Genomic DNA, 102,748 nt, shown 5'->3' with positions numbered 1-102,748 from the left:
AGAAAATCACATTGTATGATTTTTAAATAATTAATTTGCATTTTATTGCATGACATAAGTATTTGATACATCAGAAAAGCAGAACTTAATATTTGGTACAGAAACCTTTGTTTGCAATTACAGAGATCATATGTTTCCTGTAGTTCTTGACCAGGTTTGCACACACTGCAGCAGGGATTTTGGCCCACTCTCAGCTCCCTCCAAAGATTTTCTATTGGGTTCAGGTCTGGAGACTGGCTAGGCCACTCCAGGACCTTGAGATGCTTCTTACGGAGCCACTCCTTAGTTGCCCTGGCTGTGTGTTTCGGGTCGTTCTCATGCTGGAAGACCCAGCCACGACCCATCTTCAATGCTCTTACTGAGGGAAGGAGGTTGTTGGTCAGGATCTCACGATACATGGCCCCATCCATCCTCCCCTCAATACGGTGCAGTCATCCTGTCCCCTTTGCAGAAAAGCATCCCCAAAGAATGATGTTTCCACCTCCATGCTTCACGGTTGGGATGGTGTTCTTGGGGTTGTACTCATCCTTCTTCTTCCTCCAAACACGGCGAGTGGAGATTAGACCAAAAAGCTCTATTTTTGTCTTATCAGACCACAAGACCTTCTCCCATTCCTCCTCTGGATAATCCAGATGGTCATTGGCAAACTTCAGACGGGCCTGGACATGCGCTGGTTTGAGCAGGAGGACCTTGCATGCGCTGCAGGATTTTAATCCATTACGGCTTAGTGTGTTACTAATGGTTTTCTTTGAGACTCTAGTCCCAGCTCTCTTCAGGTCATTGACCAGGTCCTGCCATGTAGTTCTGGTCTGATCCCTAACCTTCCTCATAATCATTGATGCCCCACAAGGTGAGATCTTGCATGGAGTCCCAGACCGAGGGAGATTGACCGTCATCTTGAACTTCTTCCATTTTCTAAGAATTGCGCCAACCGTTGTTGACTTCTCACCAGGCCATTGTGGAGAGGTTGGAGTCTGTTTGAATGAGTGTGTGGACAGGTGTTTTTTATACAGGTAATGAGTTCAAACAGGTGCAGTTAATACAGGTAATGAGTGGAGAACAGGGCTTCTTAAAGAAAAACTAACAGGTCTGTGAGAGCCGGAATTCTTTCTTGTTGGTAGGTGATCAAATACTTATGTCATGCAATAAAATGCAAATTAATTATTTAAAAATCATACAATGTGATTTTCTGAATTTCTGTTTTAGATTCTGTCACTCACAGTTGACAAGTACCTATGATAAAAAATGACAGACCTCTACATGCTTTGTAAGTAGGAAACCTGCAAAATTGGCAGTGTATCAAATACTTGTCCTCCCCACTGTATGCATCACGCCCCCACAAGACAAATGGGAAATTATTGTAGCCTACTTCTGGTGCCCCAAAACGTAACAACTCTGTAGGTGTGTTTTGAGGTATTAGAGCGTTGTTCTCTCTCTTCCTCACCCCGTAGGTCTCTTCATGGCTGACTCATTTTGAGGCCAGGTTAAGTAGGCGTACTTTAGAAGAAAACTAGAATGCATAATCAGACTTAGAGAGAGAAACTAGCAGACTTAGAGAGAGAAACTGCTGGGGAGGTTCTGCACTGTTCAACCAATAAAGTGTGGAGGAGGAGTTAAGATGGTGTCGCCCTGTTAACATCCAAAACCGGATGTTGCATCACAGACTCGGATCCATTTACACTGAAAACTGGGACATCTGGTTATGTTCTTTTTTTACATTCATCCACATTCAAATTCATGAAAAACGTTTGAATTGGCATAAGTTTCTTAACTGGCTACTATTTAATGACTAATTGGGATTGTTGTGATCTATTAGTGTTTCTATTCAGTGTTGTGTACCAGTGTATAGAAGCTTTGTGTTCTTATAGGTTCAAGATAGAATAAATGAGCTGTTTGTTTGTGTCACTGGTTTCAGAGCGCTCTGGGTTTTTTTTTCATGGATTTGTTTCAATGACTAGGTGGAGCTCTACCTTCAAGGCTGAGTTTCCTTCTTCTATTATTGATAAAAATAGACACAACATCAGTAGCTGAAATTAGTTAGATAATGATATCTATTTTGTAATCCAATGAGGTGGAGATACATGGCAGTGTTTGGTCAGGTTTTGTGAAGCGGGTCATGTCGAATGCCCCATATATTCCCCTTGGCAGTGTCTGTGTGTCCTGGGCCAGGGATCGTTGTACCGTCCTGCTAACACCCACGCCGAAAGCCCATGGTGATGTCTTGCCCAGTGATGAGCTCATACCTGGGTGGAAGTGCCAAAGACAGGTCCACCATGCCGCTCCCTACTACCACCTCAAACACTCCTCCCTAACGACACACACACCTTGTGCTCAGACCCCCACACTTACATGCTCCTATTACACATACGCATACACTCACACGGACACACACACATAACATATTGACACCCTCCCCCGTGCCCCCCTGTGCCGGCTGATCCCATTCCAATTCACATTAGTTCCTTTGTCTCCGTGCCAACAGGAAGTGCCAAGGGCATTGTGCCACTCTGCTCTTCACCCGTAACCCACACGCACTCCTCCTCCAAACACAACAGCCCTCACCACTTCATACCCACACACTCCTCCTCCACACACACCAGTCTCCCCTCTTCATATCCACACAAACACACCAGTCTCCTCCCTTCATTCCCACATACACACACACCAGTCTCCCCTCTTCTTACACACACCAGTCTCCTCTCTTCGTACCCACACACACACACACACACCAGTCTCCTCTCTTCGTACCCACACACACATCAGTCTCCTCTCTTCGTACCCACACACACACCAGTCTCCTCTCTTCGTACCCACACACACACCAGTCTCCTCTCTTCATACCCACACACACACACACTAGTCTCCCCTCTTCATACACACACCAGTCTCCTCTCTTCGTACCCACACACACACCTGTCTCCTCTCTTCATACCCACACACACACCAGTCTCCTCTCTTCGTACCCACACACACACCAGTCTCCCCTCTTCATACCCACACACACACACCAGCCTCCCCTCTTCACACACACACACCAGCCTCCCCTCTTCATACCCACACACACACGTCTCCCCTATTCATACACAAACAAACCAGCCTCCCCTCCTTCACCATGATGTTGTTAGCTCATGATGCTCACGCTAACATCCAAAGCCATCTGCTTGGTGTGTGTTGATGTACATCTGCAGACATCCTACATTGCTGCTGTTTGAGCCTGTTTTTTGTATGTTAGCCCATTCACTGTGTATGTAATCCCATTCACTGTGTATGTTAGCCCATTCACTGTGTATGTTAGCCCATTCACTGCGTATGTTAGCCCATTCACTGTGTATGTTAGCCCATTCACTGCGTATGTTAGCCCATTCACTGCGTATGTTAAGCCCATTCACTGTGTATGTTAGCCCATTCACTGTGTATGTTAGCCCATTCACTGTGTATGTTAGCCCATTCACTGTGTATGTTAGCCCATTCACTGTGTATGTTAGCCCATACATTGTACCCCTGCATCGTTTTTGGCTCTGCAAGCTCATTGATCGGAAGAGAGAAGGCAGGTTCAGTAGTCAATTAGTGTACAAAACCAGCAGAATCCATCACCTCCGGTTGTTGCTATTCCTGTCTCAGCCTGGGAAAATAATCTGCGAGCCATTCCGCCCCCTGGTGTCCTGTCCTGGCTACTGGCTCCACTCTGCCCCCTAGTGTCCTGTTCTGGCAACTGACTCCACTCTACCCCCTGGTGGCCTTCCCTGAGTACTGACTCCACTCTGCCCCCTGGTGGCCTGTCTTGGCTACTGACTCCATTCTGGATTTATTGCGTAAGACTGTGCGGCGTATGAGTCATCACCCCTGAGTGAGAATAGAGGGGAAGAGCAAGTGTGTGTTGGTGTGCGTGCGTGCTTACATGTGTGTTGCTGTGCATGCGAACATGTGTGCATTTGTGTGTGGGCTATGAGCAAGGCTGGGCGGAGCTGCAGCGTAGGCGACGGCCGATTAAATTAAGGCTTTCCCGCGTTTCTTTCTGTGGGACCTGAGAAGAATAACTAACAAAGCAATATTTCTTTAGTCACCCAGGGGAGATGGTTAAATCTGTGTTAAATCAGTAAACCACTGCAGAGCAGATTGTCTCGTTATGAGCAAAATATGAAGGCTAATGAGTCTTAAGTTAATATTGACCCAAATAAGAAAGTTGATTTATCTGGAGAAACCTCCTGCCCTCTCTTTGTTCTATTGATCTCCATTTCATTTTCTCTGTGGTTATTAACAACCAACCACCTGGGAAAAGACAGACCACAACTGAACCGAGGGGGGGGGTGGGTATTTCCATCTAGAAAGGTCAGTAGGTCTGGGACACAGCCGCACACTGAGGCAAGAACGAGGGCAGGATTGTACAGACAGAACAGAGGACCAGGACAGAAATGTGTGACATGGTGAAATAATAGGAACAAAGAGCAACGCAGGATTAAAATGTTATCGTTTTATTTTGTGTCAGCTTCTTGGTAAAAACAAAATTGGTAACGTGACAAAACTACAAAGGGTGAAGGGTGACTGAGTGAGAGCTTGTGTACTAGACTTACGCATGACATAGTCAGGGCATAAACACCAGAGGAAAAGGGTGGATGTGGTGGTTGAATCTGAGTGGTTATTGGGTGGTGTCCACGGACGGTAAGACAAGAATGTCACAAACGCAGCATGAAAACAAATGAGTGAGAATGAGTCTGTTCAGAGCGAGAGATTTACAGAGTGTGGACGAAGAGGATGATACGAAATCTGTTTTTTCTCCTCTATGTTTTCAATGAGATGGTGTTAACACAATGTCAAGGCTTTATGTAAAGGGTTGGTTACATTTCTATAATTAATCTAACTATTCAGCTTGAAGGTCCAGGAAAATGGAAAGTGGGCCATTAACAGAACAGGCATGTGCAGTGTGTGGCCTGGGAAAAAGATTTAACTTTGCAGCACAGATGTTTATCGGTAATAAAAATAAAATAAATCAGTAAAAAGCTATTGAAGTATTCAAATATTTGTACATTTCTCCTCAGCTTCATCCAGAGGTTTGTGATATGACACAGAGCTGAGATGAAAGGCGCTAAGAAAGGTGTGACATCCCACTACAGCATCTGACTGGTCTGTTTCTGTCCCTCCCCCTCCTCCAAGTCTCCTCCCATCTAGAAGGCATAGGGACCCACGTAGATGGACAGCCGCAGGGCGGCGCTGGTCGGGTAGCTGGGCAGCGGGTTGACCGACACCATCTCCAGGTCTAGTATGTACTCCTGGGGTCCCGTCACAGCCCGCGATAAAACCAGCATTGCACTGACGTTGTTGATTTGCTGTGGGAGACGAGGCAGACAGATGATATAGACAGACGAGGCAGACAGACGAGGCAGACAGACGAGGTAGACAGACGAGGCAGACAGACGAGGCAGACAGACGAGGCAGACAGACGAGGTAGACAGACGAGGCAGACAGACGAGGTAGACAGACGAGGTAGACAGACGAGGCAGACAGACGAGGTAGACAGACGAGGTAGACAGTAAGAAATGTTGTGAAAAAGTCTTTTTATGACGCAAGGTTAATTTTTTTGGACTAATTTCATAATTTCAAACATTTCTAGACCTCTTCCCAAGAACCTTTCACTAGCACATACCGTTCAAAAGTTTGGGGTCACTTAGAAATATCCTTGTTTTCAAAAGAAAAGCAAATTTTAGTAGTCTGAGATATGTATTTTTTTTTTGCAACTCTGCCTAGAAGGCCAACATCCTGGAGTCACCTCTTCACTGTTCAAATTGAGACTGGATTATTAAAATAATTAACGTGGATTAGCAAACACAAAATGACATAGGAGCACAGGACTGATGATTGCTGAGAATGAGCCTCTCTGAAATGTCTCCAGAAAAATGTAAGAGACCACTGCACCTTATTCTTTCCTTTTCCAAAAAGTTGAAAAGGAAAGTTTTGAGTGAGGAACAGAAGTGTTCAATTTGCAGTGGTCTCTTAATTTTAACCCTTCTGTTCCTCACTCAAAACCTTCCTTTTCCACTTTTTTGGAAAGGAAAGAAAAATGTGCAGTGGTCTTTTAATTATGTTCGGAGGTGTCTACTCTGTATTTCTGATAAATTTGATGTTATTTTAATGGGCAAAACATTTGCTTTTCTTTCAAAAACAAGGAAATGTGACCCCAAACTTACGGTAGTGTATATGATATATAGCGGTAGCTATGTTTCCCAATCCTGGTCCCGGGGACCCTAAGGGGGACAAGTTTTAGTTTTTGCCCCCAGCACTCACACACCTGTTTCAAATGTTGCCCTACCACTTACACACTTGATTGGTGTAATCGACCCATCATCAAGCCTTAAAACTGAATCAGGTGTGTGAGTGCTGGGGGCGAAAACTAAAACGTGTCCCCCTTCGGGTCCCCGGGACCAGGATTGGGAAGCACTGGGATAGAGTGACAGGGAGAGAGAGCGACGGGTGATGTCCTTATAATTTCTCTAGTCTACTGTCATGTATTCAAGAGGTGGATGAGAGGAAGGCCGAGGACGGAGCGACAGAAGCGCTGTGTTGCCGCGGCATGACTCACCCTGATGTAAAAGTCTCCGTTGTCGTCTCCCGACCGGATGCGGAAAGTGTTATAAGCACCGGGGTACACACTGGTGGCCTGGATCTGGAAGATGTCGGAGGGGACGGAGCGCTCGGACGTGATGCTCATATAGCGGTGAACAATGGAGTAGGGCAGGTCTCGGCAGGCCGACTCGGTCGCGGGACAAACACAGCGGCTGGAGACACGGACGAGAAAAGGAGCGGGTCTTAGTTCCCCCGGAGAGAGATGAGTGGTGTCACGTTCTCCGTGTGAATCACGACTTCCTCGTGAACTAGATGCCCTTTGATTCGGTCAAAATCTCAATGTTTGACGGTCATCTCCGAATAGGACCTTTTCATTACGTGGTCAGTCATATCCAAGTAAAAATGGTGGTTCCACATTCGACCACTAGGGGGTTCTGTTGCATTACAGAGGAGTAGGGTGGTATGTCCTCAACTCAAGACAGACACTATAGCTTTGAACAGTGTCCATTTCCCTGAGTGTTTCTCTAAAATGTTTCTTCATGTGGCCAAAACACACTGACCGAAATGAAACCCTATCCACACCTGTTATCAATTTAACACTTGTTTCAGTCTTAGGGTGTTCTAATTGTACTGGAACGGGTTCAGCTGAAAAATTGTCACAGAATTGGACAGAGGTATGGAAGAACTAACTGGACCATAGGAATCTCTGGAATAATGTGAGCTATGCACTATGCAGAGGTTGATGATATGTTTGAGGTTTGTGCCCAGGGCATAGTTTGATAATAGGGAAAAGATGTGCGTGCGTGTGTGTGTGTGTGTGGGAGAGAGAGATCTTGTTTATACTATTCATGTGGAAGACCAGAAGTCCCCAACGAGATAGGTTTTAGATGTATGTATTAGGGATATGTTTAGGCTTAGGTTTAGGTTAAGTTAAGACACACAGGCTTTTTCCCTGGTTCAGGACATTTCTAAATGTATTTTTAGGAGGTTAAGGGTTACGGTAGGGGTCAGGTTTAGGCCCACAAGTAAGATGACTGAGGTTAAGTTGAGGGTTGGAGGTTCATGAAAAGTGTTTGTATGAAATAACTCATCAGTGTCCACTCACTTGTCAGACACTTGGACGTAGGGGTCCTGGCAGCGGTTGGTAAACACACACTGATAGGCACCATGGATATTTACACACATCTGTCCTTCAGTACACTGGTGCTCCCCTGTCTCACATTCGTTTATATCTGAGGAGGACAGAGTGGAGAGGAAGTGCGACAGACAGAGAAAGAAGGGGAGATTAAGAGAAACTAAAGTCAACTGCGCGAGAATGACACAGAAAAGATTTGAGATAACAAATGTTAAAATACAATGAGACAGAATCATAAAGGTACAGAATCCACTGGGCACATGGTCGACCGCGAACAGGGACAACGTGAGGACACGCCGGGTCATGTGATGGGGGGGTTACCCTGGCACAGTCTGGTGCCCAGCAGCTGGTAGCCACCCGGACACTGACAGGAGAACTTCCCGGGCTCGTTGACACACTGGAACTGGCACAGATAACTGGTGTAGCTGCACTCGTCTATATCTGAAGAACACAGGAGAAAGGAACAGAGGGATCATGGCTGTTCCTACCAACATACACGGACTGTTGTCAGGGATGGAATGAAAGAGATGGGTTTCTTTTCACGTCCTGGTGCTGCTACTTTACTGACATTGTAGAAATAGACAAACTGATGGACAGAGAGACAGACAGACGGAGAGACGGGCAGACAGAGAGACAGGCAGACAGAGAGACAGGCAGACTGACGCACAGAGAGACTGACAGAGATACAGACTGATGGACAGAGACACAGACCGAGAGACAGAGAGACAGACTGATGCACAGAGAGACAGGCAGAGACACAGACTGACGGACAGAGAGACAGACAGACGGACGGACAGAGAGACAGACAGGCGGACAGAGAGACAGACAGGCGGACAGAGAGACAGACGTGTCCCCTCACCGTTGCAGGCAAAGCCGTCAGGCCCCAGCTCATAGCCCTGGTCGCAGCGACAGAGGAAGGTCCCATAGGTGTTATAGCACCTCTGTTGACAGGGGGCCCCCATGTCACACTCATTCACATCTGGAGAGGCAGACAGAGGGGCGGGGGGACCATGTCAGTGTCTTTCTACAGACCAGGCTACATAGTGGGATTCACTGTGACCTCTCAACTCACACTGAGAGGGGCCACTGCAACCTTTTGCCGTGTGTGTGTGTAAACAATAATGTATTACACGTGTGTGTGTGTGTAAACAATAGAGTATTACACGTGTGTGTGTGTGTGTGTATACAATAGAGTATTACATGTGTGTGTGTGTATACAATAGAGTATTACACGTGTGTGTGTGTGTGTGTGTGTGTATACAATAGAGTATTACATGTGTGTGTGTGTGTAAACAATAGAGTATTACACGTGTGTGTGTGTGTATACAATAGAGTATTACATGTGTGTGTGTGTGTATACAATAGAGTATTACACGTGTGTGTGTGTGTAAACAATAGAGCATTACACGTGTGTGTGTGTGTGTATACAATAGAGTATTACATGTGTGTGTGTGTATACAATAGAGTATTACACGTGTGTGTGTATACAATAGAGTATTACATGTGTGTGTGTATACAATAGAGTATTACACGTGTGTGTGTGTGTGTATACAATAGAGTATTACACGTGTGTGTGTGTGTATACAATAGAGTATTACATGTGTGTGTGTGTGTGTATACAATAGAGTATTACATGTGTGTGTGTATATAATAGAGTATTACACGTGTGTGTGTGTATACAATAGAGTATTACACGTGTGTGTGTGTGTATACAATAGAGTATTACATGTGTGTGTGTATACAATAGAGTATTACACGTGTGTGTGTGTGTGTGTATACAATAGAGTATTACACGTGTGTGTGTGTGTGTGTATACAATAGAGTATTACATGTGTGTGTGTGTGTGTATACAATAGAGTATTACACGTGTGTGTGTAAACAATAGAGTATTACACGTGTGTGTGTGTGTGTGTATACAATAGAGTATTACATGTGTGTGTGTATATAATAGAGTATTACACGTGTGTGTGTGTGTGTATACAATAGAGTATTACACGTGTGTGTGTATACAATAGAGTATTACATGTGTGTGTGTATACAATAGAGTATTACATGTGTGTGTGTGTATACAATAGAGTATTACACGTGTGTGTGTAAACAATAGAGTATTACACGTGTGTGTGTGTGTGTGTGTATACAATAGAGTATTACATGTGTGTGTGTGTATACAATAGAGTATTACATGTGTGTGTGTATACAATAGAGTATTACACGTGTGTGTGTGTGTATACAATAGAGTATTACACGTGTGTGTGCACACAATAGAGTATTACGTGTGTGTGTATACAATAGAGTATTACGTGTGTGTGTATACAATAGAGTATTACACGTGTGTGTGTATACAATAGTATTACACGTGTGTGTGTATACAGTAGAGTATTACACATGCATGTGTGTATATAATAGAGTATTACACATGTGTGTGTATACAATAGAGTATTACACATGCATGTGTGTATATAATAGAGTATTACACATGCATGTGCGTATATAATAGAGTATTACACATGTGTGTGTATACAATAGAGTATTACATGTGTGTGTGTGTATACAATAGAGTATTACACGTGTGTGTGTAAACAATAGAGTATTACACGTGTGTGTGTGTGTATACAATAGAGTATTACATGTGTGTGTGTGTATACAATAGAGTATTACACGTGTGTGTGTGTATACAATAGAGTATTACACGTGTGTGTGTGTGTATACAATAGAGTATTACACGTGTGTGTGCACACAATAGAGTATTACATGTGTGTGTATACAATAGAGTATTACGTGTGTGTGTATACAATAGAGTATTACACGTGTGTGTGTATACAATAGTATTACACATGTGTGTGTATACAGTAGAGTATTACACATGCATGTGTGTATATAATAGAGTATTACACATGTGTGTGTATACAATAGAGTATTACACATGCATGTGTGTATATAATAGAGTATTACACATGCATGTGCGTATATAATAGAGTATTACACATGTGTGTGTATACAATAGAGTATTACATATGTGTGTGTATACAATAGAGTATTACACATGTGTGTGTATATAATAGAGTATTACACATGTGTGTGTGTATACAATAGAGTATTACACATGTGTGTGTGTATACAATAGAGTATTACACGTGTGTGTGTATATAATAGAGTATTACACGTGTGTGTATACAATAGAGTATTACACGTGTGTGTGTGTATATAATAGAGTATTACACATGTGTGTGTATATAATAGAGTTCTACACGTGTGTGTGTGTGTATACAATAGAGTATTACACGTGTGTGTGTGTATACAATAGAGTATTACACATGTGTGTGTATACAATAGAGTATTACACATGTGTGTGTATATAATAGAGTATTACACGTGTGTGTGTGTATACAATAGAGTATTACACATGTGTGTGTGTATACAATAGAGTATTACACGTGTGTGTGTGTGTATACAATAGAGTATTACACATGTGTGTGTGTATACAATAGAGTATTACACGTGTGTGTGTGTATACAATAGAGTATCACACGTGTGTGTGTGTATACAATAGAGTTCTACACGTGTGTGTGTGTGAATACAATAGAGTATTTAACGTGTGTGTGTGTATACAATAGAGTATTACACATGTGTGTGTATACAATAGAGTATTACACATGTGTGTGTATATAATAGAGTATTACACGTGTGTGTGTGTATACAATAGAGTATTAAACATGTGTGTGTGTATACAATAGAGTATTACACGTGTGTGTGTGTATACAATAGAGTATTACACATGTGTGTGTGTATACAATAGAGTATTACACGTGTGTGTGTGTATACAATAGAGTATCACACGTGTGTGTGTGTATACAATAGAGTATTACACATGTGTGTGTGTGTATAATAGAGTATTACACGTGCATGTGTGTGTGTGTATACAATAGAGTACTACACGTGTGTGTGTGTATACAATAGAGTATTAGAGTGTATTTCTGACCACGCCTTACCGATACAGGAGCGGTTGTTGCTGGCCAATTGGAAGCCTGGTTCACACTGACAGGAGAAGGAGCCGGGGACGTTGACACAGCGGTGCTGGCAGTAGCGGTACCGGCACTCGTCGATGTCTGACGGCACAGAGCCGACGGCAGCATCAGAAACAGACCCGCGGGGCGACAAGGACAAGGATGTCACCGACGTAGTCCCACAGGCAGAACAGATCCAAATGACTCGGCACGGGTCTCATGACTCGGCACCAAGTCTACAGTGCTTCACCATGACACCAAGAGCCTTCAGAACATTCCCGAAATATCCCACTTCATTCACGGGGTTAAGAACACGCCGATGGTTGGCCGTGTCGGTTCAAGGCCATAACAAAGGTGTGATGAACCATCAGCGGTTCCCAGGCGGTGGGGGGGGGGGGGGGTCTTACCGATGCACTCGGTGCCAACCTTGCGGTACCCATCCGGACACTGGCAGGTGAAGGTTCCCGGCGTGTTGATGCAATGCTGGCTGGGCTGGCAGTCGTGCTCATTTCTCTCACACTCGTTGACGTCTGCGCGCGGCGTGGGGAACATGACACACAAAATGGTGAGTGGACGCAGTGAATACGGTACAAACAGCTGAGAACCAAGATGCCACACATGGTCAGGTCGTCACTGACGTTTTGGTGCTTTCCCTGTCAACACCCCCCCCCCCCAGCAGAACAACAGGATGAGCACAGATTTCCGTCCCATAAAACTAAGGCCAGCTGTCTGCATGGGAAATGTACACAGTCCCACCATCCACTTCTGTGGACACACACACACACACACACACACACACACCTGCTGCAGCCACCTGTCCCCACATCACTCAGCAGTCATCCAGACCCCGCCCCCTCGCCCCCCCCATCTCACCCCCTGAGTAGGTACTCACCCACACAGCTGTCCCCCTGCGGCTCATACCCCAGGGTGCACGGGTTGAACGGCTCCCGGGGGGTGTTCTCCAGGCCGGGGCCCGGCTGGCTGGGGCCCGGCTGGCTGGGGGGGTCGGGGGCTGGGATGACCGAGGCGGAGCGGGGGAGGCACAGGTAGCCGCCGTAGTGGTTGAAACACTTCATCTCCCCCTTACAGGCCTCGGGGATGGTCTCACACTCATTGATGTCTGGTGGGAGAGCGGGTGAGGCGGTGAGGTTGAGGCAGTGAGGCGATGAGGGTGAGGCAATGAGGGTGAGGTGGTGAGGTTGAGGCAGTGAGGCAATGAGGGTGAGGCGATGAGGCAGTGACGGTGAGGCATTGAGGGTAAGGTGGTGAGGTTGAGGCAGTGAGGCCATGTTGGTGAGGCGGAGAGGGTGAGGCGTTGAGGTTGAGGCGGTGAGGAAATGAGGGTGAGGCGATGAGGCAGTGACGGTGAGGCATTGAGGGTAAGGTGGTGAGGTTGAGGCAGTGAGGCCATGTTGGTGAGGCGGAGAGGTTGAGGCGGTGAGGCAATGAGGGTGAGGCGATGACAGTGAGGGGGTGAGGGGGTGAGGGTGAAGGGTTGAGGGGGGAGTCGGAGCCTTTACCTCTGCAGTGCTGAGTCAGTGGATCCCATTGATACCCATCTGTGCATTCCTACAGACGACCAGGAAAGAGACACTTGGGTACCGTCAAAATGACCATTCAGTCAGAGCCTTTACATGGTTCCACTGTTGCTAAGAAATGACAGCACATGCAGTAGTCATGGGAACGGAAAAACGGGCAGGGTGGCGGGGGCAGAAGAAGAGAGCGGAGGTCTACAGGAAAGAGGGGATCAGTCATTGGGAATGAAACGGGTCAGATCCGAACTGGACGCCGGTCTGAAAACTCTGGAACCAAAATGTTCCCCTCCTCCCAGTTCCATCCTCCCCTTGAGCCCCTCTAATCTGCAATTTGATGCTCGGCTCCCCTCAAAGAATACGTAGAAGGGCAGGATAAAACAAGGGGAATGAGGGCCTTTTCACAACTGTGTTCCCCTCTCTTGTTGCCTTCAGAAAACCCGTTTGAGGAGAAGGTGGGCGGGGAGGGGCCTCAGGCTTTCTCGTCCAACGGGTTTTCAGAATGACCGGGGGGGGGGGCGGGGATAAACATTAAGAGAGGGCCGTGGCTCCGCCCTTACCGTGTAGGTGTCACTTTCTGTAGGTGGCTGTGACACAGAACTGTGGAGGAACACACACGCACACAGAATTGATACACACACACCCCGCATGCTCGCACACTGACTGGCGGACGGGACACACACGTGAACACGCACGCACGCACGCACACGCACGCGCCGGTCAGCTGGGGCAAAAACAACTCCGTTCAGAATCAGTTGAGCTGGTGGCCTCGGAAGTGCTCCGTGGGATCTGGGGAGAGAGAGAGGGAGACAGTGAAGAGGAGGGGAGGCAGGGAGCCGAGAGAGAAGTGAGAGAACGAGGGGAGAGAGTTAGACCGCAGAAGACTCATTAGAACAGTTCAATTAAATTCATCCCGTTCATGAACAAATTACATCACTGTGGATGTGTTAACTCTTTTCTGAAGCCTCGTTCAGAGCGAGTTGACTCAAACGAGTCCACTCAGACCTCAGTAACTATTTGCTAATCTTTCCCATGAATCCCTGCCAGCATGACAGAGGGGAAGTTGTCCACTGCTGTGAGAAGGTAAATATAATGACGTCCTCTGGACATCAGCTGAAAATAACAAAGTCAGCAGCACGGAAATACTCCCACGTTAGCTCTCCACACACAGACAACACTGTGTTTCCCCAGACAGGTCCACTAGAACTGGGAACGCACACACGCACAAACACACAACACACACACAACACACACGCACAACACACACACGCCCTCTAGTACTGTACATCAGGGTGAACCACTAAACACAGCAAGGCCTGTAGTGGTCAATACATCTCAGGGTATTTTCTGTCAATTTCAAGAAAAGACATTTTCCCAGACACCGGCAGCTACGCCACAGCGCCCATGATTGTCTTTCTCTTAGTCTGGCCTCATTCATCATCACTGCTGGTGTGTAATTCACCCCAAGTACTCTGAAGGAGCTGGAGGAGCATGCAGATAAAGGCTTTGTCCCAGGGCCCAACCTTCCTCCATGGACTGTCCTTGTCTGTCTGTCCCCCCGTGATCAGTAATCAACTATGAACCGTCTTTGTAAAGTTCATCAAATTTGCCCCGACCCCCCCTGGAAACAAAAACCTGAGATAGTTTTGGAACCCCTCCATGTGTTTGACAACCCTGAATTATCCCCAGTACCTAGACAAATTCCTCCAGGGCACCCACCGAATGTAACAATAATAAAACATTTCTGAGCAACTGTTGTTCAAGCTGAAAACCCTCAGTCCAGACAAAATATATAGAGGAAAGTTATAATCATTGCTTTCCTTGTGTGTGTACATACAGACTGTGTGTGTGTGTGTGTGTGTGTGTGTACATACAGACTGTGTGTGTGTGTGTGTGTGTACATACAGACTGTGTGTGTGTGTGTGTGTGTGTGTGTACATACAGACTGTGTGTGTGTGTGTGGCAACATCACAGGCCGTGCCTCATGTAGGGTTAGCAGGCTGACCTCAGAGGCCGTGCGGTGAACTGTTCTGTTTATTCCCTGGGAGAAACATGGAGTGGCGTGCTGAGCAACACGTCGTCGATAACTGTCTGCCGCCCCGCCCCAGGCTTACAGGTGTGAGGGCTTCATTTGATCACACTGCTGCAGAGCAACTGTCCCATAACACAGGACGGTTTGAACAGAGTTCATTGGAGGGTGAAAAGAGAAAAGGCTCTGATGTTTTTAATGTCCACCATCCCTTACAAAAAAAATGAATCAACTTGTGCAGTAATGTCCACCTAGTATAATCCACAAAATTAACATCTGCTGTTTCTACCAGATCTTCCAATTTTCCTTCTCTCAAAAACTGGCTCAAGTTGAGATCCTAAACCTCTCACCTAACCTTTGCTCTTGGGTAAAAAAAACAAAAGCAAAAGTTGCACTGGTCCTCTGGCCACACAATGTAAACAGAATAGCTGAGCCAAAACCTTCACAAAATCTATTTTTATTTAATAATTAAAGGCTATGCCTTACATCACCTTAAACACATCCCATACAGAACTCTACAAGCTGTGTTCATCAGCTGTTATCATCCAGATGAACCTGCAAGACCACACAGCCTTGGACTCAGCACCAAGAATGTCCCAGTCCGCTTTGGACTCAGCACCAAGAATGTCCCAGTCCGCTTTGGACTCAGCACCAAGAATGTCCCAGTCCGCTTTGGACTCAGCACCAAGAATGTCCCAATCCGCTTTGGACTCAGCACCAAGAATGTCCCAGTCCGCTTTGGACTCAGCACCAAGAATGTCCTAGTCCGCCTCGGCACAGCACCGGGAACGTCCCAGTCCACCTCGGCACAGCACCGGGAACGTCCTAGTCCGCCTCGGCACAGCACCGGGAACGTCCCAGTCCACCTCGGCACAGCACCGGGAACGTCCCAGTCCACCTCGGCACAGCACCGGGAACGTCCTAGTCCGCCTCGGCACAGCACCGGGAACGTCCTAGTCCGCCTCGGCACAGCACCGGGAACGTCCCAGTCCGCCTCGGCACAGCACCGGGAACGTCCCAGTCCGCCTCGGCACAGCACCGGGAACGTCCCAGTCCGCCTCGGCACAGCACCGGGAACGTCCCAGTCCATCTCGCACTGTGGTCACCTCACAGCCGGGGGAATAAATCTGACCAGAAACCACTCTACAACAAAAACAACAGCCAGTAGAGAGTCCAGTTGTCCAGTCACCACCCGGGGCAGTAGGAGCAGTACGGCGTGGGCCGATTCAGCCAACCAGCAGACACCAAGTGCCGGTTAGAGCTCCGGAATGCCGGTGGTAAGGATGTGGGCAGCAGTTCATGGCGGGGATGCCCTGTCATTCCCGTGCTTCCCACAGCATCAGGTTCTGGGAAAGCCCCCCCAATGGTTCATGGAAGACAGCTGCTGCCAACCCTAAAATCTAGGTCCCTGAGTGGGGGGGGGGGGTGAGCCAGTATAGCAATAATCAACGGGTCGACCACAGTTTTTTCCAAATTCAGCAATTCTGGCAACATGTTGGTGAAAAAATGTATAACTTCCTTGGGGGCTGCGAAGATGGGAATTGTACTTGTTAATACATGGTGGATGATGAAGAGGGCAGTTAGTCTGGTGGTGGATGATGAAGAGGGCAGTTAGTCTGGGGGTGGATGATGAAGAGGGCAGTTAGTCTGGGGGTGGATGATGAAGAGGGCAGTTAGTCTGGGGGTGGATGATGAAGAGGGCAGTTAGTCTGGTTGTGGATGATGAAGAGGGCAGTTAGTCTGGTGGTGGATAAAGAAGAGGGCAGTTAGTCTGGGGGTGGATCATGAATAGGGCAGTTAGTCTGGTGGTGGAGAATGAAGAGGGCAGTTAGTCTGGGGGTGGATGATGAAGAGGGCAGTTAGTCTGGTGGTGGATGATGAAGAGGGCATTTAGTCTGGTGGTGGATGATGAAGAGGGCAGTTAGTCTGGTGGTGGATGATGAAGAGGGCAGTTAGTCTGGTGGTGGATGATGAAGAGGGCAGTTAGTCTGGTGGTGGATGATGAAGAGGGCAGTTAGTCTGGTGGTGGATGATGAAGAGGGCAGGTAGTCAGGTGGTGGATGGCAAAGAGGGCAGGGAGCATCATCCATGCATAATGAGTCTGGCCCAATGAGACACATTTCAGCAGTACATATAGGAAAACAAAAAGGGCCAAATGCCTTTTTCCTGATATCCACTGAGGCTCTTTCACAGCACAGCTTGCAGTTGCTCAACACAGTGTGACAAGGCAAACCCAAGCAACTTTCCCTCCAACCTAAATTAACTCTGTCTGTACCTTAATTCTTCCACTGCTTTACTGTTCAGCACATACCTCAGTCAGGGACTGTTTTTGTTGAGGTGGTTTGTGGTGATGTCACCCACGCATGGCGGCTGCAAGGAGTTTGGGTGGCCAGACAAATGAACATGTTCATTAATTAAAATCTTCAAATTAATTCCCATTTCCCATCAGCATAGGAATATTTGACCGCTGGAGAAGCGGTTCTAAGAAAGGTCCTAGATCTGGAAACGAGGTGAGGGGCACAGGGTCCGAGGACAGCGGGATCCCTTGGGGATCAACACTGACTCTCTTGCCCCAAATGTTAGCAATGAAATATACATAAACAAAGTGATATGAGAGGTCGTCTGTATGAAGATAGTACTCCCATGTCCAGTGATATCATTTGTGTGTATTTCTGCCTTTAACAGGGACAACAATGCCCCCAAACTGTTGTTAAATCAGAAACATTTTCCAGTCCCCCAATTGAATGAATTCTTTGCACAGATGTTATGTTCAAGGGAAAAGTTGACAGGCGGGGTTGAAGTTGGAATTAGGGGTAGTGTTGGGCATTAAGTTAAGTTTCGGCATAAATGTTAGGTTAATGTTAGGATAAAGTTGTTGTTTTTTTAAAATCACTATTAGTGTTGGCCAAGTAAACGTGTGTGTGTGTGTGTGTTGGGGGGGGGGGGTATAAATGAATATACCTATATTATGTGTAATGAGCCACTGCAAAGCACCTGTCTGGTTTTAAGTATCAGGCTGATTGGATCACACTGTGGCCATATGTTGATGTGTGTCAGCTCCACCACACACTGAAGTCTGTGTGTAACCCGCAAAAACAGCCCCCACACTCAGAGGCTTCGTCTGACCACGTCCTGGAGGCATGTCCAAGAGTTTGGTTTACTGGGAAATATTATTAATAGGCCGTGTCATTGTGACACAAAATACTTGAGAAACAGTTTTGCAATACATTTCCATTTACAAGTACACCTCTGACACATGCTTTGTCCCTGGCTCCCTCCCGTACCTCCTTTCTGTCACACACACACACACACACACAGGCCTTGCCACCTCAGCTACAGTGAGGATTTAACTGTAGCCGTGGAGTTTGAGAGGAAAGCCACAGTCTGGCTGAGACGTGTACAACCCGTCTGGGGAGCAGGAGGACGCTAAGAGCCGCTACCCACTTCTCTTTGTGACATAATATTTTGTCAGTTGCTCTCTCTCTCTCTCACTCTCAATCACATACACACACATGCTCCCACCGATCTCTCTCGAGCCCAGGCACACACAGTCACATTGAAACTGGTAAATTCACTCACAGACAAGCCTTGCTTTTTTTCGCGAAAAAAAAAAGCCGTAATCTTTCCGGATCCTCTTCTTCCCGTAATCCTCAGGATCCTCTTCTTCCCGTAATCCTCAGGTCCCTAGTTTGAGTCCCTGTTGCTCCGTGTCTCGTGTGCTGTCGTAGTCCCCTGGCAGAGGGAGTCCCTGGGGTGCTGTGGGTCTGGAGAGTCTCGCGGTCGCCCGGTCAGTCCAGCTCCTGCCTGTATGGCCCTGAGAGTGTGAGCGTGGGGAACGACGGCCGGAGCAGCTGAGTGCTTTGCATGGGAGGGAGAAAGAGAAGGAGAGAGGAAGAGAGGAGAGAAGGACAGCCCATTTCTACCCCCCCTCTGGCCCCCTGCACCGCCACCCTCCAACCCCCACCCCCCCCCCCCCGCCCTGACCCCCCAGGATGCAAATTCCTGGTCTGCGGCCCAAATTCCGAATCTGTCCAAGTCGCAGGCGGAACAACCACTTGCATAGATTCACACACACACACACACTCCCCCCTTTCCCCCCGTGCCCCCACTCGCCGGTCACACAATGCACCTGGTTTCATTTAAAATCGCCCCCCCACAGCTCGCCAGCCCGCCCCCAATCTACAGCCCATCCATTTATCCTTACCTCCCCTATCTTCTCCTTGTTCTGTAAAGTTTCCCTCGCTCACGTACAATCTCAGACAGATATTTATAGCTTGGGAGAGAAGTTGGAGGAATGTGGACAAAAGTTTTAGCAAAGGAGAGCAGAGGGAGAGACGCAAGCCTTCTTGGAAAAGTAGTTAGCTTTCCTAACTACCGGTAAATATTTAAACTAGAGGTCCTTTCAGGATGATATACAGACGGACATGTTTATATATAGAAGCATGGAAATAGTCACCCCTGAAGTAATGGTCATTTTTTTCTTTGAGGGTTTTTTATTTTTTACTACAGTACTACCACTATGGTAATACACACTCCTGACGATTACATGCTCTATTCCACAACCGTAATCAGAAAAATAAATCACTTTAAACCCTAGTTATAATTTCAAAATATTACCAAGCATTTGCCACCAGTTCCTAGTGGACACGGACCAGTTGTCATTATCGTTACACCTACCTAGTCATGGTTGGTTTTGGGGGGGTCGACAGCTGTCATCACAAGCGTAGGCATCAGGGTCTGAAATCACTACTACCCCCCCCCCCCCCCAGTCCTGACAAATTGCAGCCCACCCCTTTCTGTGTCTAGCCCCCCTCCTTACACATATTTATTCATAATATTTGTCGTTAACCATCATCCCAGCTAGGATGTTTCAAACACTTCCTTGGTACGCTAAGACTAAAATATTGAAATGTAAGGGCCCCTGCCACTCCCTGCTGTTATTGTAGCACTTCGGAAATTACCTTTCTAATATACTATATATAAGCACACACAAACACCTCTATCTGCTTTACCTATCTGCAATACAGTCACCAAAAGACACCATTAGTATGAATGAAGCAGGTTTTTATTTACAAGATAAATTATGTGACAACACTGCGAAACAGGGTGTCAGAACAGAAAAAGGGAACAGAGACGGAGACCCAGCTGGAAGACGAAACGTCAGAAACACATGAGGGACAGTGAATTATGGACGAGGGAGGAAAACTTAAGGGAGGAAAGGGAGGAAAACTTCTGACAGACGGAGGACTTGCTGAGAGATCGCCCCAGAGAGGAGACGTGACTCGGCTAACACGGAGGACAGAGTCGACGGCTGGTCCGGATGACTCAGTCATGGTACATTTTGAGGATGCAGCTTTTGATGACACCCATGTACCTGTCCCACAATACCTGGTGTCTGAGAGGGAGAGAGAGAAAGGCTTTAGATTTCCACCAGAGCTGGCCAGGTATCACGATATGGAGTGATCTTTCAGTTTAGCGGGCCGTGTTTTAATACGGTGATCCGATGACTATGTCTTTGTCGTGTGTGTTGTGGTTCGGGGTTGTGCAGACCACTGACTACATTCCAGAGTGGCTGTGTGAGAAACAAGGTAACTACAGTTTAAGAAACATGAAGCGAGACACAGCGACACCTGCTGGCCACCACTGGGACGACAGCGTGAAATACACGCAGTATATTACATGCGCGCACACTACAGTAACTTTAGGCTGTGACCTCCGGGGGCCTTGATGAATGCCAGGCAGCACATTAGGAAAAACTAAATCATCGCACTTACTTGAAGGTGTCGAGTATGTGGGCGGAGTTTGTGTAGTGAGTGAGAAAGAGCCTCATGTCTCCTGCAGTCCATTTGTCTGACCGACACGGCTCAATAAACTGGAAGAGAGAATGGAGAGAGACAACGGAGAGAGGAGAGAGAGAGACTTCATGAGCCACTGTTGACTATTTGACTATACACTTCCTACTATTAAAAATCTAACCGTTTTTCAAAGTGAAGGATGGATCTAAGGCCAAAAAAAAAGAGAAGAAATTCACACGAATCCGTGCGCAACCACACAGCTTTGAATAGAACATCTATATTGGTCTGTCACAGACGTTCAGCACAGCCTCTCTTGCACAAAGCATCGGTGTATCTGCAGGTTAAACGTATTCATGAAGCAGTCTGAGTGTAAACGTGCATTATCATAGCGCCACGATCTTAACCGCATAAAGAAACACAAATAGAAACACGAGTTGGAGCAAGACGTTCCACTGACTAATAAAATGGCCATTGATCAGAGGCAGTTGGCAGAACCAGTGCCGCTGGGCTTGTGTCAACATCACACAGGTGAAGGGCCGCGACAAGCTGCACACAGCCCTGGATGTAGGGACCATGGCTGACCACCTGTTATTTTGTTGGGCACCCACTGACCAAACAGAGATGAAGTAAACACAGATCTCAGTGACTTGTATTGCCAAAGTAGAGGAAGCCAGAACCTTACAAAACAACCAGAACAGCTCGCTTATGTCAGCAGAGTATAAAGAGCTTGTTTAAAAATAATAACCAGCATAAGAAGGTAATGGAATGGGTTAATCACCCCATTTTCAAATACAGATGACATTATTCCAGCAGGATCTCCTCTAAGACTACGGCAGGATCTCCTCTAAGACTACGGCAGAAATCTCCTCTAAGACTACGGCAGGATCTCCTCTAAGACTACGGCAGGATCTCCTCTAAGACTACGGCAGAAATCTCCTCTAAGACTACGGCAGGGATCTCCTCTAAGACTACGGCAGGGATCTCCTCTAAGACTACGGCAGGATCTCCTCTAAGACTATGGCAGGGATCTCCTCTAAGATTACGGCAGGATCTCCTCTAAGATTACGGCAGGATCTCCTCTAAGACTACGGCAGGATCTCCTCTAAGACTACGGCAGAAATCTCCTCTAAGACTACAGTAGGATCTCCTCTAAGACTACGGTAGGATCTCCTCTAAGACTACGGTAGGATCTCCTCTAAGACTACGGCAGGATCTCCTCTAAGACTACGGCAGAATATTCCTCTAGGACTAGGCATTAGCCTGGTTAAGAAGGTTTAAATCCTAACCTGGCACATTGTTTCAGTACACCTGCTGTAGTAGTAGGTTGCGGCTCTGTGTACGGCTGAAACAGGCGTTGTGGCGCTTGTGGATTCCCTTTCTTTTTTGGCTTGGGACTAATCTATACTGACTTTAAAAAAGTATTACCCTAGAAGGTGATTTTCTGTGTCCTGTGTAAGAATTAATCCATTACGTTTTAGTGGTACTTTAATGAAGAACGTACCCGGGTCAAATCAATGGAGAGAATTCCATAATTTGTTGAATGGTATCGCATTAAGTGTAGTCTCCATGGCTGTTATTCCCATCTCACAGGAAAAATAGCAAACACACTCATTTATACATGGCTACCCAGAATTCAACAGAGTACTTTCAGCCCATTGGCTAATTACAGTTGCGAGCTGTGACAGAACGTAACTTCCTGGGAACGGATTTAAAACAGTGTTCTGTTGTTATCTAAACACATTCAACTCATAACGTGTACATTCCTACGACATGTCGTAACATCCTATAAGCACTCTGGCCTGTTAATGTGCTTTCATAAGGTATAGGATTGCTGGTTTAAACCCTGTTCTACTGGCTGTTGCCCTATAACATATCAAATCACTCCTGAACTAGCTATTGAAGTAAATTCATTATTATATTAATTGTACATTACCAAGGACAGTCAAAATAAGTAGCAATCTATAGAAAGTGAGCAGCTTATTTGGTTGACAGTCTCACGTAGTAAAATAGAACTAAAATCACTTATTGTGATTAAAAATATTACCCCAAAGAATGCACAAAAAACAGTTTTAAGTCATTCATTTTAGAGGATATATAATTCATCCACAGACAAAATGCAGAGACCCTGTGTTCAGTTGTTCTGCCCTCACCTACTGTTTCTGGCCTTGCAGAGTTTTGTATCTATGTTAAGGTCTAATCTGGGTTTGGGCCCCCTCACTCCACACGTAGCACGTCGCCACTGGAATGAGAGCTGTTGACTAATATCCAACACTTGCCTAGTTGTCCAACCATGGGTTTGGAAACCGGTCAAATGGCAGAGTTGTTGGTTTAGCGCTGTTGATCAGTACACATTTGGATTAAACGTAATGTCAACACAAAATGAAAAGCAGCATACTGGAATGAATTCTTCCTGCCCAGGGTAGTGCTCTATTTTTTCTAATGCTAGCTGGCACTCACACAGCAGGGGACAACATGGGGTTTACATGCTACAAGTGGCCCTTGGTAACAGCCAGTCTGAACATGAAACAGTGGATTTCTCCATTTCATAGAGAGAGACTGGCTTGGACGCCATAGCAGGAATCACATTTGCACCTTGAATTTCAATATTACGGGGGGGCACAATGTGCTATTACTGATTTATAAACATACCTTTTCCACGAGATCAATGAAGAAATCTCTGACATCTTTTGTGTTGGTTAGTTTGACGGCAATGTTGACAAGACCTCTGGAGAGATTCTACGGATAAAAGTAGAGAAATTGCAAGAGAACTGTTTGACATAGAAGATAATGAACAGTGCCCTCTGTAATTACTGGGAGAGTGAAGCATATATATATTTTTTTCCAGTTAAGTCATTAAACAAAAACAAAAACATACCAATCTGGTTGAGTCAATTTCTGGCAGATATTGCATACAAAAGATGTGACCAAATACAAGGGCTTAACTTGGAAATTATATTATGATTTTTATATATGATGATTTTTATATTTTGATGAAATGTGTCCAAATGTTGGAAGCAATATGTAGAAAAACACCATCAACATAAAATGTCTACATTTGAGTCATTTAGCAGGGTTACCCAGAGCAACTTCGTGCACATTTCACAGAGCCGGGTGGAACAAGCACACAGTTCAGTAGTAAATGCGTTCTGATGAATGAGTGAGTTATCGGCAAATGTGAGCGATGGAAAGAAGACCATACAAATAATAAACCTGAAACATAAATAGTTAATGAAAGACAACAGACAGAGGTGGCGGCGGTTGTGTCGGTTAACGCCAGCATGTAGTATCACCTTGAAGTTGGTTTCCATCTCATTAAAGACTTTGGTCTTTCCCCGTAGAGCCGTACACACCAGACTAGAGAGAGGAACCGGAGCAAAACGATGAGGAACGTTAACATCATGAATCAGCATACCAACTACTGGAATTCATGATATTAAAACAAACACAAAATACACATATTACGGAAGGAACCAGATACTTCTATGTGATATTGACAGGAACTCACATTTTTTTTTACAAATCCACAATTTAAACATATAGAAATAAAATCAATCAATCAATCATTAACAAATGATCCACTCTCCTACCTCTTGTGCTGATCCAGGAGATCCTTGTCAGTAATCAAAATCTTCAGTTCTTTTAGATCTTGTAAGAACTGCTTCTCAAGATCCACATCCATGTCTTCCACCATATTATCTAAGAAAACAAACTACTTCAGATATCTGGTACTGTCCCACTAGATTACAAACCCGATTCCAAAAAAGTTGGGACACTGTACAATTGTGAATAAAAACAGAATGCAATGATGTGGAAGTTTCAAATTTCAATATTTTATTCAGAATACAACATAGATGACATATCAAATGTTTTAACTGAGAAAATGTATCACTTTAAGGGAAAAAATAAGTTGATTTTAAATTTCATGGCATCAACACATCTCAAAAAAGTTGGGACAAGGCCATGTTTACCACTATGTGGCATCCCCTCTTCTTTTTATAACAGACTGCAAACGTCTGGGGACTGAGGAGACAAGTTGCTCAAGTTTATGAATAGGAATGTTGTCCCATTCTTGTCTAATACAGGCTTCTAGTTGCTCAACTGTTTTAGGTCTTCTTTGTCGCACCTTCCTCTATATGATGCGCCGAATGTTTTCTATGGGTGAAAGATCTGGACTGCAGGCTGGCCATTTCAGTACCCGGATCCTTCTTCTATGCAGCCATGACATTGTAATTGATGCAGTATGTGGTCTGGCATTGTCATTTTGCAAAATACAAAGGTCTTCCCTGAAAGAGACAACGTCTGGATGGGAGCATATGTTATTCTAGAACTTGGATATAACTGTCAGTATTGATGGTGCCTTTCCAGATGTGTAGGCTGCCCATGCCACACGCACTCATGCAACCCCATACCATCAGAGATGCAGGCTTCTGAACTGAGCGCTGATAACAACTTGGGTTGTCCTTGTCCTCTTTAGTCCGGATGACATGGCGTCCCAGTTTTCCAAAATGAACTTCACATTTTTATTTGTTTGACCACACAACACTTTTCCACTTTGCCACAGTCCATTTTAAATGATCCTTGGCCCAGAGAAAATGCCTGCGCTTCTGGATCCTGTTTAGATACGGCGTCTTTTTTGACCTATAGAGTTTTAGCCGGCAACGGTGAATGGCACGGTGGATTGTGTTCACCGACAATGCTGTTTGTACATATCTGGGACTGTCCCACTAGATGACATATCTGGTACTGTCCCACTAGATGACATATCTGGTACTGTCCCACTAGATGACATATCTGGTACTGTCCCACTAGATGACATATCTGGTACTGTCCCACTAGATTACATTAAAGGCTTTAATTTCTTTATGTACCAACTGATTTCCGGACTCACCCACTGCTCCCACCGTCCAGTAACTGATGAGCTGCCCGGCACAGAAGGCAAAGTCCTGAAATGTGAGATAGTGCAGCTTCTTCTTTCCCGTCTCAAAGCGATTGTTTGCAAAAAAAACTATGGCAGCATAATTCCTAGGAAGAAGACAAAGGAGTTTCATGAAACTAGTCAAATTAATGAAACAGAGATGATGTGAAATTGATTTAAGTTGCACTATATTCTCCTTCTACCTGGCAAGCTGGTCAGAGAGAAGAAAGTGTTGACGAATGTTCTCCACCAAGGGCCCCTTAAGTTCCTCCACAACTTTAAACACACGCTTAAAGTTATCAAACTAGGAGAAAAACGGGGGACAGTTCAGAAAGTTTGCATGTACAAAATATTTGGGTCTAAAGAATTGCAATGTCTGGAGCTCTGCGGATCACAGATTCTGTCCAGACCGGGCCGTCTTTCCAACGCTGCAGATCTGAGATTCAGGCATTGTGAATGGGTCCCTCTACACATTTCGCCTACCTGACGTCTGCAGCTCTTCAGAGTGACGCCAGTCTTTGCACTCACATCATCCAGGTCTTTTTTGGTCCCCTTTGAGAGTTTCTTCCCAAGGACCTCTCGCACAAACACCCCATCGAATGCATAGTACCTTCTCATGGAGACAGAGACACACACAGAAGGACAAACAGACAGATTTGTCACATATGAGCAAAGAGGAAGAAGCAAAGACGAGCTACAGGACATGGCGGAGAACCTCTCTATGAGCATGGCCTGACGATGAGGCGGGATCTGGAAGAGCAGCTGATTGGCCAATTTGGCAGGACTGTGGAGGAGCCGCTCGCACATCTGGAAGGTTCTGTACTGGTCCATTGTGTCACTGTGGAGAACCTCAGCACTCGCCTCACACTCTTCCAGTACCCCTCCCTCCATGCGCACCTTCACAGCATCATTCACTTCAGATGGGGAAGAAAGGAAACAGGACTCACAGCTTAGGTCAACGATCGGGTATATTTTATGGATGACTGGGTGTTGTGTGTGTGAAATGGTGAATGTTGTGTTACCCGTGTAACCATCTAGCCAGAACTGATAGACTTCCTCATCCATTATGGTGGTGTTACCCACAAAGACATCAAGTTCCACGGACATCTAAAAGGCAAGACAAACATGAGTCTAATAAGCGTCAATGTTTTCATTTCACTTTTCACATTACCTATGGAATTTCACTAATCTGACATGAACACAAAGTCGATGTTTAACTTGTCAGTTTTTTCTCATTATATTGACTGCATGAACTAATTTACCGAACAAGAATATACTCACCTTTTTAGAATTATGGTTTCGATATTCTATACTTACAGTATATGCACGCTTTTTAACTAGGTTGACAATTAATTAGTTAGCTAACGTGGCTAGTTAGCTGACAAGTACTCCTCCAAGAATAACGGGCTTAAAATATGCTATCCACAAATTTAAAGGTTAATAAGCTCCTCTGAAACATATCTACTGCGGAAGACATTGCCAATCGTCGGAAATTCTGTAGCGAAGACAAATTCAGGATATAATAGACATGTCAACAACAGACTTGCTTGCTTGCAGCCAGGTATGGTATAGAAAGGAGAAGAAATTACTCTCATTGGTCAATGAATGGAGAGGCATGTATTACTCTTCCGCACAGCCGGAACGGTCGACCAATCGGGTTCATGTTGTCATAGTGCATCATATGGTTGCTGAGCTAATCGTTACGAAATCTCTTGTAAAACCGGGATGAAGATAGAAACAGCATATTTTCTTCAAATGTCGTTATGTCACATTTACGAAAAAACGATATACAAAGGACAGATTAAATCTCAGATTTCGGACAAAAAAATATAATATATTGTGCTTGTTGACGTAATTCGTATTGATGTTGGATTATTGAGCTAGCGCCCTCTTTAAGGTAATCCAGTCCAATCCAATAGTCCTGGGCTCAATCTCAAATCGTATACTTTAATACTATATAGTATGCGAGAAGATTAGTATCTCCCAAAAGTACGCTGAAAACAGTATGACAAAAGCTCCCGGATGGTCTACTATTTCTGGTGGATTTTCGAAGTATTCATCGGTGGATGCTTTTGGGGGTAATATAGACCACAATCCCTTGCGCAGGAAAAGAGGAGGGGTTTCCACGATTATGTCGTCTTTTCGGTTGCTGAGGAATTCAGTTGTCGTCACCTATACTGATAATTATTGCATCAATCTCGTTCACGAATGAAAGAAAAACGCTTGTTGTGCCATGAAATGATGTAGCCGTGGCTGTGTAAAGTTAGTTTTCGGTCTCAATTCTTATGAATTCCAAGTAGTAAGACACTAGTATGACTGGCTTGTAAAATGTTAAAACGGCCAGTGGCAAAATAAATACATTTTATATAGGCTATTTGTGTCCATAGTAAACTTAATAAGAAACGTTAATCAGTTTAACGCAAATCGTGTGTCTAGCTAAACGTTCAGACTTGGCATGATGTTAATGTGCGACAAAATGATCTAATGTTGAGGCGCAATTTTATGACAGTACGTCCCATTACTGGCGTACTATTTTACTATAATATCCCATTACAGGACGTACTTTAACATCACCCGCGAAGCACGTAACCTACTTGAAGTACGTAGTATGCGATTTCAGGTTGACGTAAGTGAAGTGAGTAAAATAACGCACAGTCCACTAGCCTACGACTGTGCGATGAACAGTGGGATTGAAATCTAAACAGCTGAGGACTTTTGGGTTTTGTCATGCAGCTCTGTTGTACCAGATACATTTATCAGTAAAATGAGTAATATCTGGGATATCAACTTTCTTAGTTACATGTTATGTTTTGGAATCATAATGTAACAGACTTACAGTTAACAGTTTCTCAAATCATACCATCGCTTTCTACAAGGGATTTTGCTTTATGGGTGGATCCATTCATTGACCAGAAATATTCAGATGGGAGGTGTATTTTATGACCCCCACTCATCTTTAAGCCTAAAAGTCTAAGTTCTAGTATGATACTGGAGTTTCCCACTTGGAGTTCTTAGCTAGGCTCTGAAAGATTTTTCCAGTCTGAGATAATTCTTTCCTTACCAAGGCTTTTCCATGAGTTTCCCCCGGATGCTTCCACTTGCCACTACAGACATTTGCCACTTACTTTTTGTTCATTTATTTAGGGATAGACTGTATATTGCTGTGTATTTAGCTCTTAGTTGCTAATGGTCTTCATAAAAATAAAGTATAATTTAAATGTAACCTTTAATATAGTAAAAGGGTTTCTCTGACAAGGACATGAAAATACCAAGATAATGTCCTTATATGGGTGATTCAAATTTCTATTCATTCAGTTTTTGTCCATTATTTAACCAGAGCGATCTCATTGAGATTTTCATCTCTACCAAGTTTGCCAAGGTGAAGATAGCAGCACATTGTATAACAAAACACCAAACAGCACAGTCACAATAATAACAGCTAAAATGTTTCAAGTAGTTAGAAGAGTTTAAAAAGGGATGTTTAAAAATGTACATCAGCCGTACAATCTGTGTTTTAGTCAACAATCAGAATGAAAATATTACATTTTGTGCTTTCCAAGATGATGGGTCTGCAAAGGTGAAAGCACTCTTAGCAGGCTTTGTTCTTTTATTGGGGACATTACATCATAAATGTCTGTTACTTCATGAATGTGACACAGCAACAGAATAACAGAAAAACTGAATGTAAAATAAACAAGTGAAATATAAAAAAAGTAAATACCTTTAAGTAGGTTTTCATGGCACCCATAGTAGTGCTGTGACATTTATGTGGTATAAAAGCTCCGTTGTTCATTAATGCTTTCAAGGACTTGGTCAACTCTGGGAAGATTTTGGAAATATAGCTTTGGTATATACAGCTCCAGAGAAAATCTAGAGACCACTGCACCTTTTTCTTTCCTTTACAAAAAAGTCAAAAAGGAAGTGAGGAACAGAAGGGTTAAAATTAAGAGACCACTGCAAATTGAACACTTCTGTTCCTCACACATTTTGAGCAGCTTTCGTGCTGAAGAATGCAAATTGTCTGCCAGTATTTTCTGATAACATGCTGCATTCATCTTGCCATCAATTTTCATAAGATTCTCTGTGCCTTTAGAGCTCACACACCCTCAAAACATCAGTGAGCCACCACCATGTTTCACAGTGGGGATAGTATACTATAGGCCTTGCTGACCCCTCTCCAAACATAGCGCTTATGGTTGCGCAGTATAGGCTTCTTTCTGGCAACTCGACCATGCAGCTCATTTTTGTTTCAAGTATCGTCGTATTGTGCTCCTTTTTTATTGTTCACGTCTTTTTCCAGAGCAACCTGTATTTCTCCTGAGGTTACCTGTGGGTTTTTCTTTGTGTCCCAAACAATTCTTCTGACAGTTTTGGCTGAAATCCAGAAGAATTGACCTTGGCTTAGTATCTATAGATCCCAGATTTCTCCACTTCTTAATAAGTGATTCAACAGTACTGACTAGCATTTGCAAGGCATTGGATATCTTTTTATATCCTTTTCCATCTTTATTAAGTTCCATTGTCTTGTTACACAGGTCCTTTGACTGTTCTTTTCTGCTCCCCATGGCTCAGTATCTAGTCTGCCCAGTGCATCCATGTAAAAGCTAACAAACTCTGACTATTTATACACAGACACTAATTGCAATTTAAAATGCCACAGGTGTGGGAAATTCACCTTTAATTGCCATTTTCACCTGTGTGTGTCACCTTCTGTGTCTGTAACAAGACCAAACATTAATTCTGATCAGGGCCATTTGGGTGATTTCTGTTATCTTCATGATTTAAAAAGGATGATCACTATCCTTAAATAAAAGACTGTATTTTTTGCATGATCAGTCATATTTTCAAAATGTCACAATTTCTGCCAGGGTCTACAAACCCATGAGCACAACTATACATACATACTATATACATATATAAATATTTAGTCTACAGGACCTCAAGGGTACCCCACCTTTTAACACGGGAAGGACCAAAGCAGATTTGTCTAATCTGTTTTATTTAGTTTCAGTTCTGCAATATCTAATGGGGGAGCCTTTGACGAAATGCTGATTTCCTTTCTTGCCACAGGTTTTCTATGGTATTTACATTGGAACTCATCACTGACTACTTTAGAACCATCTAGCATATTTCCGTAACCATTCTTAAGTGCTCGTGATGTGTGTTTGAGGTTGACCTGCTGGAAGACCCACTGCTTTGTTAACAGTGTTGTCATCTATCGTACACCAGGTACTCTGAGACTTCCTGAACCAGCATGACACATATTTGACGAGCTAATTTTCTCACGATTGCTCAGCACTCATATTACGTTTCTTTCCTGCTCTTTCTTTCCACTTATTTTGACCCTTCTACAATGCCCCCCCACTCAAAAGGGAGGCAATGCGCTGCTTTACTAGATGCTGTCGATGCATTTCCCAGCAGACCAGGTTTTAGAACACTACTTTGTCTCCTTCCTTTCTCTCCCCCCAAACCCAACCAATAGCCAACCAAACCCAACCAATAGCCAACCAAACCCAACCAATAGCCAACCAAACCCAACCAATAGCCAATACTCAGCTGGTTAAGTGCCATGAAAAACTACTCTCTCCCCGTCTATCCTCTCCAATCTGCTTAATCCTTCTGGGAATTGCCCTGATTCTGACGTATCGACCCTGCCCCCCTCCCTTTCCACATCCTGCGACTCTCACTGTCCTCCCTCCCCCCCGGATTGGCCCTCCACTCCCACCCGACGGGTGAATGACTTGCTGATTGGGACTGCGGGAAGCTGAGCAAAAGTGAAAGAAAACCGAACTTCAGAGGGACCTAAAATCCCTTAACTTCCTCGTCTGCTGCTAAAGGCCCTTTCTCTCACTCCAAATAACAACCCAAGGAAACTATGACACCTCCTCTCTTCTCTCCTCACTTGGTTGCCAGTATTATTATTTATTCTTGCCTAGGCATATTTGCAATAAAAGATTAGTGGAAAATGTCATGACAAATAGATATAGCAGTTGATTTTACAAAAGACCCTAGTCTTTTTCTTATCAATAAATGTAGGCATATGTTAACAGCCATTCATTATTTATTTAGTTTATAATTGAATAGGGGTCTGAATAATTTCTTTGCGTTGAACAAATTAGAAGTGCGTGAAGGAACAGCGATATGTTCTCTGAGTGACAGTACAATAATGTGCACTCAAGATGAAGAACATACCGGCATTTAAAGCACCCTACCTGTTTTTTTTCAGATCAAAAGTAAATCCGTGGATATGACAATCACGACTTCAGACCACCCATAGCATTAACTGTTATCCCCCAGCTATCTCCCTATGATTTCCTGCAACTAAGGATATCTGGTCACCAGACAACCTGTCCCTTGACTTCATCTTCTCCTCCCGTCTTCAGATCATCATTGGTGACTGTCTCCCGGTCCTCGTCGACCACCTCATCTTTGACCACTTGCCTTCAGGTTGGCCAGAGACACTTTCCTTGTCAAGAAAACAAACACTTGAGCACTCTGAGGTGAAAAAAAAAACGATACCTCCTGTCTTACGTTTTCAAAACACTTAAGCATGAAGTCTTTGACTAAATGTGCTTTTATCTTTCATAGAACAATATCCTTGACCCTAACCAGTCAGGCTTCAAGATGAGTCACTCAACTGAGAACGCTCTCCTATTTGTCATAGAGCCACTTTGCACTGTCCAAGCTGACAATCTCTACTCGGTTTTCATCATCCTGTATCTATCCACAGCCTTCAACACTGTAAACAATCTGTTTCTCCTGTCCACCCTGCCAGGGCTGGATGTCTAAGACTCTGCACAGACCTGGATTGCAATCCCCTCACCTTAAGCTCAACCTTGACAAGATGGAGCCGCTCTTCCTCCGAAGAAAGATCGTCCAAGACTTCTCTGTCACAGCTGAAAACTCCACAATGTTCCCAGAGTGCAGAGAGCCTTGGCATGGCCCATGTGATGCACCATCCTGAAAATCTACAGACATTAATGGGTCTACAGCCGTGTCACTGCGGCCAGGGGTTTGAATCCCGGTCGCATCATACCGACAAAGCACAGGGGCCCCACACAGGGCAGACTCAATTTGGATCAGCTCAGAACAGGGGATGATAGTGTGTTGGACTGCCTTGTCCACTAGCCGGAAAATTCTCTATTAGTTTCTGACCGCCAGCAGTGCGACAGTTATGCGACAGCTATGCGACAGCAGTGCAACAGCAGTGCAACAGCTATGTGTCGCCTGTCAACTGTTATCACGACCCCGTGGTCTCAACATCTTCCTGCGGCCATGGCCGTCGACGCAAAAAACACATACAGGCTCACTTCTTTCCTTGTATCCATAATCGTGGATGGAGAGTTGGGCTCACTGATTTCCAATTGATTGATCCCTCCTGGGGACTGGTTGGCAAGGCAACGTAACTCGAAATCAGGAGGGACCAGAATAATTTTTGTGCCGAAACGGACTACTTAAGCATAGAGATGGCCGCCACTGGTGCTGTCACTGCAATCAGAGGTGTAAAAAGTACACAGCTGTGTTCACCAATTTTGGGAAGTTCCTAAGGAAGAGCTAAACGACCTGGTGAACAGAGTTCATAACTAACCAGGGACCTTAATTGACAATTTAAACTATTCCTTTATATTTTATTGATCTCTGGTTCGTTTTTAAGGTCAAAAACAGCGGATGGATGTCGGCAGTTGCCTTTCTCAGCATTTGGAAAACAACAGACATCCACTCATGTATATAGATAACGTGACATTCTGGTATTGCTTCTTTTAGTTTGCCATCAGTGTTTACAATAGTTTTTGCTATGTGTTGTTTAAATAGGTTTTACACTGTTTCCCGTAATTGCACAGATGTTGCTCATACATCCAAAAACGCCCTCATGGATGCTCTAATGAGAGAAAAACAGAGACAATATCTTCCCAGGTGTAAGGAACTTCAGGAGATGTTCCACTCCCTGCCTCTAATTGTAAAATGTAAGCTAAAAACTTGTCTTCAGAAATACTATGCCACTACACTGATGAGGTTAAACATTATAACCACCTGCCTAATAGGCTGTTGGTCCTCCGCATGCCGCCAAAACAGCACCTACCCTTCGAGGCGTGGTATCTGGCACCAAGACGTTAGCATCCTTTAAGTCCTGTAAATTGTGAGCTGGACCCACCGTGGATCAGGCTAGTTGGTCCAGCACATCTCACAGATGCTCAATCCGACTGAGATCTGGGGAATTTGGAGGCCAGGGCAACACCTTGAACTCCTCAATCCATTCCCAAACTACACTGGATATAAAAAGTCTACTCACCCCTGTTAAAATGCCAGGTTTTTGTTATGTAAAATAATGAACTTTTTCCGCTTTTAATGTGACCTATAATGAAATCTTCGATGGGAAACTGAAATCTTCGATGGGAAAATGTTTAAATAAAAACCTTACAATAACCTGGTTGCATAAGTGTGCACACTCTCTTATAACTGGGGATGTGGCTGTGTTCCAAATTAACCAATCACATTCAAACTTAAATATAAGTCCCTACACACCTGCCATCATTTAAAGTGACTCTGGTTAATCACAAATAAAGTTCAGCTGTTCTAGTAGAATTTTCCTGACATTTTCGTAGTTGCATCTCAGAGCAAAACCATGGCTCCGCAGAGAGCTTCCAAAGCATCAGAGGGATCTCATTGTTGAAAGATATCAGTCAGGAGAAGGGTACAAAATAATTTCCAAAGCATTAGATATACCATGGTACACAGTGAAGACAGTCATCATCAAGTGGAGAAAATATGGCACAACAGAGACATTACCAAGAACTGGATGTCCCTCCAAAACTGATGAAAAGATGAGAAGAAAACTGGTCAGGGAGGTTTCCAAGAGGCCTACAGCAACATTAAAGGAACTGCAGGAATTTCTGGCAAGTACTGGCTGTGTGCTACATCTGACAACAATCTCCCGTATTCTTCATGTGAATGGGCTATGGGGTAGGGTAGCAAGACTGAAGCCTTTCCTTACAAAGAAAAACATCAGAGCCTGGCTGAAGTTTGCAAAAACAAACATGAAGTCCCCCAAATGCACGTGGGAAAATGTTTTATGGTCTGATGAAACCATGGTTGAACTTTTTGGCCATAATTCCAAAAGGTATGTTTGGCACAAAAACCACACTGCAAATCACCCAAAGAACACCATACCCACAGTGAAGCATGGTGGTGGCAGCATCATGCTTTGGGGCTGTTTTTCTTCAGCTGGAACCAGGGCCTTAGTCAGGGTGGAGGGAATTATGAACAGTTCCAAATACCAGGCAATTTTGGCACAAAACCTTCAGGTGTCTGTTAGAAACAGAAGATGAAGAGGAACTTAACCTTTCAGCAAAAAAATGACCCAAAGCACATCTAATTCCACAAAAGCATGGCTTCACCAAAGGAATATTAGCGTTTTGGAATGACCCAGCCAGAGCCCAGACCTGAATCCAATTGAACATCTGTGGGGTGATCTGAAGAGGGCTGTGCTCAGGAGATTTGGAGTGCTTTTGCAAAGAAGAGTGGGCAAATATTGCCACGTCAAGATGTGCCATGCTAATAGACTCCTACCCAAAAAGACTGAGTGCTGTAGTAAAATCAAAAGGTGCTTCAACAAAATTAGTTTAAGGGTATGCACACTTATGCAACCAGATTATTGTGAATTTTTTATTTTAAATTTTTCCCCCTCAAAGATTTCAGTTTGTTTTTCAATTGAATTTTTCACGTTATGGGTCACATTAAAGGTGGAAAAAGTCTGTGACTTGTGCCACAGTAGAAATATTGGACCAAACGTGATAGCCTTCGTTCCCCTCATCGATGAGCCTTGGGCGCCCAACACCCTGCCGCCGGTTTGTGATTTGTCCTTTGCTCGAATCACTGTCGGTAGGAATTCACCACTGCTGACCGGGAGCACCCCACAACCCCTTTGTCGTTTCAGAGAGGCTCTGACCCAGTCATCTGGCCATAATAATGTTGTCCTTGTCCAACATGTTGAATACGAGAACTGATTGTTCGCCTACCATCTAATCTTTACCCAGACCTTGACATGTGCCCTAAGAGGCTGATCAACAATATTCGCTTCACCTGTGAGTGGTCATAATGTTTTGGCTCATCACTGTATATCTATTGTTGTAGCCGGCTGTAACGTTTGAGGATAGCTTGCCGAATTTAATAATGCACAATGATATTTTTCTATTTTCCTAGACTACTAAAAATATACAATGACATTTTGAAACAAAAATAAAGTGTTTTTTCCTAAATAGTACACTCCATTGGTATAGGGAGCTACTATGAGGTGTGTGCGTGTACACAAGTGTGTGTGGGTGACTGTGCAAGCTTTTCCCCACAGAATTTAATCTGAATAAATCCCACAAAATCCCTCTCCTCACCCCTCCCATTCTCCTTTAGCCGTATCTGCCCGTGTCCTTCAAAAATTACAAAAGAAAAAAATAACACTGTCAACTGTCTTTTTTGTTTTACACCTAGCACTGCTACAAAACCCAGCAGAAAACTCTCCCAGTTCCAGCCCTCCTGTTGGCTGACCTCACCATGGCCCAATACCCCCCCCCCACACACACACACACCCCCCCAGCTCTGGTTAACACCCTTAGCATTGTTATGGCCTCATTGAAACAATGGAGCCTGAGCGGAGAGCGGAAGGACGTGGCTGGAGACCTCTGTTCACCACAGAAAGGCCTGCCGTCACACTTTCCGTCTGTGTACATGAAATGGTGTCTATTGTAACGGTGATCGGCTTTCTGAACATGTGTCCAAGTGTGATGCTGGGGGTTGTGTGTCGTCCTGCTCTATGTGTGTGTGTTTGTGTGTGTGTGTGTCTGTCTGTCTGTCTGTCTGTCTGTCCAGATGTGGGGGAAAGGTTATGACAGCATGCATGTATGAAAGTATATATATATATATTAGCTTAATAAAACAAACAAAACACTACAGTCTCAAATGTCTAATATTACTATTTCTAAACACATGCTTAGGGCTATCGAAAGAGTTTGACATTTCATACAGGCCAGACTAGATCAATAGTATATACACATTTTTATGATTTGATTTCTTTCACTGGAAACGCTATTCTTTTACCGTAAAGCCAGGAAGACTGAACGGAAAGGGAGGGAGAAGGCTTCGGAAAAGGGGGCATTCCTACAGCATCCTCCTTTACAACAACCCTGAGAACAACCAGAAATATGAATGCTCGCGAATGACCTTGTTTTTGACAATAACTGTGTAGCTTAATATCAAGATTTTTGTATCAATATGAAAACAAGAACCATCTAAAAAATGTGGTCTGTATCGAAATCCTCCTGATATTTTTTTTTTTTGCAATTTCGTCTTTTTATAAAAAAAAAGCCTGCATAGATATTACCACGCGTTTGTATGTATTTTCACGTGAACGGCGTATAAAGGAAAATCCCAATATTTTTAAATGGGCGTCATTTTCAGAAATTCAATGAGAAAAACCAAACCCGAGGAGACATCCGCTTGATAAGTGACACTGGAAGAAGGCGGACATTGTTAGTCTCCTCTTGCACAAACCAATGCAATATGATGATCAGGAATCGGGATTCATATTTTTGGGGGTAACTTCGTGTTTTTTTTTTTATTTCAAGTGATTGCTTCAGTTGCTAGCGTAATCAAAGGGGATGTTATACCATGAACAAATCCTCCGCACAGAGGGAGTAGGCTACAACCTTTACACGGACAGAACGAACGGCGTTTCCATTGAGCACGTCATTTTTGATAAGGACATGGAAATATCAGTTAAGGGACGTTATTATAGTTTTATCCAACGTTTTCCGATGTAGTAATACGAGATACTACAAGATAATAAACGAATCAGGATTGAAAAGGCACGAAAACCTCACCCTGCTGTCGGTAATCAAGTAGTCTAAAGAAAAGGGAAAACTGGACAGTATTGCACACTCCCTCCCTAAAGGCCTGTTACCGTTTGACATTAGAATGATGCATTGATATTGGACTGAAATTACACATTGTTTTTTATAGCAAGTTACCGTGTTCAGGGAATTGTATAGCCCTTGCAGAAAAACGCCGTGAAGCATGTGCTGTGCCTATTATTGATAGGTAACAAGAACCGCTATCGGGGCACATTTTGCATCGCTAGTGGGCTAAAGGCATTACACAGTAATACACTTCGTGGTTAGCAGGAAAAAGTCTACTGTACATGCCACATTCTGAGCATCCCGGGAATTGTGTAGGCTACAGTTGCCGAAGTTCGTTGTGACCTCAACTGCCTGTGGTCAGGAAAGGCATTTTTCTCTCAGGTTTACATTGCAGTCGGTCGACACACCATGGGGAGTGACAGTGAGATCTACAACAGAGAGTTGTCAAAGATGTCTGACGAGGATTTGCTCGCTTGCTCTAAAGAAGAGCTGGTGAGTCGCCTGCGTAAAGAGGAGTCTGAAAAGATCTCTGCTCTTATCCAGCGTGGGCGCCTGATAAAAGAAGTAAACAAACAATTGCAGGGCCACCTTCTCGAGATCAGGGAGTTAAAAACAATCAACCAGCGTCTCCAGGAAGAAAATACAGAATTGCGCGACTTGTGCTGCTTTCTTGACGATGACCGGCTAAAGGTGAAAAAGCTAGCCCGGGAATGGCAGCTGTTCGGTCACCACGCAGCCAAAGTGATGCGCGAGGATCTAGGCGGCTACTTGAAAAAACTGTCCGACCTAGAGCGCATGCAAGACGTATTGTTAAAGGAGAATCTGGACCTCAAAGAACTCTGTCTAGTCCTGGAGGAGGAGTGTGTCAGCAGGAGTGATTCCAGTCCAGGTGGATCCACAGAACTCAGCATGCCGTGTATGGTGTCCCGAGACCTGGGAGATGGAAGTTCCAGCACTGGGAGTGTGGGTAGTCCGGACCAACTCCATTTGGTGTGCTCACCTGATGACTGAAGATGGGACTGGCACGGTTACTTTCACTAATTAGTGGGAAAAACATGATAAAGACATTAATTTGGGACTAGGAAACAAGCTGACAGAGGAATGGAATTGTTTACAGCATCCAGAACATTGTTGGGATAGCCTACCTTTCAGAAGATAGCCTGTTACAACACGGAAGCATCTCAAGAATTGCAGCCATTCAGGTGTGCCTTCTGCGCCTGCCGCTGTCCTAACTAAAACTTGAAAAGGCTACTCAAGAAAAATTAAAAAGAGGTATGACAGGCCGACAGAGACGTTGGATACACGATATCAAGAATTATAAAATGATATGTTTCAACTGTATTATTGTTTTATTATTTTTTACTTTCCGAAATTTTTTGTGGAGGTTGTCCTGTTTTCAGTGATCGAGACTGTATATAGTTAGGCCTAACAGGTGTTAATGGAAAGAGGTAAGGTTAGAATGTTATCACAAGCACTGGACTGTACTGGATGTGGAGTACTTTTTATCGCATTGCACTGGACAACCATGTATCTTTGTAGACGCATATCTCAATCCAGATTTGAGCCATACTAGTCTAATGTAGCCTACACGATACCCAAAAGCACTGAACATTTTGAAGAATGAGTGACGATTTTTGTGAGATCTTTAACATTTAGGTCATGTAGATAATGCATTCTATCCCTCAGGTCAGGATTGGAGTGCCGTGCGTAAGAAATCACAAACACACAAAAGTGTGTATTATTGACGCTGTTTAGGCTGCCATTCAGTTTTACACGGAAATTGCACGAGATACATTGTGTGCCACAGTAATTTAGGCTGTACAGTGAACGACGATGTGATGGCACCGCTGGTTTGTGTCTTGCACCAGCATCTAGCGTCATTTAGGTCTTATTAGGATAGGGCCTACTGAACTGCCCATGGTGCTCTCAGACGGCTACGATGGGTTATCAAACTGGAAGCTCTGGACTGGATTGTATAGGATGATTGATTGCTGGTATTTTGACAAGACTCTTGTGTTTTGGTTTTGTTGTTTATTACGTTATTTTTATTATATTTGTTATGATTACTCAAATAATTACGACTGCTTCACGTTTTCCATAGGAATCCGATAGTCAGGATGCCAATATAAACTCATGTTTCCTTGTAATTCTGTAAAGATACTCCATCATTGTATTCATTAACCTATCAGTATTGACCTGTCAGTATTACTTTATCGACGAATACCCGTTTATTTTAAAAGCATATAAAACATGCTCATGGATTGGATAAGATTAGCTTTCTTGTTGGCTGTGATTGGTGGGCTGCTCCTAGTACATTGAAGAGCTTTAAATACACTGGCTGAGACACTGCTCCTGGTTGTGACTTTTCATTGTGTGCATGTGACTGAAGAAAGAAATTAGTTTTACTTCATGAGTGATTGATCCCTCAAACCTGTTTGTTATGACTTGTTTGTCCCGGACTGCAGTTGATAGATGTTCCTGTCTGTGTCATACAGCCCGCTGTTCTGGATATTCATCACTTTTATTTTTCAGCCATTATTTTTTTTTTGCACACTAAGGGAATCCAGACAGGACGGTCAAGTTTTCACCCACATAGTGATACACAAAAAGCTCCTTTGACCGAGAGGAGCACATGGGCACTCTCTTTCTCTCGTGTAACCGCTCTTTTTTTTATTTTATCAGTGCCATCATATGCTTTCTAGGCCTCGTGTCAGTGAGTGACTCACTTCATTTGTGGGAAATACAGTAACAGGAGAACTCTGTGTTCAGGACTGAGGATTAAGGTCAGGTTTTTCGACCTTTGTTCCCCAGACTGTCACTGGATCTACAACTACAACGGGTGTGGATTAGGGTTAGTTAAATTAGGTGTGAGGAATAATGTGAGCCATTGGGGTGTTTTTTAACATTTTGTCCTGTACTCATTTGTTTCCCCCTCTGATCATCTCTTGTGGCCTGACGGTTCCTCTACTATGGGACTCCCCCCATACGTTTTCATATAACTTACTCATTTTTATCTTCTGCCAGGAAAATAAATCTAAAGAGTGCCGTTCCATTCAATCAAACCCAGATGTCCCAAATGTGAACCCGATCTCTTCCTTCTCATTATCTATCGTATTCACCCCATCTGAAATGAATCTGTTATTTGAATGTCTGTATATGAGTCAGTTATACAGGACTTTCCCATTAAGAATGATAACCAGAAAGGAAATGGATCCCCATTCAGTGAGATGGAACCACTTCCAGAGTGATGTTTTATAGCATATCATATTTTAAAAGTTTTAAACACTGACACAATTATCTATACAATAATTTCCTCAAACATTCACAACTGAACTTTGTCTTTATCGTTTCTTTATTGTCCAATTTTGTATAATCGCATCTAAATGAAGGCACTGCCCACTAGACTCTCACATGGGTGAACAGACATTATAAAAAATATAGCACACTCTCAACAATAAATACATTTTTATATATTCTATATTTATTTTCCTATGGTCCTGCCTTAGTTGTTTTTCAAATTCTCTCCTAAATAATGCAGTTTTGCATTCAGTCAAATAAATTATATTGTATGAAAGATACAATACGAAAACTCTGAATGCACTGTTTATATAAAGATAGCTAGCATACATAAGAGGGTTTATATAAAACTTTGCATGCATTAATTATATATGGTCAAACAACATTGAAGTGTTAATTACAATGTACTAGCCTACCAAGTTGTTATAGGTAATAAAGGCTGTGGTTCATATACAATCTTTAATGAACATGGCTATAGTTCCTACAATACAAGCTTTTGTATTTCTGTTTGCACATTTAGCTAAATTCTACATTTTGGGATTTGATAATAACATATATATAGGGTCAGGAGTCACTTACGTCAGAGAAAAGAAAAAAACAGTGTAACAAAATAATACTTTAAATATTTGTTCATTAACCTCATGCTTTTTCTTTGTCAGTGGGTTAGCTTTAGTGTGTCTAGGGGCTATCAGCAAATGTGAAGTCACAGAGGAAATATCTGCTTTTAGCATATCGTTACTTTAGTGAATGTGACCTATAGCATCGTCGCCATCTTCATAACCGTCTGTGTTTTGTCGTTTAGTCCTTTCCGATTACCCTGGTCACAGTGTAATGACGGTAGGGGAGTTTAAGGAGTGATCTGATTGGTCCCCACTGCTGCTGCTACGACGATGTGCGATACTACAGGGCTGGGTGTTTCGAGACTGCTGGGCGGTACCGACTTGAGAGGAAGATGACGGAGCTGGTAGGACCTGGGATGAAGTAGTGGAACTGGAATCCAGGGAGCCGGAAGGATAATTGAACACCAAACTAGCCGTAAACGGCGTAAGAGTTGGAGTAGAGATCAGAATCGGGGTGTGGAGGGACTCTGATTCCGTGGCAACGGCGGAGGCGGTAGCTAGGCCGACGGGGATGGTAATTTTGGGTTTGGGCTTCTCAATCTTTAATTGGCTCTTTGCTGAGGGCCCTGGTAGGTGAGAAAGCTCAGGCTCGATTTTGATCACTCCCAATGAGAGGAGGTCTGAGCTCTGGTCAGAATCCGAGTCAGAGTCCTGGATCTTGCAAATGGGGCGGTGGGCCTCTAGGACTAACTGCAGCTTCTCCTTCTCCTTCTGTAGTTCAGCAATCTCCTTCTGCAGACGGGACTTTTTGCCTTCCAGCTCGTCCGTTTCCTAAGAGACAGAGTAGAATAGGTCAGGGTTCCCATGTCATTCTGTTCTTTTCAAACTTTCAAACTGCCAGAGAAATCCAGCGGTTGACACACCAAAGTCACGTGCCTGAGAGTCTCGCGATTCCCGAGGTAAAAATGCATGTTCATTGATGTCCAGAACAAAAAAATCCCACTTACGCTTTGCAGCGTGTCAGTTAGTTCGCGTCGACGGTTGCGACACTTTGCAGCTGCGTGTTTGTTCCGTTCCCTCCTTATCCTGCGTCTCTCCAGCTCCTCCGGGGACAACTGAAATGACAGAAAGGCATTGGTGAGTCAGTGACGGTTGACAGTGAAAGGAAGGGTTAGGGATGATGAAATACTACCACCATGTGTTGGTGGTTAGTCACTACATTCAAACGTATGTTTTACTATGGACTTTCATAACATCTGTCACACCCTTCCTTCAATTGAGTTTAACATTTTGTCCAGTTCTTTGCCTGTGTTCATTCAATTTATCCAGTATTGTACTTGGATGAGTCATCCCCAACCCCCCCTTGTGACTCAGGTATGAGTCATATGACTTGCCCTGGTGAGTCACATGATAGCCCGTTTCCTGTCCCATCAAATTTCTGCCACTCAACCAAAGATGGCGGGTAAGGGAAGACAGTTAACTCAGGTCATTTGGTCAGTTACGGTCTGCTTAACATGTCGCACTTCCAATGAAACAGAAATCTCCAAACTGGGGAAGGGATATCTTGCTTCCTCTTCCCTTTATGACTCAGCTATACATTCTAGTAAGTGAAAACCAAAACATATGAAAAAAGCCTACTCTCAAAGAAAACAAAACCTAGTATTTAGCAATTGCATAATTACTCAACCATCTTACTTTCTATGAATTGGCGCAAATGTTCTTCTAGGAAAGTCAGAAAGTTTATATAAAACACTCAAATTGTTTTAGTACTCAGCCCATTATGTCACAAATCCAATGAAAGGTGTATGTCACACAATGGTCAAGCAGATCAGTGTACATAGCTGTTCCAAAGTACAGCGGGGCCCACCAACAACAGACATGTAGCTGACTGTTGCTCTATATAAACTTTCCCCCAAAAAACCATCCCACTGGAAAGAAAGCAATCAGTTACAAGTGTTTTCTGAAATATCCTTTTGATCCGATCGGATCTGTAAGGGCGTGTGAATAAATCTTTGCCAAGAGACGTGCAAGTCACACACTACAGGATATTACACACTGCTGGCACACTGACTCAACTGTCTGCAGTTGCACGACTCAGTCTCATCAAAAGTCCTCCAGTTACTCTCTGGGGCTAGTCGACAACAACTACCCCAAAGAGGACATGCTAAATAGTACCGCTTGAAAATCCAAATGTACATTGTGACAAGTCACTTGTTTTATCTACATTTTGGTCAAATATCCAAGCACATTTGGGAACAACACCAATCAATGTTCTGAATGACATCCCATATTATGAGTTTTACACTCCATTGGCCAGAGACCAGACATGTTCTCACCTGTTCGTCGTTCCTGCGTCTCGTTGTGCTCCCAGAACTCCCTGCTGCTCTTATGACCCCTTGTCTGTAGTGGTGCGCCTGGGAAAGTGTGGGGGGGAAGGACCTCAGTCCTGCGACAGGTGCGTACGGAAGTCGGGGATGCTGCGAGGGGCCAGGAGGCCCCATCAGGGAGGGCTGGACCAACCACTGGAGGTCTTGGTTGGAGGTAATGGCATTCAAACTAGGGACGAAGTGGCTGCTTCCTGCCACAGTAAACTTCTGGAGGTAAAGAAAGGAAACATATTTTTGTATTTAAGTTGATTGACATTGCTGATAATTCACTGTCTAAGCCATGTGGCTTAGACAGTGAAATGGCATGGATAAAAAAAAAAAAAAACATCCAACATGTGTATAAATTCAATACAATATCAATTCACATTGATTTAACAATCAATGTTAAATAGTAATAATATACCATTACCAGTCACAAGTAATAGCCTAATAGATAATTAAAAGCCTAATATATAATTGGCAACAAAATAGCTATTAAACCATTATTACACTAAAGTAACCTATATTACAATTCCATCACGAATGTTTTCACCACCAACTTTTTATTACAGTGTGCAAAGTATATACAAGTATACACTATCACCATTCTTGAAGAGAACATTAAAAATCTGAATTATAATGTCACATTTACTAATGTCAACACAGGCCAGTGACAGGTGTGTCTACCTGATCTTGTTGAGTCGGAGCGGTGCTGGTGCTCTGGGACACAGGGCTCGATCCGGTCTGGGGTGATCCAGACTCGCTGTTGGAGAACGTAGAGCTGCCCCCTCTGCCTAAGTTTCCAAAGTTTCGGTACATCGTTTCTTTACTGTAAGCTGCTATCCAGATTCGCGATGTGTACGAAGTAATCCAGACAAGTTCACTGATGACCACCCGAATAGTGTTCGGGTAAAGTAACACGTTCACTATTCAAACCAAGGGCACACCCACCTTATTGCGGGAAATAAGTAGCTAGATGCAGTGTGAAAGGGGAAAATCAAACTGCTAAAGAAATTATTGTTCTTATGTGTTACATAAACTCCTAATTATTTTAAGTAAATACTATTTACGTTCATACCTCAATTAAGTTACCCTACAAGGTATTGAGTGATAGTGGAAATATTAACGACCAAATCGATACCATAGTATTTTTCCACCCCTCCAAATGGGCTCGTCCGTTTTCTGCAGGTCACGTTTGGATGACGTATGTGACCACATATGGTGTGTTTCCTCCAGAATGTGATCCTGGGGTTCCTTTTTTTGACAGTAGCGGAAAGCGCGCTTTCATTGAATTCTACACGTTTTGTCCAATGCTTGCATTCATTCATTTTCACAATCATCGTACATGAGCCGATTAAGTCTTGTTTTATGAAAACTAAAAACATCACATAAATAGCCAATAATAACGAGGTATTGTCCGTAACGAACAGCCAAATTGTGTTGATTGTTAGGTTGTTTTTAGTATTTAAATGTGCCTTCTGTAAGACATAACTGAATGTTAGCCAATAACACATTTTCTAACTATACATGCGAAGACTGAAGGTTTTGAGGTTTCTGAATGTCTTGTGGTTCGGACATATTTTCTACCACACCACATCAAGTGCTGCCGAAGGGGGTGAGTCAGCAGAATGACAGTGTAGTTGGATTATTTCTCCATCCGACCATGCCAACTGTCCTTGGCAGTGCTAGTAGCACGCGGCTTTCTATGTAGCGTACCGTGAAAAGATTCAGTAAAAATGCTTGGGTTCATTAATGTGACTCGCTGCTGTTTCTACGAGGCGGCACTAAACAGCTGCAGCCTAGGAGCCGCGGGTCTCACTTGGCTCAATTGGGGTCGACTTCCCGACATGGTTGACTCATCTGTTATGAATAACGTGCTAAGCATTATTTCAGCCAAAAACATATATCCATCTGTAACTTATACCGGTGTTTTCCCCCTCTAAAAATTGTTATACTTTTAAAAAACCCTCATGTTTTATGGTACAGACCCAGATTAATTTGCATAGTTAATTTGTGTACGGGGAAAAAAAACTAAAGGACAGTTTTCTAAAAGACGAAGGGACGAACCATCGGCAACATCTATTAGGACAAATGTGTGTGAATTGAATATAACCATAGGCCTAGTTTAAAATTATGACCGTTGTATCGTCATGACAATGTACGTTTTTTACGTGTTGTTTTGTCGCTCGACATCATAACGAGATTAGCGCAGATCGAAAGTGAAGAGATTTTATACAGCTCCGGAAACAATTAAGTGACCACTGCACCTTTTTCTTTCCATAAAAGTCGAAAGGGAAGGTTTTGAGTGAGTAATAGATCGAAGGATTAAAATTAAAAGACCACTGCAAATTGAACGCTTCGGTTCCAGACTCAAAACTTTCCTTTTCAACTTTTTTTGGAAAGGAAAGAAAATGGTGCAGTGGTCTCTTAATTTTTTCCGGAGCTGTATGAGTCCTCATACATATGGACACCTGACTTTCATGTTACACTTTTCCACATTGTCGCTCCTTTTGGGTTACCATAATAATAGGTGTTAGGGTTAGTTGTGTTCAGGTTAAAGTGGAAGATGACTTATATGTCTCAGGAATGCCATGATGACACACCCTTTTAGAGTCTACGACATGCCACAACATGCTGGAGGCTCCGCTATTGACTCAGACGTGCATCATTTCCAAATTACAGACGTAGACTACATTTACATACATAGGAGAAGTTGTACCACAAACACACGCGCGTACACACACACACACACACTGTAAAAACGGAGAAGAAAATGATTTCCCCTTAAAATACCGTTTTGAGTAACTCTAGCCTTCAACATTAGCCTTAAAGACCTTTGCGATTGACGTTCGTTTTTTTAAACATCCCATTTTCGTCTGGATGTGTTTTATGTTGCTTTATGTACCTGTAAATTAGAATCACTATCAAACCTGTGTCAGACATGAAATTCCACGTTTGAAAGTGAGTGGTTTTGGTGACTTGAGACAAAAACTTGCACATGAATGACAAAATAAAAAAATTTTAGGGACTGTTTTTGGCTCAACAGCGTAACTTGCAGAACTAGTGGCCAACAGTCACTGACTACATTTTTAACCTCTAACTGCAGTGGGCTTAAAAATGGTCAACACTGAGTGTTTTTGGTTGTCCTAAATAAATCTACTTTGAAACAAAGGTATACACTTCACACACCTGTGATGGACACTTAAGAATGTCAGGTGTATGGTGATTCATAGCAAGGTTGTCTGCTGGTGATTTATTACCCAGTTTGTGTGTGTGTGTGTGTGTGTGTGTGTGGGTGGGGGTGGGGCAGAACAAATAGGGGGCGCTTCTATCATTCCACTCTAGCACTATCAATGTATATGAGCTGTAATGTTGCCACTAAAACTCAAACTTAAATAAACGTAAAGTATATATCATATATGGTACTGGTGTATTCTTTAATATAAGCTGATACCTACGTGTGTGAGGCTGCTATTTTTTTCTAACCAGATTTGTTTAGAAACGGACCATGTATAATTTACCATTATTTAGATAATTGTATCCCCATTTGTATAGTGAAATCCAAGCGTGCGCACACACACACACTAACCCCATATTCCAAATCTGACCCTTAACATAACTCTAGACTTAATATATCTATATTTTTCATGTTGAGCAGAAACATGTCCTCACCAATTTTGACCTGATTTTGAGGACATTTGGTGTATATTAGACCTTAAGACTTTCCTCTGCCACTAATTCCTAAGTGAACTTACTGCCCCTTATCTCAATGTTGAGTTTGTGCCTCCTAAACTCTGATGTACCCTGGATGCTTCAATTGGATGCTAAGCCCAAACCCGATTTAACCCCACATCAACCTTTGCTAATGCAACTCCCATATCATCATCACTATTATGTGAAGTTCACTGCTTCATGGCTTTTGCTGTGGTGTTTAGTGACTACTGTTTTATCCACTGAAGCTAATCTATTTCCCTGATCAAAAGGGGCGGACACAAATGTTAGTGTTTCATCAGTGAAATGTTCTGGTAAGACATTCAAATGAAATGAAACAAAATTATTTCCGTAACCCTAACTATGAGCTGAAAAAAGCGTGAATTACAGCAGGCAGTCCCACTCGTTTGATGGTGTTGCTAGTTTGTCGGATGTGACTTTCGCTTCCTTTGTGAGATAAGATTTCATCACAGAATGTCGTCCCAAATTCTCACAAAAATGGATGTTGCATGCAAACCGTTTGGGCCACTAAAACATTTACAATAAGTGGATTCCTTGGAACACAGAGAGGTTACCAGAGGGGCTCACCTCTGTGTCATACACACACTGCTATGTAAAAGTAGGCTATTCCATGTTTTTATGGTGCAGTCAATTATGGTAAAAGCATGGAGATAAATTGAATGGTATTCAAATTACATTTCAAATGACCAGTGAATATTGCTTATAAATATTGTCAAATAATAGTATATTAGCTGAGTGCAAACCAGAAATAAAGAAAAAGATTTCTGAGACTCTTTAATGTCAGACGTCATTTAAAGCACTTTAATGAGAAGGCCTTTTCACATTACACCTATAGCCTGACTCAGAATTTACCGCACCCCCTTGAGGTTGAGGATGCGCGGTACTACTTTAAAAGCTCTTTCCTTTAAGTTTTAATAAACACACACCACTTAGTCTGTATCAAAATTGGTTACTGCCCCTGGTGTACCTCAGAATTGTCTGCACTAATCCCACGTAAACTATTGGTCTGGAATGTAGCGTTTTGGCCTGCAAAGTCCCGTCTGAAAGGCGCTTCAAGCAATCAGTGCACTCAAGCATTTAAGAAAACAAAGGTCGGATTTTACAAGCGGCTGAAATGGGTTTTCTCAAAAGGGTGGCTGGCGTCTCCCTCAGAGATAGGGTGAGAAGCTCAGTCATCCGCGAGGAACTCGGAGTAGAGCCGGTGCTCCTTTGCATCGAATCGAGCCATTTGAGGTGGTTCGGGCATCTGGTAAGGATGCCCCCAGGACTTCTCCCCAGGGAGGTGTTCCAGGCACGTCCAGCTGGGAGGAGACCTCGGGGTAGGCCCAGGACTAGGTGGAGAGATTATATTTTGACACTGGCCTGGGAATGCCTTGGGATCCCCCAGTCAGAGCTGGCTAATGTGGCTCGGGAAAGGGAAGTTTGGGGTCCCCTGCTGATGCTGCTGCCCCCGCAACCCAATACCGGATAAGCGTATGAAGATGATGATGATGAGGCCGGATTATAATAACAGCAAGTGTTGAGTGTTTCTGACTGTAAAAAGTTCTGGAACACTAGAAAATCCATTGTAAACAAAAATGCATAATCTCAACTACCTATATTACTCAAATACAAGAACATAGTCTCTAGCGACAAAGATAAAAATGAAGAGAGCCAACAGTCAATTTGTCAAGGCTAGCCAAACATTTGAATCTGCCCTGCTTTCTCAGGATGCCAGCATTGCTGCGCCTACCCCCTGTAGTGTTTTTCTCCATCCTGTATTTCCTTCCAATCAGTGCTGCTGAATGAGGCGTGGAGGGAATTGCGTTATCAAGAGCTTTACATGTCAACTGGGCTTGATGATCTGGATCCTTTTTTCCTGAGTCCAGCGCTATTAAACCCCTCATTATAGCTTTAATCCCAGAGGCGGCCGGCACCATTCCTCTTCGCAACGGGGTGGGGTGTTATACACTGGCTATTGCAGGCCCCATCCTGCCCTGCCTGCCTTTCTAAAGATTTGACTGCCCGGTCGACAAACAGTTAACCAGCCCTGTTGAGTCCCACAACATGTACACATGTTAGCTATTTAGAACGTGAGAAACATTTGATTTGCATAGCAAGCATACACTTCATAGTATTTCTAGAAAAATGTATTGTACAGTTAAATTAATAATTATTGAAGGAACTTACAACTTAATCATGAATCAGAAAGACTGATATTGCGAAAATCCAATCACTGTACAGCGTCTATCTTGATATGGACCAATAGATGTGTTTTACTTATCCACGCTGCCACGCAGGCACAGACAAGTCGACCAATAATAGCTACGGTAAATGAAAAGGGGCGGGTTCTCGGAAGCACCATCTTACACGTAGGTAGGCTTAAGTTTAGGCTTTTTAAATAGTTAATGTTTTATTCCTTCACTATGTCCTGATGTTATCGATTTGTATACGGTATTCCATACGTTATAGTGCTTTAATTAACAGTTTCAGTTCAGACTAATGATAGGAAAACCTTACCAGTTCTTTTTGATGATTTGATATACTAATACTCTAGCTAGCTAGCTATCAGGCAGAGCTACGAAGAGTAAGGTAAACGGCGAAAATAAATGCTGCTTTACAGTAGTGGCTACTAACTAGATACAAACTTAACATTGATGTGGTTGTACTTGCAAGCATTGAACAATGGCTGATATTTGATGTTAAGGTCCAGCGACATACTAAATGTAGCTATAGACCGCGTTTTAGAACCCCAAACGTTGTGTTTCTATTTTTGAACAGCTGTTTACAATGGACCTTTCACATCATGGCTACCGAGCAAGTGGTAAGTAGCTTAGTATAGATAGCTATATTCTACGCTTAGTTAATAATATCTGTATATTCATATTGTGTATATATATTTAAATTTCGTAACAGTCCTAGAACATATGATTGTCATGACCCAACCACTTACACGTTTTCTTAGTACAAGACATGTTCACGTTCCATTTCATGTTAATAAGAAATCATACAACACGACCTGTTATCATCTCCCTACCTGCACGAACCCCTGGCGTCCCTATGTGTCCCTCTATAGCGAAGCCAAGGGCTCGTGCTGCGCCCCCTGCCGGGGACCCCCTCCTGTTCGATGATACCAGTTCGGCTGCAGCACCAATGAACAGTCAGGGTTACTACACTCCCGGGTACGACATGGGAGGTGCTCCTCCGGGAGGGCCGGGGAATGCTGGGGTCAACAACCTGTTTGCCGACCCAATGGCCAGTGCTGCTATGATGTATGGATCTTCCTTGGCCAACCAGGGAAAGGATATGGTCAACAAGGAGGTGAGAGAATGACACTGCAGGCACTGTGGAGTGTCGTCACAGTGACGACTACATTCTAATGAACAAACCGCTGATTAGTCGACAGTTGTGACCGATTGTAGTTGTTTTTTTGTTGTCTTCTCGTAGTTCATCTTTAAAGCCCCCTAAGCAGGTTTGTATACTCCTGATAACCAATGCAGATGTGGTGTATTTTAGCTATTGACACCTCAGACTCTAAAGCAGTGCAGAGGTATTATTCAAATATGTTTCATTAGAAGCCACCAAATAAACAGTTGCAGATGTTGAGAGAATGGGTGTGTCATTTTTACATACCAGAAGCCAAACAAACGAAACATGTATAGAAGGCACCAGAATGGAAGCACATGAATTGGGTGTTGTTCAGATAGTAATTCTGGTGCCAAATTATGTAAATAAGAGCAGACGTGCTGCCAGATGTTCTCCATATTTAAAACTGTTGTTTAAAGTATAATTCTTTTCAAATCCATATTTTTTCCAGACTGTGTAAGTGACATGATTTAATAACCTTAGTGTGTGGATTTATTTAGCAATGCTTACGCATGCAACAAGGCCCATGTGGAGAACGCATTGGAAGCTTTGTCACACTGTTGCCAGTGAGTCTTGATTGTAGGTGAGAGTGCGCCGGCCGTCTTTGGCAGCGCCTGTCCTGACATTTTTGGGAACTTGTGCAATCTCTCTGCCTTTCAGATCAGCAGATATGTGTCTGTGAACAAACTGAAGTACTTCTTCGCTGTCGATTCCAAATATGTAATGAAGAAACTCTTACTCCTCATGTTCCCATACACGCATCAGGTATTTTATTACACGGACCACAGATACATCGTTCTAACTCCTAATGTTCCACGGATCACAGATAGAACGTCCCTGTGCATTATGTTCCCAAGCTTATATCGGCCAACGACAGTGTATGACCGAAGTGTCAAGGCCAAAGACTGTCTTGGCATTGCGTCTTTGTCTGGTCAAAGTGTTTTCTTGCACGTGTCAGTATCCAAACAAGATAGTTGCTCCTTAATCACGCTGCTAGTTTGTGTGTGTATGTTGGCGTCACACAGAAGACCTCACATTTTGATCTATAGTTCCAGATAACACCCACAGCTACATGTGCGCTTCCACAACGTTTATTTTAGCCAGCCAGATTAGTTTCTGCTAATGTCCACACTCTGGTTAGGTTGAGCTGTGACCTGATAAACTGTCCCCACCCCTCTATATTGGGTAAATATGTTTGCTATTTGGTTTGTGATATCAACAGGACTGGGAAGTTCGTTACCACAGAGACACGCCTCTCACACCTAGGCATGATGTCAATGCGCCTGACCTTTATATACCTTGTGAGTTCATTTATCATATGTCCAACAACTGTTAGATATGAATGTGAAATAAAAAATCTATGACACAATCTTTGTACTGTTTTAATGTGTTATTGCTGTTTTATTTTTCAGCGATGGCTTTCATCACCTACATTTTGCTTACTGGGATGGCCCTTGGCATTCAAAAGAGGTTCATTCAAAAGAAAAGTTATTTAAAATTGAGCAGACATGGCCCTGCAAATGTATAATTTCAGTAATATTTCAGATAGAATATAAATTTTGGTCACACATGATTTGCCTGTAATTGTAAATTATGGACCGACTAATGTTTTCCCGTATCTTCAATGGCAGGTTCAGTCCAGAGGTGCTTGGTCTCTGTGCCAGTACTGCTCTGGTGTGGGTTGTCATAGAGGTCTTGGTTATGTTGCTGAGTCTGTACCTCCTCACTGTTCACTCTGACCTATCCACGTTTGATCTCATCGCCTATAGCGGATACAAATATGTTGGGTAAAGACTTCATTAATGACCTGTGTTGTTGTCTACACTCTGTCAGATGTGTTCTTGTTCATCTTAAAGGCCCTGTTTTTTTTTTTTTTAACTGTGGTTCTGCTTTGTTTTAGGATGATTTTTACAGTGCTGGGGGGCCTCCTGTTTGGCAGTGATGGCTACTTTGTGGCTCTTGCCTGGTCTTCGTGTGCCCTAATGTTTTTCATTGTAAGTAGCACTTGGTGACTCTGCAGAAATGTCCTGTTAATGATTTGGATTCTGACCATCTCTTGGCTTGTAATGCATGCTGGGTATATGAACGTCAGTGTGTTGACAGCGTGTTTGTTGCCCCCAGGTCCGCTCCCTCAAAATGAAGATTCTGTCGTCTCTCTCCAATGACCCCATGGGGGCCGGGGCAAGTGCCAAACCAAGACTCCGCCTCTACATCACCGTGGCCACTGCAGCCTTTCAGCCAATTATCATCTACTGGCTCACCTCACATCTGGTGAGGTGACCTGATATAGGAGTCTTTGGTATTGAACTTGAACCAGGAAACATGCTGATGCTTTCTACAAATTGGATAATTGTAAGTGTCACTGTTAACTGCCTTTCAGCTCATATGCCAGAAGGGTAAAAAATAGATAATGAGCTGTAGCTTGTGTTCAGCTTGTGGATTAAAATGTTAAGTGAACATAGATTTTTTGACTTCTCTTCAGTGTGATAACTTTTGTATTCAAGTTTGATGGATTGTCAAACTGGACGAATTATGTTTTTCCACCATGGGTGGTTTGCAAAGAGATTTTTGCCACCTTATTTAGAGAGAAAGGGCTTTGCATTTATGAAATTGAAAGTTATCGTTGAGGTTTCATTTTGCCCTTCAGTTTTTCTTTTAAAGTTTGGGAAATGATTGCGATGTGCTACCAGTGTCCTTGTTTTGTCACTATTCATCCATTCCATGTTAATCCCTCCTTTTTTATTTATCTAAACATTATGGAGCATGAACAAGTGTTATTTTTTTTTGTAGAAAAATAAACATTTTTTGCTTTCAATTTGAACTCTTGCCTTTGTCATTTTTTTAAGGTAATCTAATGTTTAAATGAGAGAATATAATTAAATCTGTACCACACTATCAATCGGTCTTGATTTTGGAATGCTGTTACACTCACTAATTACAAGTTCTTTGTACTTATTTTGAGGATAAAGGAAACGCTGCTTCCGTCGCTGAACCAATCGTCTTCGACTGAACTGTGACTTTAACGCGGGAACGCGCAGGCGGCGCGCAATCTACAAAGCGTCTTTTTGGTTTCCAAGGGAACGCTGGAAGGAATAGAATAGATCGCGGTCCGTAAGGGATTCTGTTTCGAATCTTTGTATGGATATCAGAAAATATTTTAAACTTTCTTTATGGTTTATTTTGCATAAAGTGAGACGTACTGTTATATCACGGCAACTACTTACGTAGCTTTATCGGTAAGCAATGGATTGTTTTTATAATCTCTTTGAAGTTTTCCCTGTCAGCACCTAAGGGAGAATTTGACAAAAGACTGCCTGACTGATTGTGCTAAATGTAACTTTATATTCTACCGCCATTTTCCGAAGTATGGGCACATTGAGGTGCATTGTTTAGCAACATGTGGTTTCATGAGCAGACTGCTCTTTTCACCCTTTTGAAGTAAAAGTATTTTTCCTATTTGCTTTTGTTTGTCTATGAATGTTTCATTATTGTTTTCCTAGCTGTCTTGTAGTATATATAGCAAGTAATATATGCACTGCTGAAGAAGGGCGGAAAAAGCAAGTGGGTGTTAGTTGCAGCACTTCAATCTTTAACTTCATAGTGTAATTTTTACCAAATGATCAGTCGACTGTGACTCACTGAATTAATGAGTGGCTCAGTGTTTTAAGACCAAAAGGTCTGGTCTGCTAAAGCTGCTGTAAATTGGGTTTGCTTATGTTTTCTCCAATTGTGGAAATGTATTCACGGAATTAGTAACCACACCTTTTGAAATAATGTTTGCGTGCTGTATGTTCCCCAACAGATCAACGATTTAATGACTTCATAAAAAGTCTGCTGTTGGGAGAGACATGGAGTGTGACCCTCACACACTGCCCACCCTACCTCAATCTGGGAGTGACATGGAGTGTGACCCTCACACACTCCCCAATTTACCTCAATCTGCCACTCCTCCCACCACCCATACCCAGTCCCCACCTTTCTCTTCACCTCCTCTGCAAGCGTCCTCCACTCTCCCTGTTTCGCTACCCCTCTCTCCACTATCGATCCCGGCGTCCCCTGATTCCCCTTCACCCACGCCCCCGGCTTCCACCCACCCCAAGACCCCCTCCCCTTTTCTACAGCCCCTGTCCCCCCCCCAGTTCCTCGATGACCAAAACATTCCCTGCCTCAGCTCTCCTTCCATGTCTGACCAGGGCGATCTGACCTGTCTGAACTGGCTGCATCAGAGAGGCAACCTGCTGCCCCTCCAGCCGCTGCCCAAAATGACTCCGCTGCCCCAGCTGGAGCCGCTGTATCCCATACCGACCAGGCACCCTCTCTCCTCCCCCTCCAAGCCCCCATACTCCTTCAGCAGCCTCATCTTCATGGCGATCGAAGACTCTCCGGACAAGAGGCTGCCAGTAAAGGGCATCTACGAGTGGATAGTGAACAGCTTCCCGTACTACAGTGCGGCGCCGGCGGGCTGGAGGAACTCCGTTCGACACAACCTGTCCCTGAGCAAGAGCTTTCGTCGGATTCACTGTGACAGGAGCCAGGTGAGAGGTGTTTTCGCCTGCCTCGGGTGGGCCCAGCTGGCGTCGTCTCCCCGGGCTTCGTCATGGTTGAAGGCGTGTGTATTTGGGTGTTCCTACAGGTGGTCGGGAAAGGCTCGTTGTGGTGTGTGTCTCCAGAGCATCGACCGGCTCTCCTGGAGGTGCTAAGGAAGACCCGCTATTATGACGGCACCAACGTGCACCTGCTGAACAACCCGGCATTGTGAGTTTGAACCGAGCAAAATGGACCCATCTCCGCAGGGTGGTCAGCAGCGTCCTTCCAAAAAGTCCTGTGGATTTATGAGTGTGTTAATGAACCACACACTGGGAACCAGACTAACTACAGTGTGTCCACTCTCCCTGTCCCCCGTGTGTCCACTCTCCCTGTGTCCACTCTCCCTGTCCCCCCTGTGTCCACTCTCCCTGTGTCCACTCTCCCTGTCCCCCCTGTGTCCACTCTCCCTGTGTCCACTCTCCCTGTCCACTCTCCCTGTGTCCACTCTCCCTGTCCCCCCTGTGTCCACTCTCCCTGTCCCGTGTGTCCACTCTCCCTGTCCCCTGTGTCCACTCTCCCTGTGTCCACTCTCCCTGTCCCCCCTGTGTCCACTCTCCCTGTCCCCTGTGTCCACTCTCCCTGTCCCCTGTGTGTCCACTCTCCCTGTCCCCTGTGTCCACTCTCCCTGTCCCCTGTGTGTCCACTCTCCCTGTCCCTCGCGTGTCCACTCTCCCTGTCCCCCGTGTGTCCACTCTCCCTGTCCCCGTGTGTCCACACTCTCCCTGTCCCCCGTGTGTCCATTCTCCCTGTCCCCCGTGTGTCCACACTCTCCCTGTCCCCCGTGTGTCCATTCTCCCTGTCCCCCGTGTGTCCACTCTCCCTGTCCCCCGTGTGTCCACACTCTCCCTGTCCCCCGTGTGTCCACTCTCCCTGTCCCCGTGTGTCCACACTCTCCCTGTCCCCCGTGTGTCCACTCTCCCTGTCCCCCGTGTGTCCACTCTCCCTGTCCCCCGTGTGTCCACTCTCCCTGTCCCCCGTGTGTCCACTCTCCCTGTCCCCTGTGTCCACTCTCCCTGTCCCCTGTGTGTCCGCGGAGCAGGTTGGAGGGAGCAGATTACGACGTGCCTGTGGTGTCCGACACTGTGGAGATCTCAGGTTAGGCCTCCTCCATAAATAAGCTTGACAGCCACACCAATGTTTGTGGTCAGTCGTCACCCTCGGACAGAATTACCAGGCCTGGCGGGTGTTTCCTGGAGATGCCGATTTGATCCACGGTGTCAAATTAATAATTTAGTCAACACGCTTGTTTCAAATGAATTCACATGCTGTCCTCCCCCCTACCAATTTCTGCACATGTTGCAGGGTTGGTGTGTTTGTGTGCGGTTGTCTAGGCAACAACCTTCTATTTCCTTGGCAACCTACAGCCAGAGCAACACGCTGGCACGGCTCTTTATGCTACCTTCTTTCAGTGCAATGCTTATGCAAACGGGTTTTTGCCAATGCTGGCGATCTCAACAATTCCACTTGTAGCAATGCTCACCAGCCACTATATTGGGCACAGTTATCTAGTATCGGGTAGGACCCCCTTTAGCGGCATCCCGCTTCGGTGTTTGACGGCTTGGGCTTTTAGAGATGACCTGCCGCCCATCATATGATGGAAAGAATGTCTGGCCTGTCGGTCAGCCTGAACCACTCTGGCCATTCTCCTCTGACCTCTCTCACTGAAAAGGTAGTTGTTGGCCGCCAAACTGCCGCTCTCTGAATCATTTCTTTTTTTGTTAATCGCAATATTCTCTGTGAAATTGAGAGACTGTAGTATGTGAAAATCCCCAGGAGGTCAGCTTTTTCTGGGATGCTGAAACCAGTGCATCTGACACCAACAGTTATACCTCGTTCTGAGTTTCTTAGGTCGCGTGTCTTCCCCATACTAACTTTCAGTGAAAAGCGAAACCTTTTGATCACGTCTACTACATCCTTTACATGTTGAGTTGCGCCTCACGATCGGCTGTTTGGGTATTTGCGTTAACGAGCAGCTGTACCTAATAAAGTGGCCAGTGATTGTCTGTACAGACTGTGTTGAACGTCATTATTATTACAGACGTGTCACATTTTTCAGTATACTGTACAGTACCAAACTAATGTTGGTCTCTGTCACACAGATTCCCTTTCCCAAACCCTCCTCCTGTCCTCCCCCTCTTCATCAGCTTTGACATCAGACACGCCACCTCTTTCCTCGAACCCGGCGTGCCCTCTGACCCCTGAGGGCGACGAGCTTGTCACCATGGAAGCGGTGGAATACGAGGAAGCGGCCGGTGAGGAGATGGAGAAAGACCCGCTGTGCGACAGCGGCTACATAGAGTTACACTACTACCAGTATCACCAGTACCAGTATTTGGTCCTGCCCGGCGACACCGAACTGGACCTGGAGACCGTGGAGATCCTGCAGCTGGATGCTGAAGCCCAAGAGGCAGCCGGGTCACTTTTGGATCTGGCTGGGGGTGGACATTAGACTAACGCACCGATCTTAACCTGCGTGATTAATGCAGTGGGGTCCAGATCGACCTGAAATGGGACACGAGGATGTTATAATGAAACCTGGGGAATATTAATCGACAATGAACCGGCTGCAGGGCAGGGTGGGGCTGGCGACACTGCTTGAAAGTTGATGTGCTGTCGGGAGGTAATACAATGGTAGCAATTGAACACTGTCGCTTGTGTACTGAAACACTGCCAGTCACAAAACACTGCCATGGGTGTAAGATATTGGTAGAAATGAGAGAGGGAAAAAGATCTGTGCTGTATCAGTATGGTGATTCTAAGAATCAAGACCTTTATGTTTTGGGAAAATATTGCAGGTGAATTATCATACAAGTCTACTGCCTGTTCTTCTGTTTTCAGATTAAAAGGACAAAGACTGTTCGGTTTCATTCTAAATCACTGATCATGATTAACCTTTTTTTTATTTTAGTTTTTTATGTTTTAGACCTGGGGTGTCCAAACAGTTCCATGGAGGGCCGTGAGTCTGCATGTTTTTGGTTTTTCCTATAAATTGGTTCCCAGTTCACACCTACACAACCAGGTGAGGGTAGAATCTAACCAATTAGTAACCTAATTAGTCGATCAAGTACAAGGTGAGAGCACGGCCCGTGGAATAGTTTGGACACCCCTTTTTTTAGACTCTTACCAGGTGCACCTTTCATTAAACCGTTATCCTTGTGGAGAATCCTTGTTTTTTTATTTTTAGAATTAAATTAGACATTCACTCATCAGTTTTTTTCCCCTTTTTTCCACCAACTTTCTTAACAATAAAGCACCAAACAATTAAAATACAGGCACTGTTTTTGTGCATGTTTTCTTTATATACTGTCAGATATCAGATGATAAGTTGTAGGAGCGATAAGGCTCTGTTTCAATGTGGGATTCAATGTGCAGTCGAACTTAGAAGTTTTTGTTCTGTACCTGTATTTAATGCAGACGCCGTCTAGTGGGGTTGCAGAGACATGATGGCAAACCGCTTTTTGTAGATTCCACATATGCAGAACAAAAACCATTTCCCATGAGCATAAGGGGTGACGGACTGAATGATGCTATAATGTAGTTGAGTTGTTTTCGGACAACGCCATTGTTTGACCATAAAACTACAAGACCTACAGGGCAATCGGACTGCGAACGCGGAAGTGAAGGAATTCGTGGTCGGAAAAAAGTTTTCATACCATCAGTGTTATTTATTGTCTGACTCATTGCTTGTTCCTGTCAATTCCTCTTATTCGGGATACCAAAGGTAAGTTGTGACATTTGCTAATAGTGTAACTACGAATTTTCGTGACAAATTGAGAAAGCAATGTTTATATTAGTTAACCTAGTTTCTACAGTGGTTAATTATTGTAGCTATTTAGCCAACAACACGCTTCGTTAAATTCAGTACATTACTTACTACTAGCTAGCTAATGTAAGCTTGCTGAATTATTGCATGATGCCTTGTTTGTAGTACATTAAGTGATTAAGCTTCTTAGTTAATGCCCTCAATGGCTCAATTTATGTTATAGATGCGAAATGTATATTTTACATTTCGGGGGACCAATATGTTCCATAAGCGGCATAAATAGTTAAAGAATTAAGAAAAACCTGTTCTCATCCAAGCATGATGTTTGGGACCACACCTTCAGAGCACCAGGATTTACACTGGAATGCAACATTGTGTTTAAGATTGGTGTAGCCAGGGTAGGTTTAGAGTAACTGTCAAACCGATTTCTCTAAAATCGTTTTCCTTGACCAAATGTGTGTTAACCCCCCATGCATTTGTATTGCTCCCCACCGGAGAATGGGGTTCAAAAGAAGAAAAAAACAACACCCAACTTTTATCTCAGGACAGCTTTATGGGAGACAATGTCATCTTCATAAGGAGATTGAGTTGGTAAATGAGCAGTGGACTGGCAGGAAATGCTTGCGTTAGTCCAACAGTGCGAGTGGGTGTGGAGAGGAGTGGGCACACAGCATGAGGGGGGGAGTTGGGGGGTTTGTCTCATATGTTTGGGTCACAAATACAAGTATAGAAGGGGTTAACAGAATGTGAACACTTTTTTTTTTTTCTTATTAATATTGAACTTATTTGCTTTTCCCCTTTTGTGTAATTGTCATCTTGGCCACGGGACATGGGAGGCTACTTGCAATGCAACAGAGAGCCTCATTGAGAGGTTTAAAAGAATCTCTGCATGGATATGGAGCACTAACCCGCAGCTGGGTTGACGCGTCACGCATTACCTTGCTCACACTCCTACACAGAGCCCAGCATTGTCTAATGACGAAAGCTTAACTGTGAAGCTACGAACCATTTTTCACTGGGCATTTGGTTGTGCTAAGAAAAAGTTTCCAGCATTGTGAATAAAGAAATTACTTGTTTATAAAACACCATCATAACAGAATGTAGAAAGTAAATAGTCTTTGGGGGGTTTGCGTACACAAAAACTTATTAGCATTATGGATGTTTGGCTACATGAAATAGGCAAGCTTTTTAGAGACTAAATATATAGGTAAACACAGTAATATAATTGGTAAAATATTGAAGTTTTATGTATAATATAATATTTTACTTTAGAGTATTATTGACCAATATATATGTTAGCCCTACACCCTTTGTTATAAATTGGATACAATTTGCAATATATTTTTAAATATTACATAATTTGAAATCCAAAAATCGTTGTACATTTGTTGGTGTTTGTGATGTTTTTAAATGGTCAACAGATGGCATAGTACCTTAGGATTGCCAATAACAGTAGCCTATTTGTTATGTCACATTGTTCACACTTTGCCAGTTCTACCCAAATATCGTAACAGAATCTGCAAGAGACGTTGCATGTGCATATACTGTCCTTCCTGTTTTCTGAACAACGAATGGAGCAAGTATATTTTCTGGAACTCTATTTACACATGGCTTTCCAAGAGAAATAGAACACAATGTTTCTGAAAGTCATTAACAGAGTCTATGATCTGCTACATTTATTTTCCCTGACATCCTCTGACGTTAGAGATATTACGGAAACCACTACACGGAAACAGGATACCAAAATGTGTAGATTATCTAATACCTTGAGGAACACTGACTATCCAGAAAAGTTATCTGAATATATGCATGGCATAGAAAACCTATTCCTGAATACAGGTGTGGTTACGTGCTGTGGACTTGTACCACCATGATATGTATGTATGCAAGTATACTTCTGATTGGCCAGCTCCTCTTTCCCTTGACAGGTCAGGTCATCCTCCTCTAGAAGGATGATATATATTAATATTATATTGTTTAAATATTTTTTGAAGTGACTCTACTTTTATATAGGAGTCATCATTATTTGGGCTTGAGTTAACAGAGTATTAAGTTTCTTTTGGTACTGTACACTTTCACTAGGTTAAGGCTAAGATAGTAAGGTTTTAATTGGACATAATAATGTTTCAGGGCATTTTGGATGCTCTCACGGGTAAGCTTAACGGATGTCAAGTCTCCGGAGTTTTAGTCCTACAGCTTGGCAGAGAGTCTGATGTGAGGCACCGCCGCCTGTCTCATGCCCCCCCACAGGGAACTATGGGTAGCGAGCCGGGCCCAGTCCAGATTGTGACCGTATGCAAGGAAGACCACTCCTTTGCCCTTGACACGGAGGCTCTGGAAGGAGTTCTACTGGCACCCGAGATCCGGGACAAACATGTGGTGGTTCTTTCGGTGGCCGGGGCCTTCCGGAAGGGCAAGAGCTTCATCCTGGACTTCATGCTACGCTACATGTACAGGAAGGTCTGTGTCTCTGAAATGAGGCGCCCGCTCTTAGTGTTAAAGTTCTGAATTGTGTCAGTATTACGTCACACGGTGATTGGCAGAGCCGCTGCCCTGTCAGATTGGGCCGGTGACGTGCCTCTGTGTCCGTCTTTTTCTAGGACCTCGATGAGGATTGGCTGGGTCAGGATAACGAGCCCCTGACCGGGTTCAAATGGAGAGGGGGGTCCGAGCCAGAGACCACCGGCATCCAGGTGTGGAGCCAGGTCTTCCTGGTGAAGAAGAAAAATGGGACCGAGGTACTGAGTCCAGTGTTTAAAACTGCGGAATGATTTTGTCTGTTTGTGCACTAAAACTAAATTGCCCAGAATGATATTATGTTGGTACTCTGACCTTGGATGGATGGATTTCTCCCCTCTGCAGGTGGCCGTGTTGCTGATGGACACCCAGGGTGCATTTGACAACCAGTCCACCGTTAAGGATTGTGCCACAATATTTGCTCTCAGTACCATGACCAGCTCCATACAGGTGAGCTACTGTGCACTGGTGTCACCTGTTCCAAAGGGCCCAACTGGGGTTACCCTGATGTTAACGCTAATGGTGACGTGCTTGTTCCCGTGTCTCCTGCAGATCTACAACCTCTCACAGAACATACAGGAAGATGATCTGCAACAGCTGCAGGTCAGTTCCTCAGCTGTCGCACTTCAGGCCGGCTAAAGCTACAGATTCCAGAATCTTGGGAGGGATGTAATTTACAAAATGTTTGGATAATGAAGGGGGTTGTGATGTATCTGTGTCAGGTAATTTGTGTTCCTGTCACTGAAAGCATCACCACACACCGACTCAGTCCCTGAGTACATACCTTGGCTTCATTTTTAAAATCCAAACTGGTAGATGTCAACCCCCCCCCCCCCCCAACCCCTGGAAGAACATTATTCTAATAAACTACATTCAATAATAAATTGTGTGTTTCATCTTCCCCCAGCTGTTTACAGAATATGGTCGCCTTGCCATGGATGAAATCTTTCAGAAGCCCTTCCAGGTATGTGGCCCATCAATCTATTGATATTAAGCAAACATCCACTTTTATTTAGAATCCAGGCCAGTTATCTTTACATGCCGTCTGACCTTAGATAAAGTCACTTCTTATGGTGTAACGTTTGCTAACAGGGCTAGGAATCGCCTGGATCCTCACGATATGATGTTTACCGAATTCTTACGTTTATTTTCGGGATTGTGTATGTGTAGTAATTCAATGCTGATGTTTCAGACAGTGCTAACCATTTGTCTGCTACCAAGAGACAAGAAGCTGTGGATCAGTCATGGAATAAATGGGCTGAAAACAAACTGAACTTTGTTTTCATGGGGGGGAAAAAAAATCAACTTTAGCAATATTGTAACGCTTTTAATGTAAAGAGCTGTACTACAATGTTATGTGCCTTGTTTTTACCATTCTGTGGCATCTTTGCCCCCCCCCCCCCTCCCCCCAACAGTCTCTGATGTTCCTAATCAGGGATTGGAGCTTCCCCTATGAATACAAATATGGCCTTGAGGGAGGCAGCATGTTCCTGGACAAACGTCTTCAGGTACCGTCTCCTTTTCCCGGGTGCAGCTTGGGCCGGTGTTGTTTCCACTGTGTCGCTGTGTGAGAGGAGGCTGGGAAACGTGTTCAGTTGTGTGTTTGTAACCTGTGTGTGTTGCGACGGGCAGGTGAAGGAGAGTCAACACAAGGAGCTCCAGTCAGTGAGGGAACATATCCATTCCTGCTTCACCTACATCAACTGTTTCCTGCTTCCGCACCCTGGGCTGAAGGTGGCCACCAGCCCTGCTTTCAAGGGCCAGCTTAGTGGTAAGGCCGTGTCCTTTTGACCACCCAGTGAATTACATGAATTAACAGGCCTGAGAAGTCGTCGGTTCTGCTGTGATACTCACCATTGAGATCACAGAATACGCCATACAGGTGAATCCCGTCGATCCAAAGAGAAGATGTAGTCTTGTCTGATTCCCACAGCTTCATCTGTTTTCCCACTGCGTGCGTGAGACCATGTTGTTGGTGGATACGCTGAGCCATGGGGCGGAGTATGAAGACAGTCAGTGATGTTGTTGAACTCTGCTGCCAGCCGAACAATAAACAATAAAGTCGAATGAGTCACACAGTCGCTCCCAAGTCTTTTTAACTTTATAAATCTGTGTGAATCATCACGGTCTACTAACTACATTCATTGTTGCAACCTCAGTCCAAAAATCAGTTATAAACATCATCAGTCTTTAATGCTTCATGACTCAAGCTGTTTTCCTCTGGAAATAGACAGACACTTGCTGTCTGTCAGAGCACTGAGCTGGAGTACCGCGAATGAATCCTGCCGGTGATGATGTTAAACGAGTCACACTTTCTGGAGTTAATTTCAGCTGTTTTCACACTGTCAGATGTGGCTCCGGAGTTCAAAGATCAACTGCGGAACCTTATCCCCAAACTGCTGAGCCCGGAAAAGCTAGCCGAGAAGGAGATCAATGGCAATAAAGTCACCTGCCGGGGCCTGGTGGAGTTCTTTAAGGTGTGTGTGTGTGTGTGTGTGTGTGTGTGTGTGTGTTTGGCCCTCTGAGGTGCCTGGTGGAGTTCTTTAAGGTTTGTGTGTGTGTGTGTTTGGCCCTCTGAGGTGCCTGGTGGAGTTCTTTAAGGTTTGTGTGTGTTTGGCCCTCTGAGGTGCCTGGTGGAGTTCTTTAAGGTTTGTGGGTGTGTGGGTGGGTGGGTGTGTGGGTGGGTGTGTGGGTGGGTGTGTGGGTGGGTGTGTGGGTGGGTGTGTGGGTGTGTGGGTGGGTGTGTGGGTGGGTGTGTGGGTGGGTGTGTGGGTGGGTGTGTGTGTTTGGCCCTCTGGTGGTCAGGCTGGCATTAGTGTGCCACGTTTGATGGTGTGACATTTGTTTGCAGGCCTACATCAAGATCTACCAAGGTGAAGACCTGCCACACCCGAAGTCCATGCTGATGGTACCGCTTTCTTTTACCGCTTGGGTTGTCTATTGTTGCATTGTAATCATCCGCTGTGTGGCTCTGCAGCGGAGGAGTATGATGTTGAACATTTGCAAATGTTATTGATTTGCTTCACCTCCGCTCAATGCACGCCGCGCGTCTGTCTTTAGGCTACAGCCGAGGCCAACAACCTGGCTGCCGTTGCTGCCGCCAAAGACCAGTATTACCGGAACATGGAGAAGGTGGGCTTGTTGAGCACACACGTACCTGAAAGGAGAATTCCTCCCAACTATCTTGACTTGACTTTGTTATTTTTTTTTTTTCTTTCCACAATTGCTTTGAAGGTCTGTGGGGGGGACCTGCCCTACGTGAACCCTGCCTCTCTGGAAGAGAAGCATGAGTTCTACCTCCAAGAGTCCCTCCACCTCTTCTCCTCCACCAAGAAGATGGGTGGGAAGGAGTTCTGCAACCGTTACCGGGACCAGCTGGAGGCCGAGCTGGGGGAAATGTGGGAGTCGTTTAGCAAGCACAATCAGGTAGGATTCGTGACCCAGTGGGCCCACCTGGCATTGGAGCCACTGTTTTTTTTTTTTTTTTTTTTTCTGTTAAAAATATCTAATCCACTGTTGTTAAGGTAGAATGAGTTGAAATTAACACTTTGATTTATTATGATTCTTTTATTTCCCTTTTAAAAGTCAAAGAATATCTTCAGCGCGTTCCAGACGCCCGCGGTCCTGTTTGTCCTTGTGTGCTTCCTGTATGTACTGTCCGGGCTGTTGGTCTTTATCGGCCTGGCTACCATTGCTTTTGCGTGTGACTGTCTCCTCGGCCTGGCCATGCTTGCCATGCTCACCTGGGCCTTCATCCGCTATTCTGGAAAATACAGAGGGCTGGGCGGAGCCATTGACGAGACTGCAGGAATTATACTGGAGAAGGTAAGGACACAAGCAGTAGATATCGTTTTTTAAACCTTTGGCAAGAGTGTAAATCGTCCTCTTTTAGATGTGATAGGCTTCGTTAGAGGATCCTGAGCCATTTCATCATGTCCTTCTCCTCTTTCAGGCCACTTTGGTGTTGAACAAGTCAAGGCCAGAGGTGGCCGAGAGGAAGTCCCGCTAGACGCCCTGTCGCCCCTCTGTACTTCAATGCAATATGTACACACACAACAAGCATACATCCTAGAGCTCAATGCCCCGTCGAGCCTCCCAGTGAAACCATCGTTAAAATGGCAGAAGGTGGCCGAAGTGATGCAGGCAAACCAGCGTCTTTTCAATGGCACACACAAATGGGTTGACACTAATTCACTCTGTCCACATGAAGATGACCATGTAGTCTTATAGATTGGGGGCAAGGTGCATTAACTCAGACATGGGGGGGGGGGGGTTCCCTGGAGCTGTCTTTAACAGACTCACTGACACTGCCATACGCACACACTCCTCTCCTCGTTCTCCTAGACAACCAAGTGATGTTTACATAGAAACCCAAAACCCAGATCATATTGTACTATTGGGGTCATGCCATGTATTTGAATGCATTGTAGTCTATCTTTTGGGTCCAGTGACGGGTGCTGGGAGGCTAGCCACGGGGCTTTAAAGTCTTATGAGACTTGAGAGGTTTATCCTCTTGATGCAATATAACTATGCTATGCTGTAATGGGTGGAGGGGGGTACTATTTATACAGTTAGCCAGATTTTCTTGGACTCTTTATACCACTCTGTGGCCTTATGCACATTCCATCCTCTTCCCAGTTTAGCTGCATGCTCCATCTTTGCCTCCGCTTGTCTGTGGAAGCTGTGCCTTATTGTGCTGTTCTTGCTTTATTCTCTTTATTCCTGGCTTGCTGACTCCAGAATACAAGCCCACAGTGCTGATACATTCCAAGGTTATCCCTTTGTTTTAGACTGCCTCGGGAAACATGCACATTCACCAAGCGTTCTTTGATTACGGAAGTTTAATGTTTGTTAAATAGCACTCAAGGAAGAAATGCTCCAAAGATGTTACCTGTGTGATTTTACAATAAATAGGCTTACTTAATATACAGTTGTGATAATGTTGAATTTATGTAAAGATATTTCATATCTATAGTATGATAATTGTAAACAAGTAATGGTCAGTGTGAGGGTTGGTGACCAGTCAGCCAAAGAATAATCCCTAAGAAAAAGATACAATGAAAAGCAAAAGATCTTCTGCTCAGCTAGAATCCAGATACCTATATATAGTTATTGAAACTCTTATTTCTGACAGACTTTTGCACATTCCATATCTGTTACTTTCCATTGTTAAGGAAGCAACAAGTTGTGTTTTTACTCTGACGTTCTCCCTATATACTGTAAGATTTTAACTATTTGAACAAATAAAAATATATATTTCTGTAGATGCATGAAATGTGCTCAATGCTTTTTTTTAATCATCTTTTATAAAGTATTTTCATGGCCTTGATCTCTGAATTGTTTATTTTTATTTTTTATGTGTATTGCTTAAGCCAAATAAAATGCCAATGACCTGTTTGAGTTCTTGAGTAGTTAATCCAAGATTTTACTTTGTCTTGCCGTCATCGTTTTTCATTAATTGATTCAGATCTCACCGACAGGACGTCAATATTAAAATGAGAAAATTATGCAATGAATAATATAAAGATACCTATCATATTGCTAGGACATAATATTACTGTAACGTTCACATAACTGGAATTGAAAAATGCTTGGTTTCTATTCCATTGGGAATGATGATACATCAATCACCTTTACTGTTAGCGTCAAGGGTTTTTGAAAATATGTGGTGCGCGCCGTGGGCGTTTCAACTGACCGCTTTTAATGTTGTATAGGACAGTTATAAATAAAGGTTTTTCATCCCTTTATACTCCAGAGCAGAGTGCTTATTTCGTTCTCCTTGTCCCTCCCATTTTCCCACTACTTGGTGTCACTCTCCTTTTCTATGCTGATACCATCAGTGCGTAGTGAAATTTGCTGTAACAAAAATCGCGTCCTTACTTCCTTATATGGTGATCGGTGTCGCGGACCGCCTTGCTGAACAGAGGCGCGTGCACTGACGCCGCCACCATTCGCTTCCATATTTGGAAGTGAGTTCAATAAACCTTGTTGAGGGGGTGTGGTAAAGCGATGGAGTGCAAATTACAACGAATACTGAGATTGACAATCACAAACCATGAAACGTATATTTTATACATCATTAATGTCTGCAGTCCTATATTTTACGTACATTCATTATTTTGCTGGTGGCATGTTTTCCCCAACGCTTTTCCAGTGGTTACTGCCCCTTAACTCAGCTGCATAACAACCTCACTAGCATACCATCACATCAGTTATATTATCTTGTTTGTTAGAAATAACAGTCGCTTATTAGCCTATATATTGTTGTAGATTTAGTTATTGTTCAACCTTCTATTGTTTATTATGACAAACGAAATGTCTATATATGTTGTAGATGTAGTTATTGTTCAACCTTCTATTGTTTATTATGACAAACGAAATGTTATACAGAAGGGTTAAGAACTTCTATTCCCACAATGCTTTACGGTAAATCTCATGACCACTTTCTCGCGCTCCCCACCCCATCGTCAAGCACGCGCTGTAAAGCGCGTCCACGTGGTGTATCAAGTGTGTGCGAGACGTTACCGACACTGACTGCATCACAGCTCATTCAATTTCTAACCAGACGCCGACCAATTCAAAGACAGCCATGGTACGTTTACATTTAACAACTAGCTATATGGCATATCATTGAAAATATGTTATTACTGCAGTGTGTTGTCATTATTTGTTGATTTGATGTTTTATTAGCGTATTAACAGCGAGTATTTTTTTTTTATTTATTCAATCGACAGCATCAGATTGTCTCAGTCGGGTCAGCTGTGACTGCTGTGCGGTGTTCAGGAACGTTTGGTACAGTAGTGAATATAGCCTTGGAGGGTAGCAAATCGTTTAAACTAGTTGAGTAATATAACTAAGTCACCGTCCCTTTCCTGAAAGCCATTTTCACCCAGGAATTTGCTCGTCTCCTCTTTAATTTTAATCGCATAACGTGGTACGTGTTTGGATGGAAGGAAAACGACCCAAAAACAACTGGCGCCATTTCCTTCCTCACCCATTTTCCCCGTCACTAAGGCCTAATGACCAGTCCACACTGTAAGCACTTTGACTTGCAAGTAACTACCACTCATCTCCGAATTTTCATGGTATGAAGTAAAGTTACCCAACAACTGCCCAGTATTACTCGACGTGAATATGCCAGCCTAACTAAGCTGTCTCTGGCTTTTGTATTCGCCGGTGCTAACAGCTAGGTTAGCATGGCTAAAGGTGCCTTTTCTATGCATTCACACACCGTAACAAGCTAGCATGCTAACTAGCTTATTCGATTTTCACCTCCTTTGTCTTTCCACCAGTCATTCCGACCTAGCCCCTTTAGTTTTTGGTTTACGTGCGCAGGTGCTGTGTCAATTGTCTAACGGCGTCAGTTTTAATTATAGGACTTGTGTTTGCAGCGTGAGGAAATAATTGAGTTTGGCTGCTGGTATTTTGTCGACATCGTTTTCCCTTATATAGCTAGCTTGTGCACATGTGCGACCACTGCATTCATGGCCCCACCCTGGTTTTTGGTGCAAAGAGCTTTTTTGAACGTTTTCCCCTGCTAGAAACAGTAGCCTACATATTTCTGTGTTAATATCTGTTGTATCCTTACAGTGTGATGCGTATTATAAAAATCCGGTTATGGGAAGAACTATTCAGGGGTGTCACCGTTTTTCCGAGAGCTATCACTGGCTAAATGTTTTACAAGCGGGCCTTTTGTCATAATTTAAACAAGTGTTCCGCACGATGTTTTTCCTGGTTTCCACGCGTCATATTTTAAGTGTTGCGACCGATCGTCTGAACTGGGTTGAAAACGACAAATCCTAGCTTGCACGTCTAGTTCTCAATCAACCTATATATTCCTAACCCTTAATAAACGGGCCGATTTATGGATATAGTGCATGGACGGAAGCTTGTTTCTGTTCTGTCATGGTGCATCAATGTCTGCTATTTGCGAGCGGCTTTATTCTCCAATTCTTCATAACATTTATAACCATTGATTTTTATCGTGTCTGTGTATAATGAGTGACTGTTCAGTGTGGTGGAAACGGTTGTTCTCTTCCTGCAGAGTGGTGCGCCGGCTGGATGCGAGGGCTTGGCTGAAGGAAGTGCCTGCTCAGTCGTGAAAAGGCCCAGTTATGTATCCGGTCGGTAGTGGCCCGTTGAACCAATTGGACAGATGCAGGGGGGAAAACGAAATTATTCGATGTAGTAATTTTTTATTAGTTGGCAAATTATTTGGCAATTTGGTAATGTGTCATGGATTGTCATTATCTATGATTTAAAATTAAATGTTTTTGCTGTTAATTTATTTAGGGACATGCTCTGACTTTAGGAGGGGGTGGCTTCTAGATTCTGGTCGTTTTCAGAAAGCTTTCACCAAACAATGACTTACTGAACTCCCATCACAAAGTCAACTGTCTTAATGAAGTACAGAGATTATTGACACTGGCTGCCCATGTCTGTAGTGTCACACCTCCTGGAAACACTTATGAGACCTTTGACCATAAATCACTGGTGGATAGTCTTAGGTGGTGTTTGAGCTTGTGTGTATATAGTGCCTGTTATATTAGTATAGGTTCACACTACACGTTTTCCAAAACGTTCTGTATGTTGAAGTAACGCTAAAGAAAAGTTCTATAAATTGCCCTTCTTGACAGTTTTGTCTTAGTTTGGTCCAAGGTGACGTTTTCCAGGAGGCAGAAGCCCATCCCAACGGATTTTTGGCAACCAAAGGGCCATGTGCTGCTCAGCAAATTCTGCAGTGGTCTTGCAAAGCGTGAAATACTCTAGGGTGTGCAATGTGTTGGTTTGAAATGTTGGCCATAACTTGGCCCTAGTTAGATATACCACACAAGACTGAAGAGGAGTCTGGAGAAACCTTTGACTGTCTTATCGTGTTCCGTGGCTTGAACCTTGACTCGTGGCAACATTCCGTGGTATTTTATTGCAGGAAGAACGGGATCACTGTTGTTCAGGGAGGAATGTTTTCTGCTTGAAGGGACTGAAAGGGTATAATCTGGACTGACTGGGTATTGGTCTTTCAGACAGGCTTTCCCCCATTGGGCTCTATAGTCTGGTGTGGTGTAAAGAAACATGCCTTGTCTGAGGAGCTCTCAGAATGGTAACAGGAGTGTTCATTGTTTTGGGAGATGGGCTGCATGGCAGTTGGCTGCTGTTTCCAAACACTCTGGCCTCTTCACCCTCGGTAGGAGGGCTTTGTCCTTTCTGGAGTAAATAATACCCTGGCTGGGAATTATGGACGTCTTCCCCGGCAGCACATTTGAGGCCAATTTTGGACAGATTAAATGTAGTCCTGGGAGATTCTCCAGTGAGCTGCTTTAAAGAAGAAGAAAAAAGTTTGGTAAATCTGGGCCTAGGCTTAGTCTGGGAGGGTGGCCCATAATGCTTTATGAAATGAATGTTGCTAATCCAGAAGTTTTGTTACTAGACTCCCTGGGCCCATTGTTAGATTCTGGGCGTAGTACAGTGTCACTGGCGCCCTTCGCACACTGTGAAAAGGCAGCAGCAGAATTCAGGGAAGCGACTTTGGCCGTGTGGATGAGCTGGCTCAGCTTTGTCCTGGTAAGGCAGAAGAGCATGGAGAAAAGTTCTGCCAAAACCTGACGGACAAGGTGTTCGGGGGTAAAGGACTACGTGCCCGACAATGTTGTTTTTGCTAGCATGATTTTGGCTTATGATATAATGTGCTTCATCAGTGGCTGTTCGTCTGTGAGATCTCCAGTTTGCATAGCTCATCCCCTCTGTAGAAACGGGGAGGCAATTTCGGTTCTGCATCTGCGCAGCACTGCATTCTGGCAGTTTGCCTTGTTGCTGCGGACAGACGATCAATGTTGTGATGTTGAATTTCGATTAAGTCGATAATGAATTGTTATCGTCACTGATATCACATTGACTCTAAAGACTCCGGCCTGTGTTTCATGCACGGAGTGATGGGATCCCTGTCGCATGTGATCAGGAAATGGATATCGGAAGACCTGGGATGGGGAGTGTGGCTGTTGTGACTCGGATGTGGCCTGTTTTTGGCTTCGCACAGAGGATCCGTTGTCTCACTGTGCCGCGAATTGACTTAAGCTTCTGTTACCACTTTTGCCTCTCTGGGTATTTCGTAGCGTGTACTTTAGTGGCGTTTAAACCGTCACAGGGCGGAGAGAGCCTGGTACTTCTGTCTTTGGATTTTATCTGGTCGTCTTGAGATGCAGAGACCCACCGGTTGCAACCTCTTATCGAAAGTGGCAATCTGCCGAAACACCGTTTGGCATGTTAATAAATTACTGTCGAATGTGCCTACTCCCAGGTGGCATTTAGTCCCGCACCGCGTTCTGCCCAAATATGGGGAAACGGCTGCTTTTCTGAGCCCTGCTTCTGTGTGTTTCCACTGTTGGTGAGGGTGGGGTGGTTCCGGCTGTCTGGGCCAGTTACATGGTTCTAGAAACCACTTGCTCCACCCTGATGAGGGTGCTCAGGGCTGTTGGTGGCGGTGCCGTGGCCCGGTTAGAGTACCTGAAGTGGGCCGGACCTGGTCGGTCTGCTTCGTCTCAAACGCCAAAGGGATTCCGTAAGCCGGCTCTGCAAACCCCATGTCAAAATTAATTGGGCGCTAAGGAGGTTGTGGAGTTTTGCTGATGTGCTGCTAATTAAACATTTACAAGCTGCTGAAAATGTCTGGTCTGGAAAATGCCCTAAATTAGATTTTTCTCGCTTCCTCGCTCCATTCTTTCTCCTCCAATAGTTTTTAAGGGAGGAGGCCAAGACTATTAAATTGCGACTCTTTCCAATGCGGACGTTCAGTGGTGCTTGTACATCCTTAATTACGCATTTTGAGTGCATCCTGTACTCCGTTGGTGATGTTTTGACATGACGCTCGTTAAAGCCATCTAGTGGTGTTCTGAAGAGGTCCTCCCCAGGCGGTAGAACACATGTGTAGTAACAGCCTTGTGTTCCAGTGCTCAGGTACTGAAACTCAGCCCCTGTCGATTCCCTTAATCAGCTGTCATTTCTGGCTGCATTACTGCCGTCTGGAGCGGGCCCGTTTGCATTGTTCCATGTTAGTGTTTTCTGCCTCGTCACTCCCTGCTGGCTGTTTAGTGACTTGATTGGTCGTCTTGCTGCATGAACAAACCTCCCTGGGAAAAATGGGGGGGGGGGGGGGGGGGGGTCATTTCTGGACCGCTTTGTTGTTGCATTCAAGAGGGTCCGTCTGTGGACCCTGAAGATGCTACAAACTTCAAGTGCAAATGTAATTTTGCATAATTTGTCGGTTTTAATAGTAAGTCTATCATAATAATCCCTATTAACAAACTCATGATTTCATGGGAAGTAAATAACTTAAATTCTCTTGCTGTAATTGCACGTTATACAATGTCTGAATATAAATGTAGTAACTTGGGTTATTTAGACTTTATTAACAAATTCAACAGAATAAATGCCAATCGATGGGACTCATCAGACTCCTGCTTGGACAAAAGCTCAGTCGGTCAGAAATAATCTGCCATATTCCCTCATGCCAATTACTGGCTGATATGTTGCACCCCTAATTCTGTTTCATGAGCTGCAAAGGAACCCGTATGTTCTGTTCAGACAACCTATTCTTCATGAAATCCATATTGTGGGTCTTAAGAAATTAATTTGAATAGATTATCTTACTGTAGTGTAATCTAAAAGGGTTACATCTTGCCAGTATATTTTTGTTCTGTCTACGTACGGCCTTAAGTAGACCCTTGTTCAGCTGTTTTGTTCCTGAGATGGTCGACGGGTGCTGGTGTTTGCCAGTGACCTCACAAAGCAATTTTCCTGATGTTTACTTGCCTATGTATTGGAATTTGATATTAGGCCCATGTTTTATTGGAATTTCAAGTTCTGTCTGCTCAAGGGGAACGAGCGCAACAACAAGACCAGTTTCGCTTACTCTTCTAAAACCCATTGGTGTAAAAAAGAGTAAAGTAAGAGTACTGTGCTGTCCCCCCCCTTTTGGGAAGTTCCTAAGGAAGAGCTAAATGACCTGGTGAACGGAGTTCATGACTGACCAGGGACCATGACTGATCATTTACACTTTTTATTTAATTGATCACTGGTTGGTTTTGAACTCACTACCTGGTTACTTAGGTCTTAAGTAGATAAATCCCTAAAGCAGTGAACATAGCCAAACACAGTTGAGTACTTGTACTTTGTAATTTATTACACCTCTTTTTAAAAACATTTCTGTGAGTAGTAATTGGCTGGTGCCAGAGCATTGAGATATGTCAGGAACAGTATAATGTCCGTTATCACACTAATGACACCTGTCACCTCTCTGTTGGTCACTGCCAGGCTTCCGGGGTGACAGTGACGGATGACGTTATCACCGTCTTCAACGAGATGAAGGTGCGCAAGTTGCAGGCCAACGAGGACGAGAAGAAGAAGAGGAAGAAGGCGGTGCTCTTCTGCCTGAGCGAGGACAAGAAGCACATTATCCTGGAGGAGGGACAGGAAATCTTAACGGGGGACGTTGGCGTCACAGTCCAGGACCCCTACCTTCACTTCGTCAAGATGCTGCCTGCAGACGACTGCCGCTACGCCCTCTACGACGCCACCTACGAGACCAAGGAGACCAAGAAAGAGGACCTGGTCTTCATCTTCTGGTGAGCCTGGTGTGGGGTGGGGCTTACCTGGAATGTGGGTGGGGGGGGCGGTTGGATTAGGATTATCATGTCCTCTAAACTCTGGGCAGCAGTTAAACCATGTGTCCTCCCTCGAAGGGCCCCTGATGGCGCTCCTCTGAAGAGCAAGATGATCTACGCCAGTTCAAAGGATGCCATCAAGAAGAAGTTCACAGGTGAGTGTAGTGAATGGAAGACCCTGGTCACAATGTCACCTGTTCACTCAAACCTCTGTGGGGCTGAAATTCCTTTCTCTTATTTCAGGAATCAAGCACGAGTGGCAAGTGAACGGTTTGGACGACATCAAGGACCGACGCACCCTCGCCGACAAGCTTGGCGGCTCATCGGTAATCACCCTGGAAGGAAGCCCTCTATAGATCTAGCCCTGGGGCTTCATCTGAAGCCAGGCGAATCTGAGGGGTTTGGCTGTTCATTCTGATATGGTTGGGAATGGGGCAGAGCAGGACCAGGATTATTTGTGGGACTGTTGGGGGAGGGATATTGTGGGGTGGGTTGTGGATGAAAGTGACAGTTTTCAAATTCCACGACTGCAGGCTGTCATTCCAGTTCACATGACATAAAGAACATGAACAAAAGATATAGAAAAATAAATAATTAAAAAAAGCAGTTTAAAAAGACAAAATTGATGGAGGATGATGATCATAAATACTAAATACTCAATGTGAATGTTTGAAGGCACGGTTTTGTTCTTTCTGGGTTCTGTGAGAACGTTGATTGCAGAGAAAGGAACAGGCTGACAACTGTTACAATTCCAACCCCTGCAAGATACGGTCCTTCATTATACAACAACCTTTTTGCCAAACTTCTAGTTAAGTTTTCTAAGTGTGTGTAGTTAAGGTTAATTGTAGTACAAAACAACTTACTCTTGATCGATTGCACAAGACTCATCAACCTTTTCCAGGGAACATGGTGGCATTTCATTTTTTGTTCAGGTTTTTTTTTTTTTTTTTTTTTTTTTTTTAACATGCAAATTCCAAAACCTTTAAGTAATTCCAGTTATTTTTATTTCCTGTTCTGAGAAGAATTAAACATGGCATTGATGTAATAATTGAACGCATTCCTTATACTTGTTAAACAGCAGGTTCTGGTGGGTTAGAAGTCAGAATTGGGTAGATGGGGAGCGATGTATTTGAACAGCCTGTGTTCAGCACTTAGACTGGAATTGAATGATGGATGTTTTGTATCGTCTCCTTATCTCTAATAAAAAAAGGCACTAAACAACCAACTTTTCTACTGCTCCTTTTTTTTTTTTGTCCTCCAGCGGCCCGTGTGATTGGTGAATGGCAAGCCAATGACGTGTAGCCTGTCCAAATCGTGGATGTTTGGTTGGTTTCTATGCAAAGTAATGTTCGGTGGGTGTAAGGCACCTGCACCAGCTGTCAGCGTGACAGATTTGTATCTAAAAACCCTTACAGACCTGAATTATGTACCTCTTCTGAATTATTTTTACCCTTTTTCATAAGGCATCCATAAATTAGACCAAATATGAGTTTCAATTCTTTAATTGTATTAATCCATTTCAGTGGCTGTCAGGTTGAAACAGTTGTATTCCACAAACGGCATACCAACATCAAATAAAAGCAAAAATATACAAAGTTGGCAAACCTATCAATATATTTGAATAAAACTATTGAATGTTAATTATTACTGTGTTTGGCGCAAAGTGGATTATTTTCAAATTATAACATGCAGCCATACTGCATCTTCATTGGTTTACAAGCATCCAATCTTAGCAGATGAAATACATGTATCATTGGGTTTGGATCTGGAGATTGACTTGGGCCATGCAAGAACTTTCCAATTTTTGGTCAGTAAAAAAACCTTCCTGTGGAAATCTGTTTGAGGTCATTGTCTTGCTGCATGATGAGGTATCTGGTTGTCTCAGAGCAGAGGTTTCTGTATGCCGGTACATGTTGATCGTTGCAACTTTTTTCTAAAACTCTTAAGAGCTCTTGGTGACTATAACCTGGACATATATATTTTTAAGCTATCTAGTGGCCCTTTAATGTAGCCTTGGTAATTCTGCTCGTGAAGTCTTCTGTGGATGTAAAGCCTCAATTCAATACTAAATATAGACGATGTGATCAAACGCTCCTGTCCAGCAAGTTTTCCCAGCACTGTAGATTCCCCAAAACAGACCAACTGTGTAGAAAAAAAAAGTCTAGGTCGAGAAACCAATATGTACAGAGTCTATATTTTAATTTCATAGTAATAATGTTTGAGTAGAGACAAAAGATAGAAATATTTTATATATAAATACCCTGGCAGGGTTAGATAGTAACATACATGTGTACCATTAACACTAACCACCAGAGGGCGGTCCATCTCCACATCTGTTCAAGTGGCTTCCATTTTACAGTAGCAACCCATGCTTTGCATACCTGTGAGTATCAATAGGATAAGCACTGTGAGCCATTTGATAGAAATCTCTTTATTAAAATATAAGGATTTTCAGAAAATTTAATTACCATGACACAACGGAGCGTAGCATCTGCAATGACAGGATCGTGGGTTTATTTCTCACAGTGGGCCGGTAAGAAAATGTATGCGTTCATAACTGTCAGTGACTCTTGATAAAACGGGTCTGCTAATTGACATAGATTTACTTACATTTCACCATCTATCCCAGGGTTGCGTTCATTCGGCAAAACAAAACATTTTAATTGCGAAGTGTTCTGTGAAAATTCAGGAGGTTTCCTCAGGTAAGATCATCCGTAAAGAACAATGGGAGCAGCATTATAACAGGCCTTCTGTGAAATGAGTTGGACAACTGTGCTTGACACTGCTGACTATCTTTGACAGTTCTGCTGAGGGTTTGTGTTGGTTCTGTGTGGCCAGGTTCACCGCTGTGGATCATTGGGGAATCTTTAAATGTCTTGTTTACACACGAGTGATATGCTCCCGCACTTTAATCATTTAGAGACATTTCACAAACAAACCCCTTCCCCTCCCCACATCTCTTAGCAAATTCGACTTCACACCCACACATTTTGCCCTACGTGTTGAGAAGGGAACCATGGGAAAGTACGCTATCTAAGAAACGGAGGCGCAGCACCTCCCTTCGCGGGTTAAAGCTCCTCGGCTCCTCAATAGTAAAAACAACACAAAAATGAAGGAGTTCTACCACAGTTATAAAACAGTTAGGTTCTTGGTGTGGAGCCACGGGTGAGAAGCAGAACGTACATGGAAAAGTATCAGTGTTTTTCTTTCTCCTCTAATAAAAGTGGTTCTGTTTAATACAGTGGAAACTTCGACTCGTGTTGTAAAGCCAAGCAGGAGGGAAGAGTGTGTTTAAAGCTGCTGCGATGTCGTCGTTGGCAGACGTGTCAGAGAAGGAGACAGACACCCTGATAGAGGAGGTGAGGCTGAGAGGACGATAATTCAGAGTTCATCGTTCTTCTTAGCCTTGTTAACGTTAGTTTAGGGTTCCTTGTTGCTAGCTATTGAGAGCTAGTCTAAGTCTTCTTTTGCTTCTTTGCAGTTTTCATTGTGTATGCTGTAGTAGACAAGGGAGGAATTGGCAGTTTGTCATCCTGGTCTCTAGCTGTCATTATGGTTTCTTATAGTAAGCCAACTTCGCTCCCTATGGTGTACTTATGCTATATACAGTGGGGCAAAAAAGTATTTAGTCAGCCACCAATTGTGCAAGTTCTCCCACTTAAAAATATGAGAGAGGCCTGTAATTTTCATCATAGGTAAACTTCAACTTCGAGAGAAAAAAATCCAGAAAATCACATTGTAGGGTTTTTCATGAATTCATTGGTAAATTCCTCTGTAAAATAAGTATTTGGTCACCTACAATCAAGCAAGATTTCTGGCTCTCACAGACCTGTAACTTCTTCTTTAAGAGGCTCCTCTGTCCTCCACTCGTTACCTGTATTAATGGCACCTGTTTGAACTTGTTATCAGTATAAAAGACACCTGTCCACAACCTCATACAGTCACACTCCAAACTCCACTATGGCCAAGACCAAAGAGCTGTCAAAGGACACCAGAAACAAAATTGTAGACCTGCACCAGGCTGGGAAGACTGAATCTGCAATAGGTAAGCAGCTTGGTGTGAAGAAATCAACTGTGGGAGCAATTATAAGAAAATGGAAGACATAAAAGACCACTGATAATCTCCCTTGATCCGGGGCTTCACACAAGGTCAAAATGATCACAAGAACGGTGAGCAAAAATCCCAGAACCACACGGGGGGACCTAGTGAATGACCTACAGAGAGATGGGACCAAAGGAACAAAGGCTACCATCAGTAACACACTACGCCACCAGGGGACTCAAATCCTGCAGTGCCAGACGTGTCCCCCTGCTTAAGCCATGTCCAGGCCCGTCTGAGGTTTGCTAGAGAGCATTTGGATGGTCCAGAAGAGAATTGAGAGAATGTCATATGGTCAGATGAAACCAAAATAGAACCTTTTGGCAAAAACTCAACTTGTCGTGTTTGGAGGAGAAAGAATGCTGAGTTGCATCCAAAGAACACCATACCTACTGCGAAGCATGGGGGTGGAAACATCATGCTTTGGGGCTGTTTTTCTGCAAAGGGACCAGGACAACTGATCCGTTGTAAAGGAAAGAATGAATGGGGCCATGTATCGTGAGATTTTGACTGAAAACAAGCAAGGGCATTGAAGATGAAACATGGCTGGGTCATTCAGCAAGACAATGATCCCAAAAACACCACCCGGGCAACGAAGGAGTGGCTTCGTAAGAAGCATTTCAAGGTCCTGGAGTGGCCTTGCCAGTCACCAGATCTCAACCCCATAGGAAATCTTTGGAGGGAGTTGAAAGTCTGTGTTGTCCAGCGACAGCTCCAAAACATCACTGCTCTAGAGGAGATCTGCATGGAGGAATGGGCCAAAATACCAGCATGTGTATGAAAACCTTGTGAAGACTTACATAAAACATTTGACCTCTGTCATTGCCAACAAAGGATATATAACAAAGTATTGAGATTAACTTTTGTTATTGACCAAATACTTATTTTCCACCATATTTTACCAATACATTCATAAGAAAATCCTACAATGTGTTTTTCTGGATTTTTGTTTCTTATTTTGTCTCTCATAGTTGAAGTGTACCTATGATGAAAATTACAGGCCTCTCATCTTTTTAAGTGGGAGAACTTGCACAATTGGTGGCTGACTAAATACCTTTTTGCCCCACTGTATATCATCCAGTTAAAATGCGCATTCTCAAAATAAGCCAAGGAGGACAGCCCGCCTCGTAGAAGGGGACTGACTGGAACAGGATTGGCTGGAAAGTAGGGTAACACTCCAAAATTGACCTTCCACTGGCACTGAGCTGTCTGTGTTGCTAAACAACTCTTAGAGGGCCTCATTAGCTTACACAACATGTTTATAGGGGACAAAAGTTTTTTTTTTTTACTGAAATACTACCTAGTGCAGCTTTAAGAGAATGTGCTTACTTTAGTTTTCAGTCATTGGTAGGTTTGCCAGAAGCATTCAGGAACGTTTCAGTTAATGATTTAGAGGAAATCCATTGACAGTTCATGGAGTTTTGCAACCCTTGTCACAGGCTTTCTTAGCCTCCATCTTGTCTTACTCCTGGCTACAGTCTACCCGAGTCCCATGAACCCAATAGCAGATCTGGGCAAACTTCAGCGGGGTGAATCTCACGGCCACATTGTAGTCACGGTTCTCCCCATTGATCTCCAGCCACTGATGCCCGGAGAAGACGCCGATCACTTTCCTCTCCCAGCGCTCCAGAGCCGTGTCCCACACGCGGCCATACACCCCCGAGCCGCTAGCCCCGGGTCTGGCGTCGCAATGCTGATAGATCAGATCGTTAGACTCGTCCTCCACGGGACAGAAGCGGTAGACCAGCTCCCCGGACCTATCGCTGTCGAACCCGGAGAAGTGGATGCGCTTCCCTGCCAGGTCATCGGCGGACGGAGCTACCGACAGGCGCATGAAGGGCCGACGGTGAGGCCAGCGAAGCTCCAGAAGGGCGTAGTCGAAGTCCATGCTGACCTCTTGTGGACCCTGGATCCAGCCCTTGGGAACACGGGTGCGTTTGACCCGAACCCAGCGCACCAGGGGCTTTTTGGCGAGGGCCTGGTCGGGCTTGGTGCCGTTGATGTACGGCGGAGTCAGGAACCCCACCCTCAGCTTCCGGGCTCCCTTGACGTAGTCCTTCCCGTCGTGAACACAGTGGGCGGCGGTCAGCACGTGGCGCTGGGACACCAAGACGCCGGTGCAGCCGGTGGAGATCCGCACGGCAGTGGAGAACGGATAGTCGAGCAGGAAGTGGTCACCGCGGATGTTGAAACGCCCGTCAGCCCCGTAGATCTGCCGTTTCCGGCGCTTGTGCCGACTGGCAATTCGAGGTCCTCTCAATGGCGGAGGACGAGCGGCAGGGCCGACCACGCCCTCAAAGTCATCCTCGTCCTCCACGTCCACAGTGGTGAGGGTACGAGAGCCGTCCGCGTAGAGCGTCTCGAAGGCCAGCTGCTCGGTCAGGTGGTCGCGACCGCTCTCCTGCTCCCCCCTGTGGTAGCAGCTGGAATTGCAGTGGGTGGTGAGGTCCAGCTGAGTTTGAGCACTAAAGTGAGAGCGGGAGAGGGGCAGGGGTGCATGAGGCACCAGCGAGGGGAGATGGACGGGTTGTGGGTGATGGGGGGCTCGGGATGACAGGGAGAGGTGGAGGAGGAGCGAGAGAAGCAGGACTGAGGTGGAGGGAGGAGCCAGGCCTGGGTTTGGCATCATGGTCTTTGAACAAAACGCTGAAATGAAATACAGATACAATCTTTTAACATACATTCCACAACAATGCAAAAAAAGTCCAATTAAAGAGGAATCCGCTGATCCATAAGGAATTGCTTACATAAATCAGGGACATCACTGAAATCATCAAGAAACCATGCTTGACAAATATTGCTCACTGACAGATTATAAAATATTATTAAGAACCCTGGCTTGTCTTCTGGGTTTCAGAGAGTTATTCATAAACAACTCATAATCCACCAAAGAAAACTGCAGAATGTTCCTCAGACAAGTGGATTGCCCGACCGCTCACTCAGAGCCCAAGCTGACAGAGGTTCATGTTGCAATGCGCCTCTGAATTTCATTTGTTTTCAGGAGGTAATAAAGCAACGTTTGTTCCCATTTATACCATGGGCTATTCTGAAAATGGGAATTCAAACCACCTGACTTGGGAGCTGAGTTTTCAAATCTCAGGTCTGCTGGTGGCCTTAGTTAAGGTGACTAGAATTCTGAAGAGAACTAGGGGGCGCTTGTTTAATAACTTTACGTCTAGTCAATTCAAGTTCACATAACGAGAGAGCCGATGTGGTTCGTGTAATCACAACTGTATACAACACTTTCTGGCCAAGGGCACGGTTGTTTATGGAGTGATCACAATTTTATCACTTATCAAACTTGCTCGTAAAGGTCTGAGGTAGCAGTTGTGTTTGGCACAGGGATATATATTTATATACATGTGTATATATACAGACAATTCTCATTATATGACTAAAGCATCTGATTGAAATATCACAAGCACTTAACTTCAGAGTAACTTTTCTTCTTTTTGAGGCTAACCAGAGACATTTTTCTGGCAACGCTCTAGCCTGGCCCAGGCCACCAAAAAAACATGTACCATACAATAACCATGGTAGAGTACCTTTACATTGTGTCTTCTTTGTAAGTGTGGCTGAAAAGGAGGACTGAAGGGCAAGGGAACATATTCCAGCTTGCCGGGTGGAAAAGAAAAGGGTGTCTCGTACATAATTAATGATGAGGCTTCGGGACAAAGTAGTGATTCGTCATCAAACATTAACGGCTTCCCTGTGTGTACGGGCACGCCAGCCTGGCTCAGACACACGGGGGAAACGCAGCGGGGCTGACAGCGATGGACCCTCCGGCACCGGGAGTCCAGGACTGGTTAAGCGTGAAAAAATGAAACGAGACAAGTTGAGGCACAGACCTGCAGACACGCTTCTCTACACAAAGACAGACGAGAGCCGAGACGCAGGCCATCCCCACCTCAGTGCTGCATTGTGGGCAGACTGGGGGGGGGGGGGGGGTTCATTCAAAACGTTGCTTGTGTCTTGAGTAGATGTAGCCCTGGGGACTCTATTTTGGGGACCAACACTTCTATGCGGCCCAAAACAATTACACCCAATTCTACCACAGACAGCCACCACACCCTGGTCTCCTCACCAAACATCCATATTTAGTCATCCACAATTTGCACTGACATTCCTACAGGACCACTGTGAGGAGGGATTTGTACAAGCCTCCTCATCTAGATCTCTGTTAGTAGGGTCTGGGGTAGCTTTTTGCAGTTCCCATGATGATAGAGAAATTAGACGTACCTCTGGATAATAATCACACCTGCACGCTAATCGTGACCGTCAAGCTTTTGACTGCAGCCAAAATAATGTACATCTACAGGTTGTGAAATGTCACAGTGCCCCCTGTTTCCATGTTCCAGAGGTCTGCAGAGGGGCGAGTTTAGTTCAAAGTGCATTTCACGTTCCACAATATACAGCAGTCAACAGATGCCCACATCAGGACGTTTTAGGGACCCTTTAGCTAGCTGCACCCATGTCTCACGTGCCTAACAGCATTTGAGTTCCCAGTAAAGGCAGTAGAACTCCCCTAACCCTGTCAACACGTTGTTTCAGAGTAATGCCAAACGTATTACAATTCCAGGCTAATTTGGTATAAGTGAAAACAACTTTTTTGTTTAGCCCCTAAGAGAGATCCTGAGTCTTAACAATCACCAACACACCTAAATCTGTAGAATAAACTACAAAGGCATTCAACCAACACATTCAACTACTGGACCTCTGTACACCTGAAACCAAGTTTTTAGCCCCCACAAGAGATTCTGAAAGGCATACAAGCACAAAACACCCACATCTATAGAATAAACTACAAAGGCACGTACACATTCAACTAATGGACCTCTGCACCTGAAACCTGACAGCATTCTTGATGTCATCTTTGACCCCTGGGTAATACTGTGGAATTCTGGGAACAACCTGTTTCCCAGGTCCCAAGCTTTGTCCTGAAATCCATCCGACTGGGTCTTTTGTCATTCAACAACACCACGAGTGAATGTACAACTATTCCCTCCATGGGTAATGTGCACTCCCGCGTTAGAGCCCAAAGACAACAGATGCTGTTTACATTGCCTTGTTACAACTGAGATTCACCGATCTAGGCGAAAAGTATCAGGCAGACAAGTTAACTTATAGACAAAGGCAGTGGGGCTTGGAAATAAAGTAGGCTTATGCAAAAGTAATATTTTAGCGACGTTTAATTTACCTTTCATCCAGTGGAGCAACATTAGATCATTTATAACAGATTTCCCAGAAAAGTTGGGCGATTTTGGTTGCAAACCAGAACATTTAAAATAATAATGAACAAATGGTTTGGCTACTTATAATAAGTATGTATTACTGTACCTTGTTGTTAAACAGTTGAACAGTCTTTGTTCAAATCCAATTAACCTTTTCTTCCCCTTCAGAACTACCGGGCATTTCAATTCTCCAGATTTCTCCCATGTCTTCAGAATGACAGGTATCGCTTCACGGTCCAGCAGAGATGTAGTCACCACTTCAAAAACGTGTCCAAATTAATTCGGTCCTATATAAGTTAGTTGATGAGCGTTAACTTTAGGATTTTATCTCTATACTCCTTACAGACAGTGTAACTGCGTACGTCCCCTCAACAACTATTCCGCGCTTACAAATAACTGAAAATGTTACTGAAAAGAAATTTAGAGGAGCTCACCCTCACGGTCCTAGCGCCCCAGACGTACACAAAATCGCACCGTGTCTCAGCTGGACATGACCGAGCGCAGCTCAGCACGCGTTTACATCCTGGAACGTTCAGATAGACCTATGCAGTAGAACAAACTTTCCATTTGGGATTAGGAACTGCGTCTGCTATATGCATGGAATGTACAACGTGCAAAAAAAAGTCTGCAGCTGAGCGTGTCCCTGGTTTTAACACTGTCAGAGGATTTGGACTAGATAGCAAATATCGGAAACATTCTGAAGACTCGAGTTCAAAATCTTCGTGTCTTTCTCCACTGTATATTCGAGTGAAACATTTCCCACAAGGCTGGACCTTGGCACAGGCGTCGTGCGTGAATCAGATGTTAGTGGCCATAGGCTACGTAGCCTACAAATCAAAAAAACACCTGTCAGAGCTGCGGAGTCCAATACAAATTGGAAGTTTTAAGACTATCGGGGAGTTGGTTTTGGGTACTATATAAAAATCTATACCCCCCGCTCAATGTGTGAAACTGTTGTCCACCGACAGTTTGCCACGCGGCCCAGCGCTCCGCCACACCCGTGACGGCCCCAGTTGACCACGTTCCAACCGGCCGCGGTTGACCACGCTCTTCAATTGTACTAAAATTTACAAATTGAAGAGCCCCATCGGCGACATCTCAAGCTACCTGGGGAGTGGGATTACAGTACGTTACAATACAGGTAACGGTACCAGTGAACGTGCTGTTGCTCATAGTTTAGCAACTCCACTGATTGGCGCAAGATGTACAGTAAGGCTTGCCCAAGACTAATTTGACCTGGAGATACAATAAATACTGCCGTGCAGGTTATTATTCAGTTCCAAGAAAACAATTACATCTACAGTGAATGTAAAAAGATAACACACATTTACTGAAGCCTAAACAAAAAGTAGAACTAATTTGAAGTGATTCTAAAATTCCTTACAGAACAAATGAATGGTTAAATGTGACAAGAACCAGTATTACATTATGGCTCTAGGTTTTATGGGAATTTTGACACGTGAAATATTTCTAATATTTCGGGGTTGTAACTGTGTTCAGATCGCCTTTCAAATTGAATGGTCACTTGACATCAAAGTTATTCTGATTACTCCTAAATAACAGCAGCTGTTTCCAGGAGGATTTCCTTGTAGGTTCCTTGGCTGCATATTGCAAAATTATCCATGGTCCACAAGGAGCTAACAAAAAAATCCCCAGGCTCTTGTTGAAAGGTACAGATCAGGAGAGGGATATAAAATAATTTGATGACAATAATTGCAACATGGAGCAACTGTGAAGACGTCATTATCTGTCTGTTCGTCTTCATCACCCAGCCTCACAACTTGTAATGTTGCAGAGGAAATGTCTTTAAAGAGCATCAGAGTTGTTGCGCTGCGGGCCAGTTTGTTTTCCCTGTGTGATCCATGTCAGTTGATTTAACTCTGGTTGGGGACTTCACTGCAGAGCTGATTGGATCAGCATCTGGAATCATCTGGCTACAGTTGTCCAGGCTATTTGTCAGATCTGGGTTTGGATTTGCTCCACTGAGCAAACATCTGCACTCTTCGTCTATGCATTGATTAAATCGCCTCATACGTCTGCAACGCAGCGTGAACCTCTTTCTAAAGTCCTCCCTGACTGTTTTTGCGGGAACTTTGGAAGCGAAAGGTGAGTTGAAGCACACACAAACGCACGCACACGCACACATTGTCCTTGCCCGCCTGGCGAGTTCCAGAATGCAGTACCTACATTCTCTGCCTGTCGTCAAGACGGCGTGGTTACCTGGCAACCTCCATTGTTTCAGTGGGAGTGGCTCCAGGGAGTGGAGCTGATTCCGTTTCGGGACATTCCACTGAGGACTCAGGTGCCCCCCTTCGCTGGCTCGCAGCTCTGTAGCTCATTCTGGGGAGAAAAACTGACGGCCACACCCCAACCACTGACGCCGGTCTGCCTAAACGTTTTCCCCGGCGGGGACACAACGGGAATGGGTGCGAGTCTGTTCAGCAACGTTCTGCATTAAGCCTCACCTGTCTGTGTGGAATCTGTGTGCCCCAGGGGGGAGGACAGGGCAGAGCAGGATGCCCTCACTGAAAGTGAACCCAGGACTGTTCACCTCAAGGTCTTCGGAAAATAGAGACCATCTACCGAAGCATTTATGGTAGATTTTTCCCTTTCCACTCAATGACCCGAATGTTTAATCGCTCTCCCTCCCGTGGGGGCGGTTTGTTATGTATGATCTGTCGTGTGTGTGTGTGTGTGTGTGTGTGCGTATTGTTCAGAGCGATTGCTGAATAACAAATTTGACGATCTTTCAATGTGCGCCATTCTGCGTGATGCACTCGACAGAGGAGAGAGGAGCAGGGCCTCAGCAGGAGCAGGGCCTCGGCAGGAGAAGGGCCTCAGCAGGAGCAGGGCCTCAGCAGGAGCAGGGCCTCAGTAGGAGCAGGGCCTCAGTAGGAGCAGGGCCTCAGCAGGAGCCTGTCGACCCGCACAACCTGCCGGTGGTCCGTGCCCAAGATGTCCTCCACTGAATCTGTAGGGCTCCTTGTACTGTTTAGATGTAGGAGCGGGCACCAGGGGGAGAACGGCACCAGGGGGAGAACGGCACCGGGGGGAGAACGGCACCGGGGGGAGAACGGCACCGGGGGGAGAACGGCACCGGGGGGAGAACGGCACCAGGGGGAGAATGGCACTGCTGGATTGCGTTCGGTGTCACTCGGCGCTCGCTAAGCTCCTGTTGAAATAGCGCTCTGCCATTAACAAGCTGGCATATGTTCTCCACCCTTGTCTTCCTGTAGCCCTTCAGGGTGGGACTGTGCCAGCGGTGCTCGAGTCCTCATCTGCTGAACACTTTGGCGGGATTCCTTGACATGCCACAGCTTATATTTTCCATTACGAATGCGATCGTTGAAACAAAAGGCTGTATGTTCTACTCAGAATGGCATTGTACAGTGGTCCCGAGTGGAACCTACAAGCCTTATCCACCTTCCAAGTCCCACTGTGAGTCAGAAAGAGATTTGATGACCAGTGGGTGACTGCAGCTCATGACTGAAGCCCGTTTTTAGGAAGCAATGTATATGTGTGTTGTCTACTGTGACAGGAGAAGGGAAGCTCCCATGGGGAACACAGGGCTTTGTCATTTGCACAGCCACAGTTGCTGAGGTGAATGTTGTTTTCCTAATTTGGCAAAGCTTCATTTAGTTTAATTGGCATCGTAGCTGCAGATTGTAAATTAAATTTAAAAAGTAAAATCTTTATTGAAAATGATTATGTTCCACATCCTGGCTATTTCCTTTTAAAATCCTGAAGATTTTTTTTAAGTAATTCAGCATATGCTCTTTTCCTTATGCAGGCAAATTCATCGTAATCTTCTACCTGGCTTCAAATTGAAAAAGTAGAAAACTAGATCATATCCATTCAGACATCCAGCTGGTTATGTTTTGACCTGGTCATGTTGACCCAATTGTCTTGGTTTGATCTCGCTGGATTTCGGCTCCAGCCCAAACACGTAGATGCAGGAATTTTTGTGCAGTGACAGGATACAGTGTTTCAAGTCAAACCCTGGTCCCAACACCCGTGGCCAGTTGCCATGGTTCTGCTGGCTAAGGACCCCCTCTTCGAAGTGATAAAAGGTGGTTCTGTCCCGCCGTGCCATGTTGGGTTGACAGGGTTGTCCTGTTTGTTCCTGCTGACAGAGGATGACCTCATGCGGGGGGGGGGGGGGCCGCAGGAGCACCAGGAACCAGTGGGCGAAGCGTGGGGAGACGGCGATAAGAGGAGAACGGGGAGGACAGGGGGGGCCGCTACAGAGGACGGGTTGGAGGGGGGCACGTGGAAAGAGTGTTGAAAGAAGGGAGAGGCATGGAGGGATTTATTTAATGGGTTGTTGTTATAGCGCTATGTGCTGTATGTGGTTACGTGCTCCATGTGGTTAAACAAGGCCTGCTGTAAATCAAAATCAATAAGATCACCCCGAGACTTTTAAGAAACAAAACCACGACTGAGGGAGTGAGGCACATTTTGACTCTATGTTTTGGGAGAGAAACTGAGCAACGAAGGAGAATTCTACTGTACGGAATGAAAGACGGGCACAACTTCTGTCCTGTTTATACCAGCTTCTAACATTGTCCTTCAGCCTGATGTTGTTCTAATATTGTTTTACGCTTGACATCGCTGTCACATTCCAATTACATGGTGTTGTCTCTACACCGATCCAAACCTTTGAGCACAATCAAAATGCGGACAAGATCGGGACAAACAATGTTAGACGCGGTTATGAACAGGGCTTCTGACAACTAAAGGAGGTGGAAGAGTCGGAAAATAATAGCTGGAGGATTAAACAGCGACATAGCTCACTGTTGAGTGGGAGCAGAACGAGGACACTGCTCCCTGCTCCTCCCCTCCTAAAGAGTCACCCTCCAGAGGCTCGGAATTCCAGACGGAACGTTGGGCATCGTGAGTGGCAGCCGACTCAGCCAGTCATGGGGTCAGGGTTTGTGACCATTGTTATGAAAGGTTCATTCGACCGTTGTTAGGCCCAGATCACTGACTTGAATCTGAAGCCGTTTATCGGATTAGAGGGCACAGAGGCACCCCTGTGGTCTCGTTAAAAACCCCTCAGCTCTCAGAGCTGCTGTGGGGCAGCCCCTGCCTGTCAGCTGAGCCATTACACAACCTTAGATCTCAGACACCACGCAGGGAGACGGGGTGTGTGTTCACATTTTACTAACCCGGTGGGGACCCAAAATCCCCCCGTGAGGGTAGAACAACAAGGAACCCATTTATCATAAGTGTGCCTTCTGTTGGTCAGGAAATTGCTTATTTTCTTCTTGTTAGGTTTAGGGTATAAGGTACAGGGTTTAGGGTATAAGGTACAGGGGTTAGGGTATAAGGTACAGGGGTTAGGGTTTAGGGTATAAGGTACAGGGGTTAGGGTATAAGGTACAGGGGTTAGGGTATAAGGTACAGGGGTTAGGGTATAAGGTACAGGGGTTAGGGTTTAGGGTATAAGGTACAGGGGTTAGGGTATAAGGTACAGGGGTTTAGGGTATAAGGTACAGGGGTTAGGGTATAAGGTACAGGGGTTAGGGTATAAGGTACAGGGGTTAGGGTATAAGGTACAGGGGTTAGGGTATAAGGTACAGGGGTTAGGGTTTAGGGTATAAGGTACAGGGTTTAGGGTATAAGGTACAGGGGTTAGGGTATATTGTTATTTTTTTGATTTTTTGTTCCTCAATACTTACTCTAAACCATGCTAACTAAAACCTCCCCAACAATGGAAATCCAAACAAACCAATCAAAAATGGCAACAGGAAAAAATGCAGTCAAGGCGGACGGCATCCAACATATTTAGTTTAACCAAGATAAGATTTGTCGACATGCTCTCATCAAACACGTCATCCTGTGCCAGGAATCTGCCATGCCTTCAGTTTGCACCATTTTCTGTGGGCAGCCATCTAGAACAACAAAACAAGAGGATTTCAGTACACTTGCTAAAACCTTAACACTTCATCAATTACCAGTCAAATCACATGACCTTTAAGAGAAATCATATATACGTTACAATGACCTTTCAGGGTTGGCTCCACTGTTTTTTACCATATACATGTCTCTTATGAACTCATGTTTTTCCAAAAGGAAGGTGTTGGTGGGAGTAGATAGTTTGTGTTGATAAAGCCTCCCAGGCTGTGACTGATGACCACCACTGTTCACCATTGCCATGTAAATTTGAGGTATGCCTGCTTACAGAAACCCAATGTGAACATATTCAGTGCTTCCTCCAGGCTAAACACGCTGCGTCCAAACTCTCTGACAGCCATTAGCAATAAAATATACTAACTACCTTACACAGTGAAAGAAGGCAAACTCTAATGTAATTGCATTACATGTAACAGCAATGCTTTAGTACTGTGTCTCCTTTGAACGACCTTGCTCCCAGCCTGTTTTGACAGGCTGATAACATTCTCCCTGGTTAACTCCAGCCATGAAGTCAGCCATGTCTCGCGTGGCGGAAAGGGGGTGCTTTATTGGTTTAACTGAATCATATAGGAAAGAATGAGTGCGTTTAGGGAAGAGGGGTGGGGGAGGGGGGGGGAGGGGGGAGGGAGTGGGGAGAACGAGAAGGAGAGGGTCCACGAGGCCACTGACCCCTGGACCTTTGTTTGGAGACAGGGCTCTTAAAAGGGTTTTTACAAGGCACTCTCGTGCTTGTGAGCCTCTTATCTGGGTACGTCTTGAACCCCAGGTGGGAGCAGGAACAACCAGTCCACTGTATTCCTGGTAGGAGACCGTCCGGGGATCAGATTCCTGCCGAATTCCTGACCAGGAGCCGGTTTTTATGGCATCTCATTAGGGCCTCCTAATTACACGTGCCGAAGGAACGGTTAAGCAGGAGGGGAGTAGAAGTAGTTAAATAGAAAGAGCTGAGAAATATCGAAAATATCACTGGAATATGGTGAATGGTTTACATTGGTGTGTTTATGCTAAAAGTTGTATCATCGGTCAAATGTATGATTGCAGAGGCAAAGCCAGGGAGGCAAAAGTGTGTTGGGGGAAAACTGGACAAGGACCAAGAGACGATAATCTAAGTGGTTTTCATGTGTGAGCGGTTTTCAAGCCAAACACACATAAAGGGGAATTCAGTTTGTTCCTGCTGCTTCTCGTGCCGTGCCACTGTTAACTGAGTCGGCTCTGCTGCAACCCAATGCATTTTCACCCGACCGGGTTGTTTGATAAGATGTAATCTTATCATCATTTCTAGGTTAACGGGTTTTCTGTTGGCGGGCAAGCGTCTGCAATTGACCATAATCCTCGGCCCAGGGTTCTTGAAGTATCCCAAGAAGCTCCAGGATAAGGCGTTAGACGTTAGCCCTAGAAAACAAGTCAGTACTGACTGCTGGCCACTTGTTAACGTGGAAACGAGCGCATACATCCATCGGCGCATGTTCCAACGTCTGGAGGCACGAGCTGAGATGAGAAGGCGTTTGCCGAGATAGTTCAAGGCGAGGTGAGTCCAGTGTGAACTTTTACTAAGCATGTGTGACATTCACAGTTTGGACACACACACACACACACACACACAGCAGACACATTGTGCAGAGGGAGCTGGACTCAGCTATTTTGGGCTTCTCACGATTAGAGGAGAGTGACACAGGGGTCAGAGGTCAGGCAGGGGGTCAGGTGTATGAGGTCACAGGTTAACAGGTAGTAGGCATGCTTGAGTGGGGACGGAGATTCAAAAGATTTTTACTTGTATAACGGCTATGGGTGTATTCTGTTTGCCAGTTGATTATATGATGTCCGAGCGTAAATATGTGAATGGTTGACGTCACCGTTTAATCAATAAGCGAACTTTATCCACCTTTAATGTGACCTATAACATGAACAATTAAATTGAAAAACAAACTGAATTGTTTGAGGTGGAAAAATGAAAAATAAAAAACAATAACCTGGTTGCATAAGTGTCCACACCCTTAAACTAATACTTTGTTGAAGCACCTTTGATTTTATTACAGCACTCAGTCATTTTGGGTAGGAGTCTATTAGCAATATGGCAATATCTGTCCACTCTTCTTTGCAAAAGCGCTCCAAATCTGTCAGAATGCGAGGACACCTGCTGTGCACAGCCCTCTTCAGATCACCCCACAGATTTTCAATTGGATTCAGGTCTGGGCTCTGGCTGGGCCATTCCAAAATGTTAATCTTCTTCTGGTGAAGCCATGCTTTTGTGGATTTGGATGTGTACTTTGGGTCCTTGTCGTGCTGAAAGGTAAACTTCATCTTCAGCTTTCTAACGTTTTGTACCCAAATTGCCTGGTATTTGGAACTGTTCATAATTCTCTCCACCATTATCAAGGCCCCGGTTCCAGCTGAAGAAAAACAGCCCCAAAGCATGATGCTGCCACCACCATGCTTCAATGTGGGTATGGTGTTCTTTGGGTGTTGTTTTGCGCTAAACATACCTTTTGAAACTATGGCCAAAAAGTTCAACCGTGGTTTCATCAGACCATAATACATTTTCCCACATGCTTTTGGGGAACTTAATGTTTGTTTTTGCAAACTTCAGCCGGGCTTGGATATTTTTCTTTGCCACCCTACCCCATAACCCATTCATATGAAGAATACCTGGCATTTTAACAGGGGTGTGTAGACTTTTTATATCCACTTTAAATCAGACTGGGACATGGGCCACAAATGAAATATCCTCACTATCTCCACATGCGTCAGCATCTCAGGAATTCCTCTCCCTGCCTGACGGCTGCAATCACTCCAGTGCTGGGATAAATGTTTCACTGTTCATATGAGTTCAGTCAAATCCCATATTCCGGACAATGAAGCAGATGGGTAAGTTGGATTGCAGACATTGCAACTTGTTTCTTCATGAATGTGTTTTTTACTGAGTCTGCTATGATCCTGTCGGACCGTGCTGGACACTATTGGCACCGTAACTAGGTAGCAACACCATACATATTGTGGATATCAGAAATCAACAACCCTTTATGAAACTGTAATGTAAAGCCTGAAATCATGACAAATAATGTCTGCTTTTTTTCACCTCTAAAAAGAACTTGGAACCGACAATGTGGAAGTGAGACAAATATGGTAAAAAGGTTTCAGTCAATGATTCTGAACAGGCCCTGGACACATCATGGTCAGTTAACTCTGTTACACTTCTCTTCAGACTTCTTTTAGACAAATTAAAGAAGTATTCACAAAATGAATAAAACAGTATCAGTGGATAAGCGGTTTTATTGCATATTTGAGTGGAACAAGTTTTTTTTCTCAACATCTCTATCTACCAGAGATCTGGACTTGATGAATGTCATGCTTTTCCTAGACTGTGCCAGAACTGTGCAAGTGAATATGGAACCAAATGAGGAAGAGGAGGGGACAGGCAGGAATCTGTGTTTATCAAAAGAGTGAGGGGAAAAAGAGAGAGGGGACAGAGGCTTCTTTTCCTGATGCATTCTTTCCCTCAACCGGAATTCACTGAGGTTTTGGCAGGCACACTTTTTTTTTATATCTTTCTTTCCTCTTCACTTGGGAAAGACAAGGCTGCCTGTTCGCCCGGAGTGCGTGAACAGTGGACGTGTTGATGGACTGTGTTTAAAGCAATCAGAGACCTCAAAGAAAGGCAAGCCTCTCGGAAACCCTGTTAAATCCTTTAGAAGGTCACAAAGCCCTTCCAGGGTCAGAAACAGATCTTAGCTCGAAGTCACCTTCCATGTGGCAGAGAATGAAACTCAACTAGGCGCTGCGTAACACTCTCACTGCTCTCTCAGTGTGGCTGGGCCCAACCTGTGATTAAGGCCGTGTTTCCATTAGGCTACATTTTCCAAGACATATCAAAGACGCTAGATTATTTTGTTGTGTAAACTTGCAGATGTCGAAAGCTTGAGACGCCACCTTCTGAGGTAACGTGCGTGGTACATCTTGAACTTGCCAGTGTAAATTCAAAAGCTATGGAAATGATTATGCAACCCAGATAAGTCTATCTAGTGTTTTTATTCTCACTCTCGTAATGTAAACAAGCCCTTGGGCAGAAATGACAATGGTTCCCTGGAATGTTCCTGGAAGGCACTGAGTTTTGACTCTATCTGCTGCAACACACACATCTATACATAAACACACACACACATATGTATTTTCCACCACAGATTAAATGCTACAGATGGGATTCCCAACACCCAAATTTTTCCACCAGGGCCCCTAATTTCATATTCAAGATATGTATAAAAACCAAAACATTTATAAAGAAACTACCCCTCAAATGAGGTAAGGCCCAGGGAATGTTTATAAAGCTCACAAAACTCCTCTGCATCAGCTAATCAAATTAAAACAACAATTATTTCATTAACTTAAGCTAAGCTTCTTGTTGGTTAGTTATCAGGGGTACCCAAAAGTAACATTAGTAACCAAAATGTTGCAAGATTGAATAATGCAATGTTAATGTGACATTCTGTCATGAAATCCCTGAACATAGCAGCCTGTTAAATTATGTAAATGTCCAATTTTATGTTTTCAATCAAAAGCAGGCTGACTTTGCATAGCTAGCTGCACAATAGTTGCCAGTTTTTATGGTTATGGTTCTTTCTGGATTGTACTTGAACGTTTGATGTTTTAATTTGATAGGCTGATGCAGAAGAATGGGCGGACCTGCTTAAACATTAGCCTGTGAGGCAGCAGTGCATTCTATGTGCATTCCAGGCCACCTTTGTTATGCGGGTGTGATTTAGCGGTCTCCTCTGAATCAGAGAGATGTGGCAACACCAGTTCTAATAAGACTCCAGCAGGCCTCGGGCCTGCTCCATCACCCTGTTGAAGCTCTTGTTTTCGACCAGATTTTAATCAACAGTTGATTGAGGCCTATAAATCCAGCCTCTGTGAGAAGTTTCTGGCATTTGTGGTTCCAAAGACTCTGGCACGCTCATCTTCCCTCGACAATTGTTTAATCACTTCTGGTGGTATCAATAGCCAACTAACACACCTCATGAAGCGATCGGTGCCGGACAGATTGGGGACACAACAAAAGCGCTACTAATGCATCTCTGTTTGTAATGGGGTGTGCTAGAGAATCTGCAACCCCACATGCTGTAGCAGTGCCAACGAACATGGAGAAACACTGTGACTTGACAGCAGGAATCTATTCGGGAGAAGCTTAAGTAAACAAAAGGCGATCTTTTTTGTGGGGTGGTTCAATTTTGGTGAATCCGTACCAGCAACATAGGCGACACACCCGAGACATCTGCACCTCGGAAATAACTTAAAATGATTTGCCCATCCTTTGCTTCTGAAACTAACCCTCCCCTAAACTCAATACCCATAAATGTGCTTAAGGGGTCCACGGGACGTATTTTGCCCACCCCAACCTCCGTTTGGAGCAGCAAGGTGGCCCAGTGGTCAAAAGCGTTCTAACCCCTGAGCCCACAGCGTGGAAAACTCCGGCTTGGATGAAGACACAAAGACAGCTGGCAGGGCCGTGGACGGTCAGGGCACAGACACTTGTGTGTGATGACTCCCATGAGAGGACCTGGCCACAGCCAAGGCAGACAGGCTGCGGCGCAGCTGTGTGTTACCGCGTTCCAGTTTAACCTCTATTCACCCCTCCATAGACTTTTCTCTTCCACGTCAGAGAGGCTCTTGGTTGCCAGAGACCGGGGACGGGCTGACACTTGGACGACATTCAGAAAGTATGTTTCAGCCGTTTTGGCTTTCTGCAGGGAACTCGCTTGGATTGTCCACAGATTCCCTCTCCTATCGGGTCTTGATCGTTCCCTTTTTCGCTTGCGCAATGTTAATAATAGCAAAGGCATTTAGGGTTTTAATCACATTTGGGAGACAAGATATGTTTGTCTGGTCCACTGGGAACCGCCAGATAGGATAAATGCGTGCAAGTGGGCTGTGAAAAAAATGCAGCACACCACTGGTCTATAGACTGCAGCAGCAGACCACCTCCAGGATCCAGTCTGCTTAGACAACAAATCAAACCCAGCTGCGGTGTAATATGCAACAGTTCCTTTAAACAACACCCAACAATCAATTCAGTGTCAGGCCGCACTGGTTCACGTTTTTATCCTTCCTTGAAAACTCCTTCCATCATTGCTGAAAGAGAGCTGAGCCAACCAAGGAAAATTAGGCAGATGTCTGCTTTCTTTAGTGAGTAGGTTTGAACCAGCTTTCCTTTCGGCCTGGCTGCCATGACACGTGTGGTTCTGCGCAAGTTCTTTTCAGCTATGCTGAGCACATGGACAGGAAGGCGTGAGGTGTTATTGAAGGTGTGTGTACCAATAGCATAAAGAGTGACTGTCTGCTGTAGTGTTGGTTGCTTAAGTCCACAATGTCTCAGACAAGGTTTAACTCAAGTTTTACTATCCAAGGGTTCACAGGTGCTGTCTCACCCACAACAAACAGACATAACCGTCATGGTGAATCCTGTTACTCTCTCTCCTCTGTCTGTCTCTGTCTATAAACTGAAACCTGCGAGGGATCCGAACACATTATTAAAGCTACAAGGAGAATTCCTAGGTTTTAGCATAATGCCTTCTGTGCCACCATCAAGATAAATGAGACCTTTCCCCAAACTAGCTCCTTCTCCACTCCATAGTTCACTTCACAAAACGTTGTCAAGATAAAACTGTTTAGGAAACAGAAAAGTGGCCTTCATAGTTCCCCCATCTGAACACGCGGTGTCCTCACATCGTTCTGGGCATGCTCCAAATGTCTGATTTAGGCCCCACCCACATGTGAGGTCATTGGTCAGTACGGGTCAGGCATTTTGATGTCATAGTCTGGAGAAATAGCAGTAATCGAACCTTGTACGTAGAAGATGAAATCAGTGTAGGCGCAACTGTGTACCAAATGTTACATCTCTATTTCACATGGAGTGATGAAAATTTACCCGCATATTTCCGGTTATAGCGCTACCATGTGGCAAGTTGGCATTGCGTAGGACGGTGTAGACCAGTGACATTTACAGTTCTGCCGAGATGCATATTTCTATGCCAACATCTCTTGTGAATTTGCTCTTTAATTTTTCTTGGCAGAAACTAAAGAATAATAAGAACCAATGCTAACAAATGCAGTAGGGTTCAATCAGCTATGCTGTTGAAGGTCTACTAAACCTGTTGACAATACATCAAAGGCTGTGCTAACAACAACCGAGGGAACGTGACCCTGTTGCTGATCTCCACACCACTGCATCCCTGTCCAGGCGGATTCTGCTGGACACCCAGTCTCAAAGGTCCAGCTGGAATAAACCCCAAAAGTGAGAGGCAAGACACAGCTACAGTTCAAATAGAGGTAAACAGGTATTGCTTATTCATGTGCAATGCATTGCAAAGGAAGCACTCTGGCAAATCCCCCTGATTAATCAAATACATACGTTTGTAAGTCATAAATAACAGAGTGTAGACAAATGTAAACCGAATGGCTGGTTGGAAGAGCAGAGCATCAAACGGAATGACAAAAAGACACGGGGGTAAACAACACGAGACAAGCAACAAAGAGGGGGTGTTCTGTGGTCGTGCTGGAAGGGGGGAAGTCTGAATTAACTTCAGCTGGCTTCTTGTTACTGGATCATCGCAGTTTCTTTTCATGAGTCGCCCAGACTCCATGTGACAGACAGATGGGCTTGATGCTGAGCCATGAATACCCACGTCCCAGAATCACTCCTTTCAGAGCCGGGCACAAGGAATCCTCTTAGCACAGATATACAGAATAAAAGTCTAACCCTCAGGGACTCCAAGATCCAGACTAGACGATAGAATCTCAGGAACTCAGAGATCCAGACTAGAGACCGAAACCTTAGGGACTTTGGGATCCAGACTAGTGTCCAAACCCTCAGGGACTCAGAGATCCAAAATAGGGACCAAACCCTCGGGGACTCAGAGATCCAAAATAAGGACCAAACCCTCAGGGACTCAGAGATCCAAAATTGGGACCAAACCCTCTGGGACTCAGAGATCCAAAATAGGGACCAAACCCTCGGGGACTCAGAGATCCAAAATAGGGACCAAACCCTCAGGGATTCAGTACAGGGATAAAAAAAAAAATCTTAGCACTGGTCTCTCTCTATCACTTTCCCTTCCCTGGTCCTCTCTACCTCTCTACCTCTCACTCTGTTCTTGTTTGGGACAATTTCCATCGTCTACCATTTCAATGTCTTTACTCGTCATCCAAGTGGTGTTTTTCCCCCTTTTCTTTGGCCGTAACACCAGGAAACCACTAAAGTCATCCAAAAACGCAACACAGTACCATTCATTCTTGTCCTTTAACCCTCCACCTCCTCGCCTCATTTGACACCCTCCAAGGGAGGTCCTAGATCAAGGTTAGGTCAGGCCCAGGTCATCGCTCCATGGTCATCCTCTGTAGTCAACATGATCATACCACAAACAATCTGCTGGCAGTGCCAGTCTCATGGAATCAGGTCGGAACCGATCCACTGTAGATCCACAAGGATTCAATCTCCATGTTGCATGTATTTTGAATGCCAGTTTAATGTATTTTGAATGTCTGTTTAATGTATTTTGGATGTCTGTTGGATGTCTGTTGAATGTCTGTTGGATGTCTGTTGGATGTCTGCTGGATGTCTGTTGGATGTCTGCTGGATGTCTGTTGAATGTCTGTTGGATGTCTGTTGGATGTCTGCTGGATGTCTGTTGCATGTATGTTGGATGTCTGTTGGATGTATGTTGGATGTCTGTTGCATGTCTGTTGCATGTCTGTTGGATGTCTGTTGGATGTCTGTTGGATGTATGTTGGATGTCTGTTGCATGTCTGTTGGATGTCTGTTGGATGTCTGTTGGATGTCTGCTGGATGTCTGTTGGATGTATGTTGGATGTATGCTGAATCAGAGTTCCATTTAAAAGCTACGGGTGGAGTTTTACTCATGGTACTATCATCCCAGTTCGTAGTTCAGTGGACCATGATGATCCAGTATGTAACATTATAATTCCCAGAGGAAGCCGAAGCAGGCCAGATGTATCCACGCAGAGCTGTGGTTAGTGAGGGGCCAGATAATTAAATCCCCACCACTGGAAGTCCCTCCAAGACAGCCTGTTAGTGTTGATGAAACAGTAATGTGATCTAGAATGGCGTGGCTTGGCAGTGTGCAGGCTTCTGGATCGTACTCTCAACTGCCTGTCAACTCTCTGATCTCTCAAAATCCCATTCTCAGTTTAACAGTAATTTGTATGACAGTTTATTTTTGCTTATCTTTATCTAGGGTGTCAATAATTCCGTCCCCAACTGTATTTAATTACATACTGGAGGAATAGCCATTTTCTCACACAGAACACACATTTTCACACCAATAGGAAAAATGCCATCCGTGAGGAACTCGGAGTAGAGCTGCTGCTCCTTTGCATCGAATCGAGCCAGTTGAGGTGGTTTGGGCATCTGGTAAGGATGCCCCCAGGACGTCTCCCTAGGGAGGTGTTCCAGGCACGTCCAGCTGGGAGGAGACCTCGGGGTAGGCCCAGGACTAGGTGGAGAGATTATATTTTGACACTGGCCTGGGAACGTCTCAGGATCCCCCAGTCAGAGCTGGCAAATGTGGCTCGGGAAAGGGAAGTTTGGGGTCCCCTGCTGGAGCTGCTGGAGCTGCTGGAGCTGCTGTCCCTGCGACCCGATACCGGATAAGCGGATGAAGATGAGAGGGGAGAGATGAGAGAGGAAACCTTTCTTAAACTCTCTATTAGTTGGTTGGAATGATGTCCCAGATCATTTGGGCCTGGCTCGAGTTCTGTAAGGTGTATGGTTCTGTTGGATCTCACAGCACTATTGTGTCGATCAGTAGACAAGAAGAGTGTTAAAGTGAAGTCCATATTAGGTTATTTCACATATTCTTCAGGGTTATTTGACGCAAAACAAAATGAGGAGACCTACAGTTATAGCAATCACAAGCACTAAACCTTTAATAAACAATGTCTTAATAACACACATCATTCTGGTGACCAGATCAGAGCTTCGAAGCTGCAATAATCACAGAAGTGAAACAACAACAACAAAATGCTAACATGAATAAAATGGATGCATGACTGCAGATCGGAGATGTACCCAATGTCATTTGATCCTGAGAGAAGCCTGAGAGAAATAGGAATCAGCATAACAATGCTTTTCATGTGGTAAGATTCATGTAATCCAACAAATCTGTGTATTGCCATTATATTGAAAGATCTTGTCTGTTTGTTGGCACAAAACCATAACAAGCTTTCTTTTGTAGGAATCTGATACATTTACAACAGGCAAGATGGTTTATCAAAACTTATCAACTGTTTTGATTAAACAAAATTACCCAGCTTGCATAACTGAAATGTAACCAAACACAAAGACAACAATTCCACCAGATGCACTGCAGGCTTTTTGTGTCATTTCAGGCAGTCATGGTGAAAGTGATTCTCATAAGCCTGAATGGATCCCTGTTTTTTATTTACTATGTTACCCAACTAATAACTATGCCTTTGATTTTCGAAGATGAAAAATAACAATTATATTTTATTTGTCAACACTGACCACGGAGAGGGGAGGCATCATTGGCAGGGATTTACTGGGGCTCTAGTGACCCCCTCAGACACTCCAGGGGCATAGCAAACTAAATTGGTGAACGTGTCCTCACACACGTTGAACCTTGTGACTTCCTGGTTGTACAAACAGTGTTATGAATGTCAGAAGCCTAAGAGGAAGGAATGACAGGAGCCAATGAGAAAGGAATTAAATACAATTGGACATAATTATATTGGGGGAGAGGAAATCAGGGTAAAAATGAGATGAAAATTCATGCACAAACACAAAAGCATATTTTTATATTATGGTGTGCTTACAATCTTTAAGTGATGAACCGTTTGACGATCAAGAAGTCGCTTTTGGAGGGAACTGTTTTTTTGTGGTTCAGTCATGGCTAGCTACCATTTGTCTAATTCCTTTAGAATGTTTTTACTCATATCTCGTTTTTATCTCCATTTAAAAGGAAGCCTGGAGAAGCTTCTGGCTAGAAATCAGTGCCCTTGTGTGACCACTAGCTCTGCTCTAACAATAAGCATGCAGAGAGCCAAGAAAAAGAAATGAAAAAGTATCTGGCAAAAATGTTACTGTAGAAAAACATAGCCGGCCTTATGTTCATGCATCATCTGTGAGCGATTTGTATTTTGACCTGCAGCCTCTAGTGAGCCTACAGGTACAGAATTTTGCCTTGGCATAGATTACCGTTAAATCTGATATTATCGTCAATACTGTTGCCAGCGTTCATAATTCCACAAACAGGAATGCTAATCTACCGTCCTCAGCAGATCAATTCTCCCAAATAGGTTTTACTGGCACTTTACCCAGCCTTATAACCACTCTTGTTTTTCTTTCCTTCTGTTAGATTTTTTGTGTGTAGTGAGGATTACTGGCAATGGAATGGATCAAATAGTCTGCCCATTTTCCGGAAAGGTCTAAGCCCCACTTGCTATGGTGGTTGAGGAAAGAAGGAATATTAATCTGAGAGGACACTGTGTACTTTGAGGAGATATAAAAAATATATATACTTTGCTCTGATGACAGATGGAGGGATGTGTTATTGACAAGTATGACCGTCCCCTCTATTGGTTGTTTTGGATGTCTTTAGCCTTATGAAATGTGAGTGTTATATCCCCATCTCCAGCATAGCTACTCGCTGTGTGATATCCTGATTCCCTGAGTGGAAGAATGTCATTTAAAAGTCTGTTCACCAGGGCAGTCATAAGCAGGACCAAATGAGGTTATCTAATGCTATGTTGTCATGTGTGAGAGTACAAGGAGAATAGAATATGAGACAAAACAGAAAAATAACACCAATGAGGGGAGAGATCATTGGTGACCCAACAGCCAATTGGGGAAGAGGTCCAGATCATTGGTGACCAAAAAGGTCAATTAGGGAAGAGGTCCAGATCATGGGTGACAAGAGGCCAGTGAGGGGAGAGATATGGAACACAGGTGAACAAATCCTTGGAGCTGACATTATCATAAAACCCTGGTGTCACACGTTAAAGCACGTCCAATGAGGGGAGAGATACTGGCTGTGGGTGACCAATAGATTGAGCCAGAAGAGACCGCCACGAGACAACCAATCACAACTGCCCCTATTCTGTGTGCTGTCCATGAATATCTGGACACCTCAGGCTGTGCTTCCATCTGCAGTACGGGCTCTCTAAACCTCTCATTTTCACTAGCTCGTGCTCTGTGACGCAGGGAACTTTTGTTATTGTCAAGTCCCCTCATCCTAATGGATCACAAAGCACCAGCTGGTTAAATAAACATCCAAATTACAACGGGATGCAGAGAAATTGTCCCGTTGACTGGTTAGATCCGCCCACAGTTCTACAGTAGTGCTGCTGCCTCAGGATGGAAAACAGCACACAGAGAAATCCGTGTGGAACAAAGGGGTCCTGTGAACTGGCGTCGTTCTCCCAATTAGGAGAACAGGGTTGAGTGGAGACGGGGTTGGAGGTCGCTGGAGTCAGTGTCCCACTCAACAGTTGAATGAGATGAAGCCATGCAAGCATATGTTTTAATACTAGCTTAATGAACTTTGTCATGTGTTTTCATACTAGCCTACTGAACTCTGTCATGTGTTTTCATACTAGCCTACTGAACTCTGTCATGTGTTTTAATACTAGCCTACTGAACTCTGTCATGTGTTTTCATACTAGCCTACTGAACTCTGTCATGTGTTTTAATACTAGCCTACTGAACTCTGTCATGTGTTTTCATACTAGCCTACTGAACTCTGTCATGTGTTTTAATACTAGCCTACTGAACTCTGTC

At 44.3% G+C, this 102,748-nt stretch overlaps 9 protein-coding genes across 16 annotated transcripts; 5 read left to right on the top strand and 4 right to left on the bottom strand.

The window, feature by feature from the left end:
- Positions 1 to 4,451: 4,451 nt before the first annotated feature.
- On the bottom strand, positions 4,452 to 19,639 carry efemp2a (EGF containing fibulin extracellular matrix protein 2a). Its single transcript, XM_029119433.2, has 12 exons — positions 19,463 to 19,639; positions 18,838 to 19,116; positions 13,790 to 14,018; positions 13,218 to 13,266; positions 12,590 to 12,817; positions 12,105 to 12,227; positions 11,683 to 11,799; positions 8,553 to 8,672; positions 8,015 to 8,134; positions 7,664 to 7,790; positions 6,575 to 6,770; positions 4,452 to 5,324 (listed from the first exon to the last, which is right to left on the bottom strand). The coding sequence occupies exons 3-12, from the start codon at positions 13,877 to 13,879 to the stop codon at positions 5,163 to 5,165; spliced, it is 1,332 nt and encodes a 443-aa protein (XP_028975266.1). The 5' UTR covers positions 13,880 to 14,018; positions 18,838 to 19,116; positions 19,463 to 19,639; the 3' UTR covers positions 4,452 to 5,162.
- Positions 19,640 to 20,301: 662 nt separating this feature from the next.
- fibpa (fibroblast growth factor (acidic) intracellular binding protein a) lies at positions 20,302 to 28,056 on the bottom strand. 4 transcript variants are annotated; one of them, XM_020045805.2, is made up of 11 exons: positions 27,558 to 28,053; positions 26,991 to 27,075; positions 26,684 to 26,882; positions 26,452 to 26,578; positions 26,172 to 26,272; positions 25,942 to 26,075; positions 24,641 to 24,749; positions 24,344 to 24,407; positions 23,703 to 23,789; positions 21,033 to 21,130; positions 20,302 to 20,653 (listed from the first exon to the last, which is right to left on the bottom strand). In XM_020045805.2, exons 1-11 carry the CDS (start codon positions 27,561 to 27,563, stop codon positions 20,584 to 20,586), a joined length of 1,080 nt encoding a protein of 359 aa, XP_019901364.2. In that variant the 5' UTR covers positions 27,564 to 28,053; the 3' UTR covers positions 20,302 to 20,583. The 4 variants fall into 4 exon arrangements, with proteins under 4 accessions (XP_019901364.2, XP_034147506.1, XP_034147507.1 ...); XM_034291615.1 differs by having other exon boundaries at positions 26,452 to 26,882; positions 27,558 to 28,056; XM_034291616.1 differs by lacking the exon at positions 27,558 to 28,053 and adding an exon at positions 27,250 to 27,551 and having other exon boundaries at positions 26,452 to 26,882.
- A 9,080-nt stretch (positions 28,057 to 37,136) lies between these two features.
- ccdc85b (coiled-coil domain containing 85B) lies at positions 37,137 to 40,223 on the top strand. The gene has a single exon (XM_010902737.4). It carries the CDS (start codon positions 38,283 to 38,285, stop codon positions 38,883 to 38,885), a length of 603 nt encoding a protein of 200 aa, XP_010901039.1. The 5' UTR covers positions 37,137 to 38,282; the 3' UTR covers positions 38,886 to 40,223.
- An 866-nt stretch (positions 40,224 to 41,089) lies between these two features.
- On the bottom strand, positions 41,090 to 46,364 carry fosl1a (FOS like 1, AP-1 transcription factor subunit a). 2 transcript variants are annotated; one of them, XM_020045806.2, is made up of 4 exons: positions 44,785 to 46,364; positions 44,068 to 44,322; positions 42,739 to 42,846; positions 41,090 to 42,562 (listed from the first exon to the last, which is right to left on the bottom strand). In XM_020045806.2, the coding sequence occupies exons 1-4, from the start codon at positions 44,914 to 44,916 to the stop codon at positions 41,993 to 41,995; spliced, it is 1,065 nt and encodes a 354-aa protein (XP_019901365.2). In that variant the 5' UTR covers positions 44,917 to 46,364; the 3' UTR covers positions 41,090 to 41,992. The 2 variants fall into 2 exon arrangements, with proteins under 2 accessions (XP_019901365.2, XP_010901026.2); XM_010902724.4 differs by having other exon boundaries at positions 44,068 to 44,325; positions 44,785 to 46,362.
- A 3,762-nt stretch (positions 46,365 to 50,126) lies between these two features.
- On the top strand, positions 50,127 to 53,995 carry yif1a (Yip1 interacting factor homolog A (S. cerevisiae)). Of its 3 annotated transcripts, none has more exons than XM_010902698.4 (9): positions 50,127 to 50,184; positions 50,590 to 50,632; positions 50,885 to 51,129; positions 51,835 to 51,939; positions 52,397 to 52,475; positions 52,587 to 52,644; positions 52,806 to 52,961; positions 53,075 to 53,168; positions 53,296 to 53,995. In XM_010902698.4, the coding sequence occupies exons 2-9, from the start codon at positions 50,599 to 50,601 to the stop codon at positions 53,452 to 53,454; spliced, it is 930 nt and encodes a 309-aa protein (XP_010901000.1). In that variant the 5' UTR covers positions 50,127 to 50,184; positions 50,590 to 50,598; the 3' UTR covers positions 53,455 to 53,995. The 3 variants fall into 3 exon arrangements, with proteins under 3 accessions (XP_010901000.1, XP_010901007.1, XP_010901014.1); XM_010902705.4 differs by having other exon boundaries at positions 50,129 to 50,180; XM_010902712.4 differs by lacking the exon at positions 50,127 to 50,184 and adding an exon at positions 50,191 to 50,400.
- A 176-nt stretch (positions 53,996 to 54,171) lies between these two features.
- Positions 54,172 to 58,716, top strand: si:ch211-145o7.3 (forkhead box protein N2). Its single transcript, XM_010902686.3, has 5 exons — positions 54,172 to 54,410; positions 54,977 to 55,709; positions 55,808 to 55,929; positions 56,801 to 56,856; positions 57,861 to 58,716. The coding sequence occupies exons 2-5, from the start codon at positions 55,023 to 55,025 to the stop codon at positions 58,208 to 58,210; spliced, it is 1,215 nt and encodes a 404-aa protein (XP_010900988.1). The 5' UTR covers positions 54,172 to 54,410; positions 54,977 to 55,022; the 3' UTR covers positions 58,211 to 58,716.
- A 443-nt stretch (positions 58,717 to 59,159) lies between these two features.
- Positions 59,160 to 67,437, top strand: atl3 (atlastin 3). Its single transcript, XM_010902673.4, has 14 exons — positions 59,160 to 59,482; positions 61,775 to 61,984; positions 62,125 to 62,262; positions 62,387 to 62,491; positions 62,594 to 62,644; positions 62,949 to 63,005; positions 63,457 to 63,549; positions 63,674 to 63,812; positions 64,391 to 64,518; positions 64,893 to 64,949; positions 65,102 to 65,173; positions 65,276 to 65,467; positions 65,627 to 65,866; positions 65,994 to 67,437. The coding sequence occupies exons 2-14, from the start codon at positions 61,781 to 61,783 to the stop codon at positions 66,048 to 66,050; spliced, it is 1,533 nt and encodes a 510-aa protein (XP_010900975.2). The 5' UTR covers positions 59,160 to 59,482; positions 61,775 to 61,780; the 3' UTR covers positions 66,051 to 67,437.
- A 1,145-nt stretch (positions 67,438 to 68,582) lies between these two features.
- cfl1 (cofilin 1) lies at positions 68,583 to 75,279 on the top strand. The gene is given in 4 exon segments (NM_001311030.1): positions 68,583 to 68,633; positions 74,348 to 74,658; positions 74,776 to 74,852; positions 74,941 to 75,279. Coding segments are annotated over 4 exon segments (504 nt in total). The 5' UTR covers positions 68,583 to 68,630; the 3' UTR covers positions 75,054 to 75,279.
- Positions 75,280 to 79,801: 4,522 nt separating this feature from the next.
- Positions 79,802 to 84,769, bottom strand: LOC105029334 (serine protease 23). 2 transcript variants are annotated; one of them, XM_010902658.3, is made up of 2 exons: positions 84,462 to 84,769; positions 79,802 to 81,442 (listed from the first exon to the last, which is right to left on the bottom strand). In XM_010902658.3, exon 2 carries the CDS (start codon positions 81,423 to 81,425, stop codon positions 80,259 to 80,261), a length of 1,167 nt encoding a protein of 388 aa, XP_010900960.1. In that variant the 5' UTR covers positions 81,426 to 81,442; positions 84,462 to 84,769; the 3' UTR covers positions 79,802 to 80,258. The 2 variants fall into 2 exon arrangements, with proteins under 2 accessions (XP_010900960.1, XP_010900953.1); XM_010902651.3 differs by lacking the exon at positions 84,462 to 84,769 and adding an exon at positions 84,134 to 84,455.
- Between the last annotated feature and the right edge of the window lie 17,979 nt (positions 84,770 to 102,748).

This window comes from Esox lucius, chromosome 4 (assembly GCF_011004845.1).
Source record: "Esox lucius isolate fEsoLuc1 chromosome 4, fEsoLuc1.pri, whole genome shotgun sequence".
Lineage (NCBI taxonomy): Eukaryota > Metazoa > Chordata > Actinopteri > Esociformes > Esocidae > Esox > Esox lucius.
The sequence above is the reverse complement of the archived record's forward strand: the minus strand, read 5'-3'. Positions and strand labels throughout refer to the sequence as shown.

Bases quoted from the DNA above. Each gene is read 5' to 3' on its own strand.
- efemp2a (XM_029119433.2), bottom strand. From the start codon at position 13,879: ATGCGGGGTGTGTGTGTATCAATTCTGTGTGCGTGTGTGTTCCTCCAC. The intron at 7,791-8,014 runs GTAACCCCCCCA...TGTCCTCCTCAG, and splicing joins GGGCACCAGACTGTGCCAGG to ATATAAACGAATGTGAGACA. The intron at 6,771-7,663 runs GTGAGTGGACAC...CCGTGTCTCCAG, and splicing joins TACGTCCAAGTGTCTGACAA to CCGCTGTGTTTGTCCCGCGA.
- fibpa (XM_034291615.1), bottom strand. The intron at 26,883-26,990 runs GTAACACAACAT...CCCCATCTGAAG, and splicing joins CTGGCTAGATGGTTACACGG to TGAATGATGCTGTGAAGGTG. The intron at 21,131-23,702 runs GTATGTTTATAA...TCTCTCTTCCAG, and splicing joins TCATTGATCTCGTGGAAAAG to TTTATTGAGCCGTGTCGGTC.
- ccdc85b (XM_010902737.4), top strand. From the start codon at position 38,283: ATGGGGAGTGACAGTGAGATCTACAACAGAGAGTTGTCAAAGATGTCT.
- fosl1a (XM_010902724.4), bottom strand. From the start codon at position 44,916: ATGTACCGAAACTTTGGAAACTTAGGCAGAGGGGGCAGCTCTACGTTC. The intron at 44,326-44,784 runs GTAGACACACCT...CTTTACCTCCAG, and splicing joins CTCCGACTCAACAAGATCAG to AAGTTTACTGTGGCAGGAAG. The intron at 42,847-44,067 runs GTGAGAACATGT...CTGTCATTTCAG, and splicing joins GACGCAGGAACGACGAACAG to TTGTCCCCGGAGGAGCTGGA.
- yif1a (XM_010902698.4), top strand. From the start codon at position 50,599: ATGGACCTTTCACATCATGGCTACCGAGCAAGTG. The intron at 51,130-51,834 runs GTGAGAGAATGA...TCTGCCTTTCAG, and splicing joins AGGATATGGTCAACAAGGAG to ATCAGCAGATATGTGTCTGT. The intron at 52,645-52,805 runs GTTCATTCAAAA...CTTCAATGGCAG, and splicing joins GCCCTTGGCATTCAAAAGAG to GTTCAGTCCAGAGGTGCTTG.
- si:ch211-145o7.3 (XM_010902686.3), top strand. From the start codon at position 55,023: ATGGAGTGTGACCCTCACACACTGCCCACCCTACCTCAATCTGGGAGT. The intron at 55,930-56,800 runs GTGAGTTTGAAC...TCCGCGGAGCAG, and splicing joins CTGCTGAACAACCCGGCATT to GTTGGAGGGAGCAGATTACG. The intron at 56,857-57,860 runs GTTAGGCCTCCT...TCTGTCACACAG, and splicing joins CGACACTGTGGAGATCTCAG to ATTCCCTTTCCCAAACCCTC.
- atl3 (XM_010902673.4), top strand. From the start codon at position 61,781: ATGGGTAGCGAGCCGGGCCCAGTCCAGATTGTGACCGTATGCAAGGAA. The intron at 62,492-62,593 runs GTGAGCTACTGT...TGTCTCCTGCAG, and splicing joins CCATGACCAGCTCCATACAG to ATCTACAACCTCTCACAGAA. The intron at 64,950-65,101 runs GTACCGCTTTCT...GTCTGTCTTTAG, and splicing joins ACCCGAAGTCCATGCTGATG to GCTACAGCCGAGGCCAACAA.
- LOC105029334 (XM_010902658.3), bottom strand. From the start codon at position 81,425: ATGATGCCAAACCCAGGCCTGGCTCCTCCCTCCACCTCAGTCCTGCTT.